Source organism: Saccoglossus kowalevskii, chromosome 8, assembly GCF_978046115.1.
Source record: "Saccoglossus kowalevskii chromosome 8, keSacKowa6.1, whole genome shotgun sequence".
NCBI lineage: Eukaryota > Metazoa > Hemichordata > Enteropneusta > Harrimaniidae > Saccoglossus > Saccoglossus kowalevskii.
Genome location: NC_140648.1, coordinates 33394653 through 33510840, shown reverse-complemented (window position 1 = coordinate 33510840; position 116188 = coordinate 33394653). Strand labels below are relative to the sequence as shown.

The 116188-nt window shown below is 35.1% G+C and overlaps 6 protein-coding genes and 1 non-coding gene across 8 annotated transcripts; 4 read left to right on the top strand and 3 right to left on the bottom strand.

Moving 5' to 3' along the window:
• Nucleotides 1–6524: 6524 nt before the first annotated feature.
• LOC100377527 (late histone H2B.L4-like) lies at nucleotides 6525–8250 on the bottom strand. Its single transcript, XM_006819123.3, has 3 exons — nucleotides 8151–8250; nucleotides 7843–8038; nucleotides 6525–6898 (listed from the first exon to the last, which is right to left on the bottom strand). The coding sequence occupies exons 2-3, from the start codon at nucleotides 7993–7995 to the stop codon at nucleotides 6659–6661; spliced, it is 393 nt and encodes a 130-aa protein (XP_006819186.1). The 5' UTR covers nucleotides 7996–8038; nucleotides 8151–8250; the 3' UTR covers nucleotides 6525–6658.
• Nucleotides 8251–9805: 1555 nt separating this feature from the next.
• Nucleotides 9806–9877, top strand: TRNAA-CGC (transfer RNA alanine (anticodon CGC)). The gene has a single exon. It is a non-coding gene; the product is annotated as a tRNA-Ala (tRNA).
• A 2160-nt stretch (nucleotides 9878–12037) lies between these two features.
• On the bottom strand, nucleotides 12038–13113 carry LOC146739531 (histone H2B-like). Its single transcript, XM_085502514.1, has 3 exons — nucleotides 12916–13113; nucleotides 12607–12789; nucleotides 12038–12376 (listed from the first exon to the last, which is right to left on the bottom strand). The coding sequence occupies exons 2-3, from the start codon at nucleotides 12742–12744 to the stop codon at nucleotides 12137–12139; spliced, it is 378 nt and encodes a 125-aa protein (XP_085358640.1). The 5' UTR covers nucleotides 12745–12789; nucleotides 12916–13113; the 3' UTR covers nucleotides 12038–12136.
• A 3497-nt stretch (nucleotides 13114–16610) lies between these two features.
• On the top strand, nucleotides 16611–19576 carry LOC144356180 (uncharacterized). Its single transcript, XM_078011034.2, has 2 exons — nucleotides 16611–18138; nucleotides 18678–19576. The coding sequence occupies exons 1-2, from the start codon at nucleotides 16621–16623 to the stop codon at nucleotides 18999–19001; spliced, it is 1842 nt and encodes a 613-aa protein (XP_077867160.2). The 5' UTR covers nucleotides 16611–16620; the 3' UTR covers nucleotides 19002–19576.
• A 20023-nt stretch (nucleotides 19577–39599) lies between these two features.
• On the top strand, nucleotides 39600–41632 carry LOC100377681 (histone H2A). Its single transcript, XM_006819124.3, has one exon. It carries the CDS (start codon nucleotides 39673–39675, stop codon nucleotides 40054–40056), a length of 384 nt encoding a protein of 127 aa, XP_006819187.1. The 5' UTR covers nucleotides 39600–39672; the 3' UTR covers nucleotides 40057–41632.
• A 929-nt stretch (nucleotides 41633–42561) lies between these two features.
• LOC100377830 (rhomboid-related protein 2-like) lies at nucleotides 42562–105653 on the bottom strand. 2 transcript variants are annotated; one of them, XM_085502506.1, is made up of 11 exons: nucleotides 105341–105653; nucleotides 99667–99720; nucleotides 96284–96492; nucleotides 83763–83786; nucleotides 55034–55198; nucleotides 49346–49564; nucleotides 48218–48366; nucleotides 47507–47619; nucleotides 47211–47311; nucleotides 46486–46540; nucleotides 42562–45095 (listed from the first exon to the last, which is right to left on the bottom strand). In XM_085502506.1, exons 3-11 carry the CDS (start codon nucleotides 96410–96412, stop codon nucleotides 44848–44850), a joined length of 1203 nt encoding a protein of 400 aa, XP_085358632.1. In that variant the 5' UTR covers nucleotides 96413–96492; nucleotides 99667–99720; nucleotides 105341–105653; the 3' UTR covers nucleotides 42562–44847. The 2 variants fall into 2 exon arrangements, with proteins under 2 accessions (XP_085358632.1, XP_085358633.1); XM_085502507.1 differs by having other exon boundaries at nucleotides 42562–45086.
• Nucleotides 105654–110228: 4575 nt separating this feature from the next.
• On the top strand, nucleotides 110229–111281 carry LOC100377234 (uncharacterized). Its single transcript, XM_002736892.4, has one exon. It carries the CDS (start codon nucleotides 110312–110314, stop codon nucleotides 110873–110875), a length of 564 nt encoding a protein of 187 aa, XP_002736938.1. The 5' UTR covers nucleotides 110229–110311; the 3' UTR covers nucleotides 110876–111281.
• Nucleotides 111282–116188: the final 4907 nt, after the last annotated feature.

Here is a 116188-nt window from a genome sequence, read left to right as displayed (position 1 = left end):
CATAATTTATTATTGTATCCGAGAATAAAAACCATATGTATATGTAGTAATAAAAACTACATTTGGTAACTAGTGTCTTTAGATATATATGGGTCACATTAACATACCGGGTCATACATTATCATAATTTATTATTATATTAGAGAATAAAAACCATATGTATATGTAGTAATAAAAACTACATTTGGTAACTCGTGTCTTTAGATATATATGGGTCACATTAACATACCGGGTCATACATTATCATAATTTATTATTATATTCGAGAATAAAAAAACGTGTTTACGCAGTAATAAAAAACTACACTTGGTAACTAGTGGCTTTAGATATATATGGGTCACATTAACATACCGGGTCATACATTATCATAATTTATTATTATATTCGAGAATAAAAAAACGTGTTTACGCAGTAATAAAAAACTACACTTGGTAACTAGTGGCTTTAGATATATACGGGTTACATTAACATACCGGGTCATACATTATCATAATTTATTATTGTATCCGAGAATAAAAAACATGTATATGTAGTAATAAAAACTACATTTGGTAACTAGTGCCTTTAGATATAAATGGGTCACATTAACATACCGGGTCATACATTATCATAATTTATTATTGTATCCGAAAATAAAAAACATATGTATATGTAGTAATAAAAACTACATTTGGTAACTAGTGTCTTTAGATATATATGGGACACATCAACATACCGGGTCATACATTATCATAATTTATTATTGTATCCGAGAATAAAAACCATATGTATATGTAGTAATAAAACTAAATTTGGTAACTAGTCACATCAAGGGCGGTTTGCAAAAGTGATTGGGTGCCTTGAATGGACTCTCAACGTGGAGTGCCGTTGCGCTAGTGTTAATGCCGAGAACGTTTTTTTTTTAAACGCCCGAATGTGGGACTCTTTCAACCATGCTGTTTTACAAATGAACAGTCGCCGTGCTGTGTCGAGTCGTGCATCGCTGTGTCGTGCTGTGTCGTGCTGTATCGTGTCGCGTCGTGCTCGAAATAGATGTTAAGTGGCGTTTACAATGATTATGGCGCTTTAATAATTTTCTTTCTTAGATACGTGAATGTTGAAACAATTTTTAATTAAAACATGACTCACGCACACAAGTAGGTGCATGTTAGTATTATATTTATATTTCTCACGTAATTCATCATGGCCTCGTTTTACTGCAGCGTAACAACTCGCTGTCTACAGAATATGAACGACTGCTATCCAATAGAGCCAGGTTCGTCAAAAGCTATGTGAACAGTTTTTGTCTCATAGCGAATGACGCAAATAAAATTTCTCTTCCTATATAAGTTAAACTTACAGGTCCGGTTTGCTCTCGAATTTACGTAGTATTCAGTTTCAGCTAAATAACGAACTAGTGAACTTATGTCGGGATGGAGATGGAACCGTAGTAGTCAGTGGTGATTTGTTTTCTTCTTCCAGTATTGTTTTCTACGGATTGTCCCAACTGGGCTATGTATTCACCCCGGGGAGGCACTGGCTCTTAAGTTTTGTAGGGGTGTGTGGCCGGGAAGTGAAACCCCAGACCCCACCATAGACCATTTTCACTTCAAAAGCCATACCCCTTTATAGACCAAATAGTGATTTTGTATGTCCCATCAGAGACCAACTTGTCACTAAATTTATTTAGTTATAGGTAGAGTCTACTCATCACCCGAACTCATCAATTTGAATGAATGATTAATCCAAGGGAAATATACAAAACTACAGTAATTACTTTTCAACACACAGCATTCTGTTTGATTCACATAATGTTGTTTGACAGCGAGATCGGACACTGAAATTGCAGGAGGACCAGGAAATGATCAGTAAACTTAAAAGATCAACCACTATTTTGTGAACATTGATATTATTTTTGATATTTTTTATTATTTATCTATTATTTCTTGAAACACTTGTCCTGAAAACAGACCCCATTCTCGTGAAATGTATGATAAATTTGATCAACGCGAGATTCTGTTATATCGTTGTTTGCTCATATCACATATTGGTTAGTAAAGGTATTTTAAATGACACCAGTACACAGACATCCGTGGTTATCCTTCATTAATTCTCAAAACTTGCGCTTAAACGATATGTATTGCATACGTCATGTGTACATAAAATGCATTGACCAGTGCAATACATGGATATGTACATATAATTCAGTGTTTTATTGACCAGGGCAATACATGTATGTATACATATAATTCAGTGTTTTATTGACCACTGTTATTATAGTCCGACAATGTTGACAACCTCGTAATGTCCAGTGTTTTACACAAATTTCAGACTAAATTTAATATTTTTCCCAAGTTAGTTAATTTTGGACCACCGCTCTGGAATATCCCCGATCCGGCGTCACACTAATATAAGCGAAAAGCCGAAGTAAATAAACAAATACCGCGTTTTTTTAGAGTAGAAGTGGATGAAATAAATAGAGGATCTCCAATGAGTGACCGTGTAATATCGGATTTATTAAACGAGTGTAGTAATTTTCATATGTTCCGAGCCTTTGAGTGTAGTAATTTTCATATGTTCCGAGCCTTTGGCGAGGAACATATGACAATTACTACACGAGTTTAATAAATCCGATATTACACGGTCACGAATTTGAGATCCTATTTATCACATGTATTCTTTTTTGTTGTAATTCAAAGCCAAATGTTTCCACTGTCGTCGGCAGCCGAAATCGACAACGGAAACACTGGGCGCATTGATTCGGTCGAACAAGTAAAAGTGAAGAGACAAAAGCGATCAAAAAGAACTTTAATAAAGGTCCAAACACCAAACTAGTTAGAATACAAATAAACAAATTACATTATTTTTAACTTAAACACTTAAAGCGAAAAACGAAAGCAGTAAAAACTATTAAATACATCAAAAAGCTGTAGGAACTACAAGTATTTATCGGGGGTTTCCCCGTCACTCCATGACGTCATTGACATGGTTCACGAGATCAAACATGGAAGTCAACGCTGCGTCAATTGAAAGTTATTATTTAGTTCTCATCTGATGACTGAGAGGAATCAAACACATATATCCGACGTCTTTTCGGTGGAATTGTTGAACTATCATTGTTGGCAATATTGTAATGTACGTGTACATTAAATACTCCGCCGGAAATGGGGCCTCCAAATATCGGTGTGGATTGTGAACTCAAGGTCGAGGCATGATGGCTGATATTGGTTGATGTCAACTGGGACGCGATGTTACGTTGTGGTTGAGGTTGCATAACAGAAGGTATTGATGTTTGGCACGGGTTTGATGTGCTATAGTTAGGGGTGGCTACTTGATTATTCAAAATGCCAGAAATTTCTCTGTGTTGGTTTTCTGATATAGTGCTGTAGGCATTGACGGACTGAATGTTACGGTGACCGGAGATCTGCATTATTTGTGTCGGTGGTATATTTTGGTCACTTAATTTCTGGATGAGATGCTTTCTGGCACTATGATTTGTGAGGCGTTTGTTTGGGGGTAAATTTGCTGCAGTTGCCATATTTTTCATCAGGGAACCTATTTTATTAATTCCGATAGGCTGGTGACGGAACCACTGCTCACCCGGTCTGGGCAGTCCGCGAGAATGCGTGGCGATGTAGTATGGGTCGTCACTATTTGTGTAACTAGCTGGTCGTAAACTGAGGTATTTTTTGAAAATAGCAACTGGACATCTTCTGGGATTCGCAGGGACGTCCCACATCTTTGGCTTCACTTTTCTGGTATCCCTTGGATTTTCTCCAGTCCGAGTTTTAGTTTGCCGTTCAGAGAACTCAAGATATTCACGACCGCTACTATCAGTACATAGGCTCACATCTCCCCAACACATGTTACGGTGCTCGGTATTACCCCTCAGACCAAAATGTACTGTGTTATAAAACCACATGGTATTTATTATGGCTTCAGGACTGTGGGACCCAAACTGTCCCGATTCCCACAGAATTTCGATTTCCTCATCTGTAGCCGCCTCAGCTGTTCGCGGTAGGTTGCCCTTACCATCTTTCTTTAATTTCTTCTGTTTTGCTTTTATTGTTTCCCGCACCTCATTAAACTCAATACTACTGATCAGTGAATACATGTATTTGTGTCGTTTCAGGTGACGTTCAAAGCTAGAAAGCATAGATCTTAATGAAGTAGGCTCGTAGTCATCACCGCTTGGTTTACGGACACTGATAAAGAATTTGCATAGAATTGTTTCCAGTTCTTTTGGAGGGATTTCGTGGATTTCTCTAGCTTCTTTTATTTCTGGTGTCTTCAAAAATTGGCCCAGTAATCTCATATCATATAGAGTTTTCTTGGCTGTGTTTTTGTTTTGTTGAGTTTCGATTGTTCTTCTGACATCATCATCGGTGACTGGCACAAATCTACATGGTCGCGAAGGCCCGGCCTCGGCGCCGTCGCTGTCAGTGGTCTGTGCTGTCGCTTCACCCAAGGAAGCATTTTCTGTGACGAAAAGAAATGTTACATTTGTTATTATAAATATAAAAATAAATTCATGTTGTGGAATCATTTTATTTAATACTCGCAGTATTGTGATGTATTTTTATCCAATGCATTATGCGATCATACAATACGCCGAGTGATCATGATCTCAGTATATCAGTTCTGACGAAAGAAAAAAACGTAAACGTACCTTCACTTGGTCTTTCTTGCCCATCATTCATAAATTTTGTCACGTCTATATCAAAAGTATTGACTAAGTCGCCCATATGTATCATGATTTCGAACGTTCGATCAGCTGAAGGTTTGTTTACTTTGAGATGCAAATTTGTACGATTTACAGCAGACGAAAGATTGTCATGCCCGAACTATTTTCGGGTTGGGAGAATTGAGACTGTGATTAATATCTTTAATATTTTGTTTATTTAACAGCGATAAAATCAGAGATTATATAGCATCTAAAAATCTAACAAGTATAATATGTAATAATTTCTACATAATTTGTCATTAAAATCTGCCTCATCATAAGTGTTGCATAATTCAGTACTAACTTTGCTGATTAGGTCAAAGGTGAAATTAGCTGTATTGGCCAATCACATCACAGACTTAAAGTGTGACGTCACTTTCAAAGTGTGTAATACCAAAAATATCACACGGGTGTTATTACACCGAAAGTGCATGATACATGTGATAAATGCGTGTATCGGGTGTGCTATGCCATTTACATCGGTGTTTTTTTTTTTGGTTTACGCATCATTCAACGCTCAACAAAAAACGCGCGTAAAGACTAATATGTTAATGATATCGTTTATTTGTGGCTAAGAATCGTTCTATGTACTCGTGATTCTAGAGCCAATGAGAAGCTACCTAAAAGAATGTACTCGATGGACAACCCAACCCAACGCCAATCAAAGCAGTTTGTTGGCATGTTTTTCGACGTGTCAAATTCTGCCTTGTATAGATGTTTCGACTCAACTCGTAGGACAGAAACTACTCCGTGTCGCGAGTTCTCCAATACTGAAAGGGCGGTGGTCGTCGCGCCACGCATGCGCGAGATATGGGTCTCGTACAAACAGATGGTGATTTTGACTGTTGCTGTTGCGAACACCAACGAGTACAAACTGAGAGGTTACCAAGCTTTGATTTGGTAATTTTTTTTTGGTGATTGGAAGGTATCGAAGGAGTCGCCGGCGGTAATTAGTGCAAGTGGCGCCCAGGACCAAACTCGTACTTGTGATTTCATTAGAAACGCGCACTGAATTGTGGGGGAAAATCAATGTTTAGCAACACCAATGTCGCACATGCGCGGCGCGACGACTACCGTCCTTCAAAAGACGGTGCTCGTCTCGAAGCGTCCTGTTCGGTATGGACCCATAGCGACGTACACAAAGTGTACTGAGATTTCAGTTTCTGGTCTTCCACCTCCAATAACTTTAGTAACTAGGGAATGTTCAATATTTTAAATCTTGAAAATGAGAGTTAAATTCAAGTTCGCATAGAATTTTAAAGATCCCTTAACATGAACTAGGCAACGTTGTCAAACTTGGAGTTTTCAAAAATCTATTTTGCTCTATGAACTCAGCATAGCCGTAAACTGCCTGGAGCTGCGTAGAGCGGAATTGCCAGAAACCTCGGAAACGTGGAAACCTGAAAAGTTATAGGATCAAATTCAATCAATTTAAAACATTTAAATCATTAAAAGATTCAAGACTTTTCTACAAACGAAATTGAGAAAATACGGGACGCTCGCTTGAGTTCAGCAGAGGTCACGTGATAAAATCGGCCAATCAGCAGGTGATGAAATATTGTCAGCGGCCATTTTGACTTTCTATGGCACGTGACGCTGGGTTTCGCGTCATTTGTTTGAGGGCAGTATATTGCATGGCAATCATGGACGCCATTAGGGTTAATCCTAACCCATAACTTATTTTTTCAATTTTTGTCACTACCAATTTCAACTTTCATGTTTCCGAGGTTTCCACTCTACGCAGAAGCTTCCCTTCCCAGATGTATTTATAGTGAGACGCATTATTGCATACTCGGTATCCCGTTATACATTGACAGACATATTCTGTTAGATTTTGTAGTTTTTTATTCAAAACACTTAACATTAACTATCGAATTTAAATAAACGTATACACACTTTTAGAACTAATGCAAGAACTAGAAACAAATATCTTATTTTATAAAGATTGCTCCACATTTATGAAGTACTGCTGGTGTACTTAGTTACAGCTTTGGTGCCTTCGCTGACTGCATGCTTAGCAAGTTCCCCAGGTAGCAGTAATCTGACAGCTGTTTGGATTTCTCGGCTGCTGATTGTCGATCGCTTGTTGTACTGGGCCAGTTTAGCGGCCTCGGTAGCGATTCGTTCAAATATGTCATTAACGAAGCTGTTCATTATAGACATGGCTTTGCTGGAAACTCCGACATCGGGATGAACCTGTGTGAAAGTGAAACGCGCATGGATGAAGATGCAGGGTTACAACAGATTCCGAACTCTAAAACAGAAAGACTTTCCATTGTACCAATCGTATAACACTAAATAACACTATACATCCAAAATTAATAGGGGTACGTGCCCATGTTGAGGACACCTATAATTGTCTTAAGAAACAAATACAAGGTTATGATATCCTCTGAAAACTGCATGAATAACGGGCACCCCGCAATTCAGGGGCGGCAAACAGTTTACTCTAAGCATGGGAAAACTGAACTGCCGCAATATAAACCTTGCAGAATCATTCTAACTTCGTGTCTGACGCCGCATCTTTAACGGCTTAACAGTCAACTATAACAATCAAAATAAGGGGTAATGATGACGTGTTTGAACAAAAATACCACGTGACCCAAACCGGCAAATAGTTTATCGTTTGCAATTAAACGACCCAAACAAAAATTAAGACATCGTTACCAATCAATTCTTGATGTCCAACATTAGTGACGAGTTGTATGATAGAGTTATAAACAGTCTTATGGGTAGGATGTCAACTTGAAGTTAGTATATTAAACTCTGAGTACGATCAAAGATGGTCGCGAAATGGCACTGTCTCAGTCTAGAATGATATCCGTGAAACATTTCCTACTGTTGATTAATGCAACAGCGTGGGGATATGTACTGAATCTACGCTCGTTCTATGACGAACCGCGTGCAAAGAAAGATTGAAGCAGTCAAATCCAACCTTCACGTGGTGCGAAATACGATTGAGCGACAATAACATGTAAGCAAGAACCAATCATTTGCCGTATGGTGGCAAACACGTGGCGTCCACGTGTTTCAGAAATGTGAACCAATCAACGCTTGATATGGGAACATGTGAAATGAACTATATACAATAAGATGAAATGAAGAGTATCGTGTTACCGTCCGAAAACAATGTAGCTTACTTGTTTAAGAACTTTATAAATGTAAGAACTGTAACTTTCCACGCGCTTCTTCCTTCTATTCTTCTTGGAAGCGCCCCTAGGCAGTGCACTGGTAGGCTTCGGCTTTGCAGCCTTTTTGCCACCTTTGTTGCCAGCTGCAGACTTCGGAGGCATCTTTCGTATAAAAGTGTACGTTCAGAAATTGTAAAAACTTTAACTGTAACGATAATAGACAACTCAATAAATATACTCGGTCTAACACTGGGTCAGTAGAAAATTGGAAGTCAAATAATGGTAGAAACAGCACAGGTTCTGAGCCGGGAACGTACCTTACTGGTAACTACTGGATAACAATGGCACTCAGTTGTAGCGCGTTACATTGAACAGAAATAGTTCACCTGTGCAAAATTTGCATATAATAGCATGGCCGACCTGTTGCTGTGAGCCAATCAAAACACTGTACGATGCATTTACTACTGCTGCAACTTAAATGTGGATTGCACACAGTTGCTGCCCTGTTATGTTAATTATTGGAGGTGAAAAGGACGGGCTAGATTATTGGTGCCATCATTCTACAGACCCCCCACTGCTGTTTATGTGCAAAATGTTCAACAATGTTATAACATAGCCGTGTGATGCGGTGGTTTGAACTGTTTTTTATTTTGTACAAACTGTCATACTTTTTTTGTACGCCTACTAAATTAAGTAACCAATAAACGGTTGTTGGTCAGCGGTAACAAAAATATTTAAACACGGGATGAAAATAGTTCAGTTCACATTGCAAAACATTTTCCGCAATTCACACGAGTCTCCAAAAACAGATTCTTCGTTGTAGAACAAAAGAAAAGTGGGAATACATTGTACAGCCATTCCATTTCATAATTCGCGTTGTCATGTCATCTCTTCCTGTCTGTTGTCGTAGTTATAGACCGCCTGAAGTGCCACTGAAAAACATTTTACGAAGTTTTTGCCTTTGCGGTCGTTGATCAGAAACATGATTCCTTGACGCGCAACATTTAATTCGCGCCCGACTAAATGTCATTCAAATCGACCACTGTGTTTGGTACAGTGGCGGCGGCGGCCCGGGGGCAGAGGGGGGCGATACCCGCCGAACAAATGTTGTGGTGTCGCCCCTCCAAAATCAAGCTGAAACCATTTGTGCAAGGCGCAAGGTTGTCGCCCCTCATGGAAAATGTCGTGCCGCCGCCTCTGTGGTAGTCTAGTCGTTCGTCATATAGTAAAATCTCTCAATTGTTATTGGCAACGGCTACAGATCAAACGATCTCGACACCTTGAACGGCTTTCGTGACATTTACGACATGAACTTGAAAGCACTTTGTCGCAAAAGGGCGACATATGGGAAAGGTTTACTAAAACAAATCACACATTATCTATAGTACTATCCACAAATGACGGCATTTATCTATCGTCTCGGATGTTGAAAAAATAACAACATCCACCTCAATATGTTTTATTATCACTACATTCCCTGAGAATCTGTGAACCGATTATGAACACGTTCAAGTATAAGAATTTTCTAAGGATTTATCGATTTTAGTACATAATTCCAAATTTGATCAAATCACAAAATAAAAGTACATGCACATGTACATTATGATTAGTGTATGTGTATCAAATTTATATAATTGGTCATTGCATAAAATTGACCTCCAGTCAATTAACTTTAATCGGTTCACAAATTACTATAACGTACACATGTTCACATCGTATTTGCAATCTGACGGGATTATAAACTCGATTATAATTTTTCTATTAAAAAACACGGAAAAAAGAGAAAAGACTGAATGCAAATCCATTGCACACGTAATCTCCTATATCAGCCGCGAATACCCTATAAATATGTAGAGGGGGGTCCACGCTTTTTCTTTGTGGCATTACACAGTACAGTGCATTTGTATAACAAATTACATGTATATCTGAATTGCGTTACATACACAAAGCGCGGCAATTCTCATTTGTGTGTGGGGATGTAGCTCAGTGGTAGAGCGCTCGCTTCGCATGTGAGAGGCCTCGGGTTCAAACCCCGACATCTCCAATGGTATATTTTTCCCAAATAAAAGATCGGCGTATCGCTTTGATATACATGCAAAGTACATCTACGCTGCAAACGCAAAGTATGTAATATTTTCTGGCCCGTTGCACCACCACAGTTGAAATGAACAAAAGTTCAGGCAATCAGAATGTTCTTTTTTTCTAGTACAGGAACTAGACAGATTAGGGGGGCAAAGCGAGATAACTGATACAGGTTACAGAAAATAACTGAATGTTATGTTTTTACAGGAAATATAAAGGAAAGTTTCATTTACTGTAAAAAAATAGTTTTTTCTTACACTTTTTACACATTTTTATAATATACTTGATAATTTGTATCAAAGAATCAAAATTGGAAATTGCGTACGAATTACGACATTTAATGTTGAAAATGCTTTATACGCTTACAAAAAATAAGATCTTTGTACAAATTACGAACGAATAAAATAGCTGATTACATGTTACACCTTGCCCTTGTCTACGAATTTAGGTTGTTTATTTATTCAAATTACATTATTACGAAAATAAAAATGTATTACAACTTACGAAAACACCCCTTGCCGACCCTCAGATTACATGTCCATTTCAGTGTATGCGAAATAGACAGGTGACATCACTGTATTAACAGTGTTGGATATTAATTAAACAAATATTATAGAATACGACAATCAGTGCCTGTCAACCTTTTCTTCTCTATGTTTACTTCGAAGAACCCGTTGATCGTCGCACCAGCGCAACAAAATCAAATAGCGCTGTCGTATGGCGTCAGACAGTTCTGTAATAATACATGCGTATCATGTTCTAATGTTGACGCTTGCTTTCAACTGCAATGGCGAATATACCTCTGAATAAATGAATCACAGTTCTTGAATACAGGCCATGTCAGTGAATTTTCAATTTCCTTAAAATGCGATGTAGTTATATAGGCACTTTTTATATATACATTTTATTTTTGTTTATGATTATTTCTTTTTCTTGTAGTTATTTTTTTTAGTTAGGCGATAGGGAATATATACAACTCAAAGTAAAACAAAAATGCCTAGCTTATACACCTACATCGAATTTTAATCAGGCTGATGCATTTTGAACATTTCATTTGAGTATAGAGGCAGAATACTGAATGAACTAGAATGTCAATTCAGAAAGACGATACAGACTTTAAATCACCATTTAAAGCGTCTCCAGCCAATCAAAAGGATTTGGATATTGTCCGTTGATTTATGAGCAATGGTCTTATTGGATTTCTGACGATATTTTGATAAGATTGTCGAACCATCGCCAAGTAATCTTTACTTAAAACCAACTACTGGTTTTCTGTCAATTGGAATTGTTTCAGTGTCAGATTCGCTTTCGTCATTTAAGCTTGTTATAGGACTTTCATAAATGTAGTGTAATAAAACAAAGCTAGATTTATGCTAAAACGGAATTTACAAAAGCCGGGTTTGCACTTCCAGAGACGTAAACTGGGGAACCCAAAACACGATGTCTTGTTGGTTTTCAGTTGGATATGTTCGCGTTCATCATATGTATAGGGTCTGTCCAACACAATTACAGTACACGAAAAAAAAAAAAAAAAATTGGGAGCAACTACTGTAAAACATGTTGAAAAAGCGACATGCAATTTTAGCAAATTATGGTAAAATAAAGTAATAGCGAAATGTTCATTTAGCGAATCTCTCTTGTCATTGTTTATTTCCTGTTTTCACGATACTTGTCTGTGGCCTGCCAAAACTAATGCGCAGTTATCACCTCCATAAGAAAATTGTCAAGTGTAATTAGGAACCCCCCCCCCCCACCTGATTTTTATGTTCCGGATTAGTGTACACAAATACCCAAGCCTTGGCCATTTTGAATTTATAATAAAGTAATTAGCGACATCTTGTCGCGAAGAAAAAAAACAAAACACAGACACGTTTTACAAATTTTTCCCAAGTTCAAATGGTCCCGCACATTTCCAAATGCAAATAAGGGAAGCTTGTTTACGCAATCGGCAAATCTTGCAAGTGTTGTGCAACCCGCCAAGTAATGAAATGCTTGCAAGATACAATCCCATAATTTATTCAAGTTTTGGTCATGCGATAGTGCAGTTTACAGAATCAACTTGAAAATGGTTAGTCTAGTAGTTTGCATCTCCCAATGAATTATTAAAGAATTATGCAATATCCCATTTAAAATTACTTTTATTCCAACAAACAAAAAACACAAATTACAACTATGTACAGTAAATAAAACCTTTAAAACGTTATGCCAACCATGTTTACATTTATGATGCACTGCTGGTGTATTTAGTTACAGCTTTGGTGCCTTCGCTGACTGCATGCTTAGCAAGTTCCCCAGGCAGCAGTAATCTGACAGCTGTTTGGATTTCTCGGCTGCTGATTGTCGATCGCTTGTTGTAGTGAGAAAGTTTGGCGGCCTCGGTAGCGATTCGTTCAAATATGTCATTAACGAAGCTGTTCATTATAGACATGGCTTTGCTGGAAACTCCGACATCGGGATGGACCTGTAAAGAAATAATTGCCTCTAGTATTAAAATGCGCTGCGCTGCACAGCAACAACCTAACTAGAGTACACATCAGAATTACAGTCAGTGCTGCTTACAAGACTATGTCTTAGCCGACCATGAAGTAATACGTCATATGCAATAAATTCAACATTACAAGATTCAGTTGGCGGAACATTTTTAGTAAAATCCAGGTGCGGTCGTTTTTCAAATGCGAATTATGCTCATACCTGTTTGAGTACTTTGTAAATGTAGGAATTGTAACTCTCCACACGCCTCTTTCTGTTTCCTCTCTTCTTCTCTTTTCCAATCTTGGGCTTTGCCTTTTCAACCTTTTTGGCGCCTTTACTGCTCGATTTGGGTGCCATCTTTCACGTAGGTAATGCAGTTATAATAACAGGAATAGCGTAAAACTGTAACAAGAAAATACAACATACAAGTTTTGAAATGAGCACAGTCTGTACACACTCAGATGTTTGCGCGCGAACAGCAACGTCGTAAACAAAATTACACAAACTAGAAGTCAGCATACTACGAACCTCTCTTCTAAGCAGCAATGTTGACAATGAAATCAGCTGTCAACACGTCGTTACTTATACCTTAGCGGTTACTGCACACCTGGGAAAAATTTGTGTGAGTCGGTTCACACTTGGCTGTCAACCAATGACCTGTTGTCTTTTCGTTCGCTCGTTTTTTCCGGTGTACCATACAATGGATTTGATCACGTTAACACCTGGGGGACTGCACATCCATTGACAAAAAGAATGCGTCTTTTTTACTTGATCTTTTTCAAGGTTCTTTCACGAACATCTGTTTGATTGTTAACGGTGGTGTGTGACACTTGTGATTTTGAGAGAAGCCTGATTGGCTACATAACCCTTACTAACCACCAAACAGCCAATCATGGAACAACTCATCATTACCTTGTACACCTGGTCTTTTATAAAGATGTGGTCTCAAATGAAGTCGTGTCGGTTTGAAGCGTGAAAAGGGAGATTGCAAATTTTACATTTTAAACTAATGGCACCTAATTATTACGTTTTGTTAATTATTACGTAATTCTGTGGACTGAATCGATCAGTATACCTCGACAATAGACCATGTCATAATTGATAAATGTAGTTAAACCGACCAGACACGAGACGATACGACTCCTTAGGTTACCGATTTTAATTTGTGTTAAATTATTACGATTACGATTCTTATTGAGATAGTTTGAGAGTATATCCCCGAACATATATGCAGTGCATTATGGGAGATAACCTTCCATCGTATAAAATGGATAAATGTTGTCAACCTGAAAACAGACTAAATTATATGTAATTTTTTGAAAAGTTTTCACAGTATCAGAATTTGTGTCAAATATAATATAAGATTGTTTCATCTTATATCACAGAGCAACTTTTTAAGACATGAAGATATAATACGGTGGCGCATTTGTCCCTATTCTCCGTGTTCTGGTGATATAAACCCATAGTAACTTAAAGTTTTAGCCGTACGCTTAATATTACCCCAAACGAATCGTTTGGCTGTGAAGGTTTGTTATTTTTCCTGGTTTTCTCAACTTGTCTCTTTATTTACTTTAAAGTTGTATTCAAAATAGCTGTCCAATATAATCGCATTCAGTCGATTATCACTTGTATGCCAGCTGTCTTTGATTCGGGTATCGTACAACGAAAAACTAAAACAACGAAATGCTAGTTATGATTTTACGTTCATTTCAGACAAATTATCAGTGCCCTTATATTCTTATATTGTGTTCCACGGGTTCCATCTCGCATGAAAGCCCCATAAACCACCGCAATTGTCGAGAATACAGTCCACTTAGCGTAAAGGTGCTGACTCGAAATTGCAATAGTGTTTCCGTTTCGTTTAATTTCATAATATTTTACATCAAACACCACACACACGAAAACAAAAACAAAAACGAACAGGAATACTCTATTTCCTGTGATCCAAGGGCCGGTGAGAAACATTTTTGCCATGAAAGTTTCGCCTCGTTTGCGGTCCGATGTATAAACAGTCAATCCAATAACGGTAGGGTCGGGTTGGGGCGGGGATTGCAATAACTTCCAGCTAAGATTTGTATTTTATTCAAATTATCAATGTTCCACTCATACACAAAAATTTCATCTTCTACGTTTCATGAAATTCACTTCGACTTGATTGTGCTTTTGGGATGAAAATTAGGTAAAATAAAATACACTGGAAGCAGAGAATTGTTTTCCTTGGTATTAAGCCGAGAGATGGAAAAGAACCACAATGCAACTTGTTTTCCTACACATTTAGTTTGAACTTGATGTTTTAATAATGATGTTGATGTAAATTTGTAATTCTATTTTACTCTATCACATGTGTGTAGAATTTTTATGAATATATATTTTCCGATGTTCCCTAAAAGAGATGAAGTTAATGAACAGATTTAGACCCAACAATGAGAACTATATCCCGCGAAAAAATCAAAAAGGTTTTTGTCGTGATTTTCGATCTTGTGAGTGTCTTTTAAACGTATTAACCATTGGTAATAGCTTCGTTGCTGCGATATGAGCAAAATAGTGTATCAACTTTTATTTGTTATAGAAGAAACAATAGCGTTTCTGTGTCAATGAAATATCTTAAAACAACAACTTTAAAAACACTGAATGTGTCAGACGTAACTAAAATACCATCACAAAGTCTGAAGACCGACACAAGGGAGCTATGGACCCACAGCTTTATATACAGGTGTTTCGTATTTACAAAAATACGACGTAGATGGCGCTGTACCGATACTTGCGTAGTGTGTTAGAAGCCAAGATCGTTCCTTGAGGGGGGACAAGGGGGTAGCTGGTATAGTTTAACAGGAAATAAAAAGGGCATTTTACAATTTACGAGGAAAAAAAGACGTTTTTACAGTTGACAGTGAAAATTGAATTTTGCAGTGAATTATGTCATCTAGTCGTTTTACAGTTTCGAAAACGTAATTTCCTTGGATTATTCTTTACGACTTTTTTTATTTGGATGTAAATTCTTGTACGTACCGAGAAAATGACACATTTTTACAGTGTACGAAAAAAAATATTTGATTGATTACGTTGTACCTCTAGCCTGTTATTACAGAATTGCGAAATTTATTTTTTCAATTTACGTTGTACGAACAAAAAAATATTGCAATTACGTTGAACTAAAATAACCCTTGCACCCCTCTTCCTTGTCTCTCAAAGAGATGTATCCACTAACATTTTTCTCAGTCTTCAAGAGCATAGCACAAACTCCGAGGCAATCACAGAAGGAAATGGCTGGTTATGCGTTCGTTGTGAAATGTTTGCGAGCTTCTAAGGTGTTCAACATAAAAATAAGCCCAAATTTGGATTGCAAAATAGCGTTTCCATATCGAGTTCTCGGCATTCTTACGGTGGTTGACGGTAAATGTATTGATTGGTTTCTAATAACATAAATGAGAAGGTATGTTGTAGATTGTTAATAAATAAATTAACTAAGAATTCACGAGGAAGAAGACATATACTCATCAATTCTGCCCAAACTTTCTTAAAATGAATGAGTGTGTTATTTAGTGGTGGTGAATGTTTTGCGACCATTTAGCATAGAGCGCCAACTAAATGGTTAAAATAAGATCACGTAATATTTGGTGACCTGTGAATGCAGGTATGCCGTGCACAAATCACACCGATACAAGAAGTTCGTATATTTCTACTTTACAAAACGGTTCGTTGTTATTGAACACGGCACTTGGCACGTATCGTTCCACCTTTGTAGATTTCGGGAATGTTGAAGCGGAAAGTACGTACGAAATAGTAAATTGAGTTGAATATAAATAAAAGGTCGCGAACCCGGAACATGTACATTTTGTATGAAAGTGTTCACATAGTAGGCCAGAATAATTATTCCTCGTGTACCGCGTCCCTCCTATTGTGAATAAGTGCAAGGGAGTTAATTAGATGATCACAAACATTGCAGAAAACGTCGACTGATTGTTAAGCATTCCACCTTTTCGTTGATAGTTCTGTTTTTGATAGAGATGAACTTAAACTTGAAATCACGCATACAATAACGACACACAGGACGTACAACATAGAATTTTACCAATAGTGCCAGTATCGTATTGTTCATTCATATATTGTTCCTTTGGTATGGCGTGTTTTTGTGTAGAACAATATTCAGATCGACTGTCTTATAGTACAGATTTAGTACAGCTACTTCCTCAAGCAGGACCATAAGCACATTTGGCAGCATCAACTTCACATATGGAGTGGTTCATTGGACCGTTGGTCACAGGGAGGCAGCACACCACAGCTAAACGTGATGGCCGCATTTCGTCAATTCTTTTCACGTGTAATATTGTGACCATGGGTGTTGTGCTCATCATAGCACGGTGGCTGAGAGGTGAAGATGCTAGCGGCTTAAACGAAGTCGACGCGTCCGATGTGAAGATTTTTCTATCGGCAACAATCATGGTCGCGATAATTATCATGATACTCATTATGTCGGGATGCAGACCCACGGTTGCCTGGCGACAAGACGCTTTATCTCATCAGTCTCATTGCACATTGGATCTCCTAGGCCTCTACATTTTTGGTGTATGTACCTTATTTCTTGAAATCTTTGAACTCTTCGCCGCGGTAGAGTGTCTTACCATGTACAGCGATCTTCATAATGGTCGTGAATACGTCTACTTTTTTATTTTTTACTTCTTGAGAATGTGTTTCCTCATGGTACAGATGCTCTTTCTTGGGAAATTCTCCCGTGCTACGTTTGACAACAATGTACTTCTAAGGTACTGTTTATTTGCCTGTCTTTCCGTGAACCTGATGACCTGGTTTTATACACTCACCGACGAATCAAGTTATACATGGGCGGTCGTGGAATATGGTACTGGGGACGGCACTTGGTGGAACGTATATAACATGAACGAGACAGACCCAGACCTGCTGGAGAACATTCGGAAATGTGCCTACCACAATACAACATGGCAAGAAAAACTTCGAAACGCTGAACCTATCTTATATCCATTTTGTATGGAGTACAGCTTGGTTGCTGCTTCAATGCTGTGTAATATATGGGCTTCAATGCGGTGTTCCGGGGTAGATGATGCGGCTAGTGATGGACATGATCGGGCATGCGAGACAAACAGCAACCAGGTCGAACATTCAGCTGCTGACGACAGTCTAGACGACGACGATGACACGGCAAAGTTATCCATCGACAATCATCCAGAGCAAACACGACCATTCTTTAAAACCGACAAACAGCAAGATGCAGAAAGAGCACGAACATCAACGCAACAGCATTTAACGTCGCCATGTTTTGGAGTAGGATTTTTAGTTGGCGCCTCCATGATGGCGTTTCTACTGGCTGTCACGGTGCTCTTACAGCAAAATATTATGTACAGTAAAACCATCTACATATATTACGGGTTTACACATTTTTATTACGTCATTATGACGATACTGTGCTGGTTTGGTTTCCAGCTCCTGACGAAGCAAAAATACGAACATCGATACTATTGTGGAGAAGACGTACTACTTCTGGTGTCAGCTGCTGGAGAATTCGCATACATGTACTTCAAGATGTTAGCTGCATTTGGAATGATTGTATATCCCACATGTGAAGAAAGTAGCGGGTGGTATACATGCGTGGACAGTGGTTTACCTTGGATGTTGCTGTGCGAAAAGATTCTTACCGGGATGCAACTGTGGGTGCAGACGACCTTCTTGATTTCTGCAGCTCGATATAAGCCTCATGAAATCAACTCGTCCAAAAAGGTAAGCACAACATTGTATTTTGTATGATGTTGTCAATATTTCTAGTACAATTTAACAGCACTGGAAGTGAATCATTAGAAAAGAGTGGGCGATGACAGAAAACTGTGCATTTATTTATTTTTTATTTTTGTGCTTATTTGTTTTTTCTCTCGCTAAGATTTAGAAGTGCAGATTTTTATTTTTGTTACCGGTCTATGTAGAAAGTTTTTTCCACGAGATTGTTTCCATGTATCGCCCCTCATAACTTCTAATGGCCAGATTGTTTTATACAGTGACACGTCGTAATACAGAATTGATGATTTGTATGTTATTTAATATTTAAAACAATTGTAAAAGCAAAACACGAATCATTTTTATTTTACTAATACATACCTTCAGGCCAGAACGCATAATTATGCAATAAGTAAAAAACATAATCGCCAATAATTATTTCATAACAGAGTGATAATAAGGAGTAACTTATTATATCACTATCATGTTTTGGGGGGGGGTGCTAATAACACACAAACAATTTCAAATAATGTCTGTATTATTTTCAGCTGCGAGACGTCGTGACTTGCCTAAGTTTTTGTAACCTCGGTTTCTGGGTCAAATCTTCCTTTGTTGACATGCTGGAATTTCCAGTAGAATCAATTGAAAAGCAGTTCTACAATCTAGATGATCAATGGGATTTCATCATGCGTGTAATGTTGCCGTTCTGTATCTTCTATCGATTCCACTCTACTGTAATGTTATGCGGGATCTCTGCTAGATTTAAACAGGATGGTGTTCTGGATGAAGACAAGAGAAGAGAACGAGCCCGGCTTGTGGTGAACTCTGAACCCACTGACTATAAGAGTATTGAACAAACAAAATGTGTCTAATGCGTATAGTCACGTGGTATAATCACGTGGTATTGGTGTAGCTTTTCTGGTCGGATACCGTGATACTGAGATCGTTTGGAGTATAATCTGAAATAAGAACGCAGTGGAAATATTTAAATAAGTGAAATACCACAATCGTCACTTACAACATAGTCAGAAGATATTAGCTATTTAATAACTGCGCATTTTGTTAGTTTGTTCGTTAGTTGTTATCGATGACATCACGTACGCACATTTGGTTCACACGATTTGCAATATTGTTTAGGATCAACAACTTGCATGTTTAGGGTAGACATTATAAACATATATTACAGGATTTGTATAAATAGATTGTTTACTAATTTTATTAAGTAGTTGAAACTTTGCAATGCTTTAACTGTGAGACACATACCTGGTAATCACGTGATCGTGCCAACGACTGCAGCGATTGGCTGGTCGCATGTTTACTCTACCACGCCTTAATGTTTATGATAGAGTTTGTAAAATTTGTGAGAGAGGAGAAAGAGAGGAGTGAACAGCGAGACGTTACTTCAGCTGACTGTTTTGATGAATAAAGCTGGACTATCTGTAATGAACTAGTGTGTTTACATTTGGGTCGAATCTGGTATATATATACGTGTAAGTGACATTGGCCAAGTGAGACAAAGTTCCCTTGAACACATCACTAGTGTTCACAAGATAGTTATGAAGATCACTTTCAATGTATTTAAGAAGTTTTAATTTATTTACAATTATTTATTTACAATATATATTTTTTTCAGTATAGTATTAGTTTCCCACAAATTAAAATTATAAGAGAGGAATACCCAAGTCTTTTCATTACTAGTAGTTGATGTGTTCCAGTATAATACATTCCTGATATTTGTTTTATATTTCATTAGTAGTGTTCGCCCACGTTACATGAAACACGTGCTCGAACGGGTAAATGATAAATTGAGGTACATTCAAACTGTACATTGTGTCCCTACGTGATCATTATTCCTCGCGTACAAGATTCATATGCTAATCTTGTAACGTCATAGCTTTACAGTTACCAAACGATAATGTAAACCACAGTTCACAAAGTAAATTCATTTTAACAAAAAAAAGGATAGTAATGCAATAATGTGTTTGGCTTCGTCTCACAAATTATTTTACCGTAGATCATTTCTTTACTATAGCATAGACTAAGCGAACATCCCCGTCCGAAACCTGTTATTTTTAGAACAGTGGTTGAGGGTTTTACAATTACGACAGGTGCATCAGAACATAACTGAGTGGTAACGCTTGTCTTTGGTCTGTTGTCATTTGTTGTTAGGTTCAACTTCGACTACAAAAACCGAAAATGCCCTCTAACGACTCAATAAAAATAGGAAAATAGGATTTTGATTTCTCGCCGTTCATTTCCAAATTCTATTGTTGAAAACTAAATGTCGCCACCACAACTTCGAGAATCACAGCTTGTGACTATTACCACCAAAGAGAAGTTATATTCCAGAAGATATTATAAATTCAGTCACGAACCATTATGGGCCTTGATGCACGTCATTTTTAGATCGGATTCAAAATGGCCGACTAGTAGCCATTTTATTTTAATGAAGGCACTTCAAGAGCTATATCTATAACATGCCTAGATCTATCATGTTAAGATATTATATATGTCATACACGATGTCCTTCCATGCAGCTTGTCCAATGCGTCTTTGTATGCAGGTCATTATTCAGCCTGAAAGTTTGCTACGCGAAAATTACCTATTTCAGTTTTGGACTTAGTGAATTAAATATACTAGAAGGGCTGTTTATAAAACCTAATGGCAGTCTTTCATAATGTCTGCAGTCCACATAATGATTTCAAGTGTCTAACTACTATTATAATTTAAATAAAACTGCAATTGTTGAATCCCGCAATCATTGGTCAACTGTGTTCTTCTTGCAAGCACTGAGGACCATACACACGATAGATTTTTAACTTCTCGTTTCCACCCGTCACATGTCAGTCTGAGGTTGAGATAAACACAATGACCAGTGTTGGTGAATGCGACGGGGATATTTGCACTTTTCAAAAAAATCAAATATTTCAAGTATAACTAATCATAACCGTGTGTCTGTCAAGAGTTGACAGTAAAACACGTCGCGTTTCAGTCGAGTCACGATCGTGAAAAACCAAATCACAAGAGATATGGAGATTATTTCATATTAAAAGAATCTGCATAAATAGGCACGTGACATACCTCCTAAGACAGTGAGACTATTTTGTTGCCAAAATGTATTATTAGGCACGTTTCATGAATTGGTTGACATGGTGCAGTGACTTTGTTCTTGTTAGATGATGTTTATTTTGTGTGAATGAAAAGGGCACCAGACACAGGGAAAAATATGTTTGACTTCAGTACCAACCAAGCCAACATGCATGCCGAGACCTAGTTATAGAATCCTATTTTTTTAAAATATTTTACATGGCGGTTAGTTTGCGACATGTTATTTTCTTAAAGCAGAGGGTTCGTCACCTGCGCACGCGCGGGAATTGAGTCCCAATCGCTAAACACACGCTAAAACGCAAAGGCTCATGAGTAGAAGCTTGTTTGTAAACATTTACACGCTATGGCCATCTGACGCATGCGCATGCGATGACTCCTCCGCTTTAAAGTAAACAGTAGGTTGCGCTCCAACGCTTCAAAATGAGAGAACAACTTCCTCACGATTAAGCAGAAAACCGGACATTCTTCGACAAAACTGACCTAATTATGGAGAAACGTATTGGTTACATGGAAATAAAAGACATACAAAGAACAATAGAGACGAAATTACCACTAATTGTAAATTAAATCAGTGGCGGGGCGTCGCCCTCTCCAAGCTGAAACACTTTGTGTCAGCAAAATTTGCCCCTCAACATGCAGGAAATAGCGTTTCAGAGGGTCTAGATTTTAGATCTCGCCCCTCACGCAACATTTCGTTCCGCTGCCTCTGCATATGTATCCCAATATGTGTTATGTACGTGTGCAGTTTGAACATCTGTCCAGCCATGGCAGACATATGGTTCCGGAGCAGTTTTTATTTAAACAAAATGGCAACCAGTCGGCTACTTTGAATCTGATTTGTAAAAAAAAGTGACGTGCATCAAAGTCGTATGATGTGTATTAACCGTACTTGAACGAAGTCTGTAACGGCATATTCCAGCACCTGATTCCTGACAATAAACGATTTTGTTCGACCTGCACCACTTCTAAGGTCTAAATGAATAAAATGAAAATGAACCCTTTGGTAGTTTGTGATTCAAAATGTTGGTAATTAGTATTTTATTTGCCAAACCTTAGATGTAGTTGCAGTTGCACGATCGTGTTCAAGGGCAAGTAATACCGAGACCCGGTTTCGAAATGGAAAAACTGAAGTGAATTTCAAACACTAAAATCGCTATCTTAAATTGGGTTGTGAAACCAATGCACGTATGTATTTCGTATGAACAGGAAATAATATATGACATGCTTGGAAATTGACATTAGAATCTTGGTGGAGGGGATTTTGAAAACAAATCTGCCATGATTCGAAAAATAATATATGCAAGAAAACTCACAGGAAATCATATTTACACAAAAATACACCACAAATACTTGACAGGAAATATGGAAACGTTGTCATGGTGAGCAAACGAAACAGATAGGAGTCAACAGTATAAGGGGATGTAAAAGAGAGTTAGCTGCTAATTTAATTGAAAGTCGATGAGATATGAAATGCTTAGTATGGAAAAAAACATGTAGTGGTATACTGAAAAATAGATACATGTGTAGGTGCTAAAATCCCCCTTTATTTTAAATTGCCTGTCCCTTAGTCTGATTCTAAATGGTGTCATCATTACGCACGTCACATATTCCTTATTCCTTTGGTAAGCAATTTGTTGCTGACTTTTCGATCCCTGAATTTCGCTAACCAAAATTTTATCTCACTACTCAAAAAAAATAAACTGTCAATAAACTTGTTTTAACAAATTACATGCCCCACATAAATACAACTCTGAAAATTAAAATGAGTAATATATGGCATGTATCTTCTGTTACACGTTTTCCTGGTCGTCAGTGAATTGTTACTTGCCCAGTGTAAACAACATACACACTTTAGTATCGCTAGTAGTTGTATCGTGAATGCACTGGGTAAAAACAGATATCTCCATCTTTATTGAAATTACCAGGACGCTCTTTCACTTATTTTGTCATTCAACAACTTTCCAATTTTGACTACCTTCGTGTTTTAATTAATGTGTGTACTTCTCTTAAGATTGTGTATTTCGGTCAATTGGTGGGGATTCATTATCAAACTTTCGTTTTTGCCACTCAGTTGAATTGTTAGCTTTCGGATTGAGAGATATTTGTATTTTCCAGTATAATCTCTAACTACTTACAATACAATGAATTATAGTGGTAGTAGTGATATTCGGACGGGCGATAAAGAAAAAGCAGAACCTTGGTTCATTCATGATAAATGAAAGGATATCCAAGAACATCCGCCAGTTAGGACACGTATTTAAAGCGGGAAGTCGTCACCTGCGCATGCACCTGATGTTGTTCGTTTTTCCCACACATCAGTTGACTAAGCTACTAACAAAGATCAACCGGTTATCAAAGGTACAGAGAAAACTACTGCGAAACCAAAAGCTACAAAACTGCATTTAACTGACAAGGCGTCAGCTATTTTCCGTAAAAAGCAACAATTATAAGGCTGTGTTCCAATACTGTGGGAAGTGGAACACTCGGACTCGAAAGTTAAAGTTTTCCTACCAAACGCACCACAGTTGTTATCGTTTTTACTCCTTTATTTAGCCCCAGAAAGACTGCCCACAGCAAGACTGTTGAGTAGCCAGACGCTCTGTAAATATTTACTACATGTCAATATTGTCGCCGTGAGTTTCGTAGAGTACGTTCAACATGTACTACAAGTTAGTGTATACAGTGTGATCTAATAAACACAGTATGATAGGAGACACGATTACGAAACAAAACGAAACGAAACGATGACTTTTTTTTTATTATTAACCATCGCTTCCAGAATCCGTCACGAGTTTCTCAAGTTCCAGTGTATCTGCGATGGTCTTAATTAATGTGCAGCATAAATAAAAAACGGTACTATCTTCCTCATAGAACTTGAAGTAGGTGCTGTTTAACAGTACCCCAGCTATACTTTCGGCAGCGAAACGAAGAAACAGACGGAGGAAGCTGGGGGTAGTTGAACAGTCGTGACAGGCGATTTATTCGCTTGAACTTAAACCAGGTTACTGATAAGCTGTCTATATTTTGTCTCTCGGCAACCACGAGCTTCAGTATCAGTACAGTGGCGGATCCAGCAAAATGTATTGGGGGGGGGGGAGGGTCCAAGCTTCGCTTAAGATATACGGAGCGTAAATCGCAGAGAAGCTATGCGTAATCCAGATGATATGATTCGTCATGCGTTTGGGAGGGGCCATGGCCTCCTGTGGATCCGCCACTGTATCAGTACACCAAAAATATACGAGCATCATTATCATATATAACCAAACTACACATAAAAGTGATTTGCATGGCTACAACGGTGTCAGCTCAAATTACAACAATACTAATAAGCACGTGTGACAATTTTGTGTTTTATTCGCAATATCAAACATTCATAACATTTACAAATTAGAGTTACGGCCTCACTAAAGACTTTTCCCCCGATATGACAGTTGGTGTTTAAACAAACAACCACTTATGTGCGTATTCGACGATGTCCCCAGAAGGTGATGAAGTAGAAATAACACTGCCCAACGTAGATCAGTATACAAAAGTCGTATAGGGAAGTTTAAGAACACTAAACAAATGGCTGATAAATGACAAATCAAGCCACAAAGACTGTCCTCTGCACAATTGATACGAAGTGAATATTCGAATACGTGGCGTCGTTATAATAATATTATCCCCACATATCTTCCCCTCCTCGGAGAGCTAAATGTGCATATGGCGTTGAATTTGTTTACATGTGTCTCATTTCGGGGTTTTACCGCAGAATTCCGGGTCATGACCATTTAACCTCGTGTCGACCGAGGTAAACACCACATAATAGGAGCATTGTTCAGGTACTATTTGTTTGATGTGACATGCATAGAACGATAACGGGAACTAATTTGTTAAATAATTTGTTATTAGGCACAGTGTTTCCACAGAGTGTGGTCATTACAGTGTGTACTGTATCGGTAAGCTATCTTGAAAATGAATGACTATACAGAGTGGCTCGTCGGGCCTTTGGTCAGTGGTAGAGAACATACCAATGCTAGACGCGATGGCCGTATATCTTCCGTACTGTTCATATGCAACCTTATGACTTTGGGTGTTGTGATCATAATAGCACGGTGGATGAGAGGTGAAGATGCCAGCATATTAGATGAATTCGGTGAGCCCGATGTGAATGTGTTTCTATCCGTAACGATTCTGGTCGCGATAATTATCATGATACTCATTATGTTGGGATGTAGACCCACGGTTGCCTGGCGACAAGACGTCGAGTCTCATCAGTCTCACTTCACATTGGATCTTCTAGGCCTTTACATTTTTGGTATAGCTACTATTTTTCTTGAAATCTTTGAACTTTTCGCGGCAGTAGAGTGTCTTGCTATCTACAGCGATCTTCATAATGGTCATGAATACGACTACTTCTTCATTTTCTACTTCTTAAGATTGTGTTTTCTCTTGGTGCAGATGATATTTCTTGGTAAATTCTCCCGTGCTACGTTTGACAACAATGTACTGTTAAGGTACAGTATCTCCGTCTGTTTCTCCGTTAACCTGTTGATTTGGTTTTATACTCTCACTGACGAATCAAGCTTTACTTGGTCTGATGAGAAATACGATATTAGAAGCGGGCAGTGGTGGAACATCTACAACATGAACGAGACAGAAACGGACCTGTTGGAGAACATCCTAAAATGCCACTACCACAATACAACACTGCAATTGAAACTTCGAAGAAATGCACTGCCTATCTTATATCTTTTCTGTATGGAGTACTGCATGGTTGCTGCCACAATGCTGTGTAATATTTGGGCTTCAATGCGGAGTCTCAGACGGGAAAGTACGGCGAGTGAACTACATGTGTACCGAGACTGTAATCAAAGTGAACGCCTGGCTGACATTGATAGTCGTGGGACAGACGATGACACGACAGAGTTAACCATCGACAATCGCCCTGCCCGGTCATCCATTCAAACCGACGTGCAACTGAGCTTACAAGTTACAGACAAGGGACGAACATCAACGCAACAGAATTTGACATCGCCTTATTTCGGAGTGGGATTACTAGTTGGCGCCTTCATGATGGCGTTTCTGCTTGTCGTCACGGTGCTCTTGCAACAAGATATTATGTTCAACAAAACCATCTACATATATTACATTTATAAGAGTGTTTATTACGTCATAATGACGATATTGTGCTGGTTTGGTTTCCAGCTCCTGACGAAGCAAAAATACGAACATCGCGACTATTGCGGGGAAGACGTACTACTTCTGGTGTCAGCTGCAGGAGAATTTGCGTACATGTACTTCAAGATGTTAGCTGCAATCGGGACTATTCTACACCAAGATATTTTCCGCACATGTGAAGAAGGTAGCGGGTGGTATACATGCATGGCAAGTGATTTACCTTGGATGTTGTTGTGGGAAAAAGTTGTTACCGGGATGCAGGTGTGGGTGCAGACGACGTTCTTAATTTACGCTGCCCGATACAAGACTCACCAGAGCAACTCATCTAGAAAGGTAGGCACGACTTTCTTAATGCTCTCACAATGTAACTAAATACCACATCCTGCACGTGTCACTGTGAAAGTAAAATCTCGGGTGCTAATATAATGAAGAAGTGTGAAGGAACAAAGGAACGTGTTTTTAAATGGGAAATCTGACGCGTGACTATAAAATGCAGAACTACATTACTTGGTGAACAAATATTTAATGAAGTATACAAATGTTCTCGTACATACATTCACTCTATATAAGGAGAGATTATTCAGTACATCTACTATTGGGCGAAAGGGAAAATATTTAACACAATTATGGGCGAAGTAGGGTATTTACAGTACAAATATGGGCGATGGAGAGTTTCATGGGATAGTATTTTTACTGGAATGAGGGGGCTTTCCTTGAAGTCTTCATGCTCTCTAGCTAGATCGAAGAAGAAAAGCATATACACTTAGTCATAGATATGATGTAGCGGGATGTCGTAATGAAATGAATTCCTGTATCTAATATCGCAACTAACAAAACGCATTTGTAATAAAGTTAAAGAAAAGTAAAGTCTTATTTTCTTTACGTCAATTAAGTATGATTTTTCCGATCACTAACGCATAATTAGAAATGGCACTTTCATTAAAGTCCCCCAGAATGATGACTTGTGGCCTATTTGTCATATTGATACTAGTGTCTTAACCACCAGTTTTGAAAATCTTTCCAGAAGCATTTGACTCCCTACACAAACAGAACATGTGTGTCGGAATGCTTCCTACAATCAATCAATCAATCAATCAATCAATCAATCAATCAATCAATCAATCAATCAATCAATCAATCATTATTCAGTACTGGGCCGCGGCCCATCGTACAATATTTAAAAATAGTAGGTAGAAGTGTTTTTACAGAGAAAAAGAAACATAAAACTACTAATTACAACACCACAAAAACAGTAAAAAATATATTGATAAATCAATTTACATGTAAAGAATGAATAAATCACTAAAATATTACATTTAACTTGTCTCATAATTATCTCGTCTTTTGAATGCTTGTAACAAATATATAGCTAAACGACGAATAATACAAGGCTGGAATGTTGGGAGAAGAGACACCAGTTTTTCAATATTGGGATAAGTACACAGAGAAATGCTCCCTACAAAAGGTACACGAGTCATCTTCTCTAATGTTTCACATTTTTACAGCCAAAATGTTCTGCAAACTACTAAGATGAAATATTTATTACAGGGAAATTATATTATGCTAAATTGTTACAGTATTAAAGTTCAACTTAAGAAATGGTAATCATCAACAATAACGTTTCCCATTCTTGTACAAGTTTAAATATGACGTCACTGAATGTTTGATGCAATTCTGATTGAATGCTCTGTACACATGTCATGTTTAAATTAGTTTAATGTCCACTGGACTGACAACTATGATGTAGCATTTTGACAAAAACGAAAACGTTGGTTCGGAATCTACTACTTTGACCACTTGATTTCATTCATAACTGTATATATAATAACAAATGTGTCTGTTCATGTCAATATTTTAACACACCAATTGGTAGATATCTGGTCGAAGGTCGCTTACACCATCCTCATTTCTTGGCTATGTTTGGTACTTTAAATGGCGTCGGCACATTCAGTAAACAGCAGGTTGCTTCATATCGATTGTACAAGGTCTCCTTTGCTCATATTCATATTAAAAATATTCTCCTTCGCGTCAATTCGTATTCAGTACACTTTCGTTCGCCCATATTCGCGTTAATAAAAAATCTATTTTGCCCATATATGTAGTAAAAATACTTTTCTCCGCACATATTGGTACTGAAAATACTCTCCTTCGCCAATATTTGTACTGAACATATTTTCTTTCGCACAGATTTTAAATAAAAATACTCTCCTTCGCCCATAATGGAATTGAAATTGCCATATCCGTATATGTATTTTATAGTCACGCGTCCCATTTAAGATCTCGTTCCTTCGCTCTCCTTCGTTTTAGTTGCACCCTCAAATCTCTCAAGACTGGTAATGTCGTTCGCTGATGAGAAAATAGTGAATAAAACTGCACTACATATTTGTTGTGTGGTTAATAGTTACAATGCGTTTTGGTCTTTGCAACACTAAATAAACTCGGGCAAGATTTACAGGGATTGACAGTGTACATTATGCCATGATATTGTTAAAGCGTAAATGTCATAGCACAAAAACAATGATGTAAGTGTTAGTAATGGAAAAGAAGACAATGGAGAATACGAGCGGCGGTTCTTTTGTCAAGTGCCCCACGAACTGGAATGGACTGTAAATTGTTCACAACATTGTCCATCAGTATATATATGTATATACTAAATAATACCTTCCCGTCACGCCTTAAATAAAGATTTGTTATACTTTCAGCTACATGACGTCATCACATGCCTGGCTTTCTGTAACCTAGGGTTTTGGGTACAGTCTGCTTTTGTTGATATGCTCCCGTCTCCAGTAGAATCAATTGAAAAACAGTTCTACAACCTAGACAATCAATGGGATTTCATCATGCGTGTAATGTTGCCGTTCTGTATCTTCTATCGATTCCACTCTACTGTAATGTTTTGCGGGATCTCTGCTAGATTTAAACAGGATGGATGCTCTGGTCTGGATGAAGTAGAAATAATACCCCTGGTACAGCACTGCGAACACTCCGATTACAAGAGCTATGAACATTGAACTAACATATAACAATTACTCTTATTTGAATCTTATGAAATAAGTGCAATTCGCAAGCCCAAAACTAGTTTGACAGAATGTGTATTGCTTCTACCTCATGCGATTCGAGGATCATGCCATTACGGTACAAACGTTGCCAACAGATCGTTATTCTTGACATTTTGGTATGTGTAGTCTTCTAATATAGTGGACAATTAATGATATATATATATGATGTGTTAAATACTTCGTGTGATTGGCTACAAACGAGTGGAATGTGTGGAGGCCACGCCTTTAGCTCTTAAACTTCCATGTGATAGGTTAAAGTTTTGATAAGTGCATAAACCTAGTCTTAGTCGATTTTGGGGGAGTTATCCACAGGCAGGGAGTCTTGGGGAGATCTCAGCAGGCGAGCCAGCCTTGACTGTCCCCACATGGCGCTGAGAGGAGAAGTTGACACGAATTCAATCTGTGTGTGTGTCTATGCTTGGTCGAAAGGGTTGCAAATTTAACAATCCCCTGAGATAACGTTAATAAAACGATAATTAAGCCGTCATATTATTACTGTCGATTCACTCGCTGTTGCTTTGATGTTTCTCTCTACTCAAAAACAGCTTTTACACTTTATACACATAAGCAACCAAATCGCGTAGTTTCTAATTTTAGAGATCTATTCACGTTGTCAAAGATGGTCATAGTTCAAATTCATTGTTAATTCAAGGGCTGTTTTGATTGAGCAGTACATAACAATTGTCCATACTTCGAAGGTATCAGAATTCAATGAGCAATGGGGAAATACAATCTTATTGTTGTCAGTGGGGAAGGTACGCACGTAACGTAGATGTTAAGTTCCAAATATAAAAGCATGTAATATTTCAGGTTTACATTAGCAACTTGTTAAACATTCTGAGTTGGATCATCATTATTATTGACGTATGTTACACAAAACATGCTTTTATTTTAGTATATGCAAATATCATCAAAACATTTAAATGAAACGAGCAACTTAGTTTATGCAATTGATCAACCAATTTCCTGGACAAGGAATATGTCAAAATCTCAAAATGTTGGTCGAAATCATAATATGTGTTTTTTTCTACAAAGTACGTGTTAGTGTGTTTTCACATTATTAAAAAAAATGACAGTGAACACTGTTTCATAACATATTGTTGTACCACACTAAACTGTTCTCCACTGTTGAGTGCTATGTTAATTTAAATATTGAATGATAATTATCACGAAGAATTTTGAATAGGTTTCTATGTTCGTCTAATTGTTAGCATAACATGTACCCAAGTTATTGTTCTTTCCATTCATTGAAATGTTTTAATTGTATATTTTAATGTCACGAATATGGAGATATGTTCAATTTGAAAGTATGTTTTATCTTATCAATTTATCGCCATGAGAGTGTGAGCCTGTTATTTCTTAGTGTTAACTTTCCTAAATAATTACTTGTATTTTAATATCCTGACCTGTGATTAATGTGATATCAGAATAAGCATGCATTAGATTTAATTTGTGAAAGCAATTATTGTAAAAAACGCAACTGATTTTGAAAAGCCGGACTGTTACATTCAGAATGAATATTCAGCTTCGTGAGTTTCAGTGTAGATGACGACCCGTTGTTTCACATTTTAATAAAGGTGTTAAGGTCGCCCTTAAATGCTACAGCTTAGAAGCATTGACCAATTGAATTACATGAATATAATAATGTGATAACATTAGCTAAAATGTACCAAAGCAATGAATTTATATCAATTAATATCATAAATGAATTTATGTCAAATAATAGGTTGGTTGGTTGGTCAGTGTTAGTTGGTGGAGTGTATGCTGCTTCTCCAAGTATTCGTGGTCATCGTGACTGAGACGATGCTTATGTATTTTCAGTATTGTATCTCATCTCATACCCGCTGATGTTTTCATAATAAACATCCTGAATATATCCAATACCGGCAACCACTTCAACGTCAACTCATTTCAATACATGTCACTGCCTCAAGACGTTCAATTGCACGAATAGAAAGAAAGTCCCATCAAAATGAATAAACGAGTTTGTTTTTTCACGTAGGACTTCTCCTATAGAATATACTCATAAATGTATACCTTTTTTTCCAATGATCACAAGTACTATTCATTACATATTTAGTATTTATTCCTATCCCATTTCTCAGACAATATCATGTTTGCTATAATTGTTATTATTGTGGAAATTTATCTATATAATCCAAGATGGCAATATGAACATTTATTTGACCTTCAACCTTCAATACCACCCTAACATTTGACGCTGTCATCTAGATGTCAATGTGGAGGAATGCCTTCACACTCCAGCACATATTGAACCTATAGTTTGACCAGTAGCTTTGCCTGCTTATCATTATCATTTGATATCTGGTCAAGTGAAAGTTGGGTCATGGGTCATTTTAGCCAGCTTAGGGCAAGTATGAATGTTGATGAATGTCTGATTGTGTTACGCTGGCAAGCACTTAATGGACCTAGTACAGAGTGGTTCCCCACAACTCAGCTAAGTGGACTACCTCAAGATATACCAAGAAGCTTTTAAATCTATATAGCTGAGAGCTATGTACTATATTTACTTTAGTGGCACTGCTTCAGTAATGATGACTACTAAATACCACACTATTTCGCCGTCCCTCTCCTCCCCAGCGGCAGGGAAAAGGTTGACTCTGTTGTTCTCACAATGACATACTAGTAATCACATACGCATATTTGGTTTACATGACTCGTAATAAATACCATAACAGCAAATGATTATAATTTCAATATTTTGACCTTTTGATATAGAGTTTGTAACCTTAGTAACGAGAGACAGTGCAGCGAAGTGTTACCTCAGCGGACCGTTTTGAGAAAATCGGGCCGATTGATAGACTTTCCCTTTTATTTAGCGTTATAACCACTGTATTTAGAATTATAATCATTGTATTTAATCAGTGTGTTTTACTCTTTTGATTTATACCTTTTTATTAATATTCATGTTGTATTTAACCTGTATGATGATGAGTTGATGACAGTATCTTTGATTTATGAACGTGTTATTCCAGGAGGCATTGCTCAGTTTGAGTGAAGGGATGTGTGATGAAATTGTTTGCACGTATCTGTTAATCGACTTATTTAGCTGATTATGAGTGAATTGCTGTGTTATGTCTGTCATCGTTTAGGCTCATGCGAGGTCCTGGACGGAACTCGACTCAGTGATTGGGAACTAATTACGATATAACCGTCACTATTCGGACTACTATATTTGACAGTTGGTATTCGCAGTTACTAATGTAGTGAACGATTAATCAAAAGATATGACGTGTTCAGTACTTAGTGTGATTGGCTGTATGATTGAAGGTTACGCCCTAGAGTCTTTATACATGTACTTCTTTGTAATTGGTTAAGGTTTTGAAAATGAATAAAGTTGTTTTTAGTTGGTCTTGGCGATTACACCAGGACAGACGCAGTCTTGGGGCAGTCTTGGGAGAGTCTTGGGGCAGCCTTGCGATAGTTTTGGGGACTTTTCCCCAGGGCGCTGTGTCTTATAGAGTGCTCGACTGACCGACTAAAGACGAGAGTTGAAACGTATTTCGTTGTGTGTGTCTATTTGACTGTAAGGTTTAAGTGACTTTCCCGATCCCGTACCTCAAGGGGACGCGATAGAGAGACGAGACGATATCCCCCCTGACACGTGTGGAGAACCCTAAAGGAGAAGAATTTCCCCCTCATAGCTACTCAAGGGAAATTCCCTTAAAACGTTCAATTGTTGATTTGACACAAGGCGTTCAAATAATAAATGGTGACCAACTTAAAAACAGTTTACTATCGCATTTTTTCAGAATATATATATATATATATATCACATTTTGAGATCATCTTTGAAAAAATGTTTAGGTATACATAAAAAAATTAAAGTTTAAAAGACTGGTGATATATTGTAATATCATAAAATATACAGTAAACATAGTGTGTGATATTGTGTTTGTTAAATGGTTTACTGATCTTAGGTTTTTGTCACAAACATATAGTCGATAGCTATTGTTATTGACTCTGGGTTTTAATACATGTACTTGACTGTATTTAAACCCCAAAATAGGAATATACGTAGCCAGGAAGCTGTTCTGTAGCAGTTCGTTTTTATCTCCGGTACTTACGTGAGATATAGGGCAAAGGGGAATAGCTGGTACAGGTTACAGGAAATAAAACAACATTTTACGTTTTTACACGAAATATAATGAAAGTTACATTTCCAGTAAAAAATAGGTTTTTACACTTTACAGATAAAGCACATTCTTAATTACATTTTACATGTTTATAATATATTTGATAATTTGTGTTTAAGAATCAAAATTGGAAATTGCGTACAAATGTGAAAAATGCTGTATACGTTTATAAGATCTTTGTACAAATTACGGACGAATAAAATAGCTGATTACATTTTACACCATACCTATGTCTACGAATTTACGTTTTATAAATTTAAAATACATTATAACGAAAAAAAATCAATTGATTACAGCTTACGAATATACCCCCTTTCCGACCCTCTTACGTTGTGTGTTGATCACGAAACAAATTTATTTAGTGTTAGATCGGATTCAGGTTTCGTCGCTCACATCCAAACACAGGACGTCATCACTGTATCTGAATAAGTTGAAAGAATCAGCACAAAAACACCGTGACGTCAACTATATTAGATAAGCCCATTTTCCCAAAAAAACAAAACAACAACAGCCAATTGGAATCAGATTTGGTAAGTGGATTTTAACAATCAGTACGTGGAATCATGGAATGTGAAGGTAAGTAGAACTTTTCATGGTAGGATCAAATACTTGACTATTACCACACTCGTACAACATACATTTTCAGGACTAAGTAAGAACAATCATATAATGTAATCACTATACTTGGAGGCAGAAGATTCTTTCACGTGGTTCTCGGCCGCCGGAGGTATAGTACTGACTGTCACCAGGGTCAAGTAACTACATGTATTTGGAACACATGTTCGCCAGAGTTTTTCAACCTATCACTGTTAAACGTGTTAGAAAGATGAAGAGAAACAACCAGCTTCGACCGACTTGCTGTTAGTCAGCTCAATATATATATATATATATATATATATATATACTTTACAAGGAATTTCGGCCGTAAAATATACATATTCTTTTACTTGTTGATTGGCTGTAATATAATATTTTAGATGCGTTGTTCACGTCACTATGAGAACCATATCGAACAGAACGCAGTGTGACGATCTTCATACTTGAGTGTTTACACTTGATTGCCATATCAGATTTATATATGCTTACGTCAATATTATCTATGAGCTGTTTTTGTTATGCTACGTCACAAATGTGCCAATGTAAGATCCGGGATAGTGCTTATTCGAACAAGTTTTTATCATTTGGTAGGATTTTGGTTAACGTTCTTACAATCACTGACAGATGGCTACAGGTACAATGTACCGTCATAGAGTAATAATAATATGATGTAATTTGCCAAAGCCTAGCTCAGGGCATGGTGACGCAAATATCGTTTTATACATATAATGTTTGTAGATATGATCAGTTTCAGAATTCGGGATTGAATCACTTTGATCATCTAATGCAATATGTCGTGTCAGCGTATCCACCACCGGTATAAGGGATGTTCGACTTTAAAAATAGCTTATAGTTCCATAACGTGAAGCAATGTAAAAAAAATCAACACAACTTTACGAATCTGAAAATTTTTATTGCAGATTTTACCCCAAAATGTACAAATCACATTTAAACATTGTTAACGCGAAGTCAGATATTTTGTTTAAATAGAATTTACGTCATCGAAGTGAGTATAACGGGAGTTGCATGGCCATGTTTTGAGTCGTGGGACAAACTACATGAAAACATTGACCATGTTGTAATTGAAATCTGTACCCAGCTTCAGCTGCTGTGAAATCATTGACTACACTAGGGATATGTACTACAATGAGTTGTCGTCTTGCAGCTTGTTACGTCATTAGCAAAACCAAACGAAAGTTGTGTGATTTTCACCGCTAGAGGGCTAACTTCTTCTGAGATGCAATGAGCCTGTCACCCACGTATATGATCAATTTAATATCGACGTTGCCATACTTTACCGGGTTATAAATATAAGTATTTTTGTGGCAATTTATCTTAGAAAAAATTTTAAACACCGATGAATTTTATTTAAATCTGAAAAAAGATCATTTAGGATATTCTTCTAACGAAAGTGAAACTACAGATGTACTACAGTTAATGGTGGAAGAACACACGTCTAAACGAAAGTTCCATCATTTTCATCTCTAGGGTGAACGATCGATTTTATGATGATTTTACACTCATGATGGCCTGGTTATAAACACAAGAATTTCCCCCTGGATTATAAAAAATATCGCGAACCCCGAAGAAATATATTTTTAAAAGAAATTATTTATGGTGTAAATTTATGATACTTTTGTGTATGAATGTAAAATCCGAAGAACACAAGTCTATGTCTATGATTATTTATCGCGCTTACTGGTACGTGTAAATATGTACCGGTACATGTATGGCGCTTACTGGTACGTGTAAATATGTACCGGTACATGTATGGCGCTTACTGGTACGTGTAAATATGTACCGGTACATGTATGGCGCTTACTGGTACGTGTAAATATGTACCGGTACATGTATCGCGCTTACTGGTACGTGTAAATATGTACCGGTACATGTATCGCGCTTACTGGTACGTGTAAATATGTACCGGTACATGTATCGCGCTTACTGGTACGTGTAAATATGTACCGGTACATGTATCGCGCTTACTGGTACGTGTAAATATGTACCGGTACATGTATCGCGCTTACTGGTACGTGTAAATATGTACCGGTACATGTATCGCGCTTACTGGTACGTGTAAATATGTACCGGTACATGTATTCGCAACACTCATAAACAAACAAAACAAAATTAACAAAAGTGTTATAATTTTACACTGGCCTGGTTATAAATATAGTAGTTTCCACCGGGATTATAAAAATTATCGCGAAGGAATATTCTTTTTAAAATAAATTATTTATGGTGTTCGTTTAAGATACTTCTTGTATGAATGTCACAGTAAAATCCGAGGATTGTGCCGCAGTCAAAGGCGGAAGTAAACTTTTTTTCAGATATGCATATATTCAATCTGATTAAAATCCGATGATTAAAATCCGATGTAGGCTCCAATTTTTTGTTTTTTAATTATTTGTTTTTGTTTTTTTGATAACCCTTTATATTATTTATTTATTTATTTATTTATTTATTTGTATTTTAGTTTGAATATGTCGATTTTTTGTTTTTTCTTGCCGTTAATCAGTTCTTAGAAAATCGTAGTTAGAGGCGACTGGGACACGATTTTCTAAGAATTGATTAACGGCAAGAAAAAACAAAAAAATCGACATAATCAAACTAAAATACAAATAAATATAATATAAAGGGTTATCAAAAAATATTTAAACAAAAAAAAAAAAAAAAAAAAAAAAAAAAATTGGAGCCTCATACCATGGAGGTAAACCTCCATGCTCATACCTACATCGGATTTTAATCAGATTGGCATTTATTGAAATTGTTATACATATTTATTTTCGTTTATTTATGACTATTTTTTGTTTTGCGTGCTGTTGTTATTTTTTTCATATCGTATCGTACTGAGATACAATATCTAAAACGTTTTAAATAAGATTGTTACACAGGCGCAATGTACGATAATCCCCAAACCACCTTCATTGGAAGGAGGTATGTAAATGTGTCGAAATGGACATAGTGCGAGTGGTTAGTGCTAGTAGCACTAATCCGAAAAACTACTAGATCTAGTGCAAAAATGGCAAAAATGTACATAGTGCGAGTGGCATTGATATTGCGTTGTCAACGACGTCAAGACGTCCCGTAATTCTCTGAAAATAAATTAATATTTACGTAAAATTGTTGTATCTTTCATTCATTGGAAATGTGCTACAGTGGGAAAATTGAGAATGTCATTGTCCACGTTTGTCGTAATAGGCCGTTGGAACAACGCGATCGGCCGGGAAACTAGCTGAAACAGTGAAACTGCAGGTCGAACTTCGTAATTTTTACAAATTGTGAATAGATATACTGTATGAAATGGTATTGTGAGGAAGTTTGTGTTTTCAACTTTGGCGAATGGAAACTTTATGTAAATGGTGGAATTCAGCGTTGATTTTTTTTTAAATCGCTGATGTGCCGTTTTATTTCTGGTCGGCGCCACACTTAATGAAAATTGATCTTCGAAAATGAAATTATGATGCCATATGTGAACTAAATGAAAAATTGGTATACTCCTAGTCTAAGTCCCGGGTCCCTGTAAAGCTCGGTGGATGTTGTGTGTACTGCGACCTGTGAATGGGCATATACATATTCACGCAATCCTGTTGTTACATTCTCTAAGACAAGCCTACGTCACAAACTGGTCAAAATCCCCCAAACATTGTCAGCAACCAATCACAGACTAGCTTAAACAATAGCATTCCCTGACGATAATACTTAGCAACGTTATTTCTCCAACGCTAACTTGAAAAATCTTTTGTTTCTGTCTCGTTTCCGTTTCCGGTCTGTCTTAGAGAATTGTATCATGGAGGTACTAACGGAATATGATGCAACCTCGCCGATTTTTTAACGTGACCATATTATATATGTCTAGACACTTTCTCTGCAATAATATTTTTAGGAGCCCCTAGGATTTTTTGTTGTAGACTTTCGAAATCTTGTTCTTGTTACAGTTGCTAATAATTAAAACATGTGAAATCTGTGAAGTAACATGTTCGTCTGTTGAATTTCCGGTTGTGAAATACGTATTTTAACCCTTCACAGCTAAACAAACGCAGTGTATGGTCGCGTTAAAAAACTGGGACCAAGAAATCGTCCAGGGCGATTTTTCGTCAGTTTTTAAATTTATTTTTTAAAACATTTTGTCGTAATTTATCGGACATTTCAATCGTTCCTGACGCCTAAATCTGTCTATTTAAGTTTTTATTCAAGAGCGTTTGGACCAAGAGCTGTTATCACTGTAAACAATGTTAAATTCTTCTTCTTATGCTAAGTTCATCTTTGAAAACAACTATTTTTTTATTTAAAAAAAATCATGCCATTTTTCCAACAAAATCCAAGCCAAAAGAGCGTACTACAACATCGGCAAATCTCTTCCGCGTTGAGTTCAATAACATTAACATATTTAAATGAGCTATGGTGATTTGAACGCGTTAGCATCATCCAGCATTTTGATTGGTTAATTAGCGATTTGACCTATTAGCTCAACTCACGCAAGAGAAACATGGCGGATACCCTAACGCATCGAGCGTTTATATGCGATCGGAATCATTTGCTTACGATGAAACTAAGTTGAATTTTATTTGAATCAACTAATTTATTTTTTGTGCGTTATTTTAATCACTACTGAGTAATATACAACGTTTGTGAAACGTAGCATGTCCGGATTGAGCATCTGTGATCGCTTGCTGCTACGCAATGCAGTTGTGTTCGTTTTTGTCGTTTAAAAATATACTTTTGTTACCAATAAAATAAAAACAAATGTATTTGAAAAATGACACTGGGCGACACTGTAATGACATTCTAGGTGGCCTACTTTTTAATTCAGCAAGAATTATTAATTATTGTTAATTCTGCAATAAATTTTTCGTCTGAAAATTTCCCCAAAAATATTTGATAATTATTTTTTAAAATTTTGAACCCCAAATAAGTGCCCATCACCCGTGATATCCCAAGGGCGATTTTTCGGATGGCCGAATTTACGGCAGAATCCGGTATTATATAAAGAAAGTATTATTATGGACATCTCGCGCATATTGCCAATGTTTTATACTGTTTGTAGTTTGCATATGAAAGTGGTTGTTGATGCCCCTCCTATTATTCGACGTCGTTGACAATGCGATAACAATGCCACTCGCACTGTGCACATTTTAGCACTAGATCTAGTGCCATTTTAGCACTAGATCTAGTACTTTTTCGGATTAGTGCTACTAGCACTAGCCACTCGCACTATGTCCATTTCGACACATTTACAGATACAACTTACAAGCTGTGCCTATGAATGCGAACCCGGGAGAGCCTAACATTTCTTATTCAAATTATACTATCTGCCATTTGCCAAAAGAAGCACGCCTATTGGCTAGAGATTAAATGCAATCGGAATCCGCATACTTGCTATAAATAGCTTGATGTCGTAGTTGGAATTAGAATTCGGCAGCCATTCTGTGTTTTACTTCCGTGTTACATTAGTCGACAATATGTCTGGTCGTGGAAAAGGAGGCAAAGTGAAGGGGAAATCTAAGTCAAGATCGAGTCGTGCTGGTCTACAGTTCCCTGTAGGACGTGTACATCGTTTTCTACGCAAGGGTAACTATGCTGAACGTGTGGGCGCTGGCGCTCCGGTGTACTTGGCTGCTGTACTTGAATATCTAGCTGCTGAAATCCTCGAGTTGGCCGGTAATGCTGCCCGTGATAACAAGAAGTCAAGAATCATCCCCCGTCACTTGCAGTTGGCTGTCCGTAACGACGAAGAATTGAACAAACTTATGTCCGGGGTGACCATCGCACAAGGCGGCGTGCTACCAAATATTCAAGCCGTGCTCCTACCCAAGAAAACCCAAATGAAAACGAAGAACTTTTAACTGTTTCAACCGGACCTTTTTCAGCAGACATCATCTACTAGTACGTACTGTCTTGACCGAAATTGTGTTAATAATATATTCATGTTGAGAATTTTGCATCTTATTTGGTGATTTTTGGATTATGTTTGTGGATGAACTTTGTCACAATCAATAACGTTTTCACGACAGAGGTCGTGTATACTATTTGTTTTGTCTAAAAATGGATCGAATGTTTTGACTAAATTTAATATTTGTTATGTGATTGAGTCAAGTGTCACTTGCAAGTGAACGCAGGACCCGGTGGCAACAATGATAAATTGTTATCAATTGTAGCACATATTATGACATTTATAGCAATTCGCCTCGTTATGTTATGTCTGCAATACGCTTAAACTCGATTACATTATCTCCATTCATTCAGGCATGAACGTTTTTTTTTTTCCATTAAAGGGCTGGTGGTCGTTGGGCCGCGCATGTGCAACATTTCCCCACAATCCAATGCGTTCTTTTAATGAAATCACTAGTACGAGTTTTGACCTAGGCCGATCTTGCACTAATTACCACAGTGACTCCTTTGATATCTTCCAATCACCTAACAAAATACTTAAAGCTTGATAACGTCTCAGTTTGTACTCTTGCCAACAGTCAAAGTTGCCTTCTTTGTTTATTTGAGACCATATCCCACGCATGCAGGCCAAAAGATCACTGCCCTTTAATTTAACAAATGTTTACTCCAGAAGAGAACTTCTTCAATCTAAAGAAAATGCTTTCATTTTGCACATTACAAAAAGTGCAATATAAATAAATACATTATTATTGGCTGAAGAAATCTTTGGTAACACCTATGAGAAATGTATTTTATATTGTTTGTATACATTTGTAAAAGCAGTGTGATCGGTCAATTTGTTTTGAAATTTATAAACTATTTGATATATATAAACATTCATGCCTAAATGAAATTTGGTGTATATGAATAAATTTAAACTGTTTGTAAAATCAAAGTAAGTACTAGAATACTTGGGCATTTTCGCTTGGAATTTATTTTCACTATTTCCACTGAAAGGATGATTCCGTGAAAATAAAATCCAGCGAATATACTTTTTTTCCTATATTTCACATTAAACTCATCAAAATCAATGAAAATAAATTCCATGCAAAATGCCCAAAAAGCCTTTTCAGCGAAAATTAATTCCAGCGAAAATAAAGTATTCCACAGTATGTAGGAAGCATTTACCAGTGATGTAATCCCTTCACTACCACTGTTTGATTTGTCTTTAATAAATGTATATATATACATTTATATGATGTACAACACTCGTATGTATATAGTGATTATCAATTACATCAACATTGACATTTCTGACTCATTATAAACATTGTTTTAAATAACTTGCAATGGAGAATTCTATATGTAATTGTTTGTCATGCCAAGTTTTGCCTACCTGTACTAATACAATCAATGTCATGTTTACCTGTCACAATCACATGTACCATATTTACTCTATATTGGAGCATACTTTGCCAATTTAAAGCAGTCTTTACATGTATACCTTGTAAAGAATTCTACATAAAACATACATGCTTTCAATAGAACAAATCCAGTATTTGGTTTGAATGAGTAACAATATGTTGATATAACAACAAATCCAGTATTTGGTTTGAATGAGTAACAATATGTTGATATAACAACAAATCCAGTATTTGGTTTGAATGAGTAACAATATGTTGATATAACAACAAATCCAGTATTTGGTTTGAATGAGTAACAATATGTTGATATAACAACAAATAAACACCAATGTAAATTACAAAAAAATTCGGAACATCCATGCATGCTCGTTATAAAAGTACCCGGTGTAGTCTGGTGCAAACCTGGTGTATTTCATGGGTGTCTGATAAGATGTGACAATGACTTCAAGCAGTATCCTCGTAATTCCTCCCAGGAATACATCTTGGTAATGTCAAAATCCAAAATGTTTAGAACATATTTAGCAAACTTGTTTGTGTGGGCCCGTCCTGTCAAACCCTGGGGGCGGCTATGTTTTATATTATTAGAGGATGCTTACGTGCGTAATTGTTCTATATTTGGAATTCACGTTTCCTAATATGGTAGGATGAAAATACCCAGTGCAATAACACAAAATTACGACAAACTGTAATTTAGGGTGTTACAGTGACAGATGTATAATACCTCTTAACAATCTTAGAATTATCAAAACAATACCTCGTATGATACAGGTTATCTGCATATGAATTGGTTCTATTAGAATCGCATGTGCACTATGAAGAGAACATGTTTTTGAATACCAACACACTCGCATCTTGTCATTATTCTGACAACACACATTGAATTAACTTTTAACATAGTTATGTTTTGATTAAAACTTGGCTCGATAATTAATCACATTGCAACTCAATATAGAATTGCGTTTTAATTCAAGTTTATAGATATTAATTATGACAAATAGTGACTGTCGTCACAATGTTGTAAGACAAATGCACTGAAATGAAGCATGGAAGACAAAGTTAATGTTATGTATGCATTTTTATTTCTTGTACAACATAGCAAAAAATTACATAACCTGCAATAAAATATCAAGTCATCTGCCTATTTCTTGTATTTTATTTACTTTGATAACAAATTGGAATAAACTGAAACGAAAGGTTGTTGCTCTATTACATTTGTGATGGATAGAATTGATGATATATATTTTTACAAATACATTGTACAATTACTCAGAATGAAATATCCTTATAAATTTTCCCCGTCACAACAATATTTACTTCAAAGGTACTGCAGTCAATTGATGCAGTCTTATACCATAATTCCAATCAACTCTGGAAGTGAAATGCAGTACGCTGTCATCAAGATTTAGCATATTGTTTTCATTTGTAGTTGATATTGGCCCAGAGTGCCATACAAATGCATAACCTGCCTTATACCAAACACTGATTGGACTGGGAACACTTGCAGTATGTGTTTGACCAAGTTTTCATTTCCGGATTTCTAGCATTCAATTGGAATACACTTATATATGACCATTTATGTGTCTCACCAACCACATTTGTGAAATATCATCTGTTCTGCAGAAACTAGTTCTGGTCACTTGCCCACAAAGTGCTAATCAGAAAAACACATTTTTAGCAAAATTCTGGATGTGAAAAAATGTATAACTTTTTTTTCTAATTGAAAAAAAAATCACAAAAGAGATAAAAAAATTAAAAATATTCCACTTTGTCTACTACACATCCAATACCATATACATCTGTCTACAAGAATAAATAGGAACAAAAATTCTCTCACTTGACATTGTTAACGAGATACAAATTTAACAATTTTATAAAAAACAACTTGCCTGGAAAAAATGGTAAGACAACAAATTGAAGAACCAGCCTTCAACGTTTCAGAATAAATGTTTCTTATTACATATACATTGACAATCATAATTTCTACAATGACAAATGTCTGGAAGCATTGAATACACCAAAAAAGCAGTCATGACCAAAAAAAAACAAAAACATGTTCATTATGTGAAATAAAACAAATTTGATTGATGTTTCCGAGAACTGAAACAACAATGGGATAGGAATATTTATGACATAATCATACTTTGACTACAGATGTGAAAATTCCATCAGTTAATTTTAAAAATAAATTTTGTTAATTTAAAAAGAAGGAAGTACACGAAATTCAAAAATTACATTGATGGAATGACCATAGCTAATTTGCATAGGAATAAATAATTGTTGAGCATTTGCATAAAATAAACTTTTTTCACAGGGTTACCGGAAACAAAGAATATATTTTATTTGGTTTAACACAAGTTTACCTAACAAATAGAAATGACTAAAAACTAAAGAACTCTTTTTCTTCATATGACAGAAATTGTAGACAACATAAAACATGAATTAATCATATCTGTCACAGAAAACGTTTGAGATTATAATAATACTGACCAGATAATTCCCTCATTAGCATATTAGCATTCAATATATGATGCATTCTCAAAAAAAAAATTTATACGTGCGTATAAATAAAAAAAATTGTTCACAAAAAATAACAATTCTGTTTTTGGAACTGGCTGTTCATATGAAAAAACAAAAAAACTGTTAAGAATACAACATCTTACTAAAAATAGAACTGACATAACAGTTGAGTACATGAAAAACATGAAATGATGACAAGATATGCAGATGATAGATGTTTTCAACCCTAACTGGCTTACCTTGCTGTTAATTGCCTGAACCAAGCCCTTGAGAAATTATTTCAAAGCAATTGGACGAGTTATCAATACGTCTGTTGTTATTTAGTTTTTGTTTACTCATTTGTTTGTCTGAATCATTCTGGTGAATCAAATAATTAATTTGAAACAAATGCTATTATAATTAATTTTTTTTGTATCAGGGTCACAGAAAAGAAAGTTAATACCTGAATAGGACACCAGCCAATCTGAATACTTTCAGTTTCCAACCGATAGTAAATACCATGATTGGCAAGACTTTTGTCAATCTAAAATTGAATTAAAAAACCATCATCATCTCTTCATTTCATCCCAGAAATCTTTCTCGTCAAACATAAGAATGTATTTGCTGAAAGATGTATTCATGTCAATGGCTTACCAAAATAGTAAGAACGTCTAATCTACCTGACCTTTGACCTCTATTCTATCCAACTGTTGGAGACAGGTGCTGTTGCTATGACTACTAGCTCTGTGGTAATATCATCTCGCATGCACTTCTATGCATTTACCACCTTTAATCGTGACTACATTTAGTCCGATAGTTGAAAAGTCCCATCCATGACAATTATCATCATGTCTCTTCATCTTTTTCGGGATTATAAAAAATGTTCCAGAAAACTGTGAAAATGATACAGATGATGTAGACGGCCATAGCAACCCAAATCATAAAACGTTCATGAAGTTTCTGATCAAAGTTCTTGAGGATGAGGAGTCCGATTGTGGCACCTGTGATTGATCCAGTGAAATGTGGAACATACGCTGTTGGTATCCCCCTGTCTGTGTACCGCCTCCAGATTGCAAATCCAACATCTAGACTTGCTGAAAATAGAAATGAATCAAAGAAAGCTTAGAAAGGACCCTCCGTCTGCTGAGACATTAATTTAAACTTTAAGATTTGCTTCAAACGAGAAGCTTGGCAACTAATTTTTGTCTGCTATTTGAGATGCATAACATGAAAAAAATGTGATTCACATTATCAAAATTTATAATACATACAGAAAATACATTTGATTTTTCATCCATGGTTTTTAGTCTAATTTATTCTAGAGCACCTCTGCAATAAATTCAATTTAAATCTGATTTTTTTAGATATCAGAAAGGGGTTAATAATAGATAATCAATATGCATGTTTATCAACATTAAACTAATCATGTCTGTGGATTACCTCAATGAACCAAATGAATTATTATACAAACTAAGCAATTATTATGCATAGATTTAGGTCTGTATATTGTTTCAGGGCGCACAAGTACAAGTTTCATTAAAATGTGATGATTAATTCTAACTAAGTTAGTGGAAAGCTGACAAGTAAATTATTATGCAAATTAGGTAATTATTATAGATGTATATAAACCTAAAACTAATTTGATCATCACATTGTGTTAGAGTACATATGTACCAAGATTCATTGAATTAAGATATGTACTGTCACAGACCATCCATGTTAGCTAATTATCATGCAAATCAGGTAATTAATATGCATGAATTTCAACCAAAACCTAATCAAATCTGCGCATTAGCCCAGAGCATCTACACACAAAGTTTCATTAAAAACCAACATACGATTCTTGAGATATATGTGAAATGGACAGACACACAAACACACATACATACAGACAGGGTAACTGCAAAGACTCCCATTGTGTGTGAAGGTCATTTTGATTTCATTTGTATTATATTTAGTTTTGATCATGAAGAACTTCAAATGTACACAATATGCTTTAAAAGAGGTTCATTCTGAATTGAAGACCATATGTCATTGTTTTCATACTTTAATATGGGTCCATGCCATTAAGATAAAAAAACATTGGGGACACCAGACAATTGTTCTTAAAAACAAAAATCTTAAATCTCATGGAAAATGGCAAAATTTTCATTTATGCACTGATTTCCATGGTGAAATAATTTCTTCATTTTCAAAAATGTAGCTTGGAATGAAAAAATCAATTAATATTTATTATACGCCTGCAATTAAGACAATAGAATTCATCCATCACATCTTCCAGTGGGAGAAAATCACTCCAGAATCAGAATTAGTTGACAGCAAGAAGTCACATGACTACAAATGTAACAAGGTAGACAGCAGGAAGTCACATGACTAAAGATGTAACATGGTAGACAGCAAGAAGTCACATGACTACAAATGTAACGTGGTAGACAGCAGGAAGTCACATGACTGCAGATGAACTGGCCTAATAATTGTACTTACCAATAATAAACAGACATATGACTCTTAAAATACCAAAAGGCATTTCTGAAAAGTTCTGAAAAATGAAAGTATAATTAACCATTAAACGCTGTGCCAATCAAATTGAAGTTACCAAAGTTAATATCAGGCTAAAACAGACAAGAATATGACATATATGCTCACAGAATTGATGCAGTGTTATTGTCTTAATTTTCTACCACAAGTGCCACAATGTGTGAGACACAGGTTCCAAACTGAGGCACACAATGACAAGAAACAAAACCTTTGGGGCTCAAGAAGTTTAAAGATTTTGGTCAAATTTTGGAATGAAATCAATCAAACAATACTGTAAACTGATCACTGGTAGTGTGAACATAGTGTCTGTGTCATAGGGATACAGTAACTAACAGATATCTGATCATTGATAGAGGCAAATTTTATGGATAGCTAGCTCATTAGATAACATACTTGTATTGACAGATAGAAGAACACAATATAGTTTGCATGGCATGGTCATGACTACATTGTAACATTTATAAAAACAATTGAGAATGGTTGCCAAATTAGGAGACAGTTTTATCAAAACTATTATCACTGTATTGTAGTAGTTTTTTCATGCTAGTATTTTGTCCTGTACTTAGTCAGTTTGTTCAATGTACCATTGTAATTCCTTCAGGAGAATTTTGAGCATTTAAATAAATAAATTATCCATAGACTGAAAGTGTGACTGTGTGTAGAATACTTACCAGTACAACATTTGCTAAATGCCCAGCCAATAATGCATACATCCCACCTGATGCACCACACAAATAGATATGCATATCAAAAACTGATGTACCTAGGGAGCCTGAAAAAATAAGAATCCTTAAGTTTATAACAAAAAATGCTAACAACATTTATGATATAAATAAAGCGATTAAATTTACCCAACTGATAGATACTACTACTATATTCAGTACCATATCATCAATTTCCAATTAACACAAAAGTTGGTAAAAAATCTTCTTCGTAAAAACATTCAATTTTTGTTTAGCCATCTCACCTGCTAATACTCCCACAAAATAAATACTTCCAACTCTGGCAGCGCCATGTACCATTTCTAGTGGTACTCCTAGTATTAACTGTATAGTCACATTAATAATAAGATGCTCCAAACTACAATGTAAGAGTATTAATAGGTTATGACATGTCACATTCACACAGTCTGATCTGTTGAGTTGTCAGTTCGTTATATGTATTTATTTGAATTAACATTTGAAGATGACAAAACTTTGAAAAAAATATGTTCTGGCACATCCAAGAAATCGTTAATAGTATAATAGTAAAAACAAGGTAGCCAGTTGGACATTTTGAACCAAATCACAAATAATGCGTAATGTAACAAGATTCAATAAAGTAGGCCATATCTGAGAAATGGTTGATGACATTTTCAAATATTGATTCTTTTTGGTCAATTTTAAAGGTCGAAAAACAAATCAATGTGCATATTCATATCAATATCATTTTTCCTTGGATTTTTATCAACTCTAAACCTAATTGGTACAAACATGATGTCTGATAAATGGAGACCAAAACATAATTCCCGGATTCAGATCATGTCTAAAACAATCTCACACATTCAATAAAGGTAAGCACAACAAAATTACATCAACATCATACTCAAAATAAAATTTTAGCTCAAATTTTTTTTTACTACCATTTCACTTTGATATTATTTAAAATGGATGTATGATGGATACTACCCCACACTTACCCAGCATGTATAAGCATATAGGTAAAAAATCTCCAGAGTTCCAATCGTTTTGATGGCTTATATAGAAATGGACTGTCAACTGGGACTGGCCCTGTCAGGTAGTCGAAAGATACCGTGGTGTTCTTTGCATAGTAGATGTAAATACTTATCTGTAAAAAAAATTAGAATAACAAATAAGGGAGAAAATTACATATCTGTTTAAATTGGTACCCACCTACATCGACTTGTTATTGTCGTCAGTCAAGACGTCTTAAAGGGCGCCGCTCCCTGTTTGATATGGGACCCATAGCAATGTATACAACGCATGTGAAGTACAAGTACCTACATAGTTCACACTAAATTTGACCATAAAAACAGAGACAAGCTTCTCTGTATGCTAGTGCAGATCTTGGTGGTAGTAGCAAATACTCAAATACGTCAGGAACAGGCCAAATGCAATTTACTCAGTAGCAAATAATAGCCATTTGGTCAGATCTAGTTAGAGGCGATGTCACTGACAACCAAAAATACAAGAAAAAGGAGCTTCTACCTACATCAAATCTAATTTGTTTTCATTTCACATCTATGAATAATTCATACCAAGCCAGATAATTCACCTTCATTCATCAGTCACTATCTCATATTTTAGGGACGACGTCAAAAGATCGATGTCGGATAAAAAACTTATTTCCTTTAGTTTGGGGTGGGGGGTTTTGACCTCAAAAAGTTTCCATCCTTCAAAAACGATTTTATTTTTTAATGAAGTCAAAAAAATCTTGGTATATTTGTAGTTCGTTTTTTTTTCTATCATGGACAGAAATAACCGAAAAAGGAAAAAAACCCAGAAAAAATGGTTTGGTTCGAGTGTAAATCTGTGCGTCAAATGAGGTGCATTTGTAAAGTATTTTTACACCCAGGCACCCGACAACCAACTGCTATGCAATACTACTGTCGATTCAGTGGGGGGTAGGGGGGGGGGGGTTGGAAAAAACTAAAGGAATTAAGTTTTTTATCCGACATCGATCTTTTGACGACGTCCCTAACTGGAATAAAACTATGATTACTGCAACCCAAATATGGATAAAAACAAAGTGTTCCAATTATTGAACATTGAGGGCGCTAGTCCTATTTGCTTCAAAGCTTACTTACCTCTATAATACTTATAAGAATCATAAAAACAGGAGGTGGGCAGCAACTATAACCATCAATATAGTTCTTTCGGTCGTAGCTATTCGTTAATATCTCGTCAGCAACTCTCTTCAGTACTTTTTGTCTAACAGATAACTGATCATATCTGGACTGCCCATGCTCTTCAAAATCTTTATCTCGTACCGCGATTGAGAAACTAAGGGTTCGCTTTTCACTCATCTGAAAATTGTGCAAAAAAAAAAAGAATTTGTTTTTAAATTTTTTCATGTCTGGCAACAGTTATTGTATGTTTTTTGATGGGCAAAAAACAATTTGCACATATGTGACAGTGTTGTGTGGTCGTCTTCCATCATAATGGCATCATGACAATTTAACATGCTATCCTGTTGTCCAACACAAGCACCTGCACACCATCAACAATTTCCAATGGCATAATCTATGGCATGCTCACCCTAATCAAGGCTGGATGACCTGGAAGATGTCCAGTTTGCTAATGATAAATATTGAATATTAATTGTGACAAAGTAAAAACAAACTGTTTCATTGGGATGCAGTAGTTGTATCACATATTCATTTCAATCTGTGATCACGGCTATCAAACCAGATTAGAATGAAAGTAGCAATTATACGCAGAAGTTAATGGTACTAAGAATGGTGTACATATTCCCATGGGATTTTACTTTGTTCTTGATGACTGCACATATTTTGATATTAAATCAAATATTCAGTCAACTACAGACATGACTGGAAATAGATAACACCAATGAAAATGAACTGGTAATTTTAGTTTACTGCATCAGCTGACACAAATCTGACTACAAATGACAATGCTGGAATACAGCCATGTGCATATCTCATTGCGGAATATACAAATTATAGAATGCAAGATATTCTATAAAATAAACAGTTACCAAAGTGGATACAAATTTTGCGAGGAAAATCAAAAAGTTTACTTTATCCAAATAAGCTCCAAATTATATAATTCTATGCAAATTAGCTATGGTCATTCCAACAATGTATTTTTTGTTAATTTCACACACTTCTTCAGTTTCTATGTAGTGAACGACTAGCACTTTGTTGTATTTAAGGAAATATAGAAAACTAACATAGTTGTTATTTTTCACCTCTGTAGTTAAAGCTTGTTCTTAGGAAAAACCTATGAAAACAAGTCATTGGAGAAAATAAAATAGATATAACATAAATTTCCCTGCAATCTATCAATTGTTTATTTAGAACATTACTTGAGACACTAATTTATAATGTGTTTTAATTGGCTTCATTGAAGTCAACATTTCCTAATATTGTGATCCACTTAATCTAAAAACATGAGACAAATTACATATTAAAGTCAGTGAATACCATTTTGTAGCAGTGAGAATTGTTTCTCAGTTAACGACATTTGCGATATTTTGTCTTTACGAATACGATAAAACCTTCAAATCATGAAAATTCCTTGCAGTTTTCATGAACGTCACATGATATTTCAACCAATCAACATGATTATTTATAGATAAAATGTTATACTATGTAATTTAATGTGACCAACATCACAGAGAGGAAGAAACACACCCTACTACATTACATATACATCTACAGATGTGACAGACCGGTAAAAGCAAGTATAAGTTGGCATCTGGCATTATGCCATTAAGAAGTCTGAGAGGACTATCATGAAAATTACCACCATATTTGATGCACACCTATAAAACTCAAGTCATGTTATGACATGTTCAATCACAATCAAACGTCTATATCCATTTCCAGTTAGTTCCCAGTTGTGCATATTCAAATGAAATGCAGAAAATCTAAGTCACGACCTCCTATCTCTTACAAAGAAGAATGATTCCTATCTCATCTTCAGAGATTACTTGATTCTTTATACCATCAAGGGAATAAAAGTAAGACAGATACCATACTGTACTGACTGTTACCATGACTACTAAATAGGGTATGAAATATGAGTATATCATCTGCCAACTTCTTAATCCTTGATTGCTTTTATACAGGTAGATATCCTCATCAGATAATGCTAAATGGCAGTAAGAATTTTTAAATGTTTGCCACAAAGTGAAGGTCATTTCATCTTGTATCAGTTCATCTTGTGTCTATTATATGTAACCTAGGTAACGGTGTGCATATCAGACATCAAGTTAATGTAACACCATCTGTGAGATTGCTTATTAGAACCAAAAGCGGACAAGCAGAATATGTTCCACCTCCTACGCAATGAATAATCAGAAATACAAGTGTAGCTAAATGACCAGAAGAAATTTATAGCCTAGTTATATTCACAAATAATTTGTAAAATTTGCATTCTCAACGATGAAAAGCTTAATCTATTCAGTAAAATCCCAGCATGATACAATCACAAAGCTTTGGTTTGATAAAATTTTAATTGTTGTACAACATACACAAATAAACATTCAAACATGATTTTATGTTGTCCCATAAAAAAAAAAATAAGAGATGTCAAATAAAATCTTTACAGGGAACCATATGCCACATTTGGGATTTTTGAATTAAGTATTAACACTAAAACCAAAATGATCAGTAAGGCCCCAAAGACATATATATGATGTCAAAGGTTTATAAGATGAGAATGAGAGAATTGAAGATCTCATGAAAATTGAAGATCTCACATGTGAATTGAAGATCTCATGAAAATTGAAGATCTCACATGTGAATTGAAGATCTCATGAAAATTGAAGATCTCACGTGAATTGAAGATCTCACGAGAATTGAAGATCTCACGTGAATTGCAAGATCTCACGTGAATTGCAAGATGATCACAGGACTAGAAATACTAATAGAAATTTTGTTTTCATCACAGGCTGTTTTTTGATAGTGTCATTTGCAATGCATGTTTTGTGTACTTTTTTCATTTTTGAATTATTGCAATATTCTCGTCCATTTCTGTATATGCAATTGTACATTTCAAAGTGTCCACTGTATTGTGATGTCATCGGTTGAAATTCATATGACTGATGTGCACATGAAACTTACCAAATAATGCATATATCAGGGTTGAATTCCTTATATATCCTTGCTTCATAAAATCTTAACATTACTTATCATTTAGCTCAATGAATACAAAATTCAACTTGGACCAAACTGGATATTGTGGTGCCAAAGAGAACACACAAGGTAATGTGTTAGATGACTTGGTAATATGTCGGGTCATATGGTAATATGTTGGTTCCTATGGTACATGTAATATGACACTGCTCAACTTACTCATTGCAAACAAAAAGAAAGTAATGTATTGTTGTATACAACATTTGACCTCATCAAATATTTATAAATTCAGTGTATGCAAATTTCATATCGATGTACAGTTTATGGTGATATGCAAAGAAGATCTCATGAGAAGTAAACTTTTAGTACTTTGTGAGTATATGAAAGTGATGCCATCAGCAATCGAATGTATTTCTAAACAATAACACCACAGAGCACACTTAAAAATGATCAATTATGTTAACAAGCAGCCTATCGGCTGAGATAGCTCCGCTGTTAGCAATGCACATTTCAATTAAAGAACTGAAGACATGATTAGAAAATGAACAATATGAATAGTATCAAAGCAATCAGACTTACAGTTTTTAACAAGAAGTCGAAAATATCACTTTTTACCAAAAAATTACAAAAATATTCACCAAAATAAATTAATTAGAGAATTGAAGATATCATCACAAAACGAACAAATCTGAGAGAGGTCCACATGTAGTACCTATATATGTAATATCAAAGCAATCGGACTTACAGTTTTCAACAAGAAGTCGAAAATATCACTTTTTACCAAAAATGACAAAAATATTCACCAAAATTAGAGAGAACTGAAGATATCATCACAAAATGAACAAATCTGAGAAAGGTCCACATGTAGTATCTATATATGTAATATCAAAGCAATTGAACTATTGGTTTTTAACAAGAAGTCGAAAATATCACTTTTTACCAAAAATTACAAAAATATTCACCAAAATTAGAGAATTGAAGATATCATCACAAAATAAACAAATCTAAGAGAGGTCCACATGTAGTACCTATATATGTAATATCAAAGCAATCGGACTTGCGGTTTTTAACAAGAAGTCGAAAATATCACTTTTTACCAAAAATGACAAAAATATTCACCAAAATTAGAGAATTGAAGATATCATCACGAAATGAACAAATCTGAGAGAGGTCCACATGTAGTACCTATATATGTAGTATCAAAGCAATTGGACTTGCGGTTTTTAACAAGAAGTCGAAAATATCACTTTTTACCAAAAATGACAAAAATATTCACCAAAATTAGAGAATTAAAGATATCATTACAAAATGAACAAATCTGAGAGAGGTCCACATGTAGTACCTATATATGTATTATCAAAGCATTTGCACTTGCGATTTTTAACAAGAAGTCGAAAATATCACTTTTTACCAAAAATGACAAAAATATTCACCAAAATTAGAGAATTGAAGATATCAACATGAAATGAACAAACCTAAGAGAGGTCTACCCAAGGTACATATACACCAAGTATCAAAGCATTCAGGCTTGTAGTTTTCAAGAAGAAGTCGAAAAAGTAAAACATTGACACGGACGACGGACGACGACGGACGACGACGACGGACAATCACTCATATGATAAGCTCCGCTCGACAAAGTCGACAGCGGAGCTAAAAATTAATCCTTGATAGAAAATAATACAACTATATCTATCACTGAGAAATGTGAGCATGAAAACGATAGCAACTTCATGCTAGTATTTGACCACTCCAATATGCTGCCTCATAAAACAATAATTATTTATTAATTCAGTCAGGAAAGTACATAATGTTGTTTAAGTGCTGGTATGACATTTAAAATTACTATGACCATTAATTAACTAATGAATTACTGGCTCAGCTGGATTCATGAATCACATCATCTCATTTTTCAATAATTCTCTATAATTACATTATGACTTAATATATACATCACTTGACTTTTAAAGACAGATGCCACTGTGACACAGATAACCAAGATTGTCAAACAGAAGTTTTTCCAAAATGTCACCATTCAGACTATAAGTATAAGAGATATTTTAAAACTTATGTTTCCATGTAAACCCAACTTCTGTTAAAGCGCGGTGGTCGTCGTGCAGCGCGTCTTCAAATTTCATGTAAATAAACAATGTATTTTACACGTGTTGTATACGTCGCTATGAGTCCCATATCGAACAGGACGCGGCCCTTTAAATTCTCACCTACATATCATTTGTTAGCTTGTAATAGTCTGTAATGAACATAAAATTCACTGAATACACTTTTTTTCTCATATTTCACATGCAACTCATCAAAAATCAGCGAAAATAAATACCGTACAAAACACCCAAAAGGCCTTTTCAGCAAAAATTAATTCCAGCTAAAATAAATTATTTTACAGTACATGTAAATCTGACAAAATCTCCTGGAATAAATTTGTACATTTACTTGTTATTAGACACACTTGTGTAAAATGGACTGTGACAGTAAGTTTAATAGTAGGTCTTGATTGAAGAAAGCTATTCAGTCAATTTGATATTGCTGTACCCAACAAAGTACAGTGATAATGTTTTTCACAAGCAACTAAAACTGGTTACAAAATAACTTTGATGGAAACCAGTAATTGTGGAGTCTAACCTAACATGCAATGATCTAGAGCTAATAAACCATACGTACCACATTAACAAACTCCTGATAGCTTATATATCCATCTCGGTTGTCGTCAATTGTCGATTTCAAACGACCCAATTTGTGAGAATCTAATTCATTCTTCAGACCATAGTGATTGAGAATTGTATGAAAATCTTCCATTGATATCACTCCATTACCTTCATCATCAAACTACAAGAAAACATAGTGAAATGATTAAAACCTTGCCATTTTAAACCACACTATTTTTATCATTAAACTGCAAGAAAACTGAAATTACAAGTCCTTGTTCTTGAACTACACTGAACAGGAACTAAATATGAATGGTTCAAGCCTTAGAATTTGCTCATTGAATCTATCAGACATTTTATGAATGAAAAAATTTCATCAGATGTTATTAATAAGATTCGTCAAGGCGTTCTTTAAAGTAGATATCCCGGTCGCTTATACATGCATTAAAACTTTCTGAAGATATTTGTTAATATGCCAGATGGTCTTTTTAGCTTGTATTAAAGCATAAGAGAATAGTTATGGCCTTTCTCAGGATTCATGACGAGTGAAAATAAACACTCAAAAGTGTGAGGATATGGCGCATTTGATTCTGAAAATTTTGATATTGTTACTGCCAGCACTTGGTAGCAAACACTGAAAATCTGAAAGTGATATAGTTTTAATGGCTAAACATTTTTTTCAAATATCTGTTAAAAAGGGATGTATACTAATAAAGATAATATGAAATTAACAGAATTGATGTCCTTGGAATCTTTGGCATTGTCCCTATGCAATGCATCTTGTCAATATCTTTGGCATTGTCCCTATGCAATGCATCTTGTCAATATCTTTGGCATTGTCCCTATGCAATGCATCTTGTCAATACCTTTGGCATTGTCCCTATGCAATGCATCTTGTCAATATCTTTGGCATTGTCCCTATGCAATGCATCTTGTCAATACCTTTGGCATTGTCCCTATGCAATGCATCTTGTCAATATCTTTGGCATTGTCCCTATGCAATGCATCTTGTCAATACCTTTTGATGTACACAAGCATAAATTTGGGCAATAATATTACCGTAAAATGTGTATTAGAAGCTGCATCCTTAATAGAAGTCGCACCTATTCTTTTTGAATAATTGAGAACCAAAAATTCATCATTTCATATATGTGTACATGCTCTAATAGAAGCCACATCCCCTCTGTTGTATTGTACAGTACCATTTTAATAGAAGCCACGGTTTCTAATTCAGATTTTACAGTATATACTACAATATATTATGCAGCTGGAACACATTGCCTCAGCAAGACTGTGGTGCTGTGTAGTTTGTGAAATATCAAGTTGATTCACTTTGAGATTTATAGTGAATACAAGTAGGTATATTAAATCTTAATTGGTTGTGTATTTGTCTATTTTTTTCTGTTGAAAGTCACTTAAAATAGCCCTTTTCTTCTGAAAATGGCTGGAAGGCTAACAATTGTTACCCGGAACACAGTATGGCAACTAAATCAAAGATAGCTAGCTTTGTTAATAAAATCTACTAAATAAAATCTCAATTCTGAATCATGGTAGTGATAATTAGCTTGCATGGGTCTTCATATGTATGAGTGATAAGTGATATAATGTAGATTCTTTGACATATATTCTCCTTAAGATAAGCCCTGCCTAATAGTCTATTGTTCTCACTTTTATCAGCAAATGGCATTTCAACTCATATCACAGTATTCCAGGTAAATGACTTCAATGATTATTTTTTGTTGGTACATGTATCATGCAAAAACTTGGTTATCTCCTTTTAATTATAATAGTACGTCTTGTCACAAGTTAAAATCCAATGGCCTTCCTGTTTATATGTTTGCAAATGTCACTCTGACTGCATCTAACACATCTTATACAGTGCATACATACACATTTTGTACACACATGTTTGGTTTGTTAAATCGTTAAAGCTAATATTCTCATCTGTTTCTGTAATTTTTGTTTTGTTTATTTAATGTTAATAAAAGTTACAGAAATCAACACTCCTGTCATAAACTTGATGGCTGTACAAATAACAAAATGTCTGCAAAAAGTGATTTTATAACAGGGGAGCATGATACGGTTTAATAACAGATTACGTGACAAAGTGCTGTTATTTATACTGACACAAAATAACAAATAAAACTTTTACAAAATATATATCATGGCACATCTGTTTAATAAAACTTTAGAGACTAGCATTACAAACAATGAAAAAAACATGAAACATTTGATATAGTCAAGAACCTAAATTGAATAATTCATAGATTCAATGCATAAACAGTAAAACCAAGATAAGTACTCATCACGATATTATCACCTTTGTTATGGGGGTCAGGATGTCACATTTTTCATCAACACTCTATTTTATGGGCATTCTCTTCAAGAATAGATTACCATTACATTAAAACAGCCGAGTGAGAAAACCAAACCAATTATTTGGTGGGGAAAACAAGATCACAGAATCTTATTATTATATTTTCTACATAAATTTCCAAGAAGAATTGTCATATCATGAAACATTCCTTATTGCTCCTAATGTAACAGTATATTTGAATGCATGTGTAGATACCTGTGCATTGTATGTGCATATGTGAGTACAGTCTCTCAAAATGTATTACTCAGGCATATCTTTGTTGTGCCACAGATTTGAATAAATATTTTAAACTCTCTAAATTTAATTTTAAATTCATGACTTCAGGAATACCGCTATTTATATTCAATGCTTGTATCACTGAGTTCAGATGTGTTTCATTTCCAACAACACATGTATATGAATTAACAGTGACCTGGTTTCATTCCAACACATCAATGTTAACATTCCAACCAGGTTGAATCAAAGAAATCTACATCCAGTAAGTGACGTGACAAAATTAAACTCATAGTGAGTCAGTCTCAAGTTTTAACTATTATGTTAATTTCAGAATGGTTGTAATTGTTATCTTCTTAACAGTGATTTTGTTTTCTCTATACGAGGCAAACTTGATAGTCAATTGAAGTCCAAATGCCAATTCCGTGTGGAAAAGGGTAAAATTTTTAAATTATCTTATTTGCTTTAATATAACTTTTTCACCAACATGCAGTTTCCTCTTTTCAAAATAGTCCCGTTTACAGTCTGCACTTTCATTCAGAAGATTAGGGAAAAAAATCGACTCAAATTTTGTCTGTTGGCTTCAAATTCAGGGTTCATTTTTGTAAAATATTGAAGAATTTTAAGAAAAAAGAGCAACAAATTTGAACAGAAATTAGGTGGGGAAAAAGGTGAAAACTGTAACTATGATAGAAATGCATAAAAACAAAAAAATAGTATATTATTTATTCCATAGACCATAGAAACACCTTTGTAATTTACATAAGCACATGCACTACCAAGAGAGCAAATGTGGTAATTAAAACTTTAAGATTAAATTTTTAAAAACTAATAAAAAAAATCGGGAAGTAAATTTGATTGTACATTTGTGGGTTGCAGACTATAATTTATCCTAAAACACCTACACACCAAGTTCATTTTAATTCTGATAAGTGATTGAAATATTAAAAAAAAAAGTGCAAATATGCAAATTAGGTAATTGATATGCAAGGATATCAACCCTACAGTAATAAAGGTCTGTAGAATGTCTGCTAAAACTCACAAGTACTAAAGTTTTATTAAAATGTCATGAATTGTACTTTAAATAACTGAAAATCATCTAAAAACTGGCTCATTCATTAGAAATTTAAGGTAACTATTATGCATGTACAGTACATGTACAATCTAATGAGTGTTTCTTGAGATACCTGTAGAACAGGAATTTGCACAAATTTTAACCCTGAAATAATCACATACATGGATTATCCCAGACCATCTACATGTCGGTAAATAGTTTCATTTAAATTTGTACATGTATACACAGCAAAATTGTAATAGAACAGATACGGTATTCAATTTAAAACTGGATTGCATGAAAGTTACCAGAGACAATAAAACTACAACATAATGATGATGATAATAAACACTGTATGTGTCTATTTCATATTACAGGCAATCCTAAAACAGATAATAGCGATGACATCAGGCAAATGTCAAACACAAATAACCCAATTCTATCAGAATTCTCTTGATTACCATTTCTTAATGTATATTGGATTGTTCAAATCAACCACCTGATACAAATGAGGCTGCCCATCAAAACTTAACCCATGCAATTCCATCATTGTAAATAATGACCTCTTTATAGCACCCTAAGTTGGCATTAGTTCGTAGAGTCTCAAATCAGAAAATAAACACAGTCCTTGTACGTTTTCAATTTTAAATAATATATAGTTTGAACATGAACAAGAGCATGTCAGAGATATGACCTCAGAATGGCATTCACTAAAACAAAATGACCGCTAGGCAGCCATTTTGAGACTGATCTGACAAACAAAATGACATGCATAGAGGTCCTATAAAGTACAATGTACATATTACATGTACAAAGTTTGAAAAAAATCTACATTTTGTACCAACCAAGATCCAGATTCAGAATTACAGACTGAAATTCTTGTTGTTTGATGATTTTTTAACATTGAAACAATTCAGTCATCTTGAATCAGATCAACAAATGATTAAATATGTATGATGTATATAATTGAACATGATCTATCGTGGCATGTCAGAGATATATCTCTGGAACAGCCTTCGGGAAAGTCAAAACAAACAACATAATGCTCCAAGATGAAATCATTTTCTCAATTTCTCACAACAGAGGATATGACCTACTTTACCCATAGTCCTTTGCTGAAGAATCAAGATGGTGGACTACATAAACTGATGAAAAGTTGAATATCTAGATAATAAAAAGTGATATACAAAAAATTGCATTTTCTTACATATGCCAAGTTCTTTCATCTAGGAGTATTATGTTGTTATCCTGGACTTTTCCTTTAAACAAATAGCCACCGGTTGGCAAAATATTAAACTTTACATTTAATTCACTCTTTACTGTTTTAGAACCATGCTCATATTTAGTACTACAGTGAACTTCAGAAAACTGGGGACGATATAAACATTTTTTATAACATAAGTTCTTTCATTCAAATTCAAATATTTATTAATAGTGAATGGCTCAAGAACTCAACATTGTCTACGCCAAAATGCGTGCATATGCCTTCATGTCACATAGCGCCTGCGATCAGTCATGCACTTTATGATTCATTTAATTAAGTAGTTGCTGATAAAAGGTATCGAACTAATAACTCAAAAATATGTTACAATACCATTTCTGGATTGGTCAAATTAAAATTTAACAGCCATTTTGAGACGTGTCAGCCAATAATAGAAAACATGCTTTCCAGGATCCAATAGTCAGAATATCTGTTAAATAAAGCATTACAGTAGACATAGGAGTAATAAAATGCAATCAATATTTCCTGCCTGGATGACAAGATTTGAATTATATGACAGTTTGTTGACATACAATGTATGAGAAAATATATTATACATTACAACCACTTGATATGAATGTATAGCTAACACACAATGTACAAATGACAGAATAACCACACTGAGCAAAAATTGGGTATCAGTAACTGGAGTATTGTTCCTGAATAGGTTAACTGGAATCAGTTTTTTTCAATTTTTTTTTTATATTTCCAATAACAAGAATATTAAAAGTAATAGTGCAAAGTATTAAATAAAATATAGTTTTACTTTTTTGAGCTCAATTTGAATAGTGTTAAGAATATTGGCAATCGTTGCGGGAGAATGTTGACGATCATTTTAGAATAAATTTAAGAACATTAGTGATTTTTCCGGACTTCCATTTCAATAGTGTTACGACACATGCAAGTTCACAAATATTCACTTCTGTTCCAAATGAATACAACTCAAGTAATCCGTAACAAGGGCAAATACAGGTGAATTATAACATATTTCCCACAATTCATACTGTCATTAATTCAACATAATATTCCCAAGACCCCAATAAGTATCCAGCTATAATCTCAAAGTTCAACTTTGAGGCACAATGGAGTAAATTGTTATTTATTTAACTTTCCAGTAAAAATAGAAAAATCACATGACAACTGAAAATGTTATTATGGTGTATACAGAGACTATATACTATTAATTAATCATTCAAAACTAAACTTGTTACATTATTGAGTGTGACAGTAATGATGTATATTTAGTAAACCACTTTGTTTTAAATATACAATACAAACAATAAAATAGGGAATAATCAATAACATCATCGGTGAATTATTATTGTAGTTCAAAGATTGTCTTTCTATTGGTTATCCTCAGTAATTAAATACACCAGCTGGGTATACATACACATTGATTTAAACAAAGCTGTACCACTGTTGAATCGATAGCTGCAACATAATCTGTTTCTATATGAATAGCCCTGCTTATAAGGCTTTAGAACACATGCCCATGATTACTTCCTAGTGTATATCTGTCCTACTGTTTTACTATTACAGAAATTGAATGATTCATGCTTTTTGATATGTAGTATGAAAAAAATAGACATACAAATGAGGTTATGACGAGAATACAGCAAAGTATGCATGAAGGTAGTATGGGATGACATTGACCTCTATTATGCATAGGTCAATATAACCATACTGCCCTTTTTGCATACATTGTGGAATTATCATGATACGTATTAGCTATTTTGATTGATTTTGATTAGCTAATTTGTTTTTACAATATTCCCCTTATTTGAGTGCATTTATTATTCAATAATCAGTAAAATAATCAAAACTGAAAGTATTACATAAGTACACTGTACATAAAGTACAAAGATGCTATCAGATTTCACAGATCTGCTGCTGTATATGCCCAGTCCATTAAATAATGAGAAATGTATTATACCGGTATTCTCATTTTCATGATTTCAGGGAAGTCTTGGTTATCAAGTCGTAAAGCAAATGTGATTATTTGTTTGTTCTTATGAATTAATATACAAAGAGAGAACATAGATGAATGCGTTTATTGCATCTTGAAATTTCCATAAATCCTAAATTGAAAATGAATTCCCGAGTGTGTGTATGCACGTTCTTTCCTACACTGACTGTGTTGCCATGGCAATGCTCACATGAGTTAGTCTATACGTATACTGCTGTAGATGATAACATTGCTTTCAACATTCTCAACCATAAAATACTGATTACATGTTCAGGCCTAGACACAACTATATCCACATTCAATACTTACTAGTGACACATCCAAGATCTCAATAAACAGTATTAATTCATAAAACACTAGACTTTTCTAAATTTTCAACAAAAATTTATTCTAAGAAAGGTGAAACGATCATCTATAAATCAAAACACATCTTGAATGAGTCACACATTAATAAAATATTACAAGAATACGTATATTATTCATAATCACAGATAACACAGTAAAAGGTTCAGTATAATGATTTGATTTATTTCTACTGTCCATTTTAAAATATCATTAAGAATCACAATGAAGATAGTATTATGGATTTACCATGTGTAACATAATATTTTATTTAGAATGCAATAAAATAGATGGTCAATATATTTTTTTTATTGAAAGTTACAAACTTATGGTTTTATGTGAATCCAACTATGATTGCCTTTTATTCAAGATTGCCATCTTGTGTAGTGTAATTCTATGTTCTATATAGAAGGTTCTTATTTTTTTATCAAATTCATAGGGGTAATAAAATTAAATTGGGATTTAGCAATTCAAGTGAAAACACAATTTGCTTGATTTTTTTTGTTCACGTCACCTTTTTTTTAGCATTTTCAGAAACAACTGACAGTAGTTTAGAATTACATAATTGTATTCTTCTGCTACAAGATTAAGTGATTGCCAAACAAACTATACACCAAACTGTAAAATTGATATTCACATATGTCAAGGTAATATTATAATGTAATTTACAATGGTGTCCATCTGACATTTTCCTCATTCATTTTGTAATTTCAAATCAAGAGCATATATCAAATAAGCCAGTTAGGCAATCTCACATAAAACAAGCGACCTTGCGGTCGAAAGAGCTCCACTGTAAGTGTTACCCGTGGATTGGAAACGTAGGGTGGAGTGATGTTGATAAAGTTTGGCACCATAAAAAAAACCTTCACCTCAACTTCAACATAGTTGTCTAATAGCAAAAAACATATAAACATTGAAATGACCTTGACCTGAAATTCAAATTTTTTTTAAATTATAAAAAACAGTTTAACTATTACATATACAACCTTGATGAGAATAGGAAAGAAATGCGTTAATTCCATATTGCATTTGCAAAGCATTGTGGGATAGAAAATTGGGCTGTAGAGGGCGTTTGGGGGGTGGGGTCACATCTTTTTCATGAAGCCCTATGTTAAAATCATCCTTTTAACTCCTTTTTTTCAAGCAACGCGTTTGTTGGACTTTCCATCAATTTTACTTGTGGTTACACAGGTATTAGTTTGCAACTACACGTTTTTTTTAATCACTATAAATTCAATATGGATACAAACTAGACTGGTTGTCATATGACTATTACACTGACCCATGATTATATGACTGATATAAATAAATGCTGGGGTATGTATTAATACATATAATTCTAAAATCTAATAATACATATACTCTATTAATCTCTAAGTCCCCTAGAGAATCAAATAACATGGACAATATAAATGTTCCCACATAGCACAGCAATAAATCTAAGCAAAATTGTTTGGATAATGTTGGATCATTTTGAATTTTTGAAAAAAATCCATTCAAATTAGTTTTGATTTCCTGTTATTTATCTGAGATGATCATAGAGATACAATGTAACAACTAAGTGATAACTTTCTACTTTGAGTAAATATGTTACTTTAGAAGAGCATCTCATTTCATAATCAAAAATGACTTGAGAAGCTAGAGGGTCAACCTTTATTTTTTCAGAAGGAGAATGTATTTCAGTGTATGAATTATTTGGAATGTTTTACAAATTAAGATCATGAGTAGATTACTGTAGTTTCAAATAAAAATAAAACGTTATGTTTTAGGAGATTAAATGATAAGCAATTTTGACGTTTAATATTATTATTCCAAAGTCAGCATTTCCACTGCTGATCGAGACATCATTTGTTGATTAAAATGGAGTTCCAAAAAAACAGGATTGAAAATATATTTTTCAAGCTTCAGGGTATGGAATTTGTATTTCCTTACTAGATTAACACATACATGTACATGAATGTGTCAATGGATTTTTTTCTGACCATTGAAATGTGTGATTTCATGAATAAAAATGAGCAACAATTTTCAGCCACTCTCCAGCAAAAATACATGAGACAAAAGAACCACAGACAAACCGTACAAACTATTTCATTTATAGGCACACTACTCAATTCCTGTATGTCTAAAAATTTACAGTGATGTCACGATGTCTTGTGATCAGGGAGATCTTGAGTACATGTCACCACAATCCATAATACTATCTTTTCATCTAATCTTATTATTAAGGTACAATAAAGTACATCTGAATTATTGAGTTACGAGGCAGCTGACAGAAGAAGAAACAGTACTAGAGGATCAATTCCCAAATACATTTTAGTAAGCATCTATTCTCATTGCTGATGATGATGATGATGATGATGATGATGATGTGGTGGTGGTGGTGGTGGTGGTGGTGGTGGTGGTGGTGGTGGTGGTGGTGGTGGTGGTGGTGGTGGTGGTGGTGGTGGTGGTGGTGGTGGTGGTGGTGGTGGTGGTGGTGGTGGTGGTGGTGGTGGTGGTGGTGGTGGTGGTGGTGGTGGTGGTGGTGGTGGTGGTGGTGGTGGTGGTGGTGGTGGTGGTGGTGGTGGTGGTGGTGGTGGTGGTGGTGGTGGTGGTGGTGGTGGTGGTGGTGGTGGTGGTGGTGGTGGTGGTGGTGGTGGTGGTGGTGGTGGTGGTGGTGGTGGTGGTGGTGGTGGTGGTGGTGGTGGTGGTGGTGGTGGTGGTGGTGGTGGTGGTGGTGGTGGTGGTGGTGGTGGTGGTGGTGGTGGTGGTGGTGGTGGTGGTGGTGGTGGTGGTGGTGGTGGTGGTGGTGGTGGTGGTGGTGGTGGTGGTGGTGGTGGTGGTGGTGGTGGTGGTGGTGGTGGTGGTGGTGGTGGTGGTGGTGGTGGTGGTGGTGGTGGTGGTGGTGGTGGTGGTGGTGGTGGTGGTGGTGGTGGTGGTGGTGGTGGTGGTGGTGGTGGTGGTGGTGGTGGTGGTGGTGGTGGTGGTGGTGGTGGTGGTGGTGGTGGTGGTGGTGGTGGTGGTGGTGGTGGTGGTGGTGGTGGTGGTGGTGGTGGTGGTGGTGGTGGTGGTGGTGGTGGTGGTGGTGGTGGTGGTGGTGGTGGTGGTGGTGGTGGTGGTGGTGGTGGTGGTGGTGGTGGTGGTGGTGGTGGTGGTGGTGGTGGTGGTGGTGGTGGTGGTGGTGGTGGTGGTGGTGGTGGTGGTGGTGGTGGTGGTGGTGGTGGTGGTGGTGGTGGTGGTGGTGGTGGTGGTGGTGGTGGTGGTGGTGGTGGTGGTGGTGGTGGTGGTGGTGGTGGTGGTGGTGGTGGTGGTGGTGGTGGTGGTGGTGGTGGTGGTGGTGGTGGTGGTGGTGGTGGTGGTGGTGCTGCTGCTGCTGCTGCTGCTGCTGCTGCTGCTGCTGCTGCTGCTGCTGCTGCTGCTGCTGCTGCTGCTGCTGCTGCTGCTGCTGCTGCTGCTGCTGCTGCTGCTGCTGCTGCTGCTGCTGCTGCTGCTGCTGCTGCTGCTGCTGCTGGTGGTGGTGGTGGTGGTGGTGGTGGTGGTGGTGGTGGTGGTGGTGGTGGTGGTGGTGGTGGTGGTGGTGGTGGTGGTGGTGGTGGTGGTGGTGGTGGTGGTGGTGGTGGTGGTGGTGGTGGTGGTGGTGGTGGTGGTGGTGGTGGTGGTGGTGGTGGTGGTGGTGGTGATGATGATGATGATGATGATGATGATGATGATGATGATAGTGTGTCTGTTCTCATAACAACTAAGATTGCCAAATTTACTTGAAGGTAATTATTAAAGATAATTATAATACAAGTGGGAATACATCCGGAACTACAATTTTTTCATCTCCTACCCTCTTGGTTAAAGCAAAAAAAAATGGTTTTGCTTCTCATTGTGCGCGTCAGTTTTAATCCTGCCAATGTAAACTTCAGGCCCCTCCCACAAAATAGTTTCATTTATAGTCTGCTTTTTTCTACATAAAATGTTATGAAAATTTTCAAATTATTTGATCAAAATCTAGAACTAATGTATTTTGTCTGTTTGGTCCAAAATTATAAATTAAATTCATTGAGAATTACAGAAAATGTGAAAACATTTATCCAAAATGAAAAAAAATTAGTGCTCAAATGGTTAACAATTTCAAACCCCTTAGTCACAAGAATGTAAACATGTTTATTTTCTGTATTATTGATCTATATTCACATTGAACACATGTATTTAAAAACAAATTATTATTACATATTTACTAATCTACTCAACTTTTCCACTGTTGATATGCAAATTAGCAATAACAAAAAACCTATTTCACATAAGACCATCATATATACTATCATTACCACATTTATAGAACAAGGAAACCTCTCTCACAGTTAAGGAAAACTTTTTTATGTTAGGGAAACCTTTCTAGGGTAGGAAAACCTTTTTAGATTCAAGGAAAAATCTTAGGCATAAGGAAACTATTTTTAGGGCCAAGGAAACCTTTTTTAGGGTTAAGGAAATCTTTTTTAGGGTTAAGAAAACATTTTTTAGGGTTAAGGAAACATTTTTAGAATAAGGAAACCTTTCTTAGGCATAAGGAAACCTTTTTTTAGGGCTAAAGAAATCCTTTTTAGGATAGGAAAATGCTTTTAGGGTTAAGGAAACCTTTTTTAGGCTAAGGAAACTTTTTTTAGGCTAAGGAAACCTTTTTTAGGCTAAGGAAACCTTTTTTAGATCTAAAAGAAAATGCAAAAAAGTCAAACATTATCTAGATAACTTGAAAAAAGATGAAAATTTAGAAAAACAATCAACTGGCAAAGACCAAATAGATTAATTTTAGATGTAATTGCTGTTAAAGACAGCAAAACCCTCAAAAGTGCCAGGATGTTTGACCTTTAGATGTCATGCATAGGTCTACATTGTACAGTTGGATATCTTCAGGTAGTCCATGCACATGCACACATAATCCAGTCAATAAAGTCTTAATCTAGTTCAGTGTGTAGATAAATATCTGTAATCTGTTTGATTCATTGATTCTAATACTCCAATCATGATAACTGTTTACCATATTCAGAATTATGCATTCATTTCTGAATGAAACAAAATCAGGTTAGTCAACAAATTAGCTTTAATTATCATATATGTAATTATTATTTTAGTAGAATTGCTTAAATTTACAAGTACTTAAATTACCAATGTTTACCTTCAACAAAGCTGTGTATAATGACCATCTAAGGTACAATAAAACCTGTGTATAATGACCATCTAAGGTACAATCATACCTGTGTATAATGACCATCTAAGGTACAATCATACCTGTGTATAATGACCATCTAAGGTACAATCAAACCTGTGTATAATGACCATCTAAGGTACAATCAAACCTGTGTATAATGACCATCTAAGGTACAATCAAATCTGTGTATTATGACCACCTAAGGTACAATCATACCTGTCTATAATGACCACCTAAGGTACAATCATACCTGTGTATAATGACCATCTAAGGTACAATCATACTTGTGTATAATGACCATCTAAGGTACAATCATACCTGTCTATAATGACCACCTAAGGTACAATCAAATCTGTGTATGATGACTATCTAAGGTACAATCAAACCTGTGTATAATGACCATCTAAGGTACAATCATACCTGTGTATAATGACCATCTACGGTACAATCATACCTGTGTATAATGACCATCTAAGGCACAATCATACCTGTGTATAATGACCATCTAAGGCACAATCAAGCCTGTGTATAATGACCATCTAAGGTACAATCAAACCTGTGTATAATGACCATCTAAGTTACAATCAAACCTGTGTATAATGACCATCTAAGGTACAATCAAACCTGTGTATAATGACCATCTAAGGTACAATCAAATCTGTGTATTATGACCACCTAAGGTACAATCATACCTGTCTATAATGACCACCTAAGGTACAATCACACCTGTGTATAATGACCATCTAAGGTACAATCATACTTGTGTATAATGACCACCTAAGGTACAATCAAATCTGTGTATTATGACTATCTAAGGTACAATCAAACCTGTGTATAATGACCATCTAAGGTACAATCATACCTGTGTATAATGACCATCTACGGTACAATCATACCTGTGTATAATGACCATCTAAGGCACAATCATACCTGTGTATAATGACCATCTAAGGCACAATCAAGCCTGTGTATAATGACCATCTAAGGTACAATCAAACCTGTGTATAATGACCATCTAAGTTACAATCAAACCTGTGTATAATGACCATCTAAGGTACAATCAAATCTGTGTATGATGACCACCTAAGGTACAATCATACCTGTCTATAATGACCATCTAAGGTACAATCAAACCTGTGTATAATGACCATCTAAGGTACAATCAAACCTGTGTATAATGACCATCTAAGGTACAATCAAATCTGTGTATGATGACCACCTAAGGTACAATCATACCTGTGTATAATGACCATCTAAGGTACAATCATACCTGTGTATAATGACCATCTAAGGTACAATCAAACCTGTGTATAATGACCATCTAAGGTACAATCAAACCTGTGTATAATGACCATCTAAGGTACAAACAAACCTGTGTATAATGACCATCTAAGGTACAATCAAACCTGTGTATAATGACCATCTAAGGTACAAACAAACCTGTGTATAATGACCATCTAAGGTACAATCAAACCTGTGTATAATGACCATCTAAGGTACAATGAAATCTGTCTATAATGACCATTTAAGGTACAACCATACCTGTCTATAATGACCATCTAGGGTACAATCATACCTGTGTATAATGACCATCTAAGGTACAATCATACCTGTGTATAATGACCATCTGAGGTACAATCAAGCCTGTGTATAATGACCATCTAAGGTACAATAAAACCTGTGTATAATGACCATCTAAGGTACAATCAAATCTGTGTATGATGACCACCTAAGGTACAATCATACCTGTGTATAATGACCATCTAAAATACAATCATACCTGTGTATAATGACCACCGAGGGTACAATCATACCTGTGTATAATGACCAACGAGGGTACAATCATACCCGTGTATAATGACCACCTAAGGTACAATCATACCTGTGTATAATGACCATCTAAGGTACAATCATACCTGTGTATAATGACCACCTAAGGTACAATCATACCTGTGTATAATGACCACGGAACATACAATCATACCTGTGTATAATGACCATCTAAGGTACAATCATACCTGTTTATAATGACCACCTAAGGTACAATCATACCTGTGTATAATGATCACCTAAGGTACAATCATACCTGTGTATAATGACCACCTAAAGTACAATCACAGCTGTCTATAATGACCACCTAAGTTACAATCATACCTGTGTATAATGACCATCTAACATACAATCAAATCTGTTTATAATGATCACAGAACATACAATCATACCTGTGTATAATGACCACCTAAGGTACAATCAAACCTGTGTATAATGACCACCTAAGTTACAATCATACCTGTGTATAATGATCACGAAACATACAATCATACCTGTTTATAATGACCATCTAAGGTACAAACATACCTGTGTATAAAGACCACCTAAGGTACAATCATACCTGTGTATAATGACCACGGAACATACAATCATACTTGTGTATACTGACCATCTAAGGTACAATCATACCTGTGTATAATGACCACCTAAGGTACAATCATACCTGTGTATAATGACCACGGAACATACAATCATACCTGTGTATAATGACCATCTAAGGTGCAATCATACCTGTGTATAATGACCACCTAAGGTACAATCATACCTGTGTATAATGACCACCTAACGTACAATCAAATCTGTGTATAATGATCACGGAACATACAATTATACCTGTTTATAATGACCACCTAAGGTACAATCATACCTGTGTATAATGATCACCTAAGGTACAATCATACCTGTATATAATGACCACCTAAAGTACAATCACAGCTGTCTATAATGACCACCTAAGTTACAATCATACCTGTGTATAATGACCATCTAACATACAATCAAATCTGTTTATAATGATCACAGAACATACAATCATACCTGTGTATAATGACCACCTAAGGTACAATCATACCTGTGTATAATGATCACCTAAGGTACAATCATACCTGTGTATAATGACCATCTAATGTACAATTATATCTGTGTATAATGACCATCTAAGGTACAATCATACCTGTGTATAATGACCATCAAAAGTACAATCATACCTGTGTATAATGACCATCTAAAGTACAATCATACCTGTGTATAATGACCATCTAAAGTACAATCATACCTGTGTATAATGACCACCGAGGGTACAATCATACCTGTGTATAATGACCACCTAAGGTACAATCATACCTGTGTATAATGATCACCTAAGGTACAATCATACCTGTATATAATGACCACCTAAAGTACAATCACAGCTGTCTATAATGACCACCTAAGTTACAATCATACCTGTGTATAATGACCATCTAACATACAATCAAATCTGTTTATAATGATCACAGAACATACAATCATACCTGTGTATAATGACCACCTAAGGTACAATCATACCTGTGTATAATGATCACCTAAGGTACAATCATACCTGTGTATAATGACCATCTAATGTACAATTATATCTGTGTATAATGACCATCTAAGGTACAATCATACCTGTGTATAATGACCATCAAAAGTACAATCATACCTGTGTATAATGCCATCTAAAGTACAATCATACCTGTGTATAATGACCATCTAAAGTACAATCATACCTGTGTATAATGACCACCGAGGGTACAATCATACCTGTGTATAATGACCACCTAAGGTACAATCATACCCGTGTATAATGACCATCTAAGGTACAATCATACCTGTGTATAATGACCATCTAAAGTACAATCATACCTGTGTATAATGACCATCTAAAGTACAATCATACCTGTGTATAATGACCATCTAAGGTACAATCAAATCTGTGTATAATGACCATCTAAGGTACAATCATACCTGTGTATAATGACCACCTAAGGTACAATCATACCTGTGTATAATGATCACCAAAGCTAATTATTAAAGGCACAGCTCTTCTATCTGATAGAGGGACTGTGTTAAAAGCAATTGGTGTTCAAACAGGGTTATTATATATAGAAGTTGATTACTTAGGAACTACACATTGGTCATTGGTCGCATAAAACAAGTGTTCAGCAAACTCAGCAAATAGTCTACACTTTCCTTCTGAATTTTTTGAAAAACTGAAAATTGACTCAAATTTTATCTATTGTCCCTAAAATTAGGGTTCCTTTCCAGAAATAATTGAGGAATATAGAAAGAAATTGCAGAAAAATTTGGGCAAGAAAGTCTGATAGTAAAAAGGTAGGAATTGTAGAGTTTGATTTAACGCTTGCCTTATACAACTATACCTTAATTGTAAAGTTTGATTTATCGCTTGCTATATACAACTATACCTTAATTGTAGAGTTTGATTTAACGCTTGCTATATACAACTATACCTTAATTGACTTTACATGTATAGATACATGAAATGCACTGAATGTAGCTAGAATCCATTAAAATTCACCTGTCTGTACAAATAGTAAATGCAGAACATCTCACTGATATGTAAGAAAAAGTTTAAATCCTTCACTGAAGAACAAATAAAGAACCGGAAACTCATTATAATATAAGTAATTTTTTAAATAAAGTGAACACAATTAATGTAAGAGAAATCATAGTTAATTTCATCTTAAATTCAGCTAAATTGCAACATTTAACATACAATGTAATTAGCCACTGAATTAGCGACGTCTTGAATTTTCTATAGTTTAGCAAAATTAGCTATATTTTGAATTAAAAATATAACTTAGCTGAAATAATAAATAAAATAATGTCACAAAATAAGCTATTGATAAAAGATAGGTAAAAGAGAGGTAACCTAAATTAATTAATTACGCTACAATTACAACACACTGTATATGTAGCTAACATTAGTAAATCATACCATAGTGCCTGAAACAACATGTTTTTTTTTTAAATAATTCACACATCCCTGCTAAATTAAGTTGGCTAAATTTAGAATTTTCTGTTGACTGATTAACTGCGTGTCAAAATGTTGCAGTGTTTTATCGCAAATAGGTAAACCTGATTGAGGTCATTAATCTCCCCTCAGCTTGATTTGATCCCAATTTACTTAAACCGAAGTAGAGTTATTAGAGTTTCCGTTCTGGGTGTCAATCAAAATTACATGAGACACAGAGACTTGTAGTTTTCACATCATACATTTTATAACAGTGCTGCTGTAAGTATTATTAAAACAGGTCATTGTTAATGACATAGTCCCAGTTGGAATTATGGGAAATGTTGTTCATGCCAAAATTAAAGTGATATGAACCAAAAGCTTATAATAATTTAGAGTGAATAATTGGCAGGTCTAGTATCAACAGAAATTAGATGTATTAAATGACTCTTTCAAAATCATAATATATATAGTAAGAAATTAAACAGGATATATTATTCATGCATTTTTTGTATTCAAACTGAATTTCATTTGTCCAGGCTCACGTACAGAAATACAAAACACGAAATGAATCATCATGGACATGTATCTCAACGTGTATAATGTTTGTACCAAATTTGATTGAATACCTACAAATCCTGGCCAAGATACCACATTTTCAAAAAACAAGTCGGCTATCTTTGATCTGATTATTGAACAAACTGACATGAACATGTATTCCAATATGTACATGTATGATGTATATGCCAAATATGATTGAAAATGGTCCCTAAGCCTTGGAGATATAGTAGTACATGTATGGTCAAAAAGATGGCCGCTAGTCAGCCATCTTTGATCTGATTGTAAAACAAATTGTCATGGACATGTAATCTAAAATGTACAATGTACATCTATGTATTAATTTGAACAAAAACTGACAAAGCATGCATGAGATACCACATTTTCAAAAAACAAAATGGCTGCCAGTCGGCCATCATGAAAAATCGTCATAGACATGTAATCTAATATGTATAACGTTTGTACCAAATAACAAAGCATAAAAAAAGGATTAAAGTCTATGGTTGCTACATGTGCCAGTAAAAATATGTATTACAACAATTTTATAGTGTTTTGTTTGCAAGAATTTTAGAAAAAATCAAAACCACATAAAATCTGTTTTAGAAGCCGCATCCCAAATAATTCTTTTTGAACAATCTCATATGTGTAGATGCTCTAATAGAAGCAGCTTACCCTCTTTTATAATATACCATTTTAATAGAAGCCATGGCTTTTAACACTGATTTTACAGTACCCGTAGTATTTTACATAATCATCTGGAAATTTTGAATTCTTTCATCGATAATAAACTAATCCATGCACAACATACTTCATGAATGGTGAATTAATGAAAATTACATTGATTGCAAAACTAGTTTTCCTTCCATTTGCTGGGACTAGCTAAAACAAATTAATCAACAATAATTAAATATGCATATTTAAAATATTATATATATCAAATAACGTTTTTTCTTCACAGGCACATGTCAAGATTCCCTAATTAAATACAAGTCATTGTTAATGACACAGTCCCCGTCCCAAATTTTGTGATCTGACATATCAATTTGATGCTGATGAAGTCATTGAGATTAGATTGAAACCATTAATAGGAGATGGATTTGTAAAAAAATCATGACTTAGTGCTTTTACACAAGAATTGGACATTGGGCAGTCATATTGAATCAAATTACAAAAAAACAAGTGGCGTAAACAACAGATTGTTTATTTACATCAAAACACGTGTTCCGTGTAGTAGCAATATGAGCAAAAATAAAAACAGTCGTTATTTGGCCATCTTTGATCTGATTATGAAACACACTGATATGTATGATGTATGTGCCAAATACGAATGAAAATGATACATAAATTGTGGAAATATAGTAGTAAGGCCAAAAAGTCAGATTGCTGTCAATCGGCCATCCTTGACCAGATTTTGAAACAAATTGTTATGGACATGCATCCTAACATGTATAAAGTACATGTATGTGCCAAATTTGAATGAAAACTGACAGAGCACTTCCAAGATACCGCATAAAAAAACAAAACAAGATGCCTGCCAGTCCACTATCTTTGATCCAATTGCGAAATGAATTGTACTGGACATGTAACCTAACATGTATAATCTATGTACCAAGTTTGAATGACAACTGACAAAGCATGTCCAAAATACAACATTTTCAAAAAACAAGATGGGTGCCAGTCGGCCATTTTGAATCGAATCGCTAAACCACTGCATGTGCATATGTCCCACATAAGGTACTAGGCACATGCAAAGAATGAACAGAATCGGTCCACAGGATACTGAAATATTACTATTGACAGACTGACGCACGAACGGACAGACGGACGGACAGACTCAGAAACTCACGGATGGTCGAGGACATGTATCCTAACATGTATGATCGATGTACTAAATTTGAATGAAAACTGACAAAGCATGTCCAAAATACAACATTTTCAAAAAACAAGATAGCTGCCAGTCGGCCATCTATGATCCAATTGTGAAATAAATCGTAATGGACATGTATCCTAACATGTATAATCTATGTACCAAATTTGAATGAAAGGGAATGGGGACTAATAATGAAAACATTTAATTTATTTTGACATTGGTGGAGTTACAGACCAGAGTTGGATGTAAGTCAGTGATGCCATTCAATCATATACAAGGTACTACGGTATATGCAATTTCAAGAAATCCTCAGGCAGAGCTACATGTATGTCACAAGACATTCCATGTTGCTAAGACGCGCACCACTGTTCCATGCATTTCTATGGGTTCTCCGCGAGCTGCTGTGGAACGCTGAGCGAAAAGCAGGTGAAAATAGCTAAATTTGAGAAATAAACAACACAAACTCAACTTTGAAGTAATCCTGAGCAACCAAATTTATATATGTTACACACACAGGGGTAATCTTTTTATACTGCTTAGGGGAGTCTCAACAACCATCCCAAAGTACCGTTTTCTAAGAGCTTTCCAGGATAGGTGCCAGGTGGTGAAAATGCCCGAATGTCCGCCCGCCCCCCAGAATAATTGAGCAGCTCCAAGATGGCGGAGCTCAGCCATATGAGAGCGCCCTCTCTGGTGACTTTTTACTGGTTTCTATTATTAGTATTAAAAACAGCCTTTTATTAAATTCAACTATAATTTTTTTAGGTTAAATACAGATTGTAAATGAATTGAGTTGGAACGACTTGACAGTGTATTTCAGTAACTGATAAAATTCTATTTAAGGCCCAAAAAAAAGTTTTATTCATAAAATGTCATTAAATTAAATTTGATATAAAAACTATATATTTTGTTAATTTTTTTTTAAATTCTGACTACAAAAAACAAACAAAAAACAACCCTGCTTTTTCTGCTTCTTACAGTATGCATCAAGCTGTTATGTTTATGTTTTTAACTTATAATAAAATTATAGCCATAAAACACACTTACACGTTCATACTTAAGCGCTCCAAAACAAACATATGTCAAAACCGTCATAATTTGACAGAATCTGAAATGTTTCAAATTCAAAATATGAGTACTAAATCCAATAAAAGTATTTTTATTTGTTAATATATAAAAAATTAATAGCAAAGTCTAAAATTCTTTTTTTTTAAAATAAATCTGAGGACAATGTCAACTGATTGCTTACCATTTATTGTATTGTTCACAAGGTTTACTGCAAACAAAGGGCAGTGAGTCAGAAAACAAACTCTCCCTGGCTTCCCAAGGGATCGCTTAGTCATCGTAAGGGGCAAATAAAAGACTGCCTTCAGTCAAATAATTTTCAATCAAATTATCAGTAATATAAAGGCTATTTCTTTCTCAGTGACTACAATGACTGCCTCTTTATCAAAAAAACATTATATATTTTATGTGCCCGAACCTATTTTCAAAATGACAAATATTGATGAGCAATGAAAATTCTTTTGAAATAAACAACACTTAAACGCAGTGGTCGTCGCGCAGCGCATGTTCGAATTTCATGTACATGTAAATAAACAATGTATTTTACACGTGTTGTTTACGTCGCTATGAGTCCCATATTGAACATCATCAAAATAACCAGTTTTCTAAGTATTCTGTATATTAAATGATATATTGTCATTGTACAAAAACAGAGAAAACTGCATAAGTAAATTGGAAGGTGGAGCTGGACCATCAGATATGGAAGGGTGCTTCTTTTCAGTTCATAACGTTCCTGTTATCTTATATCAAATGCTTAATAATTTAACAGGTTTTTTGAAAATGATTTCTTTTATTCACTCATATTTTAATTAGGCATATTGAGTCACGGCAGACTCTCTTTGATAATACTGTGATATCCCATAATGCATTGCACTGAAATCCCATAATGCATTGTTTCTTCATTCCATAATGATGTATGCTTATTCAATGGTGTCTAATCCCACAATGCTAAGTCATTACCCCACAATGCACTGTGTACACATCCCATAATGCACTGTGTACACATCCCATAATGCATTGCACTAAATCCCATAATGCATTGCTTCTTCATTCCATAATGATGTATGCTTATTCAATGGTGTGTCTAGTCCCACAATGCACTGTGTACACATCCCATAATGCACTGTGTACACATCCCATAATGCATTGTGTACACACCCCAAAATGCATTGCACTGAAATCCCATAATGCACTGTTTCTTCATTCCATAATGATGTATACTAATTCAATAGTGTGTTTAATCCCACAATGCTAAGCCATTATCCCACAATGCACTGTGTACACATCCCATAATGCATTGTCATTGATCACCCAATCAGCATCTTGGAAAACCAAAACAGCTAGAATCTTACAAACTAAAGGCTACTACGAGTATCAAGTATGGATGCCAATCAACATTTTGGTGTCTGTAAGAGATGCTACCGTGAAAGGCATTTGAGAGACTTAAGGTACCCAATCAAATCTTCTAAATGCTGTTAGCAACAACTGAATCATTACCTGCTTCTTTTGATATGGCCAAATAAAATAAATATTGTGTTTGTGGTAATATTGAAAACAATAATAATTATTGCTGTTCTTCTGTACTGTCAGCGGCATTTGCAAATCACACGTATGGACTGATATTTACGTGTCAAGATTTTGTCATGCAGCATGCAGCCATAAATATTACAGAGCAATCCAGGCAAGGTCAGGTTACCAGAAATACACATTTTTTTTATTTGGCCTAATGAAATCACACTTCACAGAGAAGTAAATTGGATGGTGTCCCTCACTGATATGTATGACAAGAATCAGACAGCCAAGTGTACATTAAGTGAATCAGAAATTAGAATACATGAAATCTGGCCAATGAGAGCTATATTGATGTATCATTGGTCTATATAGCTACGATCATATTATTCTATCAAGTATGACTTCGGTTGGTAGCAGTGTTCTGAGATGATGATGATAATATTTCAGAATCTCTTTCCAAGGTTTCTGCGACCTGAATGCAATGACAATGATCGCAATAAATTAGATGGCTATTGATCGTAAATTTGATATGTGCAGTTCAAATTTAGGTTGGAGAACTAGAAACACACATACATGTACATACTACAGAGCTAGTAGGGGCTGCCAGCTAGGGGAGTGTGGAGCTGTCCATTACACTACGGGGGAAAAGCCTGTGATTCCACAGAGGGGGAACAACTGCGATTACACTAAGGGGGAAAGACTGCGATTACACCGAGGGGGAGAGACTGTGATTACACCGAAGGGAAAAGCTTACAATTACACCTGCAATCACAAAAATCCAATTTAACAGTAAGCGAAGCATTCCAACAGAAGTAGAGACGAGATTGTAAACATGATAATAAAATGATGGAATCAGATAGAATTCTATACTTCATGATAATAAAAGCTATTTAAAAAATTCATTTTTTTATTTTGATTATAAAACATAGATTTGTTACACCAAGACACAAAGAATGTATATTTCATTCAAGGCATAATCAAAATTACAATATATTCATTGCATAGTGCAAAGTGACATGTATTCCTACAAAATGGAAATGCCACTGTATTCAGCGATTAATCTATTGAGAATCAAATAAACTGTCTCATGTCCCTGAGCTGCACTTTCAAATGTCAACCCCCCCATTTATTTCTGTATTACTTTTCAGAGCTTCATTTTTATTTAAAAATTATTAGAATTTCATGTTATTTTAGCAAGAGTTTCAAAAAAAAATGACAATATCGAAAAATCTTTTTAGTTGTATAAAATGAAGTAAATGTACATTTTACTACTCGAATTATATCATACTATATACTACTCTCTTTTATATTTATCATTTATCTTTCACTTACAGACAACTTTCTACAACTTAAAACATTGCTGTAAAAAGCAATGAAAATAGGAATGAAATATGTTGGTTGCCATGGAGACTCCTGGGAAGACAATATTTAGTTTCAAGATGGATGGTTTGGTTACTGATATTGGAATACACTTTAAACAATTGTTTTATCTTTGTCAACTGATTTTTCATTTTGTAAATTAGTGACATATAGAACACTACAAATTTTCTCAACCCTACACTGTACTCCCCTTCTCTTTCCATTAACAGTGAGCCCCCAAATTCAACTTTTGTCACAATTCCAAAATTTTAAACTCACTCACAATTTTTATAGTAAGTTTTTTCAATATTTCGATCAAGACTCGTAGCCAATAGGAGATTTTATTCACTTGCCCCAAAATTTTCCAAAAAAATATATATAATAACAGGAAAACAAAAGGTTGCACCAAATTTTGAATGGAAAAATTAGGGCACTCAAAGGTTAATTTGAATCGTTACAATTTAGGTCTGCGGAACATCTATCAAAATTTACGAAAAAAAAAACATTTCACATTTTTAATACATAGTATTTTGGTTAAAAATTAATATTGACAGTTTAAGGAGATTACATTAAGAATTGACAAAGAATGTTTGTAAAAAATGTCAGTAGTGAGGACCTGATGTTTAACTCAGAGCTCAGGTCAGAAACAAACCAAAAATAATCACTGAAGATGGCACAATGAGTTAAGCTGTTCAAACATGTTTGTCAAATCTGGGTTTAAATTATTGTTGTGCACACTATAATATTAAACATATCATCCTAAGTAATATGACACTATTACAATTATGTACTGTAAAACCATTTATTTTTATTAACATTTAATTTCACTATTTTAATGTTTTGAGTATATTCACTGTGTCTTAATTTCACAAATTTGTCAAGGAAATAATGAGTTTTATTGTTATATTACATGTTAATGAAGATTTAATTTAGCAGATTTTATTTATCAGCGAAATTACCAAAATTAAAACCCAGCAAATAATTAATGCATTGACAGTATACGGAAATCACCTTTGACAATGGCAGTTACTAAGCATATAAATAAGCCGCTATTGCAAGTAATTGAAGCATATCATGACTAATATTAGCTCACTCCACTAGTCAAGGAAATCACTCTTAATGACCGTGGCGTATTAATGAAACTAAACTCAGTTTGAGGAGATTTGGTGACACACAAAATGTTTGCACTTCACCTTATAAGCTAAATCTTTAAGCCATTTAATAAAAAAAAAAATGGCTGCCATTTCGATTGTGAACTGCCAATATTGATGCTTTCATGCATCAATATCCACAGTGACAACACACAGTTAAATGACTTCTGGATTTAGAGGTGTTTATTTTGTTGGTAGTAATTATGAGGCATATTAAATAATAAACTACAAGTATAAATTTATATATTTGTAGTCATAGGAAGCGAGGAGCTACTTGTTTCCATGGGAACCATGATTGCGTGATTCAGTAGTCAGACTTCTCTCTGGTGGCCATTTTGAAAAAAGGGAATTAAGCTGAGAGTAGATGACTAAAAGGCCAACATTAAATCCCTCACATTATTCAATTGGAAAGCCATGTGATGAAATGGTATTTGATTGAACAACTGAATTCAAGTCAGTTACAATGCATATATCACATACACTATTAAATATGTTCCAGTAATACAAACAAATATTACCAACTTGAAAACATAATGTTAGTTGTAAAAATAAATTCTACTACTTGAATAGATTGAGTTATGTATAAGTTTTCATAACAATAACATATTTGTAATATTATCCCAACAAAGTACAGCAGAAAGTCGGTCAATAAATATGGATTTCATTTTAACATTACTAATTCTATTCTTTCTCAATCACCATATTGAATAACAATTAACAGTGTGCACAATGTCAATGTTGTTAGTAACTATGAAAATTCAATGGCGACCATAAAAACCCCACTTTAATGCCTCGGTATTAATTGAAATTGCATGTATTTAACCCTAACCCATCTTTAGGTCTACCAGCTGCAGTGTATGGTAGTGCGATTGCACAAATAAGTCAATTTCTAGCCATTAACAATGATCTACTGGCGTCTACAAAATAATTAGCACAACCCCCCCCCCTCCAAGTACATTACAATTAACTGATGTCAAATGTCCATTGATTCCTAATATGCATGAGAATACATAACATGTGACATTAGCAACTTTTCTGTTATTGTCCCACTTCAATTTCAATAGCTAATTATATTCTTTTTACAAGAATCATATCAGCTATGTAAAAGCTATTATCTCATTAATAACAAGAGACTATGGGAATAACCGACAACATCATCTTCTCGTAATTGTTTTAAACGAATGAAATTAGATGTGACAGATGTAACAAACTACTAATCTATATAAGGTCATATAACCATGGTGACAGTTATATCGTCATGACACCCTGGGTAATTAGAATATAATAATAATAATAGAAAATACATTAACCTTTATGATTACATTAACGCCATTATGATGTCGATCAGCTGAAATTTCTACTCTGAATTTCTAAATTAATTTTCATATTTCATCATAGATTTTTTATTGATCAGTCTACCAGTCACAGATCTGTACATGTGATCAGTCTACCAGTCACAGATCTGTGCATGTGATCAGTCTACCAGTCACAGATCTGTACATGTGATCAGTCTACCAGTCACAGATCTGTACATGTGATCAGTCTACCAGTCACAGATCTGTACATGTGATCAGTCTACCAGTCACAGATCTGTACATGTGATCAGTCTACCAGTCACAGATCTGTACATGTGATCAGTCTACCAATCACAGATCTGTACATGTGATCAGTCTACCAGTCACAGATCTGTGCATGTGATCAGTCTACCAGTCACAGATCTGTACATGTGATCAGTCTACCAGTCACAGATCTGTACATGTGATCAGTCTACCAGTCACAGATCTGTACATGTGATCAGTCTACCAATCACAGATCTGTACATGTGATCAGTCTACCAATCACAGATCTGTACATGTGATCAGTCTACCAGTCACAGATCTGTACATGTGATCAGTCTACCAGTCACAGATCTGTGCATGTGATCAGTCTACCAGTCACAGATCTGTACATGTGATCAGTCTACCAGTCACAGATCTGTACATGTGATCAGTCTACCAATCACAGATCTGTACCTGTGATCAGTCTACCAATCACAGATCTGTACATGTGATCAGTCTACCAATCACAGATCTGTACATGTGATCAGACATTTGACATATTTGATGAAAGTTTCAGAATTCAGCGATCGTAATTTCATACATTATTTCACTCAAAATTCCATCAAAATACTTTTAATGCAGAGCATACCTCGAGAATAACTGTCTGTTTCATTTAAAACTTAAATTAGACAAGCAGTCTATTGACTGATACCAAAAAGTGACAAAAATATTACACTGAAATCAGAGAGTTTGAAGTATTGTCACACGATGAACAAATCTATCCACCCAAGGTGTCTTCATATAAAATATCAAAACAAGAAATGGGAAAACACCATTTTTTACCAAAAAAAACTAAAATATTCACTAAAATTAGAGAATTGAAGACACATGAATAGTCTCATAATGAACAATGAAAAGAAAAGATACAAAAACAAAAAAAATGTAACGCATATTGTACACTGGTTTACTTTTATAAGAGACATACTTTTGTGAATTTTGTAGCAGTGGAAATTTCTTTGTGGTCTTGCAACACGGAGCGTTAGCAACTTTTGCAAAATTTTGTATTCAAGAATGCCACAAAATCATCAAATCAGAAAAAATAAGCAATTTACAGTTCAGTTAAATACAGGCTACTGAACAAAAGAGACGCCGATGAGAAGGAGCAATAACCTTACTGCTGGCATCTCATCAGATTACATGAGAATTGGAACAGACAAAATCTGCAACCCAGCCCTATCTAATTTGTATCTATGAACATAATTGCAAAGTATTTCTTAAAGCGTGACTGAATTGTCTGCTCACACACTGAGTAATGAACACATACAATGCAAATTCACTAAATCAATTCCCGAAGTGCCCATTTGTCCATGGTGATTGCGTATAGCAACGCAAAAACTAGCAGCTGCCAGCCAGCCAGAGTATTTATCATGCTATGTCAAAGGTCAAGCTGAAATTCATTCTCACTAAGATGCCTATTTTATATTTAATGCAAGTGTTGTTACAATTATAGCTATTGTTAAAGTTCATAACAAAAGTGCTGTAACAAAATTAAACCAGCACCATGAAATTAACTACTGACGAGACTGTGTTATGTTTTATTATAGAAAATGTATCAAGGCATGTGTACAACATGTACAGTGTACATGCCTATATTAAGGCATGTGTACAACATGTACAGTGTACATGCCTACATTTCAAGGTACATTGTATGTGTACAACATGTACAACTGTACATGCTTACATATTACAGGCCTATGTACAACATGCACAGTGTGCATGCCTACTTACTACAAGCATGAGTACAACATGTACAGTGTACATGCCTACTTACTACAAGCATGCCTACATGTACCTGTACTGTGTGCATGTCTACTTACTACAAGCATGCCTACAACATGCAGTGTGCATGCCTACTTACTACAAGCATGCATACAACATGTACAGTATACATGCCTACTTACTACAAGCATGAGTACATGTACAGTGTGCATGCCTACTTACTACAAGCATGCATACAACATGTACAGTATACATGCCTACTTACTACAAGCATGCCTACAACATGTACAGTGTGCATGCCTACTTACTACAAGCATACATACACTGAATGCTTCTTAAAATGGTCAGTTACAGACGAATCCACAATTAGATTACAAGATAGCATAAAATACACACCACCTGGTTATGTACATATAACACTGTATATTATATTACATGATCAGAGCGTTCAAAAATAGGAAAAAATATTTTATTTATTAGAGGTACTAATGTTTGATTCTCAATGACCTGGTATGGATGGATTGTCATGTGGATGCATGGTGGTGGTAAACCCACACTCTACACTATAGAGTACTACATACCTTGAACATTAATCTGTTTAGTTTGTCACATAAAATAGTTCTGTACTGATGAGAATTATAAAATTTATTCAACAAAAGATTTTTGGTTGTAGGATGAGAGAATAAAAATTGAAATGTTTACCTTGTCAAAAAGAGGTTTCCATCGCTGTGCAGATCCCAACATCGTAAAACGGTTCATGTCCACCATTTGAGCCATATTAGTTATTTTTCAAGTTACCAGGATTCATACAGGAAAATATGTCAGGATTAAAAAAAGAGAGAGAGACTCTGTTAGCGAACACACAGATTCATGATTCACACAGTGAGCAAGCACAGCTGAGACAAACGTGGTCGGCAAGATAAGTTCATCGTAGCTGCAGGATGAGGAGAATAATACGATGATAGAGAAAAAGGCTGAGCAAACACTGGCTGCATAATTCAATAACTCTCTCATTTTGAATACTGCATGCCATAACACTTTGTGTCGCCTCAACCGAAGCGCTGAAAAAAAGGGAGGTTGTGGTCTTGTGATGTGAGGGACTGTAAAACAATCAGCCTTAGATCTCCAAGCTCTTATCTCATGATAGATAACACCCCTATATTGATAATGGACTAACCCTATCATTCATAAATCAGTTATGTCAGAATGGCAGCATGACAAGTAGATATCTGGGGGACTTATCTTTTCCGAGTTAACCTAGGGATGTTGAGTAAGTAAAATAGCAGTGTAGACGCCCAATGATGGTAACATGCACTGTATCAGTCCATTAAATTAAATGTATTTTTTTGTTGCTTGAGTGCTTGAATTAAATTTATTTTAAAAAAATGAAAGCATTCTCTAGTTTGCATCACACACATAATTTATAATTCATTTTTCAAATTGCTTATTTTTAGTTAGATTTGAGTGAACGAATATTCACTATTTTAATGTATGTAATAAAAATCTGTTCATTTCAGAGAAAGAAATTCAAAGCCATACAAAATTTTCAGTAAAAATTAATGATTTTTTTCAATTCTCATAAATGAATTATTCTGGAATTTATGTCTGTGTGCAACGAACAGGAAAGATATTGTCTAAGATGTTAATTTCAGACTACATTGATTTATTTTTTATACACCTTTTGGTAGACGAAATGACAAAAAAACAATAAAACAGAGGTCAAGAGGTCAAATGAAGCATAATAACACGAGTATGAGTAAAGTAACTAAATGTTATTGTAGCGCTCAGCACCATGGGTTATAGAACTGTAAGGAAGGGGTATAAACGTAATGTATTGTACATCAATAAACTGTGCCTAAACCCATTAATGTAAAAAAATATTTTTGCTATTTTCGCTGAAAATAAAATCCAGCAAATAAACTTTTTTTCCTAAATTTTACATTCAATGCCTCAACAAATAGTGAAAATAAACTTTATACAAAACACAAAAAAAAATTCATTGCAGTGAAAATTAATTCCAGCTAAATTAAAGTATTTTACAGTACTTGCTATGATAATTCACTGCCTATGTCTTTAATACTGTAATAGTTCCACCTCCTACTATATACATTTTGGATAAAGGACAGTATTATATTCAGTCATTAAAAATTCACTTTCTGGCTGATCTCATTTTGAGAGAACTGGAGGTTCTTCTCTCAACCATGCTTCTGATGTATTTATTGACCTACAAGAACAAACAAAGCCTCCTAACTCAGTGTCTATTGTTTACAAATCTAGCTTAACCTTTTCACCACCAGTTTCCTTTCTCATCAAAAAATCAAATAAATTAGTCTTGTTTATAATCTGCACTTTCCTTCAGAGATTGGAACAAAAATAGCCAAATTTTTTGAGTAAAGATGTACTCAAAATTTATCTGTTGGCTCCAAAATTAGGATTCATTCTCTGAAATTCTGGTGGTGAAAAGGTTAATTTAGGAGGACCACTTAAATCAATTCTCCCTACACATCTATAATCACAACATGTTATGGTGTATATGTTGGTCAGGGTAGCTTGTGGAATTGTGAACCAGAAATGCAACTTTAACAACAGCGCCCTCAAGTCTACTCAGACTATCGGTAATCACATAAATGGGTTAAGGCAGCACTACGTTGAACACCATTTAACTTTAACACTTTTATCTAGAAAGTGTCAAAAAGACTTAATGTAGTTATTTTTTGAGCAACAAAAGGATATAAAATCTGGTCCTTTTTTTCCTGAATCAGTAAGGAATTGAAATTAATTACATACAATAAAACAAGCAACCTCTAGGCTGAGATAGCTCTGCTGTTAGATATTATTAGAAAATGAACAAATCTGAAAGAGGTCTATCTGAGGTACCTACATGTATAACATCAAAGCAATCAAATTTGCGTTTTCACCAAGAAGTCGAAAATATCACTTTTTACCAAGAATAACAAAAATATTCATCAAAATTAGAGAATTGAAGATATCATCACGAAAATGAACAACTCTGAGAGAAGTCTACCGGTACCTGTAGTACCCATATGTATAATATCAAAGCAATCTGACTAACAAGAAGTCGAAAATATAACTTTTCACCAAAAATATTCATCAAAATTAGAGATTTGAAGATATCATAAGAAAATGAACAAATCTGAGAGAGGTCTGCCCAAGGTACATATACACCAAGTATCAAAACAATAACAATTGTAGTTTTCAAGAAGAAGTCGAAAAAGTTGACGAGACAGACAATCACTCATGTCATAAGCTTCACTCAACAAAGTCAACAGCAGAGCACACATTTTATCTGGACAGAATGCTATTTTTATTTTTAGTTACACCAGAATAATTACATCACTGTACATAATATTTAACACTTGAAATCATGTGTTGACAAAAAAATTATAGACTGCCATCTAGTGTCAAGAATGAGAAATTTACAAACTATTCACAACAAACAAAAATATTGAAAATTATAAACAGTTATATGAATAGTGGTTCAGTCTAAAGTCTAGTATGAACTAAGATTAAAGCTAATCGAACATGTTTGACATAAACTAGATCCAGATGCATTTATTCATGAAAAAGACATATTTAGTACAAACTAATTTTGGGACGTGCAAATTTACTAAGAATATAAGTTTCAATTCTCAGTAAAATAACCAAGAAGGTATAGTTGCAAAATAACGGTAAATAAGTAGAGTCTCATCATCAGTCCATTTTTATCTTGAGAACAAATTCTTATGTTGCATCTATGAAGGAAATAACATATCAAACTGGAGTTATGAAATTTAAAATTCAATTTTTTGTAATGGTAATTTTTTGCCATGAGTAATCCGACTTTAGTCAGATCAACCTGTTTAACTATACTAAATATTTACGCATTATTTTTTTAGCCCATGATAAGGAGCGGTTTGTGAACACAACTATTCAATTAAGCTCAAAATCATTTTAAAATGCAAAATATTAAAGAGAAAGTCCGGGAAATCAACATAATACTCCGAGATGAAAGACCTGAACAAATGTTTAATAATGCAATTTACAGTTTTTCATTTCTTTTTATTCTCTAGATATTCAACTTCATAAGTCTTATGTAGTCTGCCATCTTAATTCTTTAGCAAAGGATTGTGGGTAAAGTGTGACATCACATCCACTGTTGTGAAAAAATTGTGAAAATAATCACAAAAAATAAGTTTGTCAAAAACATTGTTATGTTTGACAAGGTTAATTGTTAACTGTTAGCAAACAAGTTAAAGTTCTAGGACATGAACCAAGGCAACAATTGCAAGTTTATGCTTTCTTCGTCCTGTGTGAAATTTTTATGCGACAATAGCTCTGATTTTCAACATTTTTTTTGATTAAATATAACATAAAATACATAAATTTTATAAAGATGACGAATTTTCACCGAAATTGCATGGGAAAAGTCACCATACGAAGGCTAATATCACATAAAATGTACCGGTAATATGAACCATAGAAGATTGTTATGCACAATGCACACTACTGGAAATGACACTCAAGATGGCTAAGTATTGGAAATTTTGTCTAAGGCCTTTACTAAATTCCCTGTGGTTCGCTTGACAAAACTGGATTTCAACAGAAGGCGCCATCTGGAGACCCAGAATGCAACACTGAAGGCATCTTTTTCCAACTGCTTTGTGTTCAGTGTTCACATTTCAGTGATGGCCATTACTATATTAATAATAACAACACAGGAAATGTTTTATTAAAAATGAGAGAAAAAAAGTTCTATAATTGTAATTGATCCTATATTGAGATAAAAAGAAAATGCTTTTTATTTCATGAATCTTAATGAACACATAAATTAAACTCTGTGACCTCATGGTGTATGATTTCAAATGTCAAAGACATTAAATTATTAAAGGGAACTTTAGAATTAACAATTTATTGTAGGTTTTTCTGGTTTGTGTATTCTGATTATAAAACCACAATGAATACCATATTTTTTCCATAAGAAGCACATCTTAAATGTTTTGGTTTCTATAACAGATTAGATAGGTAGAGATTTTGTTTTTTGTTCTTGCATATAAGAACTGTTTTTGCAGATATGAGTGTCAGAAATCATGTTTAAAATTGTTTATGTCACTCAGTTTCGTGAAGTTTAGAATTTCTACAAAATCACATTGAAAATCTGCTACAAGTTTGTGAAGTTTTCTTAAATTTGGCCAAAAAATTTTTCTCGGCCTATCAAAAAATCACATTACCTTAATAATGTTGCATACTAATTTCAATAAATTTTACTTATTCTGATTTTGGAAATACCTCTGTAATAATTAAGCAAATACACTATGTTCATTATCATAACTGTGGCATAAATTCATTGCTACATGTACAATGTATTTAATATATTCATAGTCATACAAATCTAATTTGGAGTTATGTAATAAAGTGAACTTGAGGTTTGACAGCTGTTTGACAGCGATGCGGGGAAAAATGCATTTAAAGGTGGAATTTCACTTTTTTTACTTTTTATATAGCAGAAAACGTCTTTGTTCTTGAGTGAAAATTTCAAAATTCTATTGTGAGTAGAACACCTAATAAACTAGGTTTAAATTATTAAAAACAAACACATGTGCCATTGCTTGCTGACACTGTTTCTTTCCATTCATTTTAGCTATTCATGGAGACTTTCAGCAGCCATGCTAATACAGCTAGACCAGTGATAATAATTATAGGGTCCCCTATAAACCTTATATTTTAAGAAAACATCTATTCTCAAAAAGACAAAAAATTTTGCAGACACCAAACTGAACACTAGATGGGGTAGTGTGAGTCGGTTCAGTTTTCCATGTAATGTTATCATTGCTGCATTTTTTTTTAATCTGTGTCTGCGAATGATGATACTATAGTGCAACTACTTTTTTGAGTAATCAGGTAATTTTCAATAATTAATTAATGGCAATTACTTAATGGTTAATTTTAATGGCAGTCATAACAACATTTTGCTAAAGTTACAGACACTGTGGAGAAAGATTCCAGAGAAATTTTCACTGTTACAAAATTTTGCCATTTTCACTGATTTGCAAAATTTGCATAATTTTGTCGCGCATGAAATCAGTGTGTTAGAAAGTTGAATATCAGTCGTCAAATACTATTACTTGAAATCTAATTATTCAGGTACTCAAAACAAGAATAATACAAGGATATTGTAAAATATGCTGGAAAGTGGCGTTCATGTTAGAAATTCGGGACCAAGTTGGCTCGTACAGAAACGTGTGTGTGAATGGTTAGGACAGAATCAGCACCTGACGAAAAAAAACTTGATTTTGATAGTTGCTCGGGACCGAAATTCAGCATGTGCCGAGATTTGCAGCCTGAACGTTTGACACAAACCAAAATCACCCCCTCAGTGGTGAATTTAAGTATGACATGATGATGGAGGGAAGTGAGCTATATATGGTCAGATGCTGTATCAATGAATGAAATGAATGCAAACCCTCGTCAGTGACACATATTTATGTGCTGCTGCAACCCTTTTTTTCTTGCAATCCTACATCGATGTGAAAAAATAATTGTTTTTTCGAATGTGCATGATGACTTGTAATAAATTCTAAGCAAATGGATATAATTTCAATATAGTAATTATTATTATCATCATTATTATATAATTTTCCAAGGTCCAATAACAGATCGACAAATGAGGGCGGAGGTCGATGTGACCACGTACTGTTTTAATGCATTAGTGTATGAAACATTGACGATGAAAATTAGTGAAACTTTCTTGAATTTTGAAACATACGCTACCATGGAAACACAGCACAATTGTTCCATATTTAAATATCAATTGAATATGGAGTAAAAATCAGTTATTTTATTTTAAATTTCATTACTTCTTTATGGTTGTATTAATGATTTAAATAGAGATATAGAAATGTAACAGACTGAAATGGCAACAGAACATGCCTTCCTAATAAGAAAGGCATTCAACACATCCGTAACCTTTTCAATTTTTGATGTACAATAATAGGTACCGTAGTACAAATAGAATATGATATCAGATCTTTGGTTGGGTTGTCATCCAATTAAAACGAGAATACCCTCAAGTAAAAAAGTAAGGGTACTTTCGACAAACTTAAGGTAGCGAGAAGGGTTTTGTGACGTTTTCGAATAAAACATTCTCTGTCTGAAGTCTCGTTCAGAACAGTAATTTAGCTTATATATTTCAAAAGACTAAGTATAGAGGTACAAGTTTGCACAAACTGGACAGTCATTGTTTACATAATTATCACGCGACATCAAAAATGGCGAACCTTGTAAAAATGACTAAGTCCGCGATTGCGAGAGCACGATGCGGAATTTCCTAGTGAAATTTACGTCATGCATTGTTCGTAATCAAGTCCATTGAAATGTGTCCCCGGTAAACAAAAGACTTATTATTCCGATTTCTATTATTTCATACTTGGCACCTTTAACAGACTATTATTCTGTGACAAAGCATTTTCTTTTAAAACCCAGACATATTTCACACCATCATTATCTTTTGAACGATAATTGCGAGTTTGAATGTCCTAGTCCGAACGCACTTGATTTGGCGGCGGTCCCAATGAGTCGTACTCAGTCAAGTTGAGAAAAATGCGAAAAACAGTTTTGGTTAATAAAACACTGTAGATTTGCTGCATCATTATAAATATACACTAAAAATGGCCAAACATATTAACCTCTATTATCATAGAACTCATAAAGTGTGTCTGATAATGAATATATTCGAGCTTGAACAATGAAGAAAACTGCTGGCATTTGAGTCCGTACTCCAAGAACATTCGGGTTTCCATTGTTATGCAAACGAACGAGCGATAATCCTCTGACAAACATTACTGTCCCACAGTACAAGCTGACAGTTTAAAAACAAGCTAATCCTTCAAGTGTCTCTGATAAGTGATCTAATAAAACGGTTTTCATGGTGAAACAAAATGACCGATGTTTGAAAAAAAAAAATGCTGTTACAGATTGCGACACTGAGTGGCAGTTTTTTCTTTGCCTCGTCTGTCAACGTTTTCTTTTCTTCGCCATTGAGTTAGAAAAAATGGTATTAGTAAAATAGAATATTGACTTGGAAAATAAAACGATTTAAAAGAAAGTTGCGCAAACAGCACTTATTTCATACAACCTCCCGCCCGCTTCCGCTTTCCAATCACCTTTTTCTCTCACTTTTGCGACCGCTTGTTGAATTTGACCGGACAATTTCCGCTTTATTTTCGACCGCGCAAACCCTCACGCGCATTTAAAATTCAGATTAATAGAAACATTTCCGAAGTTCACATTGTCTTATAATTGTCTTTCTGGTTTTAATGAATGTTGAACAGCTGACAAAAGTTCGAATACTTTTTGTTTTAACTATCTATAATTATATGCACGCTATCTGACCCTTTGACCTCGATTTGGCTTGGACAGAATATTTTATTTTAAACAATATTCTGACGTGAAATACAAAATGTATATCAACACAAGTACGACATGGTTGTATGGGTTTTCTTTCCTGATTGTTGAGTCTTCGCAATGTGTTTTGTATAATTATTGTTGTTTTTCCCCGAGGCAAAGACAAGCTGAAAAACCATGAAGCTAAATGGCAGTTCCATGCATGGGCTGAGTGAAAGGAAATATTTTAAGCCTAAAATACAACCTAATATTACACCTCTTTGTGTATTTGTTAATTTTACATATGTTTTTCATGACAGTATGTCTGTAAATATCTAGAAAAATCTTGTTTTTCGTTGATAATTTCGATTGTTTGGAATGTCTGTCGACTGTGTCCCAATAATTTGTTTGGAATGTCAATCCCAGTTGGTTTCTCCATACTGAGTTTAGGAAGGGTGTCGTTCAACACAATCCCCCGAGACAGGACAAACATTGACCGTAATTCATGGGGATCATGTCCGTAATTTGTGGGCTGAAACCCAAAATAATTAAACAAGTATTATTATTATAATATATATTTAATTTTTGACATTTGTTCGCAACTTCCGCTCTAAAAAAGATTGAAAATGTGGTTGTGGTTCTTTTGCGAGGTCCTGTTGATATTACGGACAAATATGGTTCTGTGACTCAGGTCGTGCTCCGAACATGTGACTTTCAGCTAATCATTGATGTTTTAACAAAGCAAATTTGACGCTAATTGAAGGGTCGTCGTACCACCCAATTTCCGGCGTCGATTCACAGTGTTTTTGTGCTGTGACAGGTTCAAAATTATTCGCAGAAAAACATCAGTATATTTTGACAAACGGATAGATTTTGACCTCAATTCAAAAAGAAAATACTAGGCTTAGATACATTAGAGTCCACGGCGAATCAGTTTTCTCTGCAAGTTGGGAAATATAGTAAACCAGAGTAGGGTCGATGATTTTCAGCCCTGAAGGACTTCCGTGTGAATCCAGAGTTTCGAATTCATCGACTGGCCACCAAATATTTATGGCTATAACTAAATTTGACACGTTTTTTTAAGCCCAATAAATTATTCATACATGTCAAGCTCTGTTAAATTTTTTCAGGGCATGTGGTCGTTTTTAGTCGAAAATATGTTTTGTGGGAACACTTTTACGGTACGTAAACTGTATAGACTGAACTCATTCAATGATCGTGACTTATTTTTGAAAATTGAATGTCAAATTTTACTAGACCGGCCGACGTGGATTTGGTATCGTTATTTTTGGAATTAATCATTAACATTTCCTCGTTTCTCTGCTCTGTCAAAATGAGTTACCTATGCTTTTTTCACGTAACTGTCTCATTAAAATAATAAAAAATACTATATCTAGAACAAGCACCCAAAATACGTAACAAGAGGTCACAGTTCAGTTGCTTTCACGATACAAGTGTCATACAACTATTAGATTTGAAGTGTCGTACAGAATTTAATAATAGTTAATACTAGTTGTATGTTCACACTTTACTATCAAAACCACCATTTCAACCACTCATGTGGTCAGTGTTTGGGCGAGCGGTCGGTGTTTCAAGGAACGAGCGAGTGAAAAAAAAACGTGATGATAATGCGGTCGGTTTCTGGGCGGACAAGACAGCATGGTCGGAAATTAAGCGATAAACGGTCGATGTAAAAGCGGAAGGTTGGGCGAAATGAGTACTGTATGCCCGGACTGTATGACCATGTTTCTCTGACGAAGTCTCGACTGACAATGGACGTTAGATAAACACGCATTGTTTGCGACGGGAAGCTTATCACCCGTTATATCAGAATCGTCAACAACAGAGTATACAGATGATATGTTATCATTTAAACCCTTCCAAAAATAAACATTATGCAAATATCCACGAAATTGTAGTTGTAGTCTTTTCTTCTAGCTTTTTAAAACACTAATTTAAGCAATGTTATTTCGCAATTTCGATTTTTTTGTAAACCTGGGATGATGTATCAAGGTATAAAGTAACCGTTTTATCAATTTTTGAAAAATCAAGAAAAAAGTGAAAATTTCCCTTCTCGCTACCTTAATAAAGTATGCTATTAAAAATGGGTTTGAAAACTCTCAGAAAAACATTGACTGCTAGATATTTTTGTTTACAGTCATGTTTGTTTACAATTCACCTAATGTTGAAAATGTCCTTAACATTTAGTAAACTACTCCAATGCAACATAACAGAGGTAATTTTGACAAAATTAATTGAGCAAAAAATATTGAGCATGAGTTGATGCACAGCAGTGAAATGCAAACCATGAGAACAATAGTAGCATAGTGGTTTTGCATCAGACTCATGATCGGTAGACCCATGTTCAAATCCTACCTTAGGCTGAACACTGAAAAAGAGTCACCCTATCCTGGGTGAGTGTGTCACAGACTCAATGGGAAGGCCAATTCCACTGGCCGAGTTTCATTCACTAACGAATGCAACTTTGGGGGAACCTTGGTTAAGGTCCGCAGGTGCTTGTGTTCGACGGGGCCTGGTTGGCGACAGGATAACGCATTAAATTGCCATTTGATGGCCACACAGCCCTGTCATGTAGGCCCAAACAAGAATATGGATTCTGTGGCAAAATGCACTATATGTCAGCACTTGCAACTTACACATACCAAAAAAGAACAACAGGAGAGACAACAGTGACATTCAATGTCCAGAACTGTCACCGAGCACAAAAACATTTAAAAAAAACCATGAGAACAAACCTAACACACAAATGTGCTAAAATATGTAACTTTTACATAACCCTCTTGTCTCGAAAGGACATTGCATGGTCATATGTTTCCTCTCCTCTAAAGTTTGCTGGTAGATGCCTGTTTCTCTCTTCTTTATTGTCTTTGAATTACTCTCCCTTATTTTCATTCTCAGGAAAAAACTCCAAAGCTTATGTGATCAAGGGTTGATAAGTCTTTTACTCTCATACACTGTATTTTTTAAAACTTGAATTTCCAGTTAGTCATTGCTCTTAACTGAGCAGTATTCACCTGAATTTGTCTGAGAAATGTCCCTGTTGTTACTGAATACTCAGTACCAGGAATAGACATGACATAAAATGAAATACATGGATATGTTGTTTGTTTAATGTAACTGAAAAAATAAATTTCATTCATAAGATACTTGCTAGCTAAGACCACTTGTACAGTACTTTCAGATATCAGAAGAGAAAACACCTGTTCGTTATTCCAACATAGTTTCTCAGACGTGCCAAGACAGACTTAAAGTTAGCATTTATTGATGCATTTTATTTCACAATTTAATTAATATGAAATTTAATTTTGTTTCAAGTATTCAACCCCTTTCTCAGATAGTCAATTACTGATTTTGTTTTAATTTGGTAAAAAGATAAGAGATAGTGGCCTGCATGTTCTATTTACTGTGGAATACATTATTTTCGCTGGAATTAATTTTTGCTGAAAAGGCATTTTGAGCGTTTTGTATGGATTTTATTTTCACGGAATCAACCTTCAGCGAAATTAGCGAAAATAAATTCCAAGGGAAAACAAAGTATTCTACAGTAGTTACTTTTTTGGTTTTGATGTTATTTAAGTGTCTGACAGGAATGTTTGTCAAAAAAATGTAAATTCCCAAATTTAAAGATATCAATAGGCTACATCAGACATGGTGGTTTACTGATGTCCATCAATTGGTTTTGTGATTTGATTCAAAATGGTCGAATGGTGGCCATGTTTCTTCTACTCTCAAAAACCTTTGACTATTTCTCTGATGTACCTTGATGACTAATTTGTAGCTACACAGAAAAAACTTAGTGGTATTCACATCATATGCACAGATGTTTCAAATAATCATCATCGGTTTCTCAGGTGTGCCTTTTTTAGAGTGAGTTATGGATGGATTTTCGCGACTTCATTCCATTTCTCATGCAGTCACACTGATTTCATTTAAATTTGGGACAAAGACAAGACATTAGTAATTAAAACACACATCCCCATTTCAGACTTCAATGGAGATTAAAAACTCACCTAGGTGAATGTATTACATTCTATCTTTTTTTTAAACTCTAACATGATTGGGTAAATTTTGTTTTGATAACCTGTCATCATAGTGAAAAGTGTCAGATGCTTTCAATGCTCAGTTTAAAGTCTAAAAATTGATAATTTCCTTCAGTTTCAGATCAACTAGTGCATGACAAAAATATGGCAGTTATTATTTTGCATTGAGTGTATGCGTGTGATCATTAATTAATGTTAGTAACACCTCAAAATCAAGTAACTTTAATATTCACCTGAGAAACACCATGGGTGACACTACTGTTGATTGTTTTCTACTAGGCAATGAATTTCTGATTCTTTTGTTTTTATTTCAAACTTTTCATTGCCAAAAAAATTAAAACCAATTCATATTTTTTGTTATCACATGGAAATACCAGCAATTATTTGGCGCGAGGGGTGGGATTTTAAGACTGTTTGAGATAACTATATTACAATCACATGTAAGTCTTTCACTCTCACCTGATGCTGAATTTAGAGCGATGCCTAAATTGGAATACTTAAATCTTATAGTTGCAAATTTCACATTATTACATATTTGTACAGTGGATAAGACAAGTTGGTTAAGCCGTTTGCTGCCAGCATGACCACCTTTTATTGCCAGCATGGCTATCGTTTGCTGCCAGCATGGCTACCGTTCGCTGCCAGCATGGCTACCGTTCGCTGCCAGCATGGCTACCGTTTGCTGCCAGCATGGATACCGTTCGCTGCCAGCATGGCTATCGTTTGCTGCCAGCATGGCTGCCGCTCGCTACCAGCATGGCTACCATTCACATACATACTTACATCTTCCAGAGTTTGAGGGAGGTCCAATAAAGGCAAGCCGTCAATATCATTCTGCGTACTGATTTCATCGTCTTCAATGCTGTTACTCGTATCCACACTGTCAATTACAGTAGTGTGCATTGACAACATTGTAACATTCTTTACCGTCAAGAGGTTATACTAAGAGCGCTGACACTATGAGATACCAATATCTACAAGACTTACATCCACTGCAATGGAAAAACAGACACAGATATTATATATATATATATATATATATATATAGGTTGGTAACAAGTTGTTACAAGAATAATGCAAAGTATGCCTGAAATCGTTAAAACAAGTTGTATTGGAATTGACATATACTATATGTAACAGAGGTTGATGCGCCCATGTATAGCCTGTGTGCATCTTTCGCGATATATTCATAATAATAAGTTTATTGTTATACATCTTCCTCAGCCTGCAACTGAGCTATAAACTTAGTTTTATAGAAACATGTCAACTTGGAGATATTTCATTCCATTTTAGGACTTAACATTTCCTAATAAGGTAGTAAGCTAATACCTTGAGCAATACCACAAAATTACAGGATGCTGAAACTCAATGAGGTACGATTAGAAGTATTTAATACTTAATTTAAGTATGGAATATTGGAACTCTGTTATTTCAGCAAATTTCATTAAGACTAAATGTTAAGCACTTCACTGGATTCAGATCAATGGTGATCAAAGAAAGCTTAGAAAGAACTCCCGTGTGCTGAGAGTTTTGGAGACGCATTAAAAATTAATTCAAAATTACTTATACTTGAGATATTGATGGAATAGCTGAAAACTAATTATGCAAATAAGGTAACTAATATGAACAGATTTAATTGTAAAACTAAAGGTCTGCACAATGTACCAAGTTTCATTGAAATGTGATTAGAACCAAAAAAATAATTATATTTATATAATAATTATTAATTATTATGCTAATTAGAGAATTAATATGAACAGATTTTAACCTAAAATTAATCAGGCTGTCTATTGTCCTAGAGCATTTATGTACCAAGTTTTATTCAAATGCGATGATCAATACTTGAGATATCAGTATTAATTAATTATGTTAATTAGGTGATTAAGAAGCATAAATATTTACCAAAAACTAATATGGTGCATGGTCTGAGGTTCATTGAAATGTGATGGGTACTCTTTAAAAGTTTCATTGAAATCCAATGAGTGGTTTTTAGACATCAGTGCAACAGCCATAGAACAGCAAAACATTAACTAATTATGCAAATTAGGTAATTAATAGGCACAATTATTTATCTCAAAATTAATCAGGTCTCTGCATAGTCCTAGAAAAAATGTCGCAAGTCTCATTGAAATGTGATGATTAGTACTTGAGATATCAGGTGAAAAGCTGAAAATTAACTAATTATGCTAATAAGGTAATTAATATGCACAAATATTTTACCCAAAAACTAATTAGGTCTCTGCACAGTCCTCAAGTAACTATGTACCAAGTTTCATTGAAACGTGATCATTACTACTCGAAATATCAAAAGCTAAAAATTAATTAATTATGCAAATTAGGTACTTAATATGTACTGATATTACCCTAAAAACTATCAGGTCTGTGCAGTGTCATATGACACCTATGTACCAAGTTTTATTGAAATGTTATGATTAGTACTTGAGATATCAGTGGAAAAACCGAAAATTGATTAATCATTATGTAAATTAGGTAATTAATAATATTAACAGATTTTTACCCAAAACTAATCAAATCTGCGCATTAGTTCAGAGCATCCATGTGCCAAGTTTCTTTGCAATCCAATGAGTGGTTCTTCAAAAATCAGTGGAACAGCTTAAAATCAGTTAATTATCATGCAAATTAGGTGATTAATATTCATAGATTTTTACCCAAAACTAATCAAATCTGCGCACTAGTTCAGAGCATCCATGTGCCAAATTTCATCAAAATCCAATTAATGGTTCTTCAGATATCAGTGGAACAGTCTTGAAACAGCTAAAAATCAGCTAATTATCATGCAAATTAGGTAATTAATATTCATAAATTTTTACCAAAACCTAATCAACTCTGCGCATTATCCCAGAGTATCTATTTACCAAGTTTCACCAAAATTTGATTAGTGGTTCTTGAGATAACGGTGCAACAAAAAAAGTGACATACATACATACAGACATACAGACAGGGTAACTGCAAAGACTCCCTTTTGTGCTTCGCACACGGGAGTCAAAAACCATAATCCTGATTTGTGCACATATTCACATTTTCCAATATTTCATATTCTAGAGTCAATACACTGATAAATTAATTGATCCACTGTACTTTATACAGCCTTTAGGCATACCATTAACTCCAGAGCATCAACCACTTGAGAACACTAAGAAGTGTTGCATCTGATATCTGTACTGAATGCAAATTCATCTATCAGAAGCATTTGCATTGTGCCTTGACTAAAGCAATGGGAATTTAACTGAATTTGAACCATTGTTAAAATCATGCCATATGAGATGGTGTGTTGGCCCACCCCATATAGCTGTGTGTATAGTACTAGCTCATTAGTTAAGTGACAAAATGCTAACAATCTTAAAAAAAGAAACATCTTTTATGTTGTCACTCAATACATTATTAATATATCAAAAAATGCATCATGAGATAGCATTGACCTCTGCTATGTGCTGACCTATAATATCAACAGACTGCTTTCATGCAAACTTCACAATGTTCATGGGATATAACCATATATAATAATATCATGTTTCATTCCTTTTTCTTGCTTTATAAATTTAACACCAGTATATAGTTTCTAATCAATTAATAAGCAATGCTACAGGTGGCAGAGAAGCTTGACATGCATGGACGCAATGCTACTTTTTTCTCATACAAGACATATATGTACAGTCAGGGGGTTTCCTTAGAAGGCGACTGCAGGCTAATCCACTGTCTATTCTTGTCCATAATGACTTATTAGTCAGGTAATGTCCTGAATACTGTTTGTAAAAGAATACAATACAACCACCTACTTATCCACCTTAAGGAAAACAGTGCATGGTGTGAAGGTCATTTTAGGAATTCAATTCTGTTTGAATCTATAACTTCCCAAAATTTACACCATCACAGTACAGGCGGTATGATCACAAAAAACTGAAAGTAAATAAACGATTCATTCTACCCACATGGTTATATTTGACCTGTATCGTCACTATCAAGACGGCCATAAAATACACTACAACAAACCAATCAGACACACCCATACAAAGGCTAAAGTAATCCATTACACATTGTCCATAGGGCATTAACAGTAACATTATTATCCCTTCAGACAAACTTTTTTCCTATTCCAAGTTTCCAGCATATAAGTGAAAGCATCTCACCTAAAAAGAAAAACTCACCTTTGTTGTGATAATTGTACAACGACGTGAGTTCACCAGTTTGGTCAGCACGTCCTGAAATACAAAAATTTGATTGGATCTTTTACAATGTATACAATAGCAAATGATATCAGTTACACACTACCTGTCGATTCAATTCAGAAACCGAGTTACTGAGTACGTGCCATGTTTTCTGCAGCATGATCATCAAATGGTCATAACATGTTTTGTTGTTGTTGTAATGAATTTCTTTCCTGTTTAGAAAAATATTTCACATTTCAGTGTTCATTGTTCATTATGTTTGCTATTACTAAGTAGAATGACCCCCCAGAATAATTAATCATATGCATACAATACTTAGTGGCATTTCGCTAACATAAGGTAGTTAGCGGCCATTCAACCTAACAAATAAGGGTTAACAATCTATCACAATTGATCATAAATTTTACATAATTATTGATCTAGACACAAGTCATCAACTTTTAAATTTGTTTGACATAGTTTGAAATATTGTTTTGGACAAAATTTAATTTCCATATGTCGAATCATTTTTCATAAATATTTCTCATGATTACTACTACATTTTACGATATGAAGAGACCTTTTTATCATAGACACTAATAGTGAACATATATTTTTATCTGAGTTTTATTATCAATAGCATAAAATAAAACCAAAAAGTAAAGTTGAGGAAATCTGCATAATGGTAGCATTAATAAGGGATATGTAATCAATAATATGAAAACATTTGTTCTCCCTATATTTTCTCCCAATTTCTAAAACCATTCTGTGCTAAGATTTTCACGCGTAAAATGCCAGTTCAGAAATTCTATATCCTACAATCCCTAATGAAAGCTCTTTAGCCATATACAAGCAGTACAATATGAATGTACAATTGAATTCAATTAATTCAATAAACTGGGGCCTGTACCATCCCTGTGATTTGTAGACATTTGTCATTGTCATTGTACATTTGCGGTCATGCATAAATAGCTTTGTGCGGGACAATGAAAATTAGAATACAGTCTTCAGTAATTGTCAGTTTGTTTAAATATTAAACTACTCGGTACTGTACATATGCTGCTGGCCATACATATAAGTGTACACATATTTAATAACTTCTTTAATTGCATATAACAGTAACAATATTTACGGTAATTGTAATGACAAAACCAATTTACTAAATTATTGAAATTTTTGAATAATACACAAAAAATGAGAATATTTTGTTATCAAAGAAATTCTGAAAATATTTAATAATTTGCGAAAATACCAGTCCATTATCTGATACTGAATATATGAAACATAAATTAGAGATGCCCTAACTAGCAATATCACTATGGTACATTCATTATAAAACTAACAAAATTTGATTTTTTTTGTCACTATATTTTTGTCACTCCTTGCATACTCTTCACTTTTCTTTTCAGTACTAGTTGTTTAAATTTTTATGAATAATTGTAATCATTGAACAGCAGTCATATGACCTTAGAGTCTAATATCCATTCTTTGTTGTAAATAAATAATAGATTCATAAAAAATGGGATTCAATATAAAATAACTATAAATGGATTATTACACACTAGTGAGCCAGTGTCATCTCAGTGTGTAATTTGTTTATAGAACATGTTCCCCTTTAATGAAACTTGCCTGCCTATGGGTCACTAAACTCCAAATGAATACCTCTTCTGTCCTTGCTCAAGAATGCATCTCAATCAAAATACTCACCTGTTTCTTAAAACTGAACATACGCTACTTAATTTAAGATGGAAAAGTAGAGCTAAATTTCACAGTGGCAAACATCGTAATGAACATTCCTCATTGTTTGCTCTGATAAAAGGAACTTAATCTATCACGATTTTCACTTTTGTTCTCTCTGTCCAGCTTTCTATTATAGTTCATGAATCACTTCAACTGAAAGTGGAACAGTGCAATCAATACAGCTGATAAAATTGCAGTGACCTTGACAATGAATGTATAACAGTAAATGTTTATTTTGAAGTATGAGACTGTAAACTTCTCTTTTGACCGAGACTATTGTATTCACAAAAGGCAGCATTTTTAAAAGGGCAGCGGTTTGTACAATTTATTCCTTTTCCCGCCAACATTTCACTGTAAGTTTGTTCACATTTTCCCCAATTTCAGTTATAATTGTGTAGAATACTGGTTGTGAATGATATGAAATAATAATTTATTAATAAAAATTGAAATTTTAAAATATTTCTTTCAGCTGCCCAAAGGAGTAACTAAATAAAGTTTGGCATAAAATGAGTTTAAAATTAAACATTTCAAAATTAAACATGTTTAAATATATACCTAACACTTTAATGGCTTATATGTAATTTCATTCCAGTAACCAAATTTCAAATCCAAATCACATCTACAACTTCCTGTTGTGAAAGACAAAATATAATAATATCATCAACATTAGACTTTCTTAGCAAATTCCAAATTATTGTTCGTGTACATGCAACTTGAGGCCTGGAAACTAATACTAGCTTTCTTGACAACAGAAACGCAAATGATTAGAGGAGCTATGCCTTAAAAATATCTTGAAAATAATATGAATTGGGAGAGACGTAAACAGGTAAATTGAGTGATCCCATGTCTTAGAAAGTACCGGTAAGTTCTGATAAGTGAGATGCACCATGGGAGTATCACATGACTTCACATGGACTTCAATAATTGAAGTACTGAGAGTTAAAATCTACATACAACAGTCCATGTAATCACCTAAAATATGGCAGTGTTGATAGTTTTCACAATAAAACAATGGTTTACTATTATTAATTATAATAAGTAAAAATATCTAGTGCTGTACTCCTCCTCCAATGAGCTTTGCTGTAAACTGGCTAATTTTCAGAAAAAGAATTTATTGTGTAATGAATCAGTAAAATACAACTTTTTTTTAACATAGACACTCTTTGTTATTTACATAAGCGCAGTGTACCTTCTAAGCCTACATGAATTATGACTGATGAGTCACTCATTAGAAAATCATACATTAAAAACAGTTACTTTGAAAAATATCTTTATATTTGTTATAACAACATATAAAGTTTGAAAACGAGGGACACAACCTTGTTGTTTATATCTAATGTCTTCCAGCCCTCAAAGTTTTTTTTCTCATATTGGCAACCAAGTTAAAACTGACGGTGGAAAACTGTAAAATTATATAGATATTTCTAATTCTTCTTAACCACATCTTGGCAATGCACGGAAATTGCTTTCCGTTGGAATGTCTATACCGCTCCTGTCTCTCGTGAAATTTGTGATATCGTTATAGTAATACCATTGCATGAAAAGGTTGTGAGTATGTTCCTCATCTTGGGGGCGGAGCTATGTCACAGAATGTTCTATGTTGCTAAGACATGTATTGCTGTACCATGTATTTCAGAGTGTCTTTAAAATGTGCCAACAATTTGCACATGTATAGTGGTAATCTTGTTACACTGTTCAGGAGTGTCTCAACAAATAGCCCAATATACAGTTTTTTTGACAGTTTTCTACCACTTTTTTCATCGGTTGTAGTCGACAGGTAGTGGAAATGCATTTGATCTTGAGAATTACTAGAAATAAATCACAAAACAGTTTTCAAATGGATATATTTCGTTTTATCACACCATGTGATAAATAAATATCAGATTTATTAAACATGTGGATTAATTTAAGTATCAATTTCAGAATTTATTAATAAATTACTGATTTTGTCATTGAAAGCATGATTTCTTTCTTTCTTATATCTGAGACATGTGTGTAATAGATATGTATAAGAAACATGTACTTGAGACAATGCTGACTTTTATTATTTTGCATTTTTCTTTTCTGGATGTCAGAAAGGTGATATATACATGTATTTACAGGGGAATAACAGTTTTATTGTGAATAGGACATTCCCTGCCTGTCATTAGGCATGCAGCTATGGCAATGTATATGTTTTCAGAAAGCTGAGATATAGCAGAATACAATTGTGTGTTTTTTGTGTTAATATTTGCTTAGGCGATTAAGTTACGGACATTCCCATGAATCTCCCAAAATTTGGGTTTTTACACGGGATTGGTCGTTTCTCATTGTTTGTTATTTCTACAAGTTTGATTTTTTCATTGTTGCGTTATAAGATGTGTACTTTGAAACTGGGTCTCGACATTTTTATGTACCTCATAGTTCGTTGAACTTATGGCCAGAACTCAAAATCAGTGGCTTGCTGGAATGTCTATGAGACAACATTTTTTGGCCCACTTCGCAATGAATAGATGGTGTAATCGTTAGTGTAAAAGGAAGTGATTAAAGAAGACATTTTCAAAAGTCGCGATAGTCAAAAATTAGTTTCCATAAAAACGCTTTGAAAGTTTCTGTGTATTTGGCTGTGAATAAACAGATAATTAATAACCAAATGTATACCATTTCGATCACACTTTATGCATACATGTATACAGGTATCTAATCTACGAGGACTCTTATAATGTGAACAATTGGTGGACTATCTCCTAGAAACTTTCACCGAAAATGGATGCTAACTTCATCAAGATGGCGTATCATCGCACAACTAATTGATTAAATATATTAAACAGCTTAAACAGTACAATCAGTTGTCTATACACAGGGCATATATATGCCTTACTCTCTGTCTATGGAGAGTGTACCAATATCTGATATTTCTTAACCATGGAAATACAAACCATGTTTAAGCACAAAATAGTTGCCTCATCCTGACAAACAAATTGAACCTAGCGCTGGCTATGATGAACAGAGATTCAACATTTTATGTCAACGTTCAGACCGACCATGTACACAGGCCAATTGGTAGGCAAATACTGCCAGTGAGACCTCACTGCAAAACTGTCTATAGTCTGTGGCGAATGTACAAACACTGATATGCCAGGAAAAGCGTTTCAGTCATGAACCACATCAACCCAGTAAAGAAGAAACTCTTATTAAAAAAAAAAAAGACACTGAGAAAAGCTTGAAATTTAAATACTATAGCCACAATGTTTGTTTGTACCTGAAATGTGATCACATAACAGTCAGATTACACAGAATATAAAGCTGGAATATCAACATGCCAGTATGCAAATTAAATCCTCTGTTTTCAGTCTGTACCTCAGTCTGGTATGTAATTATACGAAGGACATGTTTACCTATTGCTGGGTTGATGAATATAAACCACAATTATGCACCAAAAGCATCACGTAGCGCAAATTTTGACCTACGATTTAGGAAGTATATATAATGTTTAATATTCTGAAATTTTTTGAATTTTTTTTTTTTCGTTTTTTCCTTCTCGCTACCTTAACATAACCAATCTGTTTATGCCAATCAAACATGGGTCTTATTTACATAATTGACAGAAATTTCAAGACGACATTCAGACAAACAAATTTAGTTTAAACCCACCTTTTTATATTTGATGAAAGAAAAATGAACCTTTAAATAATGGGGAGGAGATATAAGAAAATAATAAATTAATACTTTCATGAAAAATAAAAAAAATGCATCGGAAATTCTGTGCAAATATTCTCAGAATTGACAGTTGAAAAACAAAATGCATAGGCAGTATAAATCCACACCCCACCTAACCCAATGCCGGGTACCATTGACCTCCCTCCCCGCCTCAACCCTAAGTGTCAGCGCTACATTTTTTTAAGAATCAGTTTCTTGTCTACGAACATACTGCTATACGCGAGACTATGCTTACCGTTTACATATGTAATGCTATGACAGGGGGTGGTATCTGGGAGGTCCGCGAACGAGGTGTGTTATCACTCGTGCCACCGTTACTTGATAGAAACATCACTGACCATTCATCCTTCATAACCCTTACTCAGCTGTATGTGTGCACGAATTCCACTATAACATAATATTCCAGTGCTAAACGATCAAATGAAGGCAAACTGTTGCACAAAACGTGGTTCAATAATAACAAATCTTTAGATATGTCGAGCTGAAAACTAATACCAACAAACTTTGATAGTTCCAATACACACGACTTTTTACTTTCTTTAATTCAGACCCCCTAACTTTCAATTACACTCCTAGCGTGCCTTTTTTATTGCTTACAGCACAGTCCCTCAATCACGGGGCTGTGCTTCAACAATTGTTTAGAGCCGCTATATTGTGACTAGTGTAAATAGTTTGCGGTTAAAACAATTGAATGTATGCCTCAACTACGTTTTCTCTAAGCCCAGGGCACTTCGCGTTCTTCAACTAAGTAAGTATTGCTATCAACAACTTAGCAGGTCTGACTGTCTGCCTGCTTATCAAATGGCGCATGCGCATTAAATACCCAAGGTTATGAGAAGGGATTTCCTGAACCGGATGTTTTGATTGTAGCAATTCAGGTCGAAGTTAAGTTCTAGTACTACGTCCGATTTGACGACTTCGATATATGGCTGTCGAATATATCAATATCGTTGCGTACATTTGTACAACTAATAGTGCACGTCGTATTCTACAACACGTGCTTCTACGGGGAACAGTGAATTTGTATATTCAGTCCTCAATGGACTGTCAATAAATTGTGATAGATTTATCCACTTGGAATCATCCCAAGGCCGGGCTGTAACCATATTTACACCAGAACAATATTATATATTTCAGATCAGACACAAATCGTCACTGGAACACGTTTAAAATATTTTTTAGTAAAATCGTTTCTATTAACCACGACGATATCATTACACAAACGGATTTTATATTACATTTACTACTCCCGGTGTTTGCTAGCCTGACGAGGTCGCGTGATTTGCGCCCTCTGCGTGCTCCAAAACAAAACACACGCCTGACACTGGCAGAAGGACGTAGTTTTTCACTTCCTGAATTCTGATGCCCTTCAGCCGAAGAGGGCCTATTCACGCCTACGTGTCAGGCTATGTGTCTGCAAGCAATATTTGTTGGTTTGTGTTTAGCTCAGCTAGTATCTGCAAAGCTGTCGGTGCGTGCAATGATCAGATGACAATTGTCGGGTCTTTTGAAGACAGCACAAAAGTTTGCGACGCATAGCGTAAGCCAAAGCGGTTACATAAAAGTTCCACACGTCAAAAACACAGCTACTGTTCAGAGATTGAAAAAAGACCAAAAAGTACTTGGTCTGTCTACTGTGTACTACAACTCAGACCACTGAAAGAAATGATCTAATGTGCTACTACCAAAGAAACAGTGCAGTAAACACTGCGACTTTGTTCGGTTTTTCGACATTATAAAAATTCTTCCGTGTTTACAAAGTAAAAAAACAGTCTTTTTACCAAGTAAAATCATATTTATTGAAGTTATTGTTCATACATGAGTTGTTGAACACACAACTTTGTAATTTCATATGTGATTCAAGTTGGTAATTATAAAAATCATCATTGTTGTGCATATGATGTACATTGCGTCATGAATTATTTTTAATATACTTCTACTTTTCTTGTCAAATTCAATTGTTTAAAAAAATATGCCCCCCCCAATAAAAACGAAAGAATTTTCGAAAACTGTCTACATCTTAGTGTTTGTTCTCTAACTAATGATTTAAATTTGGTTCAGTTGCCCACCAGTGGCAAGTTCATTAAATCAAAGACATTAGAAAACGAATGTCTTTGATTAAATCTGTACTTCAGTAACAATAATTGTCTTTAATTGACTCACAAATAAAACTAATATCAATCCAGAAATCTAACAATGAAAGGAAGTAATCACAGTCCTTGCTAATTATTCACTATATCGAGACGTTTCAGACAAAATGATGTATTTGTTTTCACACCAGTGTTTGCTTTCACAATCCTTGGTTTGATTTCTGTCATGTCATGACAAAATAAGCTGTATAAAAATAGGAAGAAGTAATCACCGAAGTATCTTAGACAAACACTTGCAATGACGTGGCTAGCTCAGTCTTAGTAATCGCAGGTCTGTTCCGCCGAGTTCAACAACCCCGGCAGTTTTTCTTTTTCCAGTTATATACATATATATATATATATATATTTGGTGTTACGAGTGTCATTATCCGTTGACTCCAACTGACTTCTACGTTCTTCCAAATAACAAAGTGAATACAGTTATGAACGGAAACTTGAATGATGAAGATGGCCAAATTATCGAAGTAGTTTATCGGCGCGGTTTCGGCAGCCCAGCCTAGACAACTGTTTGTAGTACGGTCACTAAAACAACACCGTACGTGGTGTGAGTACTAGTATTTACTGTTGTTAGTTTGTAATAAATATAATTGCATCAGTTTGTGTAAAAAGTTAGGAAAGGATGAAAACACATTTATATATAACTACTAATACAAATACCCCATAGCAGCAGGAATCGGACGAACAGACATATTATTATGCAAATTGTGATATGCAATCTCTGGTCATTATACAAATATAAAACCAAGCGGGAAAAATCAGTCCATTGTGAATAATAAACCCTGGCAAATACAATGAATAGAATAGTTTTATGTATCAAAGAGTCTATTCAATTGTTGCCATGACAATAGCTATGTTGATGGTTCACAAAGCAACATTAATACTACATGCCAGAAAAAAATATCATATTATAAAGTGAATGTCGTTGGTCAATCAACAGCACGTAACAATAATCACAAATGAAATGTGAAGTTTTATTGGAAACAACACAAGCTTGAGTCAGTCAATCACGGCACTCAGGCCGAGATGTACAAAGCACAAAGCAATAGTGTCACGCAATAGTTTTATTTTCATTGGTGTATTTAATGCATAGCACAATTGCAATGGTAAAAACTATCATGCCATAACTTACTGCCAGTCAAATTCATAAAGTTATGTGCCGTTTAACGATGTTGTTTCATAGGCCAGTTTTTGAAGGCAGTTGAACGGAGAAAAAATGGCAGCTCGGATTTTTATGCCAACCATTGTCACTCACGGTGGAATTTTCCATAACGATTCCTGATATAGTTACGCCTTCTTTTCTGTAGCTCTCGATTTTAAACCAAATTGTGCAATTATACACAATATTGATAATTGTTGGTTTTAATTACATTACCAAAAACATAAGCGTTTATTTTGAAGAACATTTGGTACGCGACCAATTCAAGAGAAATACGATCTGTCAGTGTAGTATCCGATCGACGCAGTTATTTATACACTCGAACTACAGTGTCAAAGGATGAGGGATTTTTGAATTGCACTCATTGAGATATTGTGCCGTGTTTGTGTACAACAAACAGAAAGAAGAACGGTTTCACATATTTTCCAGCCGAACTAATAAAATAAAGCATATACGGCAAGATTTTATGTTCGTTGTCTGGCTAGCTTTAGTCACTGGCAACCACAAAAGCTTCGCATGGTCCGCCGACTGACGTAGACAACGCCACATGTCCCGCGGTGATTTTTGCATAAACACTGAATTTACAGACAGAAAGTTGTTGTAACTTAGTCAGATGGTCAGAATTATTAAAATGCACAATTAGAAATACTTTAATGGTTTCAATCAAAAGGAGAAGCAAAAGTATTCTTAGTAGTATATTTGGAGGTCAAAAGGTACTAGTATAGAAACATACTCAATATGGCGTTCAGTTTCCTTCGTCACAGCTAACGAAGCAATTAAACCAGCTTAATCCACAAGATATTCTTACAAACGAAAACTGTTCATATTGACGGGTTTAGTACAGTACTTTCCATGGCTATGATAGATTTTTAATGTCATGGGTGCTTTTAAAAACAACACGATAATAAATACTTTTTACACCGACAAGACAGGCAAGCTTGTGATGGTGGTGACGACGCAAACAAACACATCAGTGCATAGTTGCACACAAAAACAACATTTTCTAATACTTTTAATTATTTTTAAAATATTACAATGCACATGGTGTTAATAATTGTTGATATATAGGTGTTCGTGCTATTATTTTTGCAAAATTGCAGCGAAATTGATCAAAATTCGCAATTTTATACAAATACTAGTAGAAAGGGCCCTCGGAAAACTGACGTAGCTCGACCATGAATCTCATTACTGGCCAAGTATTTTTATCCGCCAAAATGCGTAGAAAGATCGCACAAAGACCATTTTACATTCATTTTAAAGTATAGAGATTGCATGTTTTGATCTGTCTAGGGTGTTTTAGTCAAAATTTCATGGTAAAAATGAAAATTTCGTATTTTTGGCGGACTAACGCCGAAACACAAAATGGCGGATAGGAAACAATGTGCTTGTTATCCTATTTTGAATCAGCCACCAAAATACTGAAAACCGACCAGAAATTGTATAATACCTGTTAAGTTGAAGAGGATATAACAGAGTTTCTGTCAAACATCAACATTTCCACACCCACCGTACTTAGCGAGAAATATGGCACGTTGAAGTGGAAGTAGGCGTTTTTCACGAACTACATTACGGAAAAAACTTCAATCGAGCTTCGTAAATATTCGACGTAGAAATCCATGACGCCCCTCGAAAGAAAGCCCAGTATCTTATCTCACTAATCGCACGAAAATCGGCTGGTGAAAAGTGGATTATTTACGAATATTATGGCTCTAAATAGAATAACAAGCACATAGCTACACTCATGCAGCCATTTTCGTTACTAACTCCTCGACTGTGTTATGATGCTTTCTCCGACGTCCGCACATACTCTATTTATTGGGGTGGCGTTCTCCGCGTCACACCAATCTGCTCTTAGGCTACTATTCTCACGTAACTGATTCCGATAAGTGTAACTTTCAACATGTCAGATGCACCAGCAGCTCCAGCACCAGCAGCGGCCAAGGCTACCAAGGCAAAGAAGCCAAGGAAGCCGAAGGCACCAGCAGCTCACCCAAAATACAGTGAGATGATCGTAAAGGCAATCGAAGCACTCAAGGAACGTGGTGGTTCATCCCGCCAGGCAACCCTGAAATACATCCTGGCACACTACAAAGTTGGCGATGCTAAAGTTGCGAACGTTCATCTTAAGATGGCACTTAAGCGTATGGAAGCCAGTGGTGCCCTGAAACACACGAAGGGCAAGGGAGCATCGGGCAGTTTCCGTGTCGGAGAGAAAAAGAAGGCAGTCAAGCAAACCAAGAAACCGAAGGCAAAGAAAGCAAATAAGCCCAAGGCGAAGAAACCAAAAGCCAAGAAACCAAAGGCAAAGAAAGAGAAGAAGGCAAAGAAACCTGCAGCAAAAAAACCAGCAGCGAAAAAGGCAAAGAAACCAGTGAAGAAAGCAGCTAAACCCAAAGCAGCAAAACCGAAAGCAAAGAAGGCCGCGCCAAAAAAGAAGGCAGCGAAAAAGACCGCAAAGAAGTAAATTTTTATTTATTATAAAGACTTCTGTGTTCAACATCTTGAGACAGAGCTATATATATATACTATATGCATTTTGTATATATTTTGTAGTATTTTAATATATACGAACTTGACAGTTCGCTGCGGACTACTACGATCCCAACATCACCGTCGTTGTTACAAACAATGAACATGAGACCTTGAAGCGATGTCAGCCAAGGTCTGTAAAACAATCGATACTGTATATATTTTTCAGTCGTTTATTTCTTGAGATATTCCACTGGAGAAAGTGTGGACTATTTTCGACCATGTTTCAAGTAATTTATTTTTTTTGTTCATAATGAACTTGTACTTCTTCAACCCAGAAAACCATGTAAATGTATTTCTTACAGTGTAATTTCATTAAACCAGACTCCTTTTATAATGAAGATCTGGTCTTGTTTTTTGTTTGTTTGTTTGTTTGTTTGTTTGTTTGTTTGTTTGTGTGTGTGTGTTATGTTGAACATTTTTATGTGGGTACTATGAATGTGTGTACATGGTGTATATGATCAGAATGTCCCAGCAAAAACTCCGCTTTTCTGCTCTAGTATCTGCACCAAGTGTGATTCTAGTTTTGACATGCTCCTAAAGTTCAACGGTCGTTGTCAAATAAAGAAAAAACAAACAAAATAAAATCAAACCGTTTCAAAAGAACGCGGGCTTCTAACGGTACGCCCGTCAATTCTCAATTACTCTGAATGCATGTATAAGTGTTCCCGCCCCTATTTACGTATGTGATGAATGAGGTATTGCCTGACCGACAGCGACCCCTTCTGGGTCGATTAATTTGCGTATGAATGCCATTCACCGAGACTGTATCTGCAATATGGCACGTCATACCGTTTTCAGGACGACGTTTTAAACTAGTTTGCATTACCCCCGCCATTACTTCGTTCTGTCTAGTGTACCGACGTCAGGCTACACAGATGGTAATGAGGTACATTTTATATTTAGTCTTACATCAGTTGCACACTAGTACCAGTCGAACTATGGAGCCTTACATCCTGTCGAACGGCGTTCTCAAAATCTGAATGACAATGCAGGGTATTTATATCGATCTGAATAATGCTTCATCACTGAATCTATCGTTTACAAAGTTACGGGGAGTCCTATTTTACAGCAGCAACAACAGCATGTACTAGCATAACAAGAGACTAACATTTACGTGTTGCGCCCTCTGTGGCAGCTACTATCTTGGGATTTGTAACTTGGCAACGGTCATGTATGGTGCGTAATTAGGGCCATATTCCCGAACGCACAAAAAATCCTTCTTGGGGATGAAAATTTTACATGTTTAGTCAACTTCCTCTTTCTGATAGCAAAAAGTTATATTTACTCGTGTAGACATAAAAACTAAAAGCCAGAGTTCATGGCATACAACAGATATGTACACTATTTCCTGGAGTACTTCATTGCTGTCCGACGGAATAGGTTGACTTCTCAAATGGGGAAATTTTATGAAAAACGTTTCCCAGTCCACTTCACAATATGCATATTAATTGCAATTTGTAATGTACACACCAGGTATGTAAGATTTTAATTTCAGGTCAAACTGCAATAACAGTTTATAAATACACACAAAACAAGTTCTTGTGATGGTTTGAACATAGAGAGCCGCAACTAGTGGGACGTTCCTGGTGACTACCTAGCTTAGTGATAAAAGACTCATAGTCTCTGTGCCTGGAGGAGAATGCATTGTTATGTGTCATATTGTGTGTAGCGGTATCAGCTGACATACACGATGCTCCGTGTAACATTGGTAGCATCTACTTTCGGCTTGAAAATATCAGGCATTTTTGCACTGTAGTGAGTGAAAGCATATCGAAGCCGAAGTTGAACGTTTCACACCCGGCCAGGTCACGTCTGTGTTGAAATGCATAAGATAAGATAAGATAATTCTTTATTACAACCATATTGAAAGAAATTCAATTTAGGTGAATACAAATGTAATAAAGGTATAACAAACTGTTCTACAAACTAAAACTATACTTATCATAAAGATACAGTAAAGAAATATTACTGGTACTTGAAGATAAAAATGAATATATGCGTCCGCGTTATGCGTGTGTGTGTGTGTGTCGAAGGGTGTGACTGCGATTCTGTTTCTCACCAGTGAGACAGACAACTAATTTTTTAACTTAATTTTCTACTTATCTCAGGAATTGATCATTAGAAACTCAGCGAGCGATGGCAGAAATGGGGAATAACAATTTGCACAGTATTTGTGTGAAAAAATTGCAGCAAATTGACCATGGATATAACAAAGTACATGCCTCACAAAACTATAAGTGAAGACAGGAAAACATAATTTTGACATGTTTTTCTGACATCGTCTTCTAACCTCAGTAAGAATCCTGGCAACAAATATTTAAAAATACAATGCTACAATCTTAAAAGAGACTATAAACGTCTAATCAAAAAAAGAAAGTCAGAATTCAAAAATTAGATACACAAGTACTGGGACTTGAAGAACTAAAAAATAACCAACAAAATGAAAAGATGAAAAGTGGTTTGAACACTTTAAAGAGCAGAATTCTTCCGAGCAGATGAGAGACTATAACCAAGATGCAGACATTGACTTATTAGAATGGAGCTCTCAGACAGCAGATATGCTTGAAAAATTATTTCAGAACTTGAGATACAAAACGAAATAAATAAAAAAAAGATGGAAAAGCCAAGGTCTGGATAAAATTACAGATTAAATGCTGAAAACAGGCAAACATATTTTAATTAAGCCTTTACAAACATTATTCAATCTTATCTTATCTACTGGCAAGTATTCGAGCAGCTGGAATACAATCTATAAAAAAGTGACAAAACAGACCCTACCAACTACAGGGGAACCACCCCTGCGAGCACATTAAGTAAACTATTCACATCAATTCTAAACTATATACAGAACATTTAAAATAATAATTGAAGAACAAATTGGGTTCATTCCAAAATTTGGAACAAAAAATCACATATTTGTATTTAAACAACTGGAACAGGAAATACATGTTTGCATGTTTTATTGACTTCAAAAATACATTTGACTCAGTATGGCACCCTGGACTAATATACAAATTAGAAAAAAATTGGTATCACAGGTATCTACCGAAATTCACTTGCATGGTTAAAAACAAAAAAAATGGCTTAACAAAAACATTTTCAGTAGAAAGAGACACAAGGCAGGGGGTGGCCAAGTCCACTCTTATTTAATATACACATATAAACATAGGGGAAAACAATCCGACATCTTTGCGAAATAATACACTGACATGTTTACTATACGCAGATGACATAATTCTACTATCAGAAAGCAGCTTAGGTTTGCAGAGTGTCCTAAACGGTCTTCAAATTTACTGCAAAGATGAAAATTAAACATTAATATTAATATTAATAAATCAAAAACCATGATATTCAACAAAAGTGGCAAACACATTAAAATAACAATGTTTACATAGATGGTGTAGAATTAGAAATAGTGTCAACATACACTTATCTTGGAATTAAATTGAAAACAAATGGTAAATTTGACTTGGCACAAGAAGACCTTAAAAATAGAGCTATGAAAGTATGTTTAAAAATGAAACAGTTATTATTCTCAGATACATATATACCAATAAAAACATATCTTAAAATGTTTGATACCATGATAAAACCAATTATTTTATACTATGCAGAAATCTGGTCAGATAGTTATAATTGAACACCAAAAGATGTATATGAATATCATGTCACCAATGGAACAATTGCACATGAAATACTGCAAATACCTACTCAAAGTTAACAGCAAAGCGACCAATGTGACATGGCATGTCTTATACTTATACTTTGAAGATCTAGATATAGACCATTTGTGACATGAAGAAAAAAGCAAAACGCAAACAATGTAATTATAGATAAAATAATATCATAAAAACTATAAACAAAATTTAAAAAAAAATTGCAAACAGATTTTAGTCAATGATAGATAACAAAGGGAAAAGTCACAAAAATAAATTGCGCACTTACAGAGAACTTAAAACAGACTTTGGCTTAGAAAACTACGTACACGTAGTCAAACATACCAGAGGGAGAGAGTAGGGGTACTTACCTCTATTTTGGGTGAGAGTGCTCCGCAACCAGTTGAAAATTGCACCCCAGAAGTTCGACGCTGAGGGCGACTTTTGAAAAAAAATGGCATGAAGCATATGATACCATGAACAAAATGTTACCAGGCAACCGGGCATATACGTTTTTATTGTTACTAGCCAGACTGGAAAATTGTGTCCTCAACGCAATGTCATCCGCCGTATAAAATGGTCAAACATGGTGGTGACTCGAGGTTCAAAACCTCAGAGTCTTTCGACTTTTTATGGGAAAATTTTACTGTGGTACGAACCATGAGGGAAGAATGTGTATTTGGCCGAATTGCCCGTCCCTTCGATGGTATATTGCGCGCCATACAGGCCAACAGAGTGATCCATGTGACCCTAGTAGCACGAGGAGTGTTCATGATGTAATTTCCATACTTGTCTTATGTTTACCAAAACGCCACCTTTAAATTTACAGTTTTGAAATAAGAATAAACTAAACGGTAAAGATAATTTAACATCCGTTCCTCATATTTTCAATTGAAATGCTCATATTTTAATGTGTTACGATTTTAAATATGACCCAACATAATGACACACCTTTGTCACGTGGCCGCACCACTAAACAATGTGGATTGGATGGTCAGACGTACTAGTATTCTGACAAGTTATGAGGTGAATTGTAACAAAACGGCACTTGTATACTGGATCAGCGAAAAACTATCGGAAATATTCAAATTACGGCGACAAAACTGAATACATATACTTGATCGTTGTGTTTGCGCTAAGTGGATTAACATACATTGGCTAATAATATGGTTTGGCTGTGCATGGAAGGTACTAACGATACCTTCCATGGGCCGTGGAACTCGACTCAGATTCGTAATCATCGCGATAAATCGTTTGAAGCTGTCACCAGGAGAAATCGTTTCGTTCATGAACGTTATTGGAAAGCATAAAACATACCCGTATCAAAGATATATTTACATCTTATTAATAGTTTACGTAAACAAGATATTGAGCGGATCCAGTAACAAATTATGTTACTCCGTCTGTATTTGAACTGAAAACTGGATTGACATCGTCCCATTCCCGACATGAGATCGCGCCCTCTAGTGACAAAATGCATCAACAACTTAAATGGAGCAAAGCAAGACCGATTTTAGCACCGATCTTGTTCTGATTTGTAGTCGTACGCCAAGAAGTAACCTTTTAAAGATATGTTCTATTATTTAAAT

Bases quoted from the DNA above. Each gene is read 5' to 3' on its own strand.
- LOC100377527 (XM_006819123.3), bottom strand. From the start codon at position 7,995: ATGCCTCCGAAGTCTGCAGCTGGCAACAAAGGTGGCAAAAAGGCTGCA. The intron at 6,899-7,842 runs GTAAGCTACATT...ACTTTCACACAG, and splicing joins TTTATAAAGTTCTTAAACAA to GTTCATCCCGATGTCGGAGT.
- LOC146739531 (XM_085502514.1), bottom strand. From the start codon at position 12,744: ATGGCACCCAAATCGAGCAGTAAAGGCGCCAAAAAGGTTGAAAAGGCA. The intron at 12,377-12,606 runs GTATGAGCATAA...ATTTCTTTACAG, and splicing joins TTTACAAAGTACTCAAACAG to GTCCATCCCGATGTCGGAGT.
- LOC144356180 (XM_078011034.2), top strand. From the start codon at position 16,621: ATGGAGTGGTTCATTGGACCGTTGGTCACAGGGAGGCAGCACACCACA. The intron at 18,139-18,677 runs GTAAGCACAACA...TATTATTTTCAG, and splicing joins AAATCAACTCGTCCAAAAAG to CTGCGAGACGTCGTGACTTG.
- LOC100377681 (XM_006819124.3), top strand. From the start codon at position 39,673: ATGTCTGGTCGTGGAAAAGGAGGCAAAGTGAAGGGGAAATCTAAGTCA.
- LOC100377830 (XM_085502506.1), bottom strand. From the start codon at position 96,412: ATGTTGTCAATGCACACTACTGTAATTGACAGTGTGGATACGAGTAAC. The intron at 47,312-47,506 runs GTGAGATGGCTA...TTATTTTTTCAG, and splicing joins TTTTGTGGGAGTATTAGCAG to GCTCCCTAGGTACATCAGTT. The intron at 46,541-47,210 runs GTAAGTATTCTA...TTCATTTTTCAG, and splicing joins ATTTAGCAAATGTTGTACTG to AACTTTTCAGAAATGCCTTT.
- LOC100377234 (XM_002736892.4), top strand. From the start codon at position 110,312: ATGTCAGATGCACCAGCAGCTCCAGCACCAGCAGCGGCCAAGGCTACC.